This window comes from Podarcis cretensis (genome assembly GCF_951804945.1).
Source record: "Podarcis cretensis genome assembly, chromosome: 8".
NCBI classification, from domain to species: Eukaryota; Metazoa; Chordata; class Lepidosauria; order Squamata; family Lacertidae; genus Podarcis; species Podarcis cretensis.
In genome coordinates, this window is record NC_137177.1 from 64,837,817 (window position 1) to 64,959,553 (window position 121,737).

At 48.1% G+C, this 121,737-nt stretch overlaps 5 protein-coding genes and 1 long non-coding RNA gene across 12 annotated transcripts; 4 read left to right on the top strand and 2 right to left on the bottom strand.

The window, feature by feature from the left end:
- Window positions 1-6,394: 6,394 nt before the first annotated feature.
- Window positions 6,395-74,477, top strand: STARD8 (StAR related lipid transfer domain containing 8). Of its 3 annotated transcripts, XM_079987948.1 has the most exons (15): window positions 6,395-6,605; window positions 10,872-10,905; window positions 53,465-53,536; window positions 56,153-56,234; window positions 58,053-58,116; window positions 59,115-60,388; window positions 61,744-61,917; window positions 63,989-64,148; window positions 65,929-66,127; window positions 67,132-67,342; window positions 68,090-68,204; window positions 69,527-69,751; window positions 69,924-70,141; window positions 70,847-71,023; window positions 72,420-74,477. In XM_079987948.1, exons 1-15 carry the CDS (start codon window positions 6,561-6,563, stop codon window positions 72,535-72,537), a joined length of 3,168 nt encoding a protein of 1,055 aa, XP_079844074.1. In that variant the 5' UTR covers window positions 6,395-6,560; the 3' UTR covers window positions 72,538-74,477. The 3 variants fall into 3 exon arrangements, with proteins under 3 accessions (XP_079844074.1, XP_079844073.1, XP_079844075.1); XM_079987947.1 differs by lacking the exons at window positions 6,395-6,605; window positions 10,872-10,905 and adding an exon at window positions 18,544-19,602; XM_079987949.1 differs by lacking the exons at window positions 6,395-6,605; window positions 10,872-10,905 and adding an exon at window positions 29,335-29,609.
- Window positions 74,478-75,460: 983 nt separating this feature from the next.
- Window positions 75,461-79,295, bottom strand: LOC307222579 (basic phospholipase A2 PLA-B-like). Its single transcript, XM_079987977.1, has 4 exons — window positions 79,131-79,295; window positions 78,241-78,385; window positions 76,434-76,540; window positions 75,461-76,002 (listed from the first exon to the last, which is right to left on the bottom strand). Exons 1-4 carry the CDS (start codon window positions 79,213-79,215, stop codon window positions 75,833-75,835), a joined length of 507 nt encoding a protein of 168 aa, XP_079844103.1. The 5' UTR covers window positions 79,216-79,295; the 3' UTR covers window positions 75,461-75,832.
- A 2,158-nt stretch (window positions 79,296-81,453) lies between these two features.
- On the top strand, window positions 81,454-87,898 carry LOC307223209. Of its 2 annotated transcripts, XR_013842032.1 has the most exons (4): window positions 81,454-82,245; window positions 83,167-83,257; window positions 86,659-86,715; window positions 87,776-87,898. It is a non-coding gene; the product is annotated as an uncharacterized lncRNA (long non-coding RNA). The 2 variants fall into 2 exon arrangements; XR_013842033.1 differs by lacking the exons at window positions 81,454-82,245; window positions 83,167-83,257 and adding an exon at window positions 85,623-86,135.
- Window positions 87,899-94,772: 6,874 nt separating this feature from the next.
- LOC307222680 (neutral phospholipase A2 agkistrodotoxin-like) lies at window positions 94,773-100,062 on the top strand. Of its 4 annotated transcripts, none has more exons than XM_079988108.1 (6): window positions 94,773-94,812; window positions 95,477-95,579; window positions 96,924-96,980; window positions 97,661-97,805; window positions 98,595-98,695; window positions 99,869-100,062. In XM_079988108.1, the coding sequence occupies exons 3-6, from the start codon at window positions 96,941-96,943 to the stop codon at window positions 100,009-100,011; spliced, it is 429 nt and encodes a 142-aa protein (XP_079844234.1). In that variant the 5' UTR covers window positions 94,773-94,812; window positions 95,477-95,579; window positions 96,924-96,940; the 3' UTR covers window positions 100,012-100,062. The 4 variants fall into 4 exon arrangements, with proteins under 4 accessions (XP_079844234.1, XP_079844233.1, XP_079844232.1 ...); XM_079988107.1 differs by lacking the exon at window positions 94,773-94,812 and adding an exon at window positions 94,999-95,161 and having other exon boundaries at window positions 95,288-95,579; XM_079988106.1 differs by lacking the exon at window positions 94,773-94,812 and having other exon boundaries at window positions 94,999-95,579.
- Window positions 100,063-102,912: 2,850 nt separating this feature from the next.
- LOC307222578 (group IIE secretory phospholipase A2-like) lies at window positions 102,913-108,996 on the top strand. Its single transcript, XM_079987976.1, has 4 exons — window positions 102,913-103,054; window positions 105,625-105,769; window positions 107,213-107,319; window positions 108,354-108,996. Exons 1-4 carry the CDS (start codon window positions 102,919-102,921, stop codon window positions 108,488-108,490), a joined length of 525 nt encoding a protein of 174 aa, XP_079844102.1. The 5' UTR covers window positions 102,913-102,918; the 3' UTR covers window positions 108,491-108,996.
- Window positions 108,997-110,636: 1,640 nt separating this feature from the next.
- OTUD3 (OTU deubiquitinase 3) lies at window positions 110,637-120,973 on the bottom strand. The gene is made up of 8 exons (XM_079987995.1): window positions 120,680-120,973; window positions 119,196-119,344; window positions 117,574-117,686; window positions 116,801-116,923; window positions 115,739-115,855; window positions 115,173-115,269; window positions 113,864-114,042; window positions 110,637-112,872 (listed from the first exon to the last, which is right to left on the bottom strand). Exons 1-8 carry the CDS (start codon window positions 120,865-120,867, stop codon window positions 112,696-112,698), a joined length of 1,143 nt encoding a protein of 380 aa, XP_079844121.1. The 5' UTR covers window positions 120,868-120,973; the 3' UTR covers window positions 110,637-112,695.
- Between the last annotated feature and the right edge of the window lie 764 nt (window positions 120,974-121,737).

Sequence of the window (121,737 nt, forward strand, 5' to 3'; positions counted from 1 at the left end):
TGAAGAGGACTGAAGAGTCCCTCTAGGGTTATATTTAAACAACAAATGCCACAGTCCCCCTGCTGACAGTGATTCTCTTCAAATGCTTGCAGTTTTTCATTGGGCACAGGCTGATGATCAGTTTTCCTCTTGTTCCCTGGAAAGACCAACCATTGAGGGGTTTTTCTGTTGCTCTACAACAGCCAAGGGCATCGACAGCTATGGCAAAGCTTTGCACCCTTTGCTTTATCTCAGCAGATTCAAGTGGGAGAATTTATATGTAGAATGTGAAGAGGACATGTTCAGTTTTCATGTGACCATGGATAATCCTGGGATTTATTTTTGCAAACTTTTCAGATTGTTTGTTCCTGTAAGTTAATGAAAGAGATGAATTGTTACGATGTAGGCCTTAGTTAGCTGAGCAGGCAACAGACTCCTTAAGTTTTCAAACAAATAAAAGCGAAAGACAGTGGGAACCTGTGGCCCTTCTGACCTTGTTCAATGCCCAGTGCTATTTTCCTAGAAAAAGAGGTGCTGGAAATCACCATGAACACCTCTCTTGTTCTCTTAGAATGGCAATGGAGAGGTGTTGGAACCCACCTGAAAGGTGCCAGAACTGAGTTTCTGTGAGTTCCCCCTGAAAAAAAGCACTGCCAGCTCCCATTATCTCTGATGGTTGGGAGTCCAAGAGCCTCTGGAGGGCCACATGGTTCCTATGCTGGAGTTGGAAGGTTGCAACAGCGCATTCTAGCACATGCAGAATGTAAACATGTCAAAGGACTTGGGTTCAGGCCTAACCTTCCTGGTTTCTGCAGGTAGGCAAATGGCAGAAAACGACTGCAAATTTTGCTCTTGCTCAGCCTTGGCTTTCTCCTCTGCTTCTTCCTTGTGACCAAACAGAGTTTGCATATAAAAGTGGGACCTCCCCTTGACCCACCCACCCACCAAGGGCGCCTGCTGGCCAGCTGAAAAACCGCTGGCATGTCCTGTATGTGGCTTAATGTCTTCAGCTCTCTTCTGATTCCACCCAGCTATTTCTGTCCCACACATCAACATTCCTTCTCTCCCTCCCTGGCTTCCAGTGGAAACTGCAAGCAGACACCACCAACTTAGATGGCTTTAAAAGAGGACTAGGCACATTCATGGCAAAACAAGGCTAACAGGGACTGCTAGCCAGGATGGCTATGCTGTGCCTGCAGAGTTGGAGGCAGCAATGCTTCTGAATACCAGTTGTGGGAAATCTTAGGAGGGGGGGAGAGCCCTTGTGCTCGAATCCTGCTGGCCTCTGTGACGCTGAATAAGATGGGCCATTGGGCTCTTCTGATGTTCTGATGGAAGACACATGCTTCTTGGAGGAAGCACAGTACCTTAAACACACAGCCAGACTTTGACTTGAAAAAGAAAGACACACACGCATTCCTCGAGATAGGACAAAGGAAGGAAGAAAAAAGGTCTTGCCTGGTAGGAGTGGGAAGAGTGTCGTTTCGAAAGATGGCAATCCAGGAATGCGAAAAGCTTTCGCCTGCATGCAGTTCTGCCTTTGTGCAGCTGGTTATAGGAATGGCCTCTTTAAAAGTAATTGCTTTGGTGCATCCTCGGTCCCATCCCCTCTCGGCTGCCACACTAAGTGGGAGGGTGGTGGCAACAATTATCAGAGATTGGCAACACCATAGGGCTGTTGTGTTGCAGCTGGGCAGTGAAGGGAGTGGGAGAGGCTTCTCTTAGGCTTCTGCTCTTTGTCACACACCCCAGTTCTTGTTTCCCTTGCCTTCTGCCCCTTCTCCCCTCTGTGTTGCTCCGTAAAAGGACCTCCCTCTGTGAAGCAGAGCGTTTCCTTCTCTTCTGCAAAGGCTGGGCTTTGGAAAAAGCACTCACATAGCAATGCTGCCTCCCTAGAAAAGGGAGAAATAGAAGACTTTGATCCACAAAAACCACCCCCCTAGGCCCTGATGGGTGAAAGACTATAAACCCAAATCTCTCCCCTGAGGGCCACCCCACCCCTCAGCCTTCAAGGCCTGAGCCCAGATCCTGAAAAAACATGTGAAGAGTCAAGTCCTGCAGAGATCTGGCAGTGGCATCTTCCATGTGTTGTGCAGTGACTAGTGATGTACGGGGCCTTCTTCCGTCGTGGCTGTTTCTGCATTACAGCAAAGTCCTGATGGCAGGAAGACGCCTGCTGGCCCCTGAGCTACAAGGGGAGCCTCTGCACAAAAATGTGAGGCCATCAAGGACTATTTCTTCGCCCCCGCCACCCCAAAAAAGGCATCTCCACTAGCATTTATTCATTTGAATATATTAATTATCTCCAGCAACTATGTTTCTTCTTATCCCTCAACTGTTCCACTGTTCCTCCCGTATGCGTGGTGTCTCTTGTACACATTGAGCCACCCGCACAGAGTCTCTGCCACTCCTGCTGTCTGCCCCAGAGATCAGTGCCAAGCGAGTTTGAGGCAGCTGTAGCCCCGAGGATGGAATCTCAGGGCTCGATGCCATTTCCAGCTTCCGGTTCTGTAAGGAGCCTCACTCTCTATCTCAGGAGTTGGCATGTGGTGCAGAAATAAATTTTCCATTTATTTTTAACTTGCTCGGTAAGTGTGTATGTGTGTGTCTGTGTCCTTCTGTTTTGCAGCGTTTGGTTTCCACTTGCAGAAGCTGTGAGGGCCATGGAGGCAAGCGGTCAGCCTCACCAGGGGCTCCTCCTCTTCCTCCCAGGAGACCTGGCCGTCCACAGGGCATCCGCCCCGTGCCTCAGCCAACGTCTGACTTGGATTGCAGGTTGTGGGTGGCAGTTATGTAACCCTCCTCAGACAACATCGGGTAGTTTTGCATCAGGGAAGCCAAGCAGATTATGGACGGAAGAACGATGTGAGACCAAAAGCAAGCCGGGCAAATTCTAGAGCTAGTGATAAAGCTATACTCTCCATGCCTTCTGCTACATGACTCAGGGAGCAGAGTAAAGTACAGGTATCAGTCTTGGGGGTGGCAAAAGGAGCGTGGCCTGAGAATTCATGGGTGAGCAAATATTTGAATCCGACTCCAATACCAGTACAGTGGTACCTTGGGTTACATACGCTTCAGGTTACAGACTCCGCTAACCCAGAAATAGTACCTCGGGTTAAGAACTTTGCTTCAGGACGAGCACAGAAATCGTGCTCCGGCGGTGTGGCAGCAGCTGGAGGCCCCATTAGCTAAAGTGGTGCTTCAGGTTAAAAACAGTTTCAGGTTAAGAAAGGACCTCCGGAACGAATTAAGTACTTAACCCAAGGTACCACTGTATCTCCTATGGCACCCACAAAAAGCCTCAGAAAATCTCCCTTCCATAACCTGCAATGCAATGCAAGACAATTTCTCTTCCTCTTCAGCCCCTGCTTCCTCAATTCCATTCCTGCATCCAACCTCCTTGAACACAACCGCATTTCACTGAGCACCAAGATGGGGCTCTGCCCTCGTTCCCCTCCTGGGCAGAGGAGAGGTGCAAAGAGCTTCTCCTTGTGAGCGGGGTGTCCACACACGGCCATAAGGTGTTTGCTGCCTTCTGCACTGTTTTTTTGCCAGTGTCCACACACTGTTGTCTTCAAATTGTTGGTAAGCCATTCTTTGGGTATTCTCAAAGCGTCTTTCAGTTGAACATTTATAGGCCATTGTTCTACATTTCACAATGCGTTCCAGAACTTCTTCTTAATTTAATTATGGTGGTTTTTAATGTGATGGCAGAGAAGGAAGTGTGTTAGCATGGACCCCTTCCAAACTGAGGCTGGACAGTTTAGGTGTTAAGTATTTGCACAACTGGACTGCTTAAGTGTCTGCCGTTTATTTGCAAGCGAAGAGGATGGGCAACTCAGAAGGAGCCACCTCCTAGGCCATGCCCACGTAACCTAGGCTCTGCCCAGGTGCCCCGCCAGGTCTACCAGCCCCCACTGGATGCTGGGAATCAGAGTCCGGAGAGTTCTGGAGGGTGCCACGTTGGCCCCCCTGGCTTAGAATAAACGTAGCAATGGAAATGTTTGCCAGCAAATTCTGGTGCCGCATGCCCCTCCCTCACTTGGGCCCTGGCACTGCTCTCACTTTGGCCAGAAGCAAAAATGGACCAAGGGCTTTGTTCTGCCGGAAGGTCCAGCAGGGAAGGGGTCAAGGCCCTTCTGCCTCTGAACTACTGTTCTCCTTCCCCAATGCTGCTGCTGCCACCCTGTGCCTGGCATTTCAAGTGGGCAGGGCGGGGAGGGAGGGGGCAGACAGACAGCCTTTGCTTGTTTCCTTCCAGTCCTCTCCCAGCTTTTCTTCTTCCTGGGCCTCCTTCAGCGGGCGGGAAATAAAAGGTTTTCTGTTCCCTCTATGCTAATAAGCCTGGATGTCTTTGCCACAAGTTGCCTTTCTCTCTCTCTCTTTCTCTTTCTGCCTGACCTCTGGGAAACGTCCATGCCAAGGAAGGAGAAAGTGGAAATTTGCTGCACACCAAATGGCTGCTTACAGGGCGCCTTGGGGAGCCTCATTCTATAGTATTTGCCCCCCTCCCTTCTTTTTTTACTAGCAGACATGGAGCAATGCAGAGGGAGAAGCTGGGTTAGGCTGGTGCTGCAAAGAGCCACACGGTGTGGCTGTCAAGCCTTGCAGAATTCACTGTGGCATAAAAACCCCCCTTGGGCTGGAGCTCAGGTTGGCACATGCATAGAATCACAGAATGCTAGAGTTGGAAAGGGTCCCCAAGTGGTCATCCAATCCAGCCCTTGAAATGCTTAGACATATTTTCCGCCGTTTATCCACCTTGACAGTGCATCTGTCAGGGGCTCCTTCCAGGCACTGCGGCTGTTTGGGGGGTACCCAACCACAGTTCACTGCAGGCCAGGAAGGAGGTAGGAATAAATTGCTGCCGGAAGCCCCCTCACCTATAGCTCTCCACCCTGACTCCAGGGAACAGCAGAGCTGTGGGGCAGAGGAGGGAGAGCCCCCACCTGCCTCCTGAGGGACTTAATTGCTCAGTCCCATCAGCCAAGTGCCAAAGGACCCTTGGCACTAGCCAGATTGCTGGCATAGAGCCTGCAGGCCAGGCCGGTGCTTCTGTGTAGGACGTATTGCACCCTTTAATATGTTTCTAGCCCACCTTCTCCCCAAGCTGGGATTCAAGGTGGCTTACAGCATTTCAAAACATCAGTTATAGAATACAGGGTAACTAGTTAGAAACAATACAGTGGTACCTTGGGTTAAGTACTTAATTCGTTCAGGAGGTCCATTCTTAACCTGAAACTGTTTTTAACCTGAAGCACCACTTTAGCTAATGGGGCCTCCAGCTGCCGCTGCGCTGCCGGAGCACGATTTCTGTTCTCATCCTGAAGCAAAGTTCTTAACCCGAGGTAATATTTCTGGGTTAGCGGAGTCTGTAACCTGAAGCGTATGTAATCTGAAGTGTATGTAACCCGAGGTACCACTGTAATTGAAATGCTTCCGTTGAAATACCATTTGCCCCAACGGCAGCCCAGTGACCAGAGCCTGCTTCTGATGGTGTGGAAAAGGAAACCCCCCCCTTTTTTTACAATTGAACTAAGGCCACTGTTTCTTTGAACTGCTTTAGCAGGAATGATCTGTATGACCCAAATGTCTTTGCAAATTCTATTTTTGCATTTCCAGAGTGTGGATGATGTCCCTTAAATACAGGACTAATCCTGGAGTGTGAGCCAGTCAGGAGAACAGAGCCAGTCAGGAGGACGATGGGGGCATTTTCACAAATGGAAGAGGAGTGGATGGTAAAGTATTTTGATCGCTGCTCCGTTCAGGAGATGCAACTTCTCTTGGTTCCTAAGATTTCCCCCCTCCCGTTTTTAGCCTCACAGCAACCCTGCAAAGTAGGCTATGCTGAAGCGGAGCATGCCCAGTCGCAAGCAGAAAAAGAAAATGCTTTGCTGGGTGAGTGAGCAGCTTCCTGGATACCAGAGGCTCTTCAGCTGTGATTCCTGCATTGCGGGGGGGGGGGGGGGGCTGGATTAGATGACCCTCAGGGTTCCCTTCCAACTTTACAAGTCTGCAGTTCTATGAAACGCCCCCTCATTCCCTCGTCCCCTTCCTCCAACTACATAAAACACAACAACAACTGCGTCCTCGCACGAGCCAGGGGCCTGGGAGCTGTCTGCACGTGTACATAGATCCACAACTCTGGGTTTGGATGCGTCGCTCGCTCTGGTATGCAGGCTTGGATTTCAGATGCTTGGCATGCACGCAGCTGCCTCTTGACTCCTCTATTCTTCTCCCTCCCCTTCTTCACAGCAGCCGGACTGGTGCATTTAAAGAGAGAGGAAGGAAAGCCTTTTTTTAAAAAAAGGAAAAAAAACCCTCCTGTAATGTTTGGGGAATTTCAATTGGCATCCCAGGCCTTTTTCCAGCCAACGGAATAACGGTGCAGCTGGGTTTGAATTGCAGGGAACGCCTCCCTGCCTGTTTCCCAGCTCCTGCCGCAGCTGCTCCAGGCGGACAGACAGAAGGGCTGGCTGGCATTCCTGGATCTGATAGGGACAGCTCTCCCCTGGGGCCAGAGAGAGAGACCCCTGGCTCCTAGCTGCTGACCCCCCGCCCCGTCCTGGAGCGCCCCCATCATGCCGTGGCTGGATTTCTTCTGGGCTTGCTTCAAGAGGCCGAAGGTAAGGGAGCTCCCCCTTCAAAACCTCTCTGAGGCTTTCGCCACGGGTGTCAGCTGCCGGGACACTTTCGATTGCCAAGGTCTCCTCTTTGGTTCAATTTCTTCCGCAGCAGATTGCCCTGCTGTGCCTGGCTCCTGTTGTTGCATGTTAGGGAGGGAACCAGCCTGTGGCAGCTAAGTTACCTTTTTAAAAAGGCATTTGACAGTAGCAGCAGCAGCAACAACACCCATCAAGTTTTAAGATTCTCAAATGCTGCAAATTGAAACATCTCAAACTATGGTTGCCAGAATTAAGCGACGTATATATGATGCCTTTCAATGGCTGTTGGCTAAGGCAGTGATGGCAAACCTTTTATAGATGGAGTGCCCAAACTGCAACCCAAAACCCACTTATTTATCGCCAAGTGCCAAAATGGCAATTTAACCTGAATACTGAGGTTTTAGTTTAGAAAAACAACAACTCATATATTAACATATTTTGTCTTTAAAAAAACCACAATGACAGAGCTTTCAATGATACAAACAACTTGTAAAAGTTTGCATTAAGATGATCCAAACTAAGTAAGGAAAGCAATCCCAAGCGCTTTCATTGACTTAAAATTATTTGGCAGAGAATTCCACACTTTAATGATTCCCCGCTTTTAAGCTCCAGCCCGAGCAAGCAAGTGTTCTCAGCATGGCCCTCTGAGCGCGTTCAGAGCGGCGCTCCCCTATCACACTGCTGTTTCCTGAAAGGGCCCTGGGGGCTGCCCCATGTGCTAGCCCCACTCCCTCGCCCAGCCCTGACTGGTCCCTATGCAGGGTGTCTGGCACGGCTGGAGGCTGTGTAAAGCCTCAACCTCGCAGCAGCAGCAGCAGGAGGAGGAAGGTGGCTGGTGGCGGCAGCATGCCTCTGAGTCCATGCAGAGTGCTGCACCCTCCACACCCACAGCGGAGGGTCCCCAAGGGAAAACTGTAGCTCGGATGCACTGGGCAACGTCTGCTGTCTGAGGGCTGAGCCTGCTGGCAACAGCAACATATAAGACTGAATGCCTAGTATCCAGCAGAGAAACCTTCGATCATCAATGCACAGGTTGCAAATGATCTGTGTTTGGGGGAAGGAAGAAGCCTGCACCCCAAATCTCTCCAACAGATAAAACAGGGACAAAATAAAGACAATAGATTTTTTTGGGGGGGAGAAGGCGGAGAAAATAGGTGTAGCTCGACTGCATGAGACTGTGGGTTACAGTTGCAGGGGGCAGGAGAGGCTGTCTGCAGTGGGTGCCCCCAGGGTTTTGGCTTGAACAGAGTCCCACATGCTGTGCTCATACACTAAGCTTGGACTGAGTTCATATGAACATGTGCTGATAACAAGCACACCCACCCCTGCTTCCTTGCAAAGGGGGGGGTTCAGGGGTCAGCCAGAGCTGCAGCATGCATCTGATTAGGGATCAAGAGGCCGTTCGGGGGGCTTTGCCACAAAGAGCCTCCCAAGCCAACAGTTATTTGCTTGCACAAGGCCATTCCAGCGGCTTCTTTAAAAAGAAAACCCAGAAAACCCACAAATTGTACAGTTGTTACTCAGTTGCTGCGGCGGATCCCCACAACGAGACTGAGCTGCTAGTTCCAAGGTAGACAAGTTCTCCTATTTCCTGGGATAGCTCTGTTGGTAGCTCAGCATGAGACTCTTAATCTCAGGTTCATGGGTTTGAGCCCCATTGGCCAAAATATTCCTTTTTAAAAAAAATAATTTTTATTGATTTTCCAATAAAAAACATCCAATTAGTATATCCAATCATAATACTCCAATTAAAATAAAAAACCCAAATTATAGTCCAAATTATAATTATTAATTTTCTGGAGCTCCTCATGGTCTAGATCTCTGAAGCATATCTCCATATCTCAGTGCTGCCTCTCCTCGTTGTTTCTATATTTTCCACATCTAGATTTTGACACTTTATAATTCTACATTGGCCAAAATATTCCTACAATACAGTGGGTTGGACTAGATGACCCTTGTGGCTCTTCTCCAATTCTACAAATTCTATTATCTGTGCAGTGCTGCTACCAAGCTATTTTTCACCTTTGGCAAGGCTATTTTGTGCGGTAGGCAAGGCTATCTACTTGCGCCCCCCCAAAAAAAAGATTTCTTACTTCAATTTTCAAAAACAGGTGTCTTGTAGAAATGATAAATTTGTTCAAAATATAAATAAAAGCAAATCAGAAATTCATAAGATATAACAAAAATAATCTGTATAAAACTGTGCCCCTCAAAGTGGTCTGCACCCTTGGCAGCTGCTTAGCTGGCTTAAGGATAGCAGAGGCCCTGCTTCTGTGTGTGAAATGCAAGTGCCCTGTCCCCAATGTAAAGATTCACCTGCTGGACACGATCAGCTCAAGCTGCAATCCCAGGCACACCTGCTTGCTGCAAGTCCCTCTAGTATTTTTATCTGAAGAAGTGGTATCTGAAGAAGTGTGCATGCACACGAAAGCTTATACCCAGAACAAACTTAGTTGGTCTCTAAGGTGCTACTGGACAATTTGTTTAGTATTTTTATTGTCATTACAGTGGTACAGTACTTCAGGTTATGTACTTAATTTGTTCCAGAGGTCCATACTTAACCTGAAACTGTTCTTAACCTGAAGCACAACTTTAGCTAATGGGGCCTCCTGCTGCTGCCACGCTGCCGGAGCCCGGTTTCTGTTCTTATCCTGAAGCAAAGTTCTTAACCTGAAGCACTATTTCTGGCTTAGTGGAGTGTGTAACCTGAAGCCTATGTAACATGAAGCGTATGTAACCCGAAGTACCACTGTACTAATTACCTGCCCTTTGCCCTAAGGTCCCGTGATGGGTTGCAACATTGAAACACAAAATTTAAATCTATAAATCAGTTTGTGCACATGTTTGTCCAGGGGCGCATGCTCCAATATATTTTAAGCACCTGGGCATGTCCCTGGACAATGTAATCTCTTTGTCAAGAGTTAAATAGTGTGCCAGGGTCCCTGTCCTCACATACTAAGGGAGGAGAGAGAGAAATAGAAGAAACAGAAGAGGGAGAGCCCAGGGGCCGTCATGTTGGAGGAGGCAGCTGTAGAGTGTTGCACGAGATGTCAGAGGGCAGGAATGTCTGCGGGAAATTTATCCCATTTGCTGGAGGGAAAAATCCACCCAAGCCAAATCGCAGTCCCTAGGAGCAAAGCTCATTGGGCTGGGGAGAGGCTGCCCCTAACTAAGGTCACTTGCATTTAATATTCCTCATACACCCTCTGTAGGAGGCCTCCCTGGAGTCTCAAGGGACCTTGGAGAAGAAGTTTAGGAATGTCCCATTCTCATGAATTTCACTTTCCCACAGGCCGTTGGGGACCCTCTTTCCTGTCTCAAGCTCAGGGGCTTAAGGAAGAGGCACTGGGACACTGGCCTCTAGCTGTTGTGAATCAGTAGGTTTTTTTTTATTTTAAAAAAGGGGGGATAGAAGACTCAAGGGCAGGTCTGGAAAAACTCAGAAATCAGCCCAGCTTTGAGAGTTCCAACCAGGTGGAACGCACAGCATGCTGTAGGAGACGGGACTTGCTCCAGTCTCCAGCAAGCTCTTTCAGCTTCTACAGAAGTCTTTGCCACCCTGATATACACCTCCAGATGTTTTGAACTCCCATCTGCCTTATCCAGCACTGCCATTCCAACTGGGGCACATGGAACATCTACTCCGAAAGGTCTGGAGCCTGTGATCCTGTGTCTGTGGAGCTGAGAATCTATGAGAGTCAACTTGGTGAGCTACCCAGACCAGGACTTTAACTGGACTTGGAGCTGCCTGTGATGAAAGTGTTCAGTAGCCCAGTTTCAAAACGGTTCCTTCCAATTGCTTATTTCCCCTGTTCTTTGATGGCCCTTTTGCAGTCCTGAGTTTTCAGTAGGGCAAGCGAAGGACGCTATGAACCTGCTCCTGATTAGGGAGATGGCGGAGGCTCTTCCTCATCATATATATTTAACTGACCTTTCTACACAAATAGCCCAACCATTGTTTTGGATCTATTATTACCCAAAGGCACTACCGTTAGCCACTGGTGTCACCCCTGCACACACACACCCCGAATATTGCATCAAGGTCAGGATCATTTAAAAAAATCCTCTTTGTAAAACTAGCTCTGGAAATTTGGTTGGGATCTTTGTCCATGGCCAAGGTTCCCAAGAATAAGGCTGCCAGGGGTTTCAAAGGTTTGCATGGGATGTATATAGAGAGGTGTGTGGGTTGAATAACTAACCTCTATTGTTGTGTGTTATTTTTTCCAGTGTTTCACATCACTGGACCGGAGGAGGGACGTGGGTGAGTTGCAGTGACCTCTGTCTTCATTTAGTCTTTCATTTGTTGCTGGGATATTTGTTGCATACCACAGGCAGAATACACTAAATTCTATGCATCCCAGAGAACCCAGATCTGGCCTGTGTGAGCCCCGGTGCCCTAATCAATCAATCAATCAATCAATCAATCAATCAATCATTTATTGCGCTTGACTAAAAGCCATGACAAATTCAATGACAGATCCAGCAAGTCAGTTAAAACCCGCACTCGCCATTCCTAAAATGCCAAAGACATGGGGCACTTTTGACTTTGATGAAAGCTGTCCATGCTATACTACTAGCGGTTGTCAAGTCCCCACTGACTTCTGAGGTGTTTTTCCTCAATGTCATAAGGACTAGAAACCTGTTGAATTAAAATAGATTAGCAGTTCCATGACAGTACTGAATTCTGTGCTTGGTGCCACTTTCCCTGATGGCATGTGGCATGGCACTGTCAGGGAGGGGAGCCCAATTTTTCCCCATCTGCGGAGTGCATGGTCACTTGTTGCTCTGTATTTTGGTGATGTTGTATGTGTCTTGTTGAGAAAGAGAAAGAAAGGAATCCAGTTACACCAAAGTATACACAGATTTTTTTGCAAATGCTTCATTTACACCCGACCCTTGGACTCCTGAATAGCTTCTCTTACGTAGGAACTCGACCTTGCAGTATGGCATGTATATTGAAATGTCAAGTTCTGAAATGTTCTGTTTTGTGAGTGAGAGAAGAGTGCAGCAAATAAAAATACATCCACATACTTAAAACTCCTAAGAAAAGAAGTACCGTATTTTATTTTGAAACCAGTATTTCAAAGCATCCCTTCTCCCTCTCCCGTTACAAAGAGTTTGCTGATTTCTTCACACCAAGCTCCCTGCATGCAAGCTTTGCAAGATTGTTGTAACAGGCAAGCAGGATGATCTGAGAGTCTACAATGCTTCCCCTGCCCAAAGCCTTCCTCCTCTGCTCTGCAATCAGCCATTTTGTGGTGAAAGATGTAATTGCTGTCCATTAATCAGAACATCAGACATGAGTATATTCACTTACACAAGGCTCCCAAAATTTGGGGTGTCAGAGAGAAGGGTTGACTGGAGGCCCTTGTTGCCTTTCCATATTTGGGTCTGAGTTCATTTCAGCCAGCTTGCAAATAGCCACTGGCCTGGTTGTCTGCGGCAAGTAGGAATCGCAGCTGAAGTCTCAATAGCAGTGACACACAACAGGGTTCATGAAACTGCCTCCATGCCTCTTCTCATTTCCCTCTTTGGACATCTGCAATGACCCGGTGGATGCTGGTGAGCTGCTTTGCAGAGCAGATGACGCCGTGAAAACCTGGCTGCTTTCCCCAGAAGAGGGCGCTATTTCTCCACCCTCCTCGGCCCCTTTCTCACCCGGGGCAGGCCGTGACCTCCTGACCTGCCTAACGCAGTTCCCATTCAGGTCCAAAGGCTGCTGTCTTCTACAGTCTCCTTCCTCTCACTTCTCTCTGGTGACGCTAACCAAACTTCCCATCTATTGTTTCTGGGGTAAATATGAAGCAAAGGATCTTGAAGCAAACACAGCTGGCTGGTGCTATGCCCTGGACTGAGTTTGCTCTAGCAAACAATGGCTTTGGCACCTTCAATGAGCAAATTTACTCCCATCGCTGCCCTGTTAGTTATCGAAAAGGGGGTGAAAACTGGCACAATCTCGTGGGGTGTTCAGCAGTTGTGGCACTTCCTGGGCAAGGCAACTTTGCAAAATGAGAGGAGCCAGATTGCTCCCAGAGCTCCGTGAAGTAATATTTGTGACTAGCAGAGGTGTGCCCAGTGCTGCGGCTTGTCAATTAAAACTACTCATTACATTATCATTGAACTTCACTCCCGATTTGTAATTGGATTTGGTAATTTGATGACGGATGCGCACCACCTTGAATTCTTGGGAGAGAATCGTCGAGTTGGAAGGGACCCCAATGGTCATCTAATCCAACCCTCCCACAATGCCTTATAAAGGGGATGGCAGTGATGAATGAATGAATGAATAAATAAATGAGTTTATAATTATAATTTATGTATCATCATCCGTGAATCAAGCCAGGCCTCTTTAGGGAAGGAGTTTCAAAGCAGCGAGTGCTACAGCCGAGAAGGCTAAAGCATCCATAAGGTAAAGGTAAAGGGACCCCTGACTGTTAGGTCCAGTCGCAGACGACTCTGGGGTTGCGGCGCTCATCTCGCTTTATTGGCCGAGGGAGCTGGCATACAGCTTCTGGGTCATGTGGCCAGCATGACCAAGCTGCTTCTGGTGAACCAGAGCAGTGCACGGAAACACCGTTTACCTTCCCGCCACAGCAGTACCTATTTATCTACTTGCACTTTGACATGCTTTCGAACTGCTAAGTTGGCAGGAGCTGGGACCGAGCAACGGGAGCTCACCCCGTTGTGGGGATTCGAACCGCAGACCTTCTGATTGGCAAGCCCTAGGCTCAGTGGTTTAGACCACAGCACCACCCGCGTCCCTCATAAAGCAGCCATATCGCAGAGAATTGTACTCCTCTCTTTCCGAAGAGGGGGGCAGGGGCATAACTAGCTGCTCCGGCACCCGGAGCAGAGGAGGCAGGACGATCCATGCACGGGGATGGCACAACAAGCTGCCCACAGAGTCCGGCTGGTGGATGCAAGCCCCATGCTGCCATTTTGAGCAGCAGAGGGCCCCCAGCCACCACGTCACTCCCAGGAGAGACGCGTAGCTCAGGTGCGCTGCAGGTCAGGCCCCACGGTAAGTGGTGTGCTTTTTTGTCACCCCCTTCAAGGATGACACCTGGAGCGAAACGCACACCCCCTTCCTATGCTCCTGAGGAGAGGAGGTAATGTATCTGCTTGGATCTTTGAAACAGCCTTGGGCTGGGGGTGACAACAAGGTGCTTTCCATGTGTTTTTTGGACTCCCAACAGGCCCCAGCCGGGAAATGTCAATGGCCAGGGATGAGGGGAAAATTGTTGTTCAATGATACCTCCAGGTCACCAGGTTGGTCACACAGAAGCACACACACATCCACACATCTAAAAAAATGTTTAGGGGTACTTTCATTTTGACTCCAGGAAATCACCATTTTATAGTTCAAATCGGGAAAAATAAATATAGAAAATGGACACAAGTACAAAGATTCACAAAATGTTTTGGGGTATGCGTACCCCTGCATCCCCCCAGGAAAAAAAGCACTACACACATCTTTGACATTTTACCACTGCAACTCTGTGAACACAGATGACAGCAGAATGCTGTTAATAGTTTTGTTGGAGGGGAACAGACCAGTTCCAAAGTCTGGCTTTCAGATACACACAAAAAATATTAAATCTATTATGTGTGAGCATTCTGTATGTGGGGGCATTCATTGTGGCCTGTTTAATCGCTCCATGAAAGTGAGACCTAGAGGTCTTATTTATTTGTTATTATTACAATCACAGAAAACAAAGTGCAATCTGACAAAGGGTTTGGAAGAGAGACTGGGCCCCCTTAAATGATTGATAGGTGAGGCTCAGGAGGTGGGGGTTGGACTAGATGACACTTGGGATCCCTTCCAACTTACTGTTCCGTGATTCGATGATAAGGAAGTGGTTCTTTCTTGCTGTGTACTGAAAAGCTCAGCAATTTACTGGAACTGAAAATAAAAACTAAAACTGATTTGGTTTGCAAATACTCTCACACACAAACAGAGTGATCAGAGGGAATCTCCCGTCTTGGTTCATTTCTGCAGGCAAAGTTGTGATCTCTGCCTCTGAGTCATTCTGGGGTGCTTCAGCCCGGCATCTTTGCTGAAAATAAACCTTCCAGCACCAGCCTTGTCTGCCCTCAAGAAAAGCAAAAAAACCACCAACACCCCAATCTTGGCTAGACAGCTTTTCCCCACTGTGTCTGGACAAGGTTTACAGGATCTATCCCAAGTGTGACTATTTAGATCTGGACTTTCTGTCCTACTGACTCTGGGCTATAGCTGGGGGTGCAGTGGGGCTCCATCCTGCCTATATTGGACAACTTGGAGAGTTTTGCATTTAGGAGCCAAGAGACTCTACAGAGTTTCTTTGAGTTCTGATGGCGAAGGGGAAATCAGTGGCTGGTTTTTCCTCATCCTCCAGGGTATCGCTTTCAAATCTTGGCTGCTTCTCGTCTCCCCAAAGCTCTTTGCAGTTTCCCTCTTATCAGTCCTCACCACACTCTGTCTTCTGTGATATCATTGCACCTTTGGGAGCTGAAGGGAACCCATCAAGACTGTTTGCTTTTTGATCCTTCTCCACAAGAGCTTACATTAGATAGCACTGGAGGTGGTGAAGGGCAGTGGCAAAAGTTCCTTTCATTGTACAAAGCAACCAAGGTCCCTTTCTAATAAAAATACACCAGAGGCTCTCTGGTTTGTGAATAGTATTACATTTGTCACTCATCTTTCTTTCATCATGGAACCCAGAAGCAGTGCATGTGGTTCCTATCCATAAGAACATCAGAAGAGGCTGCTGGATCAAGCCAATGGCCCATCTAATCCAGCATCCTGTTCTTACAGTGGCTGAACAGTTGCCTGTGGGAAACCAGCAAGGAGGACATGACAACAAGAGGCCTAATCTTCTTTTAAAGCCACTGAGGTTGGTGGCCATTACTTCCTCCCCACAAAGAGGGCTGGGAAAGTTCCCCATCAGAAATCCTGGAGGACTTGCCAATCATTGTGGACAATCCTAAAACAAGTGGAGTAATGGTTGAACTCAAGAAAAGGAGAAAATTTCCAGAGGACCCTTTCCAGAGGAATTCTTTCAGGAAGTTTTAAGTCAACTAGCACTTTTCAGAGTTACTGTAGTTGTCAGACGTGGCCTTACTATGAAGCATAGGGACACGGGTGGATCTGTGGTCTAAACCACTGAGCCTCTTGGGCGTGCCGATCAGAAGGCAGTTCGAATCCCCACGACGTAGTGAGCTCCCATTGCTCTGTCCCAGCTCCTGCCAACCTAGCAGTTCGAAAGCACACCAGTACAAGTAGATAATTAGGTAACACTGCGGCAGGAAGGTAAACGGCATTTCCATGCACTCTGGCTTCTGTCAGTGTTCTGTTGCACCTGAAGTGGTTTAGTCATGCTGGCCACATGACCCAGAAAGCTGTCTGTGGACAAATGCCGGCTCCCTCGGCCTAAAAGCAAGATGAGTGCTGCAACCCCATAGTCGCCTTTGACTGGACTTAACCGTCCAGGGGTCCTTTACCTTTACCTTACTATGTGGCATGTTGAAGTGGTGAATCTATGAGTGCGCGTACATGGGCATTTGGGCTGCGGCCCACAGGAAACTGTCTGGAATAAGTCCAACTTAAAGGGTCAAAGTTCATTCTGCTCTATGGTGGATTGGGTCCTGCCTCGATCAGCGTCTGGCAGAGATATAGGAGCACTTGGATTTCCCACCTAAGTTTCGGAAAGGTCTTTGGCCATCTTGATATGAACAAATTCACAAGGCAGGGATACGTCACGGGACTCCGCATGACCGTAAAAATAAAATGCAAGCTTTTTAAAATGTGTGACTTAAACTTCAAACTTTCCAGCGTGCGGTTACAGGAAAACTCTTGCGTTGAAATAAGAAGTGCAGTCAGACAGTTACACAACATCTCCTTTCTTCTCCTCTTGGGAGAGTCTGAATTTTCATGCCTTCCCCAGTTGTGAAAGTTTCCACTCGCCTCTGAAGCCCTCCCTGCCGCCCACCCCCCAGCGATGATTTCCGGCCCCAGAATAGTCATCCAGCTCTAGGAAGGCCTCCTGCTTGCTTGAGCGTCCCGGCAGAAGCTTTGAGCACAGCGACCCTTGATGGTTTGCGGAGGGGCATGCATTCAAAATCTGGACCGCAGGCAGATGTCAAAAGCGCCTCACATTCTCTAGCCATACCAACTCTGCCCACATTTTGCAACGGGTATGAATTATACGCATGGAACATTTGTGCCTGGGTTGATTTATAGAGCTTCTGCAAGCAGGGAGGGGAAGGCAAGAAAACTTAGCATTCCTCACTCAGAGGCAGTGAATACCATAGAAGTATAAAGTGTTAGGGTTGGAAGAGACACCAGAGCTCATCTAGTCTAACCTGCTGCAACCTAGGGTGAGGGTTCCTGGAAAGTACAGGAGGGGAGAGTGTTGCTCTTGTACTCAGGTCCTGCTTGGAAATTTCGCTTTGGGAAATCTGGCTGACACTGTGAGAAGAGGATGCTGGACTAGATGGGGCCCCCTTTGGCCTGATCCAGCAAAGGGTCTTCTTAGGTTTTTAACGGAATCTCCTTCTCCACCATTGGAGGAATTCTAATTTAATCTTCCTGGTACTGGATGGCTTTGCTCCCCCGCTACAAAATCATGAAAACAGATTTTGTCCACGACTGTGAAATACACACAACTGGATCACAAAGTGCTCATCTGTGTACTGTGTGGACGCAGGGATCGCCTTTGCAGCACATTCACAATCCCTGGAGGAGGAGGAACTGTAAGAAGGTGGCAGTTTGGGGGGGCCCTGAGGTCTCCTGGGGTTTCCTGGCTCAGGTGCTGTACTTGTCACATGAGTTAACCCTCCCCTGAAGGAAGAAAAGCTCCCCCCCCCAAAGGCAGCACGAACCAGCTCCAATCTTCTTGTTGTTCAGCACTTTGGAAAATAGCTTCCAGAGTCCTAAGCAAGGCAGGAAATCCACTGCAGGCTCCAAACATCCTCTTGAGGATTAAGAGGAAGTTTTGGTGTGCAAGGCAGGAGAGAGGGGCAGGCAGGACTTAACCCTTTCCAAGCCCATCCCATCTCGCCTATAAATACTCTCCCTCTACCATCACCATTTTAAAAACCATGCTCTGAAACTAAAAGTGGCTCTTGTTGAGGTGGGAATGGCATTGGGGAAAAGTGAAGTGTGTGAGGGATGGGTGGGTGAAGCATCCCTCTTTCATGCCAACCCTTCCCCATTAGTGCCTCCCCCCACATCGCAATTATCCTTGCAGATGTGTATTGGTGAACATGTACCACTCCCGCAAAGAACACAGACTGAACATAGATCAGCATGCCTGAAGTTTTGCCTCTTCTCCCATTTGACACTCACAACAGCCCTGTAAGGTAGGTTGGCTGAGGAAGAGTAACTGGCCCAAAGTAACCCAAATAGGAATTTGAAGCTGGGTCCCCTCTGTCCTAGCCTGATGCTCTAACCACTTCATCCTGCTGGTCTAGTAACAGCAACTTAGAGCAGCTTCCAACCAAACACAGATGAGAAACAACAGCCTGCATACTAAGAGCCAACAGATTAAAGCCAACAATTGTAAAAGCAGCAATGGAATTTTTTTTTTTTTTAAATAGCAGCACAGCTAAATATTAAAAGCCTGTGGAAAGAAAAGTAAAGAGAAAGGAGACTGGGCCAAAGTGGCAGGTCCAGGGCCTCGGTGGTGGTGGCCCCACCATCATGAAAGCCCCACCCCTTCTTTTCATTGCCTGAACCGGTTGTGCCATTGGCCCTCCTGAGCAGAGGATGGATGGATGGATGGATGACGTTTACTTACAGTATATGCTGCATTCCCACAAAACAGCTTACAGCAAAATTCAAAACATTGGAACTACAGAGTATTAGTAAGTTCAAAAATCCGGCAAACACTATTGCAAAAACAAAACTATATAGGTTTAAGTGTATAAATACAATGCAAAACAAGTGTTAATCGCTAATAAAGTTTCTGGCACTGGTCTGGCTGCACACTAGGAGCCTGGCTTAAACACAGTTCAGAGATGGGTCTTCTTTCTATGCTAGAGGACATTCAGCTGACTCCCGCAGATGTACTCCACAGGAGGCTGACAGCAGCAAGAGGCAAATGCCAGGGAAGGCAAAGGATGGCAAGGCTCTCCGCCAGCCTCCTGGAAGTACCAAATGCTGGTGCAGGTCTTACTGGGATGGTTTGGGAGCAAACGGACCCAGGGCCATTCAGAGCTTTAAAGGCTGAGAGAACAGCACTTCACTGAGTCTGGGGAGAAGCAGGAAGGCGAAGAAGCTGCAACCAGATGCCAGCGGTTTAGTGCCACGCGAAATGTCTCAGCGCTGCCGTTTGACCAACTGAAGTTTCCTGAGCAGTTTTCAAAGGAGGCCTCCGCATGGACAGCAACGAAAGGCAGCCAGGACATCATGGGGGTTCTGCGACGCATTTCGTACCTGCAAAGCAGCATCAGTCTGGAAATGGCCTAAGCGCCCCCCTCCCTGTCTGGCCTCACCTGTTGGACGGCAACCCTGCCATCCAGGGAGCAGCTGGGCAGATGCTCGGAAAGGGGCCAGGGCTGCCCCCTAGTGGCGTTTCCGAGAAGGCTCTTCGAAGCAGGATTCCCCGACGTGGCGCCTTGCTGGTGTCTTTGGCGCCCGGTCGTGGGAGGAAGAGCCTTGAAAGCGGAGTTGCCCCGTCCCTACCGGTGCCTTTCCTCTCCCTTCCGAGCCCGGGGGAGCCCCAGCGGGCTCTGCTTTCCCGGCGAGGGCGTGGTCGTCGAGGAGGAGCCTGCCCGGCCCTGGATCTCCCTCGCCTAGGCGGCGCAGAGGCGCAAAGGCTCAGACGGAGGATGGAGCGGCCGGGCGCAGCGAGAGGCTCCCGACGGCGCGCTCTGTCCGGCGGCGGAGGCAGGACCTGCGGGCGTTCCTTCTCGCGGCTGCTGCGGGCGCGCAAAGCAGGCGTCGGGGGTGGTGTAGGGTCCCGTGGGAAGCCAGGTAAGCACCCGCCCGCTCGCGGTCCGGGATTCGGCCCCTTTCAGCCTCTGCTTTTCCCGCTGCTCTGTCTTTGGTCCCGCTTTACGCGGTTGGACTGATTTACTTGCTCCATTGCTTTTACAGGTACTTACTTTAATTTGAGTTTATTTGCTTTCTTGCATTTCCTAATGATTTCTTGCATGTCTCTCCCACCTTCTGTTCTCCAAGCTTAGGAGCCAACTCCTAGGGTCCGAGGTCCCTTTGGTCTCCCTCCCCATTTTTTTAAAGCGTCCAGCCCCCTCCTCCCAAGTTGACGGGCATTGCCATTCAAATGATGAGCCTGCCCCGAGTCATGTGATTGATTATGCGGGGGCGGGGCTCACCTGCCACCCCCATTAATTTTATTCAAGTTGGCACCCCTACCTCCAAGGATCTCGAGGCGGCCTACGTGGTTCTCCCCCACCTCGTTTAATCCTCACAACAACCCTGTGAGGTAGGTTAGACTAAGAAACTGACTTGTCCAAGCAGTGGCGGACTTTGGGTTTTCAATTTTCAGCAGTGCCCTGTGCGATGCCAACATTCATCCACATCCTGCCTCTTCCCTTCCCTTCTAAGTCATTGTTTTGGTGCCCACTGAGGCACCCTCTTAGCTCTGCAAGCCCGGTGTGGGCAAACCAGTCACAGTGGCGTAGCGTGGGGGGTGCAGGGGGGGCCGGCCGCACCGGGCGCAACATCTGGGGGTTAGGGTTAGGGATAGGGTTAGGGGGCGCAAATCCAGGGTTAGGGGGCGCAAATTACTTGCCTTGCCCCGGGTGCTGACAACCCACGCTACGCCACTGACCAGTCACACTCCCCTAAATCTGCCTCTGGCCCAAGGTCACCCAGTGAGCTTCATGGATAAGCGTGGGGATTTGAACCTTGGTCTCCTGGCTCCTGGTCCAAGGCTCTAACCAGTACACCGCACTGACTTTTTATGGTCAAGGGGACCAGGGTGCCTCTTTATAGAGAGCTGGCTGGTAGGTGGGACACAGTCCTCCAGGCAGCAGAGGCTGCTGAATAAGGACTTCAGACAGAAGCCACCTTGGGGAATGCTTGGCTGCTGAAACAGCTCCCTGCAAGATGAAAGCCAGCAGCTCAGGGAGAGAGTAACTCTCAGTTACTTGCAAAGAGCTGGAAGTTTTTATCTATGAACACAGAGAGTATTAAAAAAACACAACCATCTGAGTTCCGAAGCAGTACCTTCCATTCCATTCTGTTCCATCTCCCAGGAAGAGGTTCCTGGATTGCCAATGCCTGTTGGCGTAGAAAGCTGGATGGACCAAAGGTCAGATTCAGTATAAGGCAGGCTTCTGAATCTGCATGCAGAGGAGAAGTTTGAGGTGGAGCAGGTCCCCTAATGGTGTCATAGCACTGGGAACTGACATAGAATCATAGGATTGTAGAGCTTGAAGGGACCGCAAGGGACATCTAGACCAAACCCCTGCAATGAGGTTCAATAAGTTGGGTGTGGGGAGAGTGGCAGTTCTAGAAGGGAGGACCTCAGGGTCACAGGCAGCTTTGCAGTTTAGGACAAACCTAAGTTGGCCGCCACCCCATATGTGAAGAAGCTGCACCCCTGGTATGAATTACATTTCCTTCAGCTCCTCTGAAACCTCTGTGTGAATGGTAAAGTGGGATTAATCTTCCTTGGGGCAGGAGCTCTCGCTGCAGATGTCCCTGTAGGAGAAGCCCCATGCGTAAGAACGACATCACATGCCAGCTTCTGACCGGGATTTGTGCCAGTTCTTATGCCTATGATGCCTGAGTCATCTCTTCAAGGGGGAAGCCCTAATAAACTCCCTGGCAGAACTTCCCCAAATGAAGGAGTTTGCCAGCCTGCTGCCCCAAACTGCTTATGGCCATGGAAACCACACCCCTCAATCAATGCTCAGTAAAGACCGGATATAATCTGTCTCCCACTTTCTGCCAACTTTCTGCGAGCAAACTAGGGTGAGTGCTGAATAAATGCATCATATGGGGGAAGCCTGGGTCCCTGATAACTCACTTGGTAGAGCATGAGACTCAGGGTTGTGGGTTCGAGACCCACGTTGGGCAAAAGATTCCTCCATTGCAGGGGGTTGAACTAGATGACCCTCGTGGTCCCTTCCTACGCTACAATTCTATGATTCTGTGCCTCTGTCTTAGAACCGCCTACACAGTCTTTTTCCTCAAAGAAATCTGGGCGCTGTAATTTACAAATCTCTCACTAATTCCCAGCAACCTTTAACAGACAACAAATTTAAGCTTGTTTAAATGTTAACCTTCTGCCACACATAGAAGACCCCAGGGAGAAGACTTGGCTGCCCACCCCCCACCAATTGCTTGAATTGTAGCCTTTTTCAGAGACCATTGTTTCAGTAAAAATGCCTGCTTCCTGTGCTACAATGCGGCATAGTTTTTGTTTGCTTGTTTTTAAATGCATCTTACCAAAAGGCACAGGGTTAAAACTGCAGGTGCTGGCATTTTTCTGCACAAAAGAAAAGCTGAAAGCTCTGGGAGGGCCCTGCTTTTATTCTATGTCTCACCCTGCTTTCCTTTCCCAATGACTCCTGCCTGTAAAGTGAGGGGGCTCCTTTAAACTCCTGGACGTATGGATTAGCCCGGAATAAAGGGATCCTTCAGCTGCGCTCCTTGAATTGCAGGGGTTTGGACTAGATGACCCTTGGGTCCCCTCCATGATAAGATGAGTTGATGACAGTCAGGGGGGTGGTTCAGACTGAGGCGGTGGCTGCACACAGGAAGCTGTGATGCAAGCTAGCTAGTGTGGAGGCAAGTTCATTGTACAGTGGCACTTCGGGTCAGTGGCGTAGCGTGGGGGGTGCAGGGGGGCCAGCCGCACCGGGCGCAACATCTGGGGTTAGGGCAAATCCACGGGTTAGGGGGCGCAAATCCACGGGTTAGGGGGCGCAAATTACTTGCCTTGCCCCGGGTGCTGACAACCCACGCTACGCCACTGCTTCGGGTTAAGAACTTAATTCGTTCTGGAGGTCCATTCTTAACCTGAAACTGTTCTTAACCTGAGGTACCACTTTAGCTAATGGGACCTCCCGCTGCCACCGCACGATTTCTGTTCTCATCCTGAAGCAAAGTTCTTAACCCGAGGTACTATTTCTGGGTTAGCAGAGTCTGTAACCTAAAGCATCTGTAACCTGAGGTACCACTGTACAAGAAGCAGTAGATTCTTGTCTCCTAGTTTTGAACCCCCACTTCCGTCTCTGTGAAAAAGGGCCCCAGTCCTGTATCGGCTGACCTCCCTCTCCCTGTGTTGTGTCACACACTCGCCTGGGCGGTGATGTCGGCTGCCGTTCCCCAGTGCTGTGTTATGAGCTATTAATACCCCCCTGCGCGTGGGCCTAGCTCAATGCTGCCCATTCATCAGGCTGGCTGAGGCAAGCTGTTGGCATGTGGGCCTCCTCCCAGCCCCTCCTTCCAGGAGCACCCCAGCGGTTGGTTTCCTTCGGGGCAGAGATAGAAGCGTGAGTGTTTCACCCTCGGTCATGCTGGCCGGCTGCCTCTCCAGCGCCTCATTCAGTTTTGTACGTTTAGGGCCTGGGAAATATTTCCTGCTTCCAACCCCCGAGTTCTTTGGTTACTTGTTTGGACGAGGACAGGAAAGGAAAAGTCTTGAAAGCCTCACTGACTCCCAATGTTTCCCCTCTGGAATACAGAAGAATGGAGTCAAGGGTCAGCGTCAGCCCTCCCTGACCCGCCACACTCCAGATGTTTTGTCTGGGGGCTGATGGGAGTTGTAGTCCAAAGAGAAGCACCAGGCGGGTGAAGCCTGCCTTAGGCCTCGTGGCGCCCGTAAAATGCCCGTTAAGCCAGTGTGGCGTAGTGGTTAAAGTGTCACACCTGGAAGAGATGAAGGATCTAATCCTCACCTAGCCACAAAGCTGTCTGGGTGTGGCTTTGGGGTCCAGTTGCTGTCTCTCAGCCCAACCAACTTTGAAGGTTTGTTGTGGGAATTAAATGAGGAGGTAGAGAAACACATACACCACCTTGAGTTCCTTGGTGAATAGGGCGGTGTACAAATGCAGTAGTAGTAGTAGTAGTAGTAAGTCCTGTGGCTACAAGGGGCTTGTCCACAGGTAGCTCAGTCAGTAAAGCATGAGACTCTTATTCTCAGAGTTGTGGGTTCAAGACCCATAGTGGGTGAAAAATTCCTGCATTGCAGGGTGTTGGACTAGATGACGCTCGTGGTCCCTTCTAATTCTATGTGTTTAATGTTAAATCGACTTATGTCAATGACATTAATGCAATGCACTCTGCGTGGGGCTGTGCTTGGGCCTGGTCCAGAAGCTCCAGCTGGGGCAGAATGAAGCAGCCAGGCTGCTGATGGGGGCATCTGGCCAAGAACATGGGACACTATTCTTAAAACGGCAGCAGCGGCTGCCCGTCTACTACTGAGCCTGGCTCAAGGTCCTTGTGTTAGTTTATAAAGCCCTGGACAAGAATACTGTAGCGACTGCCTGAACCCTTCTGTCCCGGCTCAGTTGCCAAGATCATCTGCAGGAGCATCGCTGGTTGTTCCCCAAGGCTCAAGTGACAGCAATGAGAAGCCGAGCCTTTAGTGTCACCAGCCCAGGCCTGCGGAACTCTCTGCCAATAGAGAGATGCATTCTGTGCCAACTTTTTAATGCCTGCTGAAAAGTTTTCTGTCAGGTGTATGTTTGGCAATTAAGAGTACATCCTTCTGCAATAGTACCTTGATGTCTGTTTTAAACAAAAGGTCTTTCACACACACACACACACACACACCCCACCTCCTAACTATGCTGTTGAAGAAAGGTACTCTATTTTATGGAAGAACATGCCCAGAGACCCATTACTGAATCTACAGCATTCACCATCCCCAATAGAACAGTGGCTACCCCTATTCCAGATGGAAGGCATTGTGTTTAGGTTCAAAGGGGCTTCATCATTGCCACTTTCCTGATGTAAATAGGCTGCCCCCCCCCCCAAACAGTTCATAGGGAAAAACCATATGTGCACCATGTATGCTTTGGGGAGGGGGCGAGATTCAAGCTGTCATGGAAACATGGGTGTAGCCAGAATTTTGTTGGGGGGGCAGGACATTTTTTGGGGGGGATGTCAGAACCGACATGATTGCCCAGTTATTTAAGTAGTCCTATTGTTTTACTTGATCTAGGGGGCCCTGGTTGGAAACAGTGAAATAGTGCCCAGTTCTGATCTAGTTTCAGCTCCCCCACAAGCACATTTTTTTGGGGGGTGGGGGCAGTAGTTGGGGGGTGATGGGGGGTAGGTCGAATCACAGTTGTCCCAAAGTCACTCCATGTTTTGCTCTTTCTCTCCCTGGCGAAAGCGGGCCTTGCAGATGGCCAGGCTGTGAGGCTTAATGCCCATTTGGGTTGTGTTGCAACAAAGCCAGCTATTTTCAAATGTATTTACACAGACAATTCCAGCACCTTCGCCACAACCCTTTGGCCCACAAGCCTCCCACTTCCTCCCAAGGGGAGACACAACTGGGGCTCTCGCAACCCACTAAGGGAGTCCCCTGCCCCTGCCCCCTTCCCCCGCATTCCCTGGGAACGCCCGTCTCTGCTCATCTTTAGCATAAGGATCCGGTTGGAGGAACTGAAGCTTCATTTGAGAGATCAGTTCCTGAGGAGCCCCCGCTTTCTGTGGTGTTTGGAAATACAGGTTCAAGGAGGATGCGGGGGGGGGGGGGGGCTGGATGTGGCTTTTTTTTTGCCCAGTGGCAGAGGAGGAGGAGGAGATGGTGGCAAGGCAGGAAGAGGATGTGGCTGCATTGTTGTTAAGCAGTTGAGCTCAATGCAGGGTTATGGTTAGGAAGCCACTGACACAGAGAGGTTGTTCCTGAGCATGCCAACCATGTGGCAGAGTTTCCGATACCTCTCGCTTCCTATGGAGACTTCAGTAGTGGGGAGCCTCCTTTCAATTCACTTCCCAGCTTTCAGTTCATTGACTTGGTTGGGTTTCGCCACATCCAGCTGCATTACATGTGACACAGAATCCTTGAAATGTAGAGCTGGGAGGGACCCCAAGAGTCATCTAGTCTGACCCCCCTACAGCACAGGAATGAAGCAATATGTAAATATTTACATGGCAAAATTTGTGGACTCTCTCAGTGCCATCCTGTGCACATCTAATGCAGTGAGCTCAAAGGGACTTGCCGTCTTGTAAATAATGTTGCATGCTTCCCCAAGGTTCGGTTCCCTTGGAGGGGAAGGACAAAGGAGACTGTGGTGTCTTGGGATGTATGGTTTTCTTTACCCATACATCCAACCTGAGCATAGGATGGAGAGGCTCACAGAGTTAACAACACCCCAATAGATTTTGCCGCCTCGTTCAGTTCCTAGGGAAGCTTCGAGTCCAGCACAGAACAAGAAAAGCCTCTGTGTCTCCAGCTTGCAGCACAATCCATATCTCCCTCCCTTCTCTCTCATACCAACTCTTGCACAGCTCCCCTTTCCCTCTTGACTGCTGGCATCCTGCCAGGTGAGGTGGGAAAAGGCCCAGCCATTTGTCTCTATGGCAACAGAGGTAACTCTCTGGACATGTAAATGGCAAGGACCTAACTAGTCACCTTTAGCAAAAACACTAGACTAGCTGGTTCAACAGCTTCTTCCACTAGATTCTAAACCTCACACAGTTTATTAATATTTTGAGAAAATTGAGAAATCTTATGTCAGCTTTTGGTTTTTTCAGCATTTTGCCATGAAAATTGTGCATCATGTTTTGCGAGGGGCTTGAAGGCTTTTGTTGAATAAGCAGTTTATAACTCTTGTCGACGGGATAAATAAGAAGAGTGCTGCTGGATGAAGCCTACTCTGTCCAGCTTTCTGAGGTCTTCTCTTTAATCTGTACCATATTTTTTGACTTGCCTTTTTTGTGGGTACCCTACTTTATGGTGGAAAAGTTGGCTTAGAGTTGTTTCAACGAAGGTGCGGCTTTGAAGAGGGAAGCATCGAAATGGGCTTGCGTGAAGACCCTGCGCTTCCTTCTAACCATGTACTGGGTGGGGAGAAACCAAGGAGCTTTGAAATACTTTGTAACTTTTGCTGATGGCTTCCTCTTGGTCAGTGCTGGTGCGACAGGTCGTCTGGGAGAGGGAACCGCCCTGTGTGATGGTTGGAAAGGTTTCTCGGATTGCTCTGTGTGATGCTCTTGGAAGGTTTCTCGGATTGCTCTTTGCCATTTGGCAGGTGAGAAAACACAGCTGCGGAGCTGGCAAGGGAGGCATCAGGGATCAAAGTCTTTATGGGGTGCGCGTGATTAAACAGAGAGGGTCTCACACGAAGCCGTTGCGATTTCTGGACCTTCGAATCCAGGCTTGTGCACATGTTTCAGATTAAGGGTGGGTTGGGTTGAAGGGATGGTTGTGTTCTCAGTCCTAGAGGGAATAATGGGTTTCATATTGTTGGGGAGTGAGTAATGGGGGAACAGGGGCAAAACTAACTAACACTTTTCATTAGGTAGCATTTGAGCTGGCAAATCTGAGTGAGAGAGTAGACTCTCTCTCTCTTACACACACAGATGTTTGCAGGTCAGAAAATAATAAAGTTGTTTATTGTAGGAAATGCATAACTTGGATGGATAAGGTTTCAAGGTACAGTATAGCCTAACTTTCTGATGTTGGAAGGACTTGTATAGCCCACACGGTCCTGTCCTTTGACAAAATGGAGAGCGCTGCCAGGTTTGCAGAGGTGTGGAAAATCTGTCAGCCCCAAGCAGAGGGGTGCCAGAGGGAATGCAGCCCACCTTTGAAGGCAGGAGGGGTGTGCAAAACCCCACCACCTTTTTATTAATAGAGGTGGAAATGCTTGGATGTGGTCCACCTGGATCTCTGTGAAGCTTCTAGTCAAAGATGATGCTTGATGGAAAGTAACCGCCCTCAGCTTCCGCAGCTCTCTTCCCTAGCCGCTGCCTCCCCCACATTACCTGTGGCAGGTACTGAAGTCTTTTGGGAATGGGGCAGGGTGGGGATCTGGAGCTGAGTGAAGGGGTGTCTTGTTTCGGGCCAGAGGTGCTGAGTTGCCCCCAACATTGGGGGGGGGGGCTGCCACGCGTGCATGACATCACACACGGCGCCCCCAACCTGGCCAGGCACACTCAGCTCAGGATTCCCTACACTACCAACCACCTTCCTGACAGGCGCCCTGGTGTGTCCTTTTGAGGATTGTCACAAAGTTGAAAATATTGGGGGGACTGCCCCCACGGCCCCCCCAGATGACACCCCTGTTTGGGGCCAAAATGGCAGTGCTCTGGTGAATGACAAGCAAAGCTGCTTTTCAGTATGAGAGATAGAATCAGAGAATTTTAGGGTTGGAAGGGACTCCCCAAGGGTTATCCAGTCCAACCCCCTGCAATGAAGAAATTGCAGCTTAAGATTCTCTGACAGATGCGCACATTCAACCTTTCCAAAGAAGGAGAATCCATCACCTTCTGAGGTAGTGGAACGTGTGCAGACAGATATACCACCTTAAGCCATAAAGCCCCACAATCTTTGAGTTCTCAAGAAATTCTCAGTTACCCCCAGAATTGAGGAAGAAACTTGTTCTCAGAGGAAGAAAACATTTCAAGAAAACGGAAGGTAGATTTTGGCAAGTACTAATGTGACTCTCCAAAGTGGATCATGTTCCTTTGAGTCACATGAATCCTTGTTTATCTGTGGTCTGAACCACAGAGCCTAGGGCTTGCTGATCAGAAGGTCGGCGGTTTGAATCCTGCGACAGGGTAAGCTCCTGTTGCTTGGTCCCAGCTCCTGCCAACATAGCAGTTTGAAAGCACATCAAAGTTGAAGTAGATAAATAGGTACCACTCCAGCAGGAAGGTAAACGGTGTTTCCGTGCGCTGCTCTGGTTCGCCAGAAGCGGCTTAGTCATGCTGGCCACATGACCCGGAAGCTGTCTGTGGACAAACGCCAGCTCCCTCGGCCAGTAAAGTGAGATGAGCACCACAACCCCAGAGTCGTCTGTGACTGGACCTAACGGTCAGGGGTCCCTTTACCTTATGTAACTCTCCAAAGTGGATTATGTTCCTTTGAGTCACACGAATCCTTGTTTTTAAACCCACAGTTAACTCTTCTCGCTGTGCTGGGCTGAGGTGACATGAGCTCCCCCCAAAACCTCTCAGCCAGATGTAAGGGATATGCTTAAACCCACATATAGAGTATGTACAGGACTTTTCTTGCCCATGGCAGCCATTTTTTGCTGGAACCTTTGGCACTTTTATCAAAATAGGAGTATTGGCGCCTCAAAAAAAAAAAAAAATTAACCGGAAAAGTACTGCACACAGCATACATACATAGACCATTCACAGTGGGTATATACAACCCACACAAAGACAGCATCCACATAGAACCATAGAATCATCGAGTTGGAAGGGATCCAAGGGTCATCTAGACCAACCCGCTGCAAGGCAGCACATGACAGCATCGTCGACCATTTTCCTGGCTCATATTTCCCCCTCATTCAGTCTGGATGACCCTTTCAGTGGATAATCTGATGAAAGAAAGAATCCCTGTTCCCCACAAAGCTCATTTGCAATCCCTCCTACGGGCTTCTGCGTTAGCAAGGAATCGGTGACTGTTTTATGAGGTTTTGTCAAGGGTTAAGGGGAAAGCCCAGTTGTTTGGCAGGCTTTCCTGTTGCTTCAGCGATTGGCCAGAAGCCTCAGGGGGCGGGCGCAAGGAGGCAGCTCCAGCAGTTTGGCCACCTGTGCCTGCAGCAACCCTCATTTTTTTGCAATTGACAACGGCCAAGGAGCAGCAGCTGCTTCGGCTGCTGCTGCTCTGGAGCTGGCAACAAAGTGTGTGTGTGTGTGTGTGTGTGTGTGTGTGTGTGTGTGTGTAAGTATAACTCTGGGGGCATGTTGCCTCCGGCCTTTGCCCTGCCCCAGCAGAAGAAGCGACTGAATCTCCCAAGGATTTTTGACAGCCAAGGAGTTTTCTCCTGGTACCTCAGGCACAGTTTTTCAACACGGGACATGGAGCAAGGCAACTCGAGGTAAATAGTCACTGCAGCAAAATGCTCTCCGATACTGTCAGTTCAGTGGTGAAGCTGTCTGTCTGTCTGTCTGTCTGTCTGTCTGTCTGTCTGTCTGTCTCTCTCTTTCTCTCTCTCTCTCTCTCTCTCTCTCTCTCTCTCTCTCTCTCTCCCCCCCCCCTCAGTCTTTTGCTTTCTGGCTCTGAAGAGTCATAACTTTCCCCGAGGAGCGCCTGACGCTCACATGATGACCTGGCAATCCTGTTTTCACTTCATCGACTTGACCTGCCTGAACAGAAAAATGGTGTCTGTGTGGGTCCGGTTATATGTGCCCCATTCCGAGGCCGTTCTCTCCCAGGAGACGTTACTGGTTTCGGTGCATGGCAAGGGAGGACTTCTCTGCTTGTACAAACGTTTCATAAGCCTTCTAAACTGTTGCAGGAGCTCCTTCCGTTGCTGCTCTTCCTTGTCTTTTGCTATGGGAGCACTCTGTGTGTGTGTGTGTGTGTATTATGTGATTATGGGAGTTCTTGGGTTGCGTCTTGCTTATTTTGTGATGCAGGAAAGACAGAGTAAAATGCGCATGGCTCCCTTCCAGCCTCTCGGAGTGGTGGGTGCTGAGCAGGTGGGCCCTTTAGTAAGTGATCGACAAACTGAGTGGGTGAGATCCCCAGTGGGAGCTACACTGGAGGTGTGGTCCTGATCCGTGCACATGGCACAAAAGAAGTCAGTGGTGGCATCAAACACACACACACACAGTTCAACCCACGCTGGTTGGCCCCTGCTCTTTGAGGCTGTAGAATCACAGAACTGTAGTGTGGAAGGTATAGCCAAGGGCCATGTAGTCCAGTCCCTTGCAATGCAGGACTCACAGCTAAAGAATCCTTGACAGATGACCCTCCAGCCTCTGTCAAAAAAACAGAGAGAGTCCACCACCTTCCAAGGATGTCCATTCCACTGTCAAAACGACTCTTGTTGAAGTGGTCAGGGCCCATTGCGTTGGCAGGTGCTGCGTTTCAGTCTGAAAATTCAGATACTTATTTCTCATATTTTTCGTAATTTGCAGCCTGCCCTGTCTCCAGGCCTCTGGGTCTGTTGTACCCCAAAATAACACATGGCCTAACTATGAGCTCTCTTCCATCCATATGGAAAACTGTGAGTCATGGGCAGGGAAAACATAGTGCTATTCAGCGCTAGTCCTGCTCAGAGTAGACCTTTGATGTGACTTAGTTAGGATCCCTAATTTTATTGGGTCCTGGTTGACTACAACCCCAGATTTAGTGTCAGAATTGAAGAATGGATTATTAGAAGTATTTTCCTCCTCCAAAAAAGGAAATGCAAATATCTGCCTATAGTTATGTCTGTATTTTCTGTAGCTTCTCACTTATTGACAGAGATGGCTGAGCTTGCCCCCGCTTGCCGAGGGCCAGAATAATTTGGTTCATTTCCTGAGGCTTGGAAGACAAGCCCGTCTCCCCCGAAACACCCTCCCCCCTCCCCTTAAGGCCTTACCTGGTCAGGTGGGCGAGGTGACCTGCTCAGTCTGCTCTCCGGGTGCTAACTATTGATGGGCAGGATCAAGGCCCCTACTCCTTTATCTTGGGTTGGAGAGAAGTTCTAATAAAGGACTTCTTCAAATATAGGACGGTCATCTTGAAAGTCCTTGAAATATGGAGGGACAGAGAAAGTCCCCTACGAAGAAAAGTTGCCGTGTTTGGGACTTTTTATTTCAGATAAAAAGGCGAGAAAGAGGTGATTAAGATACAAGTTTATACAATGAGGCATGGCATGGAGAAAGTGAATAGAGACAAATAAACTCTCCCTCTCTCAGGACACTTGAACTTGTGGATAGCCAATGGAGCCGAACGTTGGAAGATTCAGGACAGAGAAAAGAAAGGACTTTATGCAACGCATAGTTAAACTGTGGAACTTGCTCCTGCAAGAGGCAGTGATGGCCACCAACCTAGGCAGTTTTAAAAGAGGACTGAGCAAATTAATGGAGTAGAGAGCTATGCTCTGCCTCCAAGGTCATAGGCAGCAATGCTTCTGAATACCAGTTGCTGGAAACTGCAGGAGGGGAGAGTACTTGGCTTGGCTCAGGCTTGTCGGTTTCTGCTCTCCATGCATGTTGCTGCTACTCCTGCCATTGCTCTGTGTGGGGGGAGAGTGTTAGGAATAGGAAGGGTCTTGAATATTGGAGATAGTTGGTGATGAGAGAAGCCGTGAATTCTCCTCCAGCTTGGATTTCAACCTGAGCCAGGGAAGAACCTTCAGACTTTGAAAACTCTCCTCTGATTTAAAATTGGGGTTTTTTAAGAAGCCCCAGAATTGTTTCCCCAGGCTGGCTTGGAAGAGCTTCACCTACATCTATACTTCCTGGCTTTGGGCGATATGCCTTCCGTAGCTTCTGGTTAGCTGAGGAACCACTGTGCATTGTGGGGTATTCCTGGAAAGATCCCCCAGTGCGCAGTCAGCTCCTGTGGAGTGCTGGCCTAGCTTGTTGGGCCTCTCCACTGCCCTGCCTAGTTGAGAGGGGTCTGCCCACTTCCTCAGGGCTTGGCTTTGGAGGGGCAGAGCCCATGAGTGGTGGTAGTGGGGCACCCGCCTCCTATGGAAACTTGGCTGCTGTTGCTGATCTTTCCTTAAAGAACCCCCCAATACAAAGGAAGCTCTAATTGGGAAAAGCATTGTAGTGGCTGCAGTAGGTGACCTCCACCTCTGGAGGAGATCACAGTCCAGGGCTGGGTGTTCACCCTGCACTATAATGGACAGTGGTTATTTAGTGGTTTAGTGCCAGACTGGGACCTAGGAGACCAAATCCCTGCCTGGCCATGAAGATCCTTGGGTGAGCTTGGACCGGTCACTGCCTCTCTGTCTAATCTACATCACAGGGTTGTTGTGAAATGAGTAGAGAAAGCTGTATATGTCACCTTGAGCTTCTTGGAGGAGAAGAATTAGATAGGAATGCAATAAATAAACAAAGGAATAAGAATTGATTCCAAAATAAATAGGATTAAATGTCTTCCCTCTCCCCATTATATTTCTCCTAATCTCTTTAGTGCTACTTTAGGAGCACATTAGGCCAACATAATCCATATTAACCATTTTCTGTTGCAATTCCTTGTCTATCATTCCGGAGGGTTGAATGAGGTCACACATTGCCTGTTCTTTGTGGCAGTCAGAGGCATTGGTGGCCAGGGCCCAAATCCATCTCTTCTTTCTTTGGAAAGGGTGCTAGGGGTCACCAGAGTGAGTTCTGGATTGGAGCTCCTTTATTTCTTGAGCGGGCTAAGTCCTGGCATGTGTGAATCGGTAAAGATGATAACAGTGCCCCTGCAGGCGTGCAGAGTGCTCTCCTCACCAGCGAGGGACCACTGTGAGCCCCTGCGCATTTCAGTATTTGTAGGAAAGGCAACTGGGTAACGTGAGGCGACTTCTGCGTCGCCCTGTGCCTTCCCTTGAGAAACTGAGCAGACCTGGGCTCTCCCTGTGCCATTTAAAGCAAAGGAATCCCTTCTTTCCCCCTTGAGGCAACAACAGGGGAACTGGGTTAGCAGCAAGGCGGGGATAGTACTGCAGTGCTTGGGAAAAGCCCTCTCAGAGACCCGAGTTTGGAGGGCTATGTTTTGCATGGAGTATGAATCCATTAACCTTTGCGCACAGTTCCGGCACATTCCCTGGCATCCGGAACATGGCCGTTGAGGGAGGCTGCATTCCAGTAAAGTCAGGGGTCCCCCTCCAGCCCAGTTAATAATTGAGCTGCAATGACCCTCCTTGCGCCGTGTCTCCCTGAAAGTCACCTCTGTATACTTACAGTCACGCTTGCTGGCACTGGGGGCTCCCGAAGTTTCAAAGTAAAGGAGACCTTTGTTTCCTTGCTCGCTCTGCCCTGAGAGGGATGTCGCCAGTCTCAAGACCCCATTTGAATGTGACTTGTTTGGCAATGCTCCTAAAGGAGTTGATCTGATGAAATAGCTGGACAACCTGGAACTGGACAGAGTCTGGACAGAAGCGGAATTGGTAGACTTAAACTACAGAAACCCCAATCTCTGAGTGGTGAGAGACTCTGGGATGCCTGTGATTTTCCCAGGGGTTACTTTCCTGGGAATGAAGGTCTGTGGTGTCTTTCGGAACTACGGTTTTATTTATGCACATGAACAACCTGAGCAGAGGATGGAGAAGGGTTCATAGCATTAACCCCCCAGCATTTCTCCCCACAGACTTCCCTTAGGTTCCCAGGGGAGCCCCAGACTCAGTTTTGGGTTCAGCACAGAACAATATAAACCTCTGTGTCTCCGGCTTCCAGCATCAGCCAACCCCCCCCTCTCTCTTTCTCTCTTACACACACACACACACACACACACACACACACACACACACTTGGCCTGTTGCTCCCCATCCTAGGGTGACTGGTGGCACTCAGCCAGCTGGGGTGGGAAAAGGCCCACCCATGTCTGTGTGACCACAGGGCAAACTCTTTCTATATGTAAATGGAGGTGCTTAAACTGGCCAGCTAAAGGACTGGTTTTGCTGGTTTCCTCTTGCATTTTCTACCCTCACCCACACAGAAGCACAGGTTTTGGAAGGGATCCCTGGGTGTCATCCAGACTGACCCCCCCCACACCTATAACAGAACATAGATCTAGGTTAAATGGGGGTAGGGGACTTGATAATGACATAATCTCTGTAGCTCCTTGCAGAGATTATTTCATTGCCAAGTTCTCCACACACCCCACCCCAGTTCTAGGATCCAGATTTGGGATGACTTCAAGATAAGGCTCTCCCATCACCCCCTGTCCAGTGGCTGTGCTGTCGGAGGCTGATGGGAGTTGGTAGCCCCAAACATGGGGGGGGGGACAGATTGGGGAAGCATCTATGGCGGACACAGAGGCAAGGATGAGAGAAAGATGGAACAGACTGAATGTCTTGACACGCATTGGGGAAAGGCAAGGCCTTGCCAGTCTTTCTTCCCAGAATCCTCTCTGCTTAAAGGATGGGGGTCAATAGACTCATAGAATTGTACAGCTGGAAGGGACCCAAAGGCTCATGTGGTCCAACCCCCTGCGAGGCAGCAATCACAGCTGCGTCCTGAGAAAAATACCACCATTTGGATGAGTTGAGAATGGCCTTTGGGGCTGCTGCGGGCTCCTTTTCCTTTCGGAGTGACGGCGACTGAAGTGTAGCATTGGGGTTGTGAAAGCAGAGTGAGGGTGGCTTTCCCATTCCTTGAACCGCCTCTCTGGCCTCCTCTCCAGCTACTGCCACCGACTGTTGTGTCAGCTGCTGGTTGGTTGGCACATGGGCAGGTTTGGCCCATCTCTTTGCTTCCGTGGGGGGATGGTTCTTTCCTGCTCATTTGCTGATCACAGAAGCTCAGCTATGAGCCCGAAGATAATCCCTCCATTACGAACGAACCAGCTTTGCATGGGAAACTGGAGAAGATTTTGTTCTACTCAGCGTCCCTCATTTTGGAGTGAACCAGGCCTGGTTTATCTTGGCTGAGCACTTAATAAGTGACATATTACCCTGCCAGCGTGTGCCCGGGAACATTTACGGAGCGTACAGCAACGGCACTGTTTGACTATCCATTTTAACGGTCGCTTATCAGGAAACGGCACTTGTCATATGGTGCCAGAAACGGTCTTGCACACACTTCCACAGATCTGTTACATCAAAGAGAGTGACTCAGTTACTCCCCCTTCCCTCCCAAAAAAGAGACAGAAAATGAGGAATAAATGAATTCTTCTTCTGGTGTTCTTAAGATAACATTTCCATTGCCATGCCAGGAACAAAACGTAGTATTGGGGTGGATCATTTCCCACAACATTGGGGAATAATTCAATCACAATTTAAGGTGTTTCTGTTAGAAATGGGTGTCCTCTTTTGAGACATAAGGGTGGGGAAAGGGGCTTCCAGTCTCTGCTCATCCCCTTCCCTCAACCTGCTCCATTAATCTGCCTTCCGCTTGCTGAGATAAACTGCAGGAAATCCCTAGAGGCCACCTTAACCGAACCTCTGAGCTGTACAGGAAAAACATCCTGGATGGAGCTGCAGAGTCTCTGCTCCCAATTAAGCCAGTTGGGTTCTGCATTTTATCCAGATCCAGATGTTCTCTCCGTTGACGAAACTTCTGGTGCACGTAGGAGGCACCAGCCGAAACATAATACTCATGTGAACTTTGGAAAGAGGCTCTCCCTGCATCGGGAGGGCATGTAGAAGGAAGGCTTGGTAATTTTGTCCCAGGGCAAGCAGCCCACTTCCTACCTTGGACTGGGGGCAGTTGTGGTTGGCCTCCTCTCCTGCCCAATAGGAATCAGCAGACCTGAGCTGGGGCACCTGGTCGCTGTTCAAATGCAGCCTTTAACATTATCTGTTTTGCGTGTGTGTTAATGGAGACATCCGGGTCGCTAGACATTAAAGGCGGTGGAACCTCCTTCATTGGAGGTTTTTAAAGAGGTTGGAAAACCATCTGTCAGGAAGACGCCGTTTGTTTATTCATTTATCCACCCCACCTTCTCCCCAGACTGGGGCCGAAAGTGGCTTACACAAGTTGAAAACACACACAGATAAAATACAGAAAGCTGAAAAAAGATAATTAAAAAGTAATTAAACTATAACTATAAAAAAACTATGGGACGCGGGTGGGGCTGTGGGTTAAACCACAGAGCCTAGGACTTGCCGATCAGAAGGTCAGCGGTTCAAATCCCCGCGAAGGGGTGAGCTCCCGTTGCTCGGTCCCTGCTCCTACCCACCTAGCAGTTTGAAAGCATGTCAAAGAGCAAGTAGATAAATAGGTACCGCTCCGGCGGGAACCTATCCAGGGCTTCCGTGCGCTGCTCTGGTTTACCAGAAGCGGCTTAGTCATGCTGGCCACATGACCTGGAAGCTGTACACCAGCTCCCTCGGCTAATAAAGTGAGATGAGCGCCTCAACCCCAGAGTTGGCCATGACTGGACCTAATGGTCAGGGGTCCCTTTACCTTTACTATAAAAAGCTATTATTTAGCTGTGATTCCAGCATCAAAGGGGGTTGGGCTAGAGGACACCTGGGGTCCCAGAAAATGTTTTGTTTGTTGTATTTATATCCCACCTGTTTCTGCAAGGAATTTGAGGTGGCATACACATGGTTCTCCCCTCCTTGTTTAATCCCCACAACAACCCTGTGGGGTAGGTTAGGCTGAGAGAAGACAGTGACTAGCCCCCAAAGCTGCATGCAGTGAGCTTCATGACCAAGTGGGGATTTGAACCCTGGTCTTTGCCCCCACATTTCAGGGCTTCCCCACACTTCTGCTCATCCCGCTGCTTTCCCCCAGGGAAAAGCCTGCTTTCTCCCTCTGAATCAGAACAAACGTCAGTCGGGTTTCCTGCAGGTTGATGTTCCGATTCAGTGGTCAATGGCGGGTATCGCTGGGGAAAGTGGCAAACGAAAAACCCGCTCGGCCCCATGCCTAGAAAATGCAGGAGAAGTGGGAGTGTGGAGGAGCCCTTAGCCCAGGGGTCAGCAAACTTTTTCAGCAGGGGGCCGGTCCACTGTCCCTCAGACCTGTGGGGGGCCGGACTATATTTTGGAGGGTGGGAAATGAACGAATTCCTATGCCCCACAAATAACCCAGAGATGCATTTTAAATAAAAGGACACATTCTACTCATGTAAAAACACGCTGATTCCCAGACTGACCGTGGGCTGGATTTAGAAGGCGATTGGGCTGGATCCATCTCCCGGGCCTTAGCCCAGCACTCTAGCCACTGGCTCATAAGCTGACCCTTCCCTCCCTCCATACTCAGGTCTGGTACATCTTTTTTTAAAAAGAAAGGTTGCTGTCTGCTGAAAGGTTGGTTTTGAGAGCTCAGCAGCTTCCCCCCTCTCCCCAGCCACCTGCCTTTCCTCTGGGTGATGCGGAAGCGAACTTTGTCACGGAGAGACTGCGTGTCTTGCTTCATTCAACTCTGCGTCCTATTTGAAGGGGGAGCAGTGACATTAACAGCACTTTAGGGCTCTGTGGCTTCCTCTCCTCGGAGTTTCCCTGACCTTTTGCGCTGCAGATCCTCCTCTTGCTCTTTGGACATCTGAACCTAGGGAGGTGCCTGGAAGTCTCTCCTTCTCTCTCCTTTTAACCCAGGCTGCCTGGCGAGAATCCTAGGAGTAGAACAATCAACAAACACAGCAAGTTATTCAGGTTGAACTTAATTAACCCATATGTGAAATAATTTATTTCATTTATTGCATCCTACCTTTTTCTGCCTCCACGGAGCTCAAGGTGTCTTGCATTGCCCTCCCCCTCCTCAATTAACACCCCACAACAACCCTTTGAGGTAGGCTAGGCTGAGGCAGTGGCTGGCCCAAGGTGAGCCAAGTGGGAATTGGAACCCTGGTCTCCCAAGTCCTAGCCAGCACTACAGCTCCCTGGCTCTCTTAAATCATGCGCCCTGGTGCTCACTTTTTTGAGGACCAGGTAAAGAAGATGTCAATCTGCCTGCTGGCATTCTGATTTCAGGGTTTTATCCGCTGCTGCTTTTAATGCTTTAGCTTAAGTTTATATTCTCTTTGTCTATCTCCACTGCTTTATTATTATTATCTTTGATGCTTTAATGTTTTCCTGTTCTTATCTAAGCCGTTGGTTTGGTGGCAGCAGGGGGCGGAGATTTCTTGGAAGTGGGACATTTGCAGAGGAAATGTTCTCACTGGATCTTGAAAGAGATCTTCCTTCCTGTCTCCCATAATCTGACATGATGTTACTTTTACCCCCACAGTGAAATTCAGAGAGGGGGCAGGAAAAGTGCTGGGTGTACTCATGTCTCGGCACTCTTAAAAAAAATAGGAATTTACCGTGAAACTGCTTTGAACATTTTTTTTTGAGAGAGAGAGATGATAAACTGTGGTATGTTTAACAATGAAATTCACTTCCACAGGAGGCAGTGATGACCAACAAACTAGATGGCTTGAAAATAGGATTAGACAACTCCAGGGAGGAGAATAAGGCTATCAAAGTCTACTAGCCACAATGGCTATGCTCTCGTTCCATGCTCAGAAGCAGCAAGGCTTCTGAAGGCCAGTTGCTGGAAGCCACAGGAGGGGAAAGTGTTTTTGTGCTCAAATCCTGCTTGCGGGTTTCCCATTGGGGACATCTGGTTGGCCACTGTGAGAACAGGATGCTGGACTAGATGGGCCACTGGCCTGATCCAGCAAGGCTCCTCTTATTTATTTTTATTTTTTGTAAGTTGTTTTGAGTTTCCTTATGAGGGGAAAGCAACTAATAAATATAGTAATAATCATACCCGTGTGCAGAACGATGAACGTGTGTGATGAACGAAAACGTCATGGGAGTGTTTACATGACAATCATAAGTAAATCAATGTTCAGACCACTTCTTTATTGAAATTATCACTTGCCCGGGAGCTGGGATGTGTCCGGCTTTTTGGAAACCTCACCCAACAAATCATACCCTAAAGCACATTGTTAACTTCAGGCAACTTTGTTCTGAAGATTGTAGTAGCACAGAACTGGAGGGGGAACCCAGAATTAGCCATTCTGGTGAAGGAAATAACCCAGTTGTCCAATTTCGGTGGAACGGTCATGTTAAGAGATAGAAGGTACATTGCAGAGCGTCGTCCTTCTATTCGTTTTCGTAAGCGAAAGCGTAACTTTGAGGTTTATCCTGTTTTCTGTTTCCCATCTCCCGACTGGTTCCATGAGCATTTGCAGGACACAAGGGGTTAAGGCTGCTCCCCAGCAGGATGGGGCAGAGTAGCTTCTTTCATGAGCTGAGATGGTTTATTTCCTTGCCTTCTTCAGGATTCAGGGAGGTGCTGGTTTCTTTAAAGGCATTTCCTGTAGGCAAGTTTATATTTGGCATAGCGCTGGAAGCGGAAGAGGGCTGGGACCAAAGTGGCGGGCTTGGAACAGAGAGAACCAGATTTTTCTTAATGTCACCACAGATTCCCTCAAAGAAATCTGCACTCCTTGACTTGTGTCAATTCCCTCAGGGAAGGAAGAAGGTCATGCAAGCTGTCCCTATATGGATACTTTATAAACTGCTCCTGTTTTTTGTTTTCTTTTTTTAATTGGGCTAACAACAACAGAAATACGCATCAGGCTGGTACAATAAAAATAGGCTGAGTATACTTTTAAACATAGTATGGAATAAAACCCATTACTCTTCATGGGTGGGATGCATGTTAAAGGGGAATAATATCATATATTATTGAATCCACCAAATCTATCGGTAAGCAGAGGGAGGTGACAGACCGTGTCACCTACTGCCCTAAAACTACAGCATCCACCGTGCCTCAGACACGTTACAAAATGACCAGGTAGGCAAAGAGAACATAAGGTAAAGGTAAAGGGACCCCTGACCATTAGGTCCAGTCGTGGCCGACTCTGGGGTTGCGGCGCTCATCTCGCTTTACTGGCCGAGGGAGCCGGCGTACAGCTTCCGGGTCATGTGGCCAGCATGACTAAGCTGCTTCTGGTGAACCAGAGCAGCGGCTGGAAATGCCATTTACCTTCCCGCCGGAGCAGTACCTATTTATCTACTTGCACTTTGATGTGCTTTTGAACTGCTAGGTTGGCAGGAGCAGGGACCGAGCAATGGGAGCTCACCCCATCACGGAGATTCAAACCGCCAACCTTCTGATCAGCAAGTCCTAGGCTCTGTGGTTTAACCCACAGCGCCACCCGCGTGTCTAAAAACTTGTGATGAGAAAATGGGAAGCGGCAGGCTCCCTCGGAAGGTGGTGGACTCTCCTTCATGGGAGGTTTTTAAGCAGAGGCTGGGTGGTCATCTTTAGCTGTGATTCCTTCACTGAAGGAGATTGGGCTCGATGACTCTTGGGGTCCCATCCAACACTGATCCCACAATTTCCTTGTATGAGATGTTGAAATGCCCGAACTTACAACCGTGTTGCTTTCTGTTATTGTGACTTTTTCACATCGGAAGAAGCGAGTTACGAAACCGGGCTTATCCAAACACATCTTGTTTGAAGATAGTATTTCATCGCACGCAGGCAGTTTTCCTGACCCCATGTCAATGGCTTCCATTGTTTCATTGTTGGCTCTGTTTCTTGTAGGTGAGCAGAGGTGAAATCTGGTCTACACACACACACACACACACACACACACACGGCTTTGGAGATGTGAGAATCCTGGACAAATTTATTTGGGTTTGAGATCTGGCTAGCAGAGGGGAAGTGAGAAGTGCCTTAGTTTTGTGCCCCTCTATTTTGGACAATACCATCGCAAAAGATGTTTTCTAATATTCTCCCAGTGCTGTTCTTTCTGCCTTTGAGAAAATGGAAAGGGGGAGGGGATAGAAGATCAAGAGAAAACAATTCTGGGGGCACCTCTCTCCCATTCTGGCCCCTTGGGCCAAGGGATTTGCAAGGTCAGCACATCCTGGGATCGTTTTTAGGTAAGCCAAAGATGGAGCAACATAGAGCCCAAGGGAAGAGAGATGGACTATGTTATGGTTGGCTAGCTGAAGTGGATGGTGTCAAGACACCAGCAGTTGGCTTAGCGCGTGAGTTTGATAGGTGATAGAAAATAGATTTAAAGAAAAGAAACCCAAACACTCCATGATACCCACATTTTGCAATTTGGCCTCGGGAAAGAATCTTGTGTATCTGAATTTGATACATGGGAAATAAAGTCCTACCAAACATTGCAGAAATGTTCCGGATCTTCTCTGCCTTAAGAAACCACTAATTTGTGGGTTATTTTCTCAGTGATAGCCAGAACCCACACATTTTTGTCCTGCAGAGAAAGAGATGCATGTCGTGTAATGTCTTCCATTTTTGAGCTATACAGGTTTGTGTTGCTGCTAGCACTCAGGTGAGGTACATTGCAGGGGGTTGGTCTAGATGACACTTGGGGTCCCTTCCAACCTTAGAATTATAGGATTCATTAAATAAATAAATAAATAAAATTTAAAAATTATCCAGTAGCACCTTAGAGACCAACTAAGTTTGTTCTGGGTATAAGCTTCCGTGTGTATGCATACTTCTTCAGAACATCTTATACCCAGAACAAACTTAGTTTGTCTCTAAGGTGCTACTGGACAATTTTTTTAATTTTTAAAATTTATTTCGACTGCATCAGACCAACATGGCTACCTACCTGAATCCAGGATTCATTCAAAGTTTTGAACAGAAGTTGAGGGACCATCTGTCAGAGATTCTTTAAGCTGTGGTTCTTCCATTGCAGGGGCTTGGACTAGATGACTCTCAGAGTCCCTTCAAACTCTACATTTTTATTTTTCTACAATTCGCAGGAGGCTTTTAAACAGAAGTCATCTAGTCCAAGCCCCTGCAATACAGCAACCACAGCTAAAGAATCCTTGACAGATAGAAACCCAACCTCTTTTTAAAAACCTTCAGCGAAAGAGAGCCCACCACCATTATAATATTGACTCGTCAGATAACGATGGTCTAAATATTGCCAGGTTTCTTGTGGTGCATTCCAGGTAAGAGAAAAATTATAGAACAAGCCAAGTGTGATGGGAGTTTCAGTCCCGATATGTCTTCACCCAATTTCATATTTTTTCTTCAAAAATTCCTCTTTTCATTTGTTCAACTTCAGTTTTGATAAGAAGCCATTTCCTCCTTTATTCATATTCCTGCAATGCAGAAGGTTGGACTAGATGAGCCTTGGGGCTCTAAGATTCTTTTTTGGTGACTTCCTGAAGAAAGAAAGGGGGACCTTCAAAACAGAATCTTGCTTCTGACAAGGTGGCCAGCAGCTGTCGATCTTCAGATTTGGCACAGCCTTTCCACATGGTTACCTGACCAGAAGCAACCTCTCATTCATGTGAGCCTGAAAATCCCACTTAAATTGGGGTTATGCGGTGGGTGAGCATCTCACTAAACAACCATAGGAATTTGGTGCTTAACCTCTGGAGCTTAACCTCTGAAAGCAGTGACCCTGTAGCCAACTCCTACGGAAAAGGGATTAAAAACTTTCTCAAGAGTCAACTGAACTTCGTGTCACGATGGGGGAAGGCAAAGGAAGCTGGTATTGCAGTCTCTCCACCCCTCCCTGCTTTTCCCCACCCCCATTGGGGATTTTTTTAGTTTATTAGCTTATTTAGTTTATTAGCTTAGTTTATTATTAATTAGTTTAATATTAGTTTATTAGCTTATTTATTAGCTTATTTAAGATGCCTATTCCACCTGTCCCACTGGTACTGTGAGTTTGGGCAAATTAACTGGGATTTCCTCCTTGTTGATGTTGTTGCCATCATCATAAAGTTGTTTGTTAGCAGTGGGCAATCGTTTTCCCCAGCTTAGCAAGATGGGCCTCTTGGGCCAAATGTCACAGGTGAGCAAATCTGTCCTGTCCATCACCTGACATCACAAGGTTAGCAGATGACTCAGTGTCTGGAAGTCCTGAAGCACCAAATCTGAAGGGATGGAGGGAGGTTGGTTAAATGCTGCTGTGTTGGCAGCATTGACCGGGCAGTGTCAACTAGGTATGGTTTGGGAGAAGGAACCTCACAGGCTAAACTGGAGGGCCAAGACTGGACCACAGGTTAGATGTGGCTCACCCGTCTTCTAGTGTAATTGCTAGAAATTGAAGGCATGTTCAGGCATTCACCTAAGCACCAGTCTTTCCGTGTTGTTCAGGGAAGGTCTGCAGAGGGTTTTTACCCTTCGTCGGGTGCTAGTAAACAAACATATGAGACACAGGAATCTAAGTATTGGGTACAACAGTGTTTCCCAAGCTTGGGTCTCCAGCTGTTTTTGGACTATGACTCCCATCATCCCTAGCTAGCAGGACCAGTGGTCAGGGATGATGGGAATTGTTGTCCAAGTTACAGCAGGACTGTAAGCTAAAACTGTTAAGTTGTGGGCGAACATATCAGACGACACAGCGATTCTTCAAGCAGCTCTTGTTTATTCAGAGGCCAGAACAGAACTGAACTGAAGAGCTCAGTCAGCCTGCTTATATAGAGCTCCAGAACAACGTAACTGTAGCAACTTTCTAAAACTATTCAATCACTGAACGTCACTTTCGATCTTTCATTTCCATAACTACGGTGGTGCCCCGCAAGACGAATGCCTCGTAAGGCGGAAAACTCGCTAGACGAAAGAGTTTTCCATTTTGGAGGTGCTTCGCAAAACGAATTTCCTATGGGCTTGCTTCGCAAGACGAAAATGTCTTGCGAGTTCCTGTGGGTTTTTTCCCCTTCCCCCCCTTTTTCTAAGCCGCTAAGCTGCTTATCCGCTAAGCCGCTAAAAGCCGCTAAACCGCTAATAGCGCTAATCCGCTAAGCCGTCAATGGGCTTGCTTCGCAAGACGAAAAAACCGCTAGACGAAGAGAATCGCGGAACAGATTCTTTTCGTCTTGCGAGGCACCACTGTATCTAGAATATCCCTCTGCTGGCCCAGGGTGAGAACTTCAGTACATAACAAAAACTGCCACGTTGGCGGGCGGGTGGGGGGGGGGGGCATGCAGTATGAATGAATGGTAAAGTGCCTTAACTTTACCCTTAAATAGAAACTTATAAATTTCAGAACAGGAACTGTGCTTTTTACATTCGAAAAGGGAATAAAATAAGGGTGTTCTCTCTTTTCCTCTTCCATCATCACTCCAAGTATTTTTATGCCTCTCATTGCAGAGGGTTGGGCTAGGTGTCCCTTAGGGTATCTATTCCAACCCTACAATTCTATGATCCTTTTTGGCATGTCCATTGTTTATAAGCTTGGTTTTGTAAATGACACGAATCCCTGTTCTCCAGTTGGCTGGGTCTGGGTTGGAGTAGACGAGATACTTTCTCTGGGCACCCCTAGTAGCAAAATGCTGCAACGCACAGACAAGCCCAGAACCTCTTAGGAGATCCATGCATACCAGTAAAATTCCTCCAGCTTTATCATGTTTGCACAACACCATTTTGTGGTGTCTTCAGGATTGCACAACTCTTCTCCTCACCGAAGAAAGGTGGGGAGGAGAGATTGCCTGTTGCCTTTGAGGGCAGTTTCTGAATGGGAGAGCTAAGCACAATAGTCACCCCTTGGAAAACTCTGGATTTTCATTTCCCTTTTGCTAAAGGATGCACCCCCTTCACAAGATTGCCACCTTTCGTCCCTCAGGAGGGCTCCTCTGCCTTTTTGCAGCTATGTCCCATGTGCTGTGGATTCCTAGGCAAAACCCAAGCAGTCCAGAAAATGAGCTGAAACTCTGCTGCATTTCCTTCCTTCTTTCTTTCTCATCCTAACTTTCATGCTTCCTGCTGTCTGACCTGTTCTATCTTAGCTAGTTATAAACATTGCACATTGAAAAGATATGTGTCTTCTTGTGAATATCAGTGCTTAGAAAACCTGAACAGAGGGAAACTGCACTGTCTTCTTCTTCTTCTTCTTTTTCTTTTTCTTCTTCTTCTTCTTCTTCTTCTTCTTCTTCTTCTTCTTCTTCTTCTTCTTCCTCGGCACAATCTCTCTCTTTTCACCCCTCTTCAAAAACAATGGAAGCAAAACAAGCTTCCTGCTCTGGGAATTTTGCTTTTTACCCTTCTGTAAATTTTAACCAATGGATTAAGTTAGCTAAATCTCATCTGGTGAAGCGAGGTCAGGTTGCAGCCCGACATGATTTCCTTTCTAGCCAGTGGAAATATTTGTAGGACCACCAACAGAGCCCCCACATTCAGGAAGAGGCCAGGAAGGTGGAGGCAGCCCAGTCAAAGGAGGGGATGGGTTCCTTTCAGGAGGTCAGGCGTTCTGCTGGCCCTTCGTGGCATTTGGCTGCTTCTTGCTGTGTTCAAAGAACTTTGGACCTGCTCAGAGACACACTCTGCCTGTGCGGATAACATTTCTGAAAAATCTGGCAACCTTAGCCTCCTATCCAGTGTAGCGGAAAGAGGTCCATATCAATGGAAGATAAATAAGGATTAAAATCTCTGAGGGGAGAGATTGCAGTTGAGGAATAAGCGTTAAGGTGCGTTTGGCCTTTCTGCAGAAGCAACAAACCTTTGTTTCTTCCCCTCTTTCGGTAAAAGCTGGTCTGAATCATGCTTTGTGGGGGAAAGTGGGGAATTCTTAGGTGGCAAATTGCCATGCCAGGTTGTGTATTGCTCCTCAGTTTCAGGGCTTATCCTCACTTCCCTTTCCTCAGATCTTTCCAGGAACAGGCTGCGCTCCATTTCCAAGCATCCCTTTCCTTTTCCCTCTGGAGCATCTCTCCCCCCGCCATCCTGCTCTTTAAAGCTCAATTGGAACAAACAGCAATCAGAGACATGCCAAAGCTACTTGGTGACTTGCATGGCCACAGAGAGACTGTAGGCAGCTCGCTGGCCAGTCTCCTTCCATCCAGACAGCCCCTGACTGTCAGTTCAGCAATGCTGCCTGAGGCCAATCACTCTCTGCATCCTGTTTTGAAATCTTCCCTGCATTCCTGCCAAGGATACGCCTGTGTACAAAGGACGGCTCTTTTCTCTGTTTGGGACCCCATGACATGCTTCGGAAACCATTTCTGACAGGCCTGTTTGTCACCGTGCGGGTGGAGAGGAGGTCACGGGTATTTGTCTCCTGGCACTGCAGCTGCTTAACAGTCTTAAGGACGGAGAGGGTTTGGCACTAGCTGCCTCTCTGTTGTTGTTGTTGTTGTTGTTGTTGTTGTTGTTGTTGCTGTTGTCAGCATCCTTCTTCCTACAGACCTCATTTCCACATTTCATCTGGTAAGGGCATTTTATGGCATAGAATCACAGAATTGTAGAGTTGGAGGGGTCCCCCAAGAGTCATCAAGAGTCATCACAACTAAAGAATCCCTGACAGATGCCCATCCAGCCTCTGAGGAAGTCCGTTCCACTGTCGAGCAGCTCTTACCGTCAGAAAGTTCTTCCTGATGTTTAATGGGAATCTCCTTTCTTGCAATTCAAATCCATTGGTTTGGGTCCTCTTCTCTGGAGCAGCAGAAAACAAGCTTCCTTCCATCTTCCACGTGAAAGCCATATTTGAAGGTGGCTCTTATCACCTCTCAGTCTCCTCCGGAGATGCCGGGCAAATTTCCACCCATGGGGACTGTTAGATCACAGAGGGGAACTCCCAGGTTGTCCTGGAGTCATAGAATGGCAGTGTAGGAAGGTAACCCAGAGGTTATCCAGTCCAACCCCCGGCAAGACAGGCCGCTCCATTGTCAACGGAGTGCCTAAGGCCACCGAGAGTCTCTTGCAGCTGAGGCAAGATGGACGCTCTCCCTCTTTGCTGTGCTCGCTGTTACCAGCTCTCCCTACCCTTCCTTGGATGAAGCAGGGCTTGCACCTGAGTAAATGCACACAAGACTGGGCTCTAAATCTGCTCTTTTGGGTCCTTGCAATGCCTTCCATATACATTCCGTCCCTCTCTTCTGAATCCCTCTGATCTTACATATTTGCAGAGGAGAGTTGTTTCAGGATCCTGAGCTTTCCTCAAATTCTGGGTGACTGGAATTCCTCCAGGGAGACAACCACCCTCCCTTTTCACAGGAAACAACATTGCGGCTTCATCTTCTGGCGCCACGGGAGCCCTGAGCAACAGGAAGGTCCACCCAGGAGCGAGTGGGAAGGAGGCTTTTCCTGTGGAGAGCTGGGTTGAACGCCAAAAGTTGGGGAGAGGAGGATGGGACCCCAAGGAGCTGAAACACCCACTCCGTCCCTCTGCAAAGAAAGAGGTGCCTTTCAGGTACCAAAGTGGGGAAGAATCTTGGCTTTGAAAACATTGAGGACCAGGACAAATTCTGCATTGGCAGGTGAAGCCCAGGCTATTCTCAGGGAGCAACTTAGAAGGAAGGAAGGAGACCCACCTGTCAGGGATTCTTTCGCCTTGATTCCTGCATTGCTGGGGCTTGCACTAGATCACCTTTGGGATCCCTCCCAACGCTACAGTTCTATGAGAGGAATCCAGTTTGGTCTGGGTTTCTTTGATTTTTGAAAGAAAATTGACTGTTTGCACCTCCCAGACAAATACATGGATCGGAAAAGAATTACCCTACAGATATTGCACTTCTCCAAAGTGGGTAGTGACAAGTCTCAGCTCAAAAAACATATCAAAATGTGTAATGTTCTAAAATGAAGCACATTTAGAAATGCCTGCATGGAGATGAAATACACAAGTTAATTTTTCATACTTTTTTTTTTAAGATGCAAATTAATGTGGAAACAGGGTAACAGGGACTTGTCAGTAAACACAGGCAGTATTTTGAGACAGTTGGGGAAAAACCACCAGTCCAAACCACAGGACCCACGTGCTGCTTGCGTGATGTTTTCCATACCAGCAGTGGATCTGGATGTTTGGCTGCAATGGATGCTTGTAGGTTGCGGAGAGTCTGCTCGCTTCTCCACCTTGTATGGAACTTATTGGTTTGACCAGTTAAAGTCTATTCTGTTGGGTCAACAGCGCTGGGGCACCAGGTTGTGCAGAGCCCCAACTAAAGGCCTTTGGTCTCTGCATTCTTTGTTATGTACTGAAGTTCTCACCCTGGGCCAGCAGGGGGATACTGTAGATAGTTTTCACTTAGGTCCACATATGCAAATAAGGAATTGAAAGTGACGTTCAGTGAGTGGATAGTTACAGAAAGTTGTTACTGTTGCGTTGTGCTGGAGCTCTATATAAGCAGGCTGGCTGAATCCTTCAGTTCAGTTCTGTTCTGGCCTGTGAATAAACAGGAGCTGTTTGAAAAATCGCTGTGTCGTCTGATATGTTCACCTACAACTTAACATTCTTCACCTGGCAAACGCCCCAAATGACAGAAAGGAGATTCTGACTAAACATCAGGAGGAGCTTTCTGACAGTAAGAGCTGTTTGACGGTGGAGTGGACTCCCTCAGGAGCTGGTGGACTCTATTTCCTTGGCTGTTTTCAAGCAGGAGTTGGATGAATGCTTCAGCAGTGCTTCTTGCAGTGCTGCGGGTTGGACTGTTCTATGGTCCTGTGATTCTGTGACGCTATGGGGTGATGGCTGTTCTGCTTCTGAGCACAATGCGAAGTGCTGGTTCTTTTACACACCATGGGAGGAAGGTCTGAAAGCTAAACTGCTATAAACATCATTGTGGCTTCTTCATTTCACGGGGCTTGACTCGACGACCCTTGGGTGTGCCTTCCCCCTCTCTGATCCTGCAATTCATTGGAGGCTTTTAAACAGAAGTTGGGTGGCCACTTCCCAGGGATCGATTGTCATTCCGGCATTGCAGGCGGGTTGGGCTGGATGACCCTCGGGGTCCCTTCCAACAGTACAATTCTATGGTTCTGTGACTCCATCCTGGACCCAGTCGTGGGAGCTAATAATTCCCAAACCGACAGTCAAGGTTCATCCAGCTGCTCAAAGCAGCCTCAGCCTGGTCCCTTGGGGTGGGATCCTGTGATCTGAGTGGAATTGCTGGTGGGCTTGCTTAGAAGCCAGCATCTTTTGTTTGGGACCCAGGCAGCTGCTTTAACGGACAGCCTTCCACCTGCAGACTGACCCCCGAGAGAGGGAGGGAGGGTGTCTTCCTTTTCTATGCTCCCCATAACATCCAGAACGCTGTTGCTGTCTTGCATTGCGATTCCGTGAGATCATATTTGGCGCATGCTGTTCGCTCTTCCTGTGTGGGTGGAAGTTCCAGGCAGAGTCCTTGGTTTGCTGGCGCTGAGGCCCAGGGCAGGACAGCACTGCCGATGGATAAATGCTGCAGTCATGTGGGCAGGATGGGATGGTCCGGACTGTTCCCAAGCCTTGCAGAGAGACGTTCTCCTGAGTGTGGCCTCTTCCATCCTCCTCGAGGCCTTTTATTTGTTGAACATGCCTATCTGCTAGGCACAAATGGCTGTGCTCTGCTACCCACAGTTGGAGGGAGCAATGCTTCTGAATCACAGTTGCTGGAAACCGCAAGAGGGCAGAGCGGCTCTTGAACTCGAACTTCCCACAGGCATCCGATTGGGCTAACTGAGAACAGGATGCTGGACTAGATGGGCCTGATCCTGCAGGGTTCTTTTTATGTTTCACTAATAGGTCGCAAGTTGTTTGCTGTGGCAAAGCCGGATGGGGAAACTTTGGTTGTAGGGTCCTAGAATTGTAGAGGGGGGGGGGACAGATGAGTGGGGGGGGGGGGAGGCGAGCATGGAGGGGCTGCCCTGTCACCAGGCCATGGCATGTTGTGTGGTTGAGCAGTAACATCTGAGTTGTGTCTCCATGCCTCCTTGCCTCTGCTCAGCTGAGTGCTTTGTCAAGTTTTTCTAAATGCCCAGCTTGACCATGGCGTAGGCAGGTGTTCTTGTGACTTTATTTGTTTTAAATAGTAAAATAGGCAGTCCTGTTCAATTTGTAAAATAAGGGGGGAGCGGGAGGGAAAGTTAGAACTGTAGAGTTGCCAGGGACCCCTGAGGGTGATATAGTTCAACCCCCCCCCTGCAGTGCAGGAATCACAAATTTGAAAACATTACTGCTTATCCAGGTATTGGTTAGGTGCCTGTCAAGCTACAGTGGTACCTCAGGTTAAGAACTTAATTCATTCTGGAGGTCCATTCTTAACCTGAAAGTGTTCTTAACCTGAGGTACCACTTTAACTAATGGGGCCTCCTGCTGCCGGTGTGCCGCTGGAGCACAATTTATGTTCTCATCCTGAAGCAAAGTTCTTAACCTGAGGTACTATTTCTGGGTTAGCGTACTCTGTAACCTGAAGCGTCTGTAACCCGAGGTACCACTGTATTCTGTTTTACTTCAGCACAACCTCAGTTCAAAGCATTTGACAATGGAAACCAATAAGTTTTAAAAATATATACGCAATAAATGCAGAAGTCACAACTGAAGCATCCATGACAGATGGCCATCCAACCTCTGCTTAAAACCCCCAATTGTTCCTTCCTAGCCTTTTGCCTGGGAAACATATGCGTGCCTAGTTTTGGGGGTATCCTCTTTTTGCAGTCTTTCCCCTACTGCCTTGTTGTTGGGATCAGTGGTGTGTCAGCGGAGGCTTTTTGGATTACATTGAGGCTAGAAGTTAAGACCCAGTGAGCAAGTTTTACTAGAATTACCAACCTCCCTCTCCGGGAAAATTATTTGATGCATATCCTACTTCCTCACAATTGTGTTCTTGAGCTACGGTCCCTGCATTGCAAGGGGTTGGACTAGATGACCCTCAGGTGTGTGTGTGTGTGTGTGTGTTGCAAAACAGCTTTCAGGCAAATGCAGTATCAATTCCAGACAGTTTTGCAACAATATCACAATCTTTGCTTAACGATACTGTATAAGCAAACTTTTTATTAAAAACAACAACCACCAAAAACACAAGACTTACTAGCAACATATTGAAGTAGCTGTGACAATGTGATCAAATGCAAACAACAATACAACAAGCATGGAGACCCACAACCCAATATGCAGATGGGAACTAAATGCAGAGAATTGCTCCCTTGATGACAGCTTGCCTATGTGAGGCTCCCCCTGCAGTTGATTCATGAGCTCTGGTTAGTAGAGGATCCTGCAGCACAATGAGTGACAGGAGGGAGGCCTTGGCGGCACAAACCACCTGTGCTCAGGGATCTACAACGGTTGCCGATTTGCTTCTGGGCCAAGTTCAAGGTGTTACTGCTAAAACCCTGAACAACTTAGGATCAGTTTAACTGCAAGATCGCTGTACAACCACTCAACCGCTTTGATCAGCAGAATTGGTGCTGTGACAGCTGCCACATGATCCCCGTTCCACACTTGCAGTTCCTCAATCTTTTAGTGTAGCGGCACCTAAACTTTGGAACTCCCTGCCTATTGATGCCAGGCAGGTGCCTTTTCTGTACTCTTTTCGCCACCTGCTAAAAATATTTTTGTTTAGGCAAGACTACCAAGATGTTTAGATAGCTTGTGCGAGTTTTAATCTGTTTTTAGTCTGTTGTTATTTCAAGAGTCTGAAATTATTGTTGGCAACACTTCTAATTGATAATTTGATTGTTTTATCTATTTTTGTAAATTGCTTTGAGTGGTTTTTTTTGTTTTTTGTAGTTGCAGCGGTAACTGCAACTGAGCGGTAACTCAGAAGGACAATTAAATGGCATTTTGGAACATGTTTACATCAGAATTCCCATACATACATCCATTCAGTTTGTTTTGTTCTAATATTGTACAGGATTAATAACATTTGCTGGAATCTCAGTACTGCCTTGCAGGGGGTTGGACTAGATGGTCCGTTTTTGGGGGGGTCCCTTCCAATGCAACAAATTATACAATTCCTTGAACAGTTTGCTTTGTGATGGGGGAAAGGGTCCGAATTCTGGGTGGTTCCTGTAATTTCTTCGGAGATAACAGATCTCTTGCTGTTTCTTGGCTTGGACCACTTTTTGATGCTGATGTCCAGAGAGGCATTTTTCACTTGCCCCACCCTGAACTAGAATGCTTTGATTTTTTTACTTATTTTTTTATTTGCGTGTGCAGCCATGGTATGAAAACAAATCCTGTTCCGACTGGCCAAAGGAAAGGCAGATTTCTTCCTCTTTCCTGCCCCCTCCCCCGTCCCTCATCCATTGCTTTGTGGAACAGCGGGAAGGAAGTTCACATTTCCATTGCTGATGTGAAGCAGAGTTCATCAGGATCCCAGGGCACGTCTAAGCAGCACACCCTGTTTTCCTTGCTGCTTTGGAATGGCTGCCTGGCTCGCCTTGCAGAGATCCCAGCCTTGCCTCTCTCCAGAAGCCAGCAAGAGAGCTCTCGCCTGGGTCAGCCAGCGTCTGCATGGATCCCAAGAGGCCGTGCAGAGAGTTGATCAGGCCTCCAAAGCTTCCGCTGTTGTATCCTGGTGATCCGTCCACCTTCAGGGGTGATCATGAACCTCCAGGATGCTCTGAAAGGAATGACAGAAGCTCTTTCATGGCTCCCTTGCTGACATCTTTCCAATGTTCTTTGTGGATAACAGATCTCTTGCTGTTTCTTGCTTTGGTGAAAATGTGTGCTATGTCTGGAGGGTGGTAGGCTGGTCCTTTGCAAAGGGATGATATCTGTGTGGTGGAATTCACTGGGTCAAGTTCTTGTTTTGCAAGTAAAAACAGGAACTGATGTCCAAACAGTGGGGGAAAATGAGGATGGCCAACTCTGTTCCCAAGCTGGTACTCAGTTTGTACTTCCTGGGGTGGGAGGAACAGACGCCTAGAATCATAGAATGGTAGAGTTGGAATGGATCCCAAGGATCATCTAAGCCAACCCCCTGCTATACAGGAATCTCAGCTAAAGCATCCATGACAGAGGGTCATCCATCTTCTGCTTAAACACCTCCAAGGAAGGAAAGTCCATCACCTTCCAAGGGAGTCCTTTTCACTGTCAAACAACTCTTACTGTCAGAAAGTTCTCCCTGATGTTTAATTGGAATCTCCTTTCTTGTAACTTGGAGCCATTGGTTCCATCTTCCAGGTGGCAGCCCTTCAGATATTTGAAGATGGCTATCATATGTCCTCTCTCTATCCTTTTATCCAGGCCAAATGTCCCCAACTCCCTCAACTGTTCCTTATCCAAATCCTTGGTATCCAAACCCTTGATCATCTTGGTTGCCCTTCTTTGCACACCTCCCAGCTTGTCAGTATCCTTCTTAAACTGTGGTGCCCAGAACTGGACACAGGACTCCAGGTGGAATCTGACCAAGGCTACTATGACTTCCCGAGACACTAGACTTCTGTTGATGTAGCCTAGAATTGCCCTCACCGAGCTGTGTTTCCCACAGAGGTTTAACGATTGATTTCTCTTCTGAGGGAACTCTGGGAATCGCAGTTCTGTGAAGGGAATGGGGGTCTCCTGATAACTCTCAGCACCTTGAAAAAACTACAATTCCCAGGGTGTTTTAGAGGGAAGCCACGATGGTTTAAAATGGTATCATGGTGTTTCAAATGTTTGGTTCCTTGTTTTTGCTGGAGACATCTGTCCGCAGCTCCTCCTCAGCTCTGTCCATTTGCTCTCTTACAGAGGCTGAGGCTGCCAAGGCCTGTGACTGGCTGCGAGCAGCTGGCTTTCCTCAGTATGCCCAGCTCTACGAAGGTAAGAGAATCAGGACTGCATGCAATTCCTTTGGGATGAAGTGGGGGAAGGGAGGCCCAGCCTGACACCCAGAATATTCAGCCGCCGCCACCACTGTGACTGTGTGGTTGGCTGGTCCACCTCTCTTGCTGTGTTTACTTAAGATCCACCCTCCCTAGATGTCCAGGTGAGGTCCCTCCTCAGATGGCTGCCAGTCTCTGCCTTCCCCCAGTAAGATACTGTATTATGGAATCGCAGAATGATAGAGTTGAGGAGGACCAGCCTAACCTGCTTCAGTGCAGGAATCACAGCTAAGGAATCCCGGACGGATGGTCATCCATCCTCTGTATGAAAACTTCAAGTGAAGGACAGTCCTCCACTATCCAAGGGGCGTCTGTTCCACTGTTGGGACAGCTCTTCCCCTCGGAAACCTCTTCCAAAGCTGCTGCAGCCACCACATTGGTCTCCATCTGAGACTGACTGAGCCAAAGGAAGCGTCAGGCGATGTCTGCATGAGAAACGCTTTTACATGAAGTTTGGGGGGAGAAATGTAGGAAACCTCCCATTCTGGCTGTGTTTGTTTTGCTGCCCGCCAGCCTGTGGAGCATGCAGCCACTTCATTTCAGAGGGGTTCTTTCCCTCTTCTTCTCTGGGAACCACCCTAGTGCCCCCCCTTTAAACCCAGATGGGAGTTTTTAGGGGTTTGTCCATGTCTTCCACATCAACCCAAAAGGCCAGCTGGGCTTCTGTTTTTCTCCTTCAGTGGACGTTTGGCCCCCACTGGCCCACAGAGACAGAACCTAGCAGTCCTCTTCTGAGAGGCTCCTGGTGGCCACAGGAGTTGGACTCCTGCCCCCTCCTTGACAAGATACCCTCTTGCTCACTTCCTGGCTGGTGTTGAGGAAGGTGCTTCTATCAAAGATAGGGGATCTTGGCCATCTTTTCACTGCCTCCTCAGGTATAAGGGGAGTTTTCAAGCATTTGGAGATTCTGGGCTCATTCACACTTCCTTTTGTGCTGTGTTTATAGTGTCCAAGCTGTTTTTGTTGTTCTCCTGGCACTTTCCCTGGGGAAACCCACATTTTACAGCTGAAACGGAGCAAATGGCAGTCTGTGGAAAACCCGGTTGCTGTTTACTCCAATTCAGCAGTAAAACACAGGTTTTCTCGGGAAAAGTGCTGGGACAAAAAATAAAATAAAAATGCTCAGACCTGGAACCTCCAGAACTGTGCCTGGAGCGTGGAGGAAAAGTAAATATGCACGAGCCTTCTGATTGACAGCAAGAATCATAGAAGGGAAGACAGAGAGGTAACATGAGAGCCATCTTGAAATATCTGAAGGGCTGTCCCACGGGAGATGGAGCAAGCTTGTTTTCTGTTGCTCCAGGGAGCGGGAGCAGAACCAATGGTTTACAGTGACAAGGAAGGAGATTCCAACTAAACCTCAGGAATAACTTTCTGACAGGAAGAGCTCTTCCACAGCCACTTGGATTCTTCCTGCATGCCATATACTTTACAACGCAAACCATACACAGCACAGGGTCTCCAGGCTGACTTTTGTTTCCTGTCGGCACATGGCATGGAAGAGCCAAACAAAAGCCTGAGCTTTGCCTTAGCTGGAGGACAGGAGAGTTACAGGGCCAGGACAATCGGAGGAAGCCCCCAGCAGCAAAGCGCAGCCAACCATTGTGCCAGTCAAATATCTCCCCTCCCATCACGTCCGCGCGAGACAAGACTGGCTGATAGTTTTCCAGGCTGCCTCTTTGTGAGGGTGGGGTGCATATGGGTCTGTTTTTGTTTGGTTTTTAGAATTGGGCAGGTGCTTGAAGGCTTCTTTTGGGATGTGTGCATTCTCCTGATGAGATCAAGCTTTGTTTTGAAAACAAACAACTCACAATACTAGCCCTTCATGTCAGAATAACAGAAAAATAGATTTTTAGACTTGGAAGGGACACCCAGGGTCATCTAGTTCAAGCCCCTGCAATGGGCGAACTTGAAAGCCATGGGGGGAAATCTGAGGGAAGACCTCTTGGCTGAAGAAAAACAGGACCAAGTAGGGCTTCATGGGGTCTGAGATGCCCCACGTCACTCCCCAGCCCTCTCCAGTGGCTACTATTTCCTTCACTCTTGCACTGCATGCATTTATTTCCTGATTAAATAAAAGTTGCACACCTCTTAATGGCAAATAAGCAGTTTGCAAACAAAGGATTCGTTTAAATCACACACACACACACAAATACCAGTTTAAATTTGGGAGTTCATGAAGCCCCTAGTCTTCAGCACAAGTTGCTCTCTTATTCTGACACATGCCCTTTGGCAACATTAAGGACTAAAAACTTGTTTTGCATTACATGAAAGCTGAGATTTGCTGGGTGCTGAACGCCAGTTTCTAAGCCGGTGTGGTATTATTCCTAAATTGCAAAGTTCTGCTGACAGAAAGTGACAGCGGGCTGGTGAATTCAAGTTAGGATGGAGCCTAGAAGTGAGAACAGAGAGGGCATTTGGCAGGGCAGCAGAAATATGGGTGTCCCTTCTTCCACCACGGACGCCACTGTGGACAACCGGCTTCTCCTCTAGCACCTTCAAGCAGCCGTCCATCTTCTCGATCAAACTCTTCTCTCCTCCTTCTCATCCTCAGAATCCCTCTTCCCTCTCGACATTGCCTCTGTGAAGAAGGACCACAGCTTCTTGGACCAGGATTCCCTCAAATCCCTCTGCAGGTTAAAATAATAATAAAAAAATGCTCACTGTTGCCAATGGAAGGATATGGGGAAGCACGTTGTTGTGGTCAGAGGGTGGCGTTGGAGAGGGCAGCTCAGCCAGGCTCAGGGGATGCGAAGGTCTGATCTTTCCTGGTCCTGTCAAGCAGCTGACCATCAACTGGCTCAGTGAGGTGGGAAGGGGGATCCTGGGACCTGGCCTGTCCTCTCTGCCAAGCCCATTTGGGTCTGGGAAAATATTCTGTCCATTTGCTTGATGGGCAGAGCACTTCTTCTGGGGCTGATGAATCCAAACTCGCTCCTCCATCCAGAGCATCTTGCTGCTCAGTATATGGCTGGTTGGGGTTTTTTTTTGGAGGGCCAGCTCTGACACACTGCTGGGATAAGCCCAGAGGGTGGAGATGCTACAGGATGTGAGCTTGACTGAGCTCTGGAAGTTGACGTCACAGATGAGGTCACGGACAGGAAACCTGAAGCCGTGGTTAAATTGAAGAGCTGTTCTTAAATGTGGCTCCCAAGTCATCCTTTGAGTTGTAAGAGCGATTTGGCAGTAGAGCAGACTCTCGCGGAAGGTGCTGGACCCTCCTTCGCTGCCGGTTTTTAAGCAGAGTTTGGATGGCCATCTCTCAGGGATTCTGTAGCAGATTCTCGCATTGCAGGGATGGCCCTTGGGGTCCAATCCAACTCTACAATTCTGTGAAGTTATAGCTCTGTAGAAAAATTAGGGGATGGGTCGCAGCGGGAGTTTGCTCCCTCAGATGCTTTTTTCCTCCTAAAGCCCCCTTGTTTTGGGTCCTCCCCAAGCCTGCCTTTCCTTCCCTCTTGTGCTTCGCTGGGACCATTTGAGCAACATTAGGATTCCTGTGTTAACTTTAATCCACGTAAACCAGGTTCCTTGATGAGATTATTGCCCTGCACGTAACACCACAAATGGCTGTGCACTTTCACATTCCAAAACCTATCACAATGCTCCCCCTTTCAGTAAATTTATTATCAACTTGTCTAGCTTTTTAAAATTGTAATGGCTACTGCTGCTATTGCTACTATTTTAAAATTGCCCTGCCCCTCCCCCCCGAATTGCTGCTGTCTCGTGTGGTTATTCTATTGTCAACGTTGTTCTGATGCTCTGGGCCTGTTTTAATTTTGACCCGGCAGCTCTTGGGCTTTGCCAAAATAAACAGCCCACCATCTCAAAATGCAAATAAATCGTATGTGTGTTAACCAGCTTGGGAAGTTGGGGTGGGGCTTTTCAGAGGCCGAAGGCCTGGCCCAATGCCCTTCTAAGGGGTTACCTTTTAGTCTGGTAACCCCTTAGAAGGAATACAGGGAGTTGGACTGGATGACCCTTGGGGGTCCCATTCCAACTCGCATGATTCTGCGATCACTGTGTGTCTGTGTTGGGGGCCAGGCTTTAATCCCCTTGCCAGCTGGCTCCACACTCCAGGAACTTTCTGTTAGGGGGCAGGAGGCCGGGGGGACATTTCTCTGGACTTGGGTCGCAGTTGCTGGCTTGAGATGAAAGTGACGCTCGGCCGGTCGCCGGCATGTTTGAGCAGCTGGAAGCGCCTTGCTGGGGCTGCTGAGCCACACATGTTGGTTGCTTAGTGCCCATAGTTCCCCCTCTATTGGCCTGAGCTGGCACCCCCACCCACAGCATCCCTGGAGAGAGCCGCGTGTGGTCACTTGATCCCCAGCTGTTTGCGGGACAAGTGACGGTGCCCCGAAACAAGAGCCGCTTGTTTTTAAATAGCCTGGCCGGCGGCAGCTGGGACGGGACGGCCGAGCCAGACAAAAGCCCCTCTCCTTTACTCCTTGCAGGAGACTCGTGACACTGAACTCGTGCGCCTCGATGAAGCTGGAGGTCCACTTTCAGCGGAAACAGGTAAGCCTGGGCCCTTGGATGGGGAGGCCGGGAAGGGCCCAGAGGAATCGAACCTGGCCCCTGGGGAAGGAAGCTCAGGCAGACCTAGCACAGCAGAAAGCAGGTCTCAGTCAGGTTTTCTCCCTCCCTGCCACCCAAATGGATTTATTAAAGGTTTTTAAATGACACAGAACAGCCCCTGTGGTTCCTGCATTGCAGGGGTTGGACTAGATGACCCCCTGGCCCCTTCCAGCTTTTCTGAACATGCAACAGTCTAATTAGTACAGTCGGCATGGTGTAGGTATTAGAGTTGAGGACCTGGGACAGGCTAGGGTTCAAATTCCTCACTTGGCCACAAAACCTACAGGTTGACTTTGGAGGCCAGTCACTGCCTCTGGGCCTGGCCTTTCTCAAAGGGTGTTGTGGGGCTCAAATGGGGAGGGAGAAGAACAACCATTTTGTAGCAGTCAGAGTGTTAGACTAGTGACCTGGGAGACAACACATGGTTGTGGTTGGGGTTAAATGAAGAGGAGAACCACATGCTCCACCTTCAGCTCCTCGGAGAAAACAATGGGTTAGAAAATTAAATTAAATTAAAATAAATCCCAGTAACTGAGGGATTAGGGATGTGGGTGGCGCTGTGGTCTAAACCACTGAGCCAAGGGCTTGCCGATCAGAAGGTCGGCGGTTCGAATCCCCTCGACGGGGTGAGCTCCCATTGTTCAGTCCCAGCTCCTGCCCACCTAGCAGTTCAAAAGCATGCCAAAAAGTGCAAGTAGATAAATAGGTACCTCTCTGGCGGGAAGGTAAACAGCGTTTCCGTGCGCTGCTCTGGTTTCACCGGAAGCAGCTTAGTCATGCTGGCTACATGACCCGGAAGCTATCTGCAGACAAACGCCGGCTCCCTCGGCCAGTAAAACGAGATGAGCGCCGCAACCCCAGAGTTGTCCGCGACTGGACCTAACGGTCAGGGGTCCCTTTACCTTTAACTGAGGGATTATTTCCTGTGCTTGCTTTAGAATGACGACTCGGGAGACGAGGACTTCTGTGCCATCAGTGATCGGTGGGCTTTCCAGAGAGACAGCCGTAGGTGGTCCCGAATCGGCTCCGACGATTTCCTCTCCCGCAGCCCGGAGGCAGCCTCCACCATGAGGAAGCTGCCCAGCCAGGAGAGCATCCTCACTGACCTGAGTGCTGAGCTGGAGGCCTCCTCTCTCCACAGCAACCCCAGCACAGGCGAGTGTCCTGCTCTCCCTGACCCATCCTCCACCCAGGATTCTCCGACCTTGACCCTCTCCGTCCCCAGCTTGGAGGACCACTCGCCCACTGACCAGTCCCAGGACATGAGTGGGACCAGCAAGGGGGACGCCAGGAAACGCCGGACTCGGAGCTTCCTCAGGAGGATCGAGTCCCTCAGGAGGAAGGACAAGGAGAAGCTGGACTCTGCCAAAGCCCCAAAAGAGGATGGGGCAGATGCTGAGTCCTGGTGGAGCTCCTCAAAAGACCCAAGAAGTGGGATGTCGCCTTCTTCCTGTGGAAGCAAAACGCTTCCCTCAAGAGGGCGCCGGGCCAACGGCGCCTTGGGCTCAGCTGGGGAGCAGCCCAAACATGGTAGCATTTACCTGGAGGACTACGAGGCAGGCCGGGGCAAGGGCACCCCCTGGGATGCTGGCGGATTGGGCCACCATGACCTTTTCGAAAGGGACTATTTGGTCCACATCCCCAGAGACTACAAGCCGGGCACTTTCCCCAAGTCTCTCTCCATCGAAAGCCTGTGCCCGCTTGAGAGTGGGTGTTTGCCTAACTGGAAATCGAGTGGCCCGGCTTCAGGCCTCTCGCCAGGCGGGGTTGGGATGGGCAGCAGGACAGGCGAGGCCTTGGAGTGCAGGCTGAGGCGGCCCTCGTGCGGCTCCACAGGCAGCTGCACCAGCCTCTATGACAATGTGCCCGAGTCCAGCAGTGTCACGGACGACCTGTTTGGCCTGGACAGGGACGTCATCTACGAGAACCTGGACGAAATCCTGGAGCATGTTTGGGGGCTGCAGAGGAAGGTGGAGCTGTGGTCCGAGGCCATCCAGCTGGACCCGGAGGGCGGAAGCATCGGTGGCGGGGAGGAGACGGACTCCGGAGGGGAGCCTGCCACCCCAAACTTTGAGGAGCGCTCTGTGTCGGACATTGGCACGTCGGCCAGCGACTTTGACAGCACGGCCAACTCCCTGAACGAGGCGGAGGACCTGGGAATGAGGGAGCGGAGAGACTCCGGGGTGGGCGCCTCCCTCACCAGGCCTTGCAGGTAGGGGGTCAAGGAATTGTCAAGGTGGGTGGGGCCCCCAGGGTCATCCAGACCGACCCCATGCAAATTGGTTAGACAGGAACCAGAAGATCACACCATGCTTCTATAGGAAAACAGTGTGGCAAACTGGATGTTTTGAGGAGAGCCAGGGTAGTAGAATCCTGGAATTGTTGTGTTGGAAGGGATCCCAAGGGTCATCTAGTCCAGCCCCCTGCAAGGTGGGAATCGCTCAAGAATCCCAGACAGTTGGCCATCCAACCTTGCAGTCAGGATGTTGGGAGGCACTTCCTTGTATCTCCTGGAATTTGTCCCTCTATTCCTCCCTCTTTCCACCCAGCAGTTGTTCTTCAGGGTCTCCTTGCAGGTTGCAATCCTGCTCTGTATGCCTGGAGTTTTGCTTTACACAGTTTTTGAGTTTTCTGGAGTCAGGATGCCTATCACACGTAACAAGTGCAGGATGCACATGTGGAACTGTCAACCCGTTTTTTCTTTCGATTTGCCGTGGGACTGCGCTCGGACTCCTAGGATTTTCCATTTTTATTTTTAAATTGGCATTTGGCAAATGTGTTCAGTGCTGCCCATAAGGAGAGAAGCAGCTGCTGGAAATGCAGTGGATGATAACCATAGTAATAACAACTTTTATATAATATGGGCTGCAGCGGGTTGGGCTAGATGACCCCTCAGGTCCCTTACAGCTCCACAATCCTAGGATTCTACGATGCACCAGCCTTTGCCTTAACATGGCAGGGCCCTTATGGACTGGTACCATGGGTGGGTTGTACATTAGTTTTGAAGATGGTTCCAGGCACCCTGTGGGAAAGCCCGGGAGCAATTACAGAAGCCAGCGAGTTCTCTTTAGTCAACTAAACCCATGGCGGGAAAATGTCCCAACTCAGGTTGGAAGTTTGGTGCCCTCTAGTGAGCCGAAATGGAAATAGCACCCCTGTGAATTTTGGTACCACTTAGATGTCTGCATCTTTGTGATGGCACCCCAAAAATATAACAGCTAAAGTATGCTATTTCTCCTTTGCTGCATCTGACCTTCAAAATAGCTAGACCCCACCTTTTCTTTTCATGAATTCATTTCTAAATAAGGTTTCTGCTCTTTGTGGATGGAGGATTCGACTTTTTGCCTTCTGCACATTCCTAAGTTTGACTGAGGATGACCCGTGGGGTCCCTTCCAATTCTATGATTCTAATCGTGATTCTGCCTTGATCAGACCCCACCTCTAGTCCTGTGCCCCATTCTGGGCACCACGGTTGGAGCTGAGCTGAGGGTCCACTTTGAGTGGCAGGTGGCAAAGCTGGTTGAGGTTGAGATAAATCAGTGACGTCTGTTCTTCCTCCCCTACCAGGAAGCTTCGCTGGCACAGCTTCCAGAACTCCCACCGACCCAGCCTGAACTCTGCTTCCTTGGAGATCAACCGCCAATCCGCCGCCCAGCTCAACCTCCTCCAAAAATGCTCCCTCCTTCGCCTCACAGCCATCATGGAGAAATACTCCGTCCCCCACAAGCAGAGCTGGTCATGGTGAGTCAGCACAGAGATTCTGCCAAGGAACGTTGTGGTCTGAAATATCCATTAGAAAGTGGAGAAGGGAAAGGGAAAGGCAGGAGCATTTGGCCCCGGGCATGGGGGTTAGAATAGATGTCCCTTGAGGTACCTTCCAGCACTACAATTCTAGGATCCTGTATAGCATGTACAGTGGTGCCTCGCAAGACAAAATTAATCCGTTCCGCGAGTCCCTTCGTCTAGCGGTTTTTTCGTCTTGCGAAGCAAGACCATTGATGGCTAAGCGTATTAGCGCTATTAGCGGCTTTTAGTGGCTTTTAGTGGCTTTTAGCGGCTTTTAGCGGCTTTTAGCGGCTTATCGGCTTAGCGGATAAGCAGATAAACGGCTTAGCGGCTTAGAAAAAGGGGGGGGGAGGAAAAAAACCCACAGGAACTCGCAAGACATTTTCATCTTGCGAAGCAAGCCCATAGGAAATTTGTTTTGCGAAGCACCTCCAAAACGGAAAACCCTTTTGTCTAGCGGGTTTTCCGTCTTGCGAGGCATTCGTCTTGCGGGGCACCACTGTATATATCTTTAGTTGAATGGTATCCCATTCAACTAAAGATATATACATACTATACAGGATCCTAGAATTGTAGTGCTGGAAGCTACCCCAAGGGTCCAAGGATGGGACGCGGGTGGCACTGTGGGTTAAACCACAGAGCCTAGGACTTGCCGATCAGAAGGTCAGCAGTTCGAATCCCCGCAACAGGGTGAGCTCCCGTTGCTCGGTCCCTGCTCCTGCCAACCTAGCAGTTCAAAAGCACGTCAAAGTGCAAGTAGATAAATAGGTACCACTCCGGGGGGATGGTAAACGGTGTTTCCGTGCACTGCTCTGGTTCACCAGAAGCAGCTTAGTCATGCAGGCCACATGACCCGGAAGCTGTATGCCGGCTCCCTCAGCCAATACAGCTAGATGAGTGCCACAACCCCAGAGTCGGTCACGACTGGACCTAATGGTCAAGGGTCCCTTTACTTTTACCTTTATCTCCAAGGATGCTTCTTCAAGGGCACTGCCCTCATTGGGCTAAATAAATTGACACACCTCTGAAGCCTGTTATCCATTCTCTATCTGCCATGTGTGTGGCAGAGCAGATTATTAATGCAGAAACACAGAATCAGGGAATTGTTGTGGTGCAAGGGACACCCCCCCCAGCCATTTAGTCCAACCCCTTGCACTGCAAGAATGGCAGCTAAAGAATCCCCAACAGATAGCCATTGAACCTCTGCTCAAAAAGTGCCCCGCAACTTCCTTTACCTATTGTGGGAGAGGGTAAGTTTTTGTAAATGCTGATGGGGCTTAGGATGTGCATTCTGTTGGGGGACAGATTGCAGTGGCAGGAAAAGAAGGAAAATAGACAGTTTTGAGGAGGGCTGGGGGAGGCAGTGTTGGACTTCCCAGTAAATTTATGCCCTAGGGAGAGAAGAGGACAGGCCTTTATTACCTAGAGCACAAGGTGGAAGGAGCAGCATCTTACTCTGGGAAATAAGGCAGGAATGTGCTAATAAAAACTGCTCCCTGCCAGGAATGCTTTAGCTTTGATTCCTGCATTGCAGGAAGTTGGACCAGATGAGCCTTGAGTTGCTGCCTGGGGACCTAGGGACTCCCCGCTTCCTACTCCATCCTTCTGATGCCAAATTGCTGTATTCTTCCCTGCATTTGTTTAAACTGTTTTAGCCATATGGTGGGTTTGGGGAGGTGTTTGTGTGTGTCGGGGGAGAAGAAGAGCTGGGCCGAATCCTGTTCAGGCTGGGCAGGCAGCCCCTGGAGACACACATTCCCCCCCCCTGCTTTCCTTTGACAGAATAGGACAGGCATTCCCAGCAAGGGCCCACAATCCCTTTATTTATTTTTCTATAGTATTTTCATTTAATTGCTCCGTACAGCCCAAATAACAAAACTTAAGGCTTCACAAAACAAAACACGTAAAAATGAAACTGAACTGGACCAAGGTCAGCAATGGGATGCAAGAGAAAACGATAAAAGCTGGTTATCTGGATATTTGCAATTCCCTATTGACCACCCCCACCCCTTCTTTCCTCCGGCAGGGCAGTCCCGAAGTTCATGAAGAGGAGCAAGACCCCCAACTACAGGGACAAGAGAGTCTTTGGGGTCCCACTACTCGTCCACGTCCAGAGGACTGGACAACCGCTGCCCCAGAGCATTCAGCAGGCAATGCGCTACATACGCAGCCAGTGTCTGGACCAGGTGAGGGGACCTCGGCAGGCTCAGCCAGGCTTTGCCTCGGCCACAGCCCCTCTGAAGTCTTGGGGTGCCAGCAACCTGCCCCTATGGGGGTCTGGTCTCCTGCAGCAGCCTTCACCAATGTATTCTTCTCTGGCTGCCTTAGACGGCAACACCCACCAGCTCCATCTGGCAGGGCTGTTAGAACCATAGAATTGTAGGGCTGGAAGGGACACCAAGGGTCATCCATTCCTGCCTCCCGGAACTACAATTCCCAGAGTTCCCTGGGAAGAGGGATTGGCTGTTAAACCCCTCTGGGAAATGCACCTCTGCCAATATTATTATTTATTAAAAAAATAAAATTGGGGGCAGAAGTGAGAACGCCATCCAATGATACACAGTTAAGGCCACATCTCTGGCAGGATAATGTAGTTGTGGGGAGACAGAGTCTCTTTATAATGCCCTGGACTTGGAGCAAGAAGGTGCAGGGGGTTGTAGACCCATTTGGATTACTTGGACGCGGGTGGCACTGTGGTCTAAACCACAGAGCCTAGGGCTTGCCGATCAGAAGGTCGGCGGTTAAAATCCCTGCGACGGGGTGAGCTCCCGTCGCTCAGTCCCAGCTCCTGCCAACCTAGCAGTTCGAAAGCACACCAAAAAGTGCAAGTAGATAAATAGGTACCGCTCTGGCAGGAAGATAAATGGCGTTTCCATGGTCTGCTCTGGTTCGCCAAAAGCAGCTTAGTCATGATGGACACATGACCTCGGCCAATAAAGCGAGATGAGCGCCGCAACCCCAGAGTCGTCCATGACTAGACCTAACGGTCAGGGGTCCCTTTACCTTTACCTAATACTGACATACTTGATTTAGATATGGAAATTTGTTATGTTAGATCCTAAGATATCCCTTTTATTTCATGATGTTGGCAATGATGCCTGACATGTCATAAAATTCTACTCAATATTGATCCAGAGTAGATTCCAATATATAGTTAGCAGAGTAAAAACTTATACACGTTGCAGGATTCCCCAAAAAATAGACCAAAGGCAATTAATATTTCATCTAGCAGAGCTTTACTGCTACTGAAGGCAAATGAGCATAATGGTCACAAATCCAATACTTTCAGGATTGGCACTGTCCGTAAGAAATCCAGTTGCAGCAGACTTGACTTTAACTTACAATAACTTATAATAAGACTAAACCTTAACAGTAATCATACTATGTACAGAACACCATACCAGAAGGAAAAGAGAAACTGAAACTGAAACCCAGAGTCCTTCTGGCCTATTATTATCGTCCACATGACCTTAACAGAAAGAGATAAGAGAACCAGTTTAAGCCAGTTGTACTCAGCTTCTCTGAAGGAATAACCCAAACATCACGAACCTTCTGCTTGCTTCTTTCACACAGAGAAGCTTCCAGAACCCTCTTGAATTAATTAGAATAGGGAAGATCTCTACACATCAGATCAATACTCAGTATAATCAGTATAATCAGTACTAAGAAATACTAACTGACATGACATTCCATTTTAAAAAGCACAACTTTTAAACAGGAGGCACCACAAATCAAACCTCCGCTGCAGAGTCCTGGTCTGGACGCTCTGTGAAAATGTCTGAGAATCACAGAACTGTAGGGCTAGAAGAGACCCAATGGGTCATCTAGCCCAACCCTCTGCAAAGTCAGCTTGACCAATGTTGGGACTCAACACAAGAGAAGCCCTCATAGCTCTTTGGCTCAAGGGTACTTGCATTTTCTTTCATATGATCTTTCCCTCTCTCTTTCTCTGGGGTCTCCGAGCAGGTCGGCATTTTCCGTAAGTCCGGGGTCAAGTCCCGGATCCAGGCCCTGAGGCACATGAACGAAGCTTCCCCAGACCATGTGAGCTACGAGGGCCAGTCGGCCTACGATGTGGCTGACCTGCTCAAGCAGTACTTCCGTGACCTCCCTGAGCCCGTCTTCACCAGGAAGCTGATGGAGACATTTCTGCAGATTTACCAGTGTGAGTGGAGGTTCTGGTTTTGTTTTGTTTTTATGGCCTTATCGGCAGGGGAAGCAATGGATAAGGGATTTGTTTATTTGTTTTATCTATACACCACCTTTGCCTCCAAAAAGCACGAGGTGATGTACATGGTTATCTTTTCTATGTTTTCAGCTTTCTGTATTTATCTGTGTTGTTTTAATTTGCGTAAGCCGCCTTGAGTCCCGTTCTGGGAAAAAGGAGGGATACAAACAAACCAACAGTAGTAGTAGTAAATAAACAATCCTTTTGGATCATCCCAGCATGGCAGAAGAAAGCAGGAATTGATTTGCGTATTTTCCAGGAGGTAAATCATAAGGTTGACATCCAGCTGAGAAGATGTGGGGCTGTCTCTAGCTAGGGTGTCTGAGCAGAATAATCCCAGGTGTCAGGGGCCACTCTGGGAGGCTGTTTTCCAAAAATATTTTGACAAAAATACAAATCCAATATTTCCCAATAAATATGCATATTTTGACTTCCCCCACCATTTTTGCCATTTCTTATATTTTAAAATTTGTAACACTGCATTTCTTTCCTTATTCCAATTATTAAGAACTCCCTCGTTTTCCTTTAGCATTAATTTTAACTGGTTTAAGTTAATCCCGCTAATGAACTTATATGTGTACAATAACATTTCAAATAATCCACAAATTTCCCCCGGTCTTTGATAAAGTTTTCCCCTGCTTGGTTCCTTATTGCTCCCATAAGATTTGCCATTTCGGCATAGTCCGTTCGTTTAGTCTACAACTCCTCCTTGGTTGGTGCAGAATCATCTTTCCATCTCTGTGCATAAATCTTCCCTGCTGTGGTCCAGTCTGGCAGGTTATTTGTCCCTCAATGACCAGAAACAGGACCAAGGAAGCAGATCCAAGCACCACTGACGGGTGTAGGTGATCTGGGTTTTGGATTTTAGAATGGGGTTTGGGGATCCAGCCCTGACATCCTTCTCTTCCTCCTCCTCTTCCTCCTCTTCCTCCTCCTCCCAGTTGTGCCGAAGGACCAGCGTCTGCCGACGGTGCAGGCAGCCATTGCTCTGATGCCCGACGAGAACCGGGAGGTGCTGCAGACATTGCTCTACTTCCTGAGTGATGTGGCCTCCGCCCAGGAGAACCAGATGACAGCCGGGAACCTGGCAGTCTGCCTGGCCCCCTCTGTTTTCCACCTCAACGTCTCCAGGAAAGAGAGCACTTCTCCCAGGTAAGTCAGTGGGTAACCACAAAGCCAGGCACTGCAGATCTCTCCTCTCTCTTTGCTCTTACCTGCGGGCACCTGGCTGCGGGCATCACCTAAGGCAGGCTCAGCAGGTTGCGGGGTTCTGCAACACCTGAGGCTCTCTCTAAGAAACAAGGCCATCCTATGCAGTGGTGTGCTGTGGTTCCTGCATTGGAGGGGGTTGGGATGGTTGACCCTTGGGGATCCCTACAGTTCGGGGATTCTGCAAACTTTGCCCACAGCTCCTTCCCACCCCCAGCATATCCCCAGCACCTAGGCTCCCCATTGATTGTTACGCATCTGAGATGAAACAGCCACTCTCCATGGAAGGCCCCTGCTGCTGGGAATTCTGGGCGGCCCTCTCATGGCATACAGAAAGGCTTTGGCTGATTCGTGGCAATCGTGCAAGAGTTTCATGCGCCAAACTTTTTTTAAAGAAAGAGGGGCAGGTTGTTCTTCGTCTTGGTCACCAGGTGGTTAGAAAACAATACCTAAGGGGTTTTATTAAATAGGGTTGTCCTATTTCAAAAGGCAAAAATCCAGACACAAAAGGTTTTTGAGCTTTTTTTTGCTCAAAAAATGAAGTTTTGGAGCTATTTTTTAGGAAATTCGCCAAAAATACGACACTTCCGACATGGGTTCCCTCACGCCCATGTGCTGAATTGCCAAACGTTTCCCTCAAAGCTCTTTCCTCTTATCTCCTGTCTCCTCTCCCATCCTCACCCTGCTCAGGATGATTCACAAGCGAGCCACGATGGGCAAACCAGACCACAAGGACCTGAATGAAAACCTGGCTGCCACCCAAGGCCTATCCCACATGATCACGGACTGCAAGAAACTATTTCAGGTACTGTCCCTGGACTCAGGCTTTGTTGTTGTTGTCATTCCAACTTCTCAATTAGCACTTTTAAGAGGGTAACCAAAATTTGCATGATAAAGACTGACAGTGCACCTGCTTATAGCGGCTGGAATGACCACCCCTCCATTTTGGAGAAACTTAGACAGAGTCAATCTTACTATTTGACACACTAAAGTGTGGGATATTGCCTTGGGGGGGGGGACAACTAGTCAATAAGCTGAGAGTCCATTGGGGGCCAGAGAGAGAAAAAAGGATGGTTTGTACTTGTTTGATCTGACTTTATTTCATTCGTAAGCAAGGAGGAACATGGCCCAGGATCCCCTTTGGACTACGAACGAGTTTGGCTGCTATTGTGACCCAGGGCATTTGAATACTTAAATTGCTTTCCCTTGATATAATAGGGTCCATGCTTTGCAACTCTGTCTTGTTTAAGCATTATGCCTACTGCTATAAATAGTTCCTGTCTCTACTTTCCATGCACTCACATGCCTGTGGTTTGTTTATTTTGGCTTTATTTTGTACCTGTTTCTCGTTCGGCGGTAATTGTGTATGGACTATGTTTATTGTCATCAGATCCTGTTTGATAACACTGCATTTTGCAGAATTATGTAGGACCTGTTTTTGGAATATTTATAATAATAGTAATAATAGTAGTAGTTGTAGTAGTAATAATAATAATACTATTTAAGCACATCAGAAGAGCCATGCTGGATTAGGCCAATGGCCCATCTGACCCAGCATCCTGTTCTCACAGTAGCCAACCAGATGCCTGTGGGAAACCTGCGTGCAGGATCTCAGCACAAGAGCACTCTGGAGCAAAATTTACCTGGCTCCCAAAATGTCCTAGAGCTGCTGCATTTGCTCTGATTAGATCAGCCCTCCATTCCCCTCCTTAGCTTCCTTTGACCTATATGGGACAGATTGCGAGAAGCAAAGCTACAGGGAACCAGGCAGAGGGCCTTCTCGGTAGTGGCACCTGCCCTGTGGAACGCCCTCCTATCAGATGTCAAAGAGATAAACAACTACCTGACATTCAGAAGACATCTGGGAAAGTTTTTAATGTGTGACATTTGAGCGTATTTTTGGTCTTTGTCGGAAGCCGCCCAGAGTGGCTGGGGAAACCCAGCCAGATGGGTGGGGTACAAATAAATTATTATTATTATTATTATTATTATTATTATTATTATTATTATTATTATTATTTTCAGACAACCATTGCGCACCCAGCATGATTTCCCAGGGGATTCCTGTTTTTGCAGGCATCCGGTCTCTGCCCACATCTGCTAACAACCATGGCTTTGCCTTTCCAGATCCCCCAGGACGTGATGCTCCAGCTTTGCAATTCCTACTTGGCAGCGGACACCCAGCCTCTCTCCTTCTCCGAGCTGATGGGCCGGAGCCTGCAAGGGGAAGGCCGGGATTCCCGGATTGACTTGGAAGTCAGTATCCAAAGCCTGCTCAAGGAGTCCTTCGACCGCTTCAAGGGGTGGCTTGGCATGCCTGGACCCCTCAACACGGAGATCTCGTGCAAGAAGGTAAGAAGAGATGGGAGGCTGGACTCTCCTCCGTTGCAAGAGGTGGAACCTGGAGTCCTTGAGCTGAGATTTCTGCCTTGCAGGGGGTTGGGCTGGATGACCCTCAGGGTCCCTTCCAATGCCGCAACTCCATGATTCTACGGAATGACACCTTGCCTCCCTGTCTGCTCAGGTGGGGGACGTGCACCCCCTGCGCTTGTGGAAGGTGTCCACAGAAGTAGAGGCACCCCCTCAGGCAGTGCTTCAGCGGGTGCTCCGGGAACGGCGCCTGTGGGACGAAGACCTCCTGCAGGAGAAAGTGATGGAGACCCTGGACCACAACACAGAGGTCTACCACTACGTGACAGACAGCATGGCGCCCCACCCCCGGCGAGACTTCCTCGTCCTCCGGTGAGAGCCAGGAAATATCAGTGCATCTCCCTTACCCCATCCAAGCGGCCGTTTGCTAGCCAGCATTGCTACCTCCGAACATGGAGGGGATCCTCTTTTAAAGCCATCTAGGTTAGCGGACATCCATGCCTCCTGTAGGAGCAAGTTCCATAGTTTAACAACTGCGCTGTGCAAAGAAGTTCTTCTTTTTCTTTTCTCTAGCCTGAACCTTCCAACATTCAGCTTCATTGAATGTCCATGAGTTCTAGTGTTATGAGAAAGAGAGAGGGAGAAAAAAATTCTCTGTCCATTTCTGCATGCCACACCTACTTCTATAAACTCCTATCATGTCGCCTTTTGCTTGTGTTTCTTCTAAACGGAAAAGTCCCAAACTTTCCTCTTAGGGGATTTCCTCCACCCCCTTTGATCATTTCGGTTGCTCTTTTCTGAACCTTTTCCAACTCTGCAATATCCTTTTTACAAGAACATCTTTAATAAAAACGAATCTAAAAATGAAAAGGATATTGCAAAGTTGGAGAAGGTTCAGAAAAGAGCAACCGAAATGATCAAGGGGATGAGACAACCGGAACTGTACACAGGATTCCAAATATGGTTGCACCATAGATGTATATAATGATATTGACAGTTTTCTTTTCAGTTCCTATCCTAATGATCCACAGCCTGACTGTTCCTGCTCATCTGCTCTGTTTTGTTTTTCCTTTGCAGAAAATGGCGCTCAGACTTGTCCCGAGGAGGCTGCCTCCTCGTGTCCTTATCCCTGGACCATAAGACGTTGCCCCTGGAAGGTGGGGTCCGGGCAGTGGTCCTGACCTCCCAGTACTTGATGGAGCCCTGTGGGATGGGGCGCTCCAGAGTGACCCATATCTGCCGTGCAGATCTCAGGTAAGCTGTCCGGCCAAGCCTATAGAAGCATAGAATTGTAGAGTTGAAAGGGACCACCAAGGGTCCTCTAGTCCAGCCCCCCGCAATGCAGGAATCCCAGTTAAAGCATCCCTGGCAGATGGCCACTTGACCTCTGCTTCAACCAAGCAATTGAAATGTCCCCTCACTTTCACTACTTGGGCTTAGGATCCTGTCTGCTCATGATTATCCTAAAGATGACCCCTTAGCCTTTCTATTGACTGCTGCTCATATGGAGATAGACAGATGTTGGGAAACTGGTGATGGGCTGAACACAGATTCTTGGTATAACAGAGTATGGCCAATAGCATTGGCTGAGAAACTAACATGCCAAGTGAGAGCGGCAAACAGAATCCATATTCCTTTTATAACATATGGCAAATGTTTATTGAATACATACCGTATTTTTCGCCCTGTAGGGCGCACCTAGTTTTTTTGGGGGGAAATAAAGGAAAAAAATTTTTTTCCCCCAGGCGTGGGGCTGGGGCGGGGGAAGCCCGAGCTTCCCCCGACCCCAGCCCCCAGAACAGGCTGCTATCCACAAGCCTGGGGAGCCCTTGCGGATATCTGCCCAAAGGCTTGCGGATATCTGTTCCCCGAGCTTGTGGGACTGGTGGTGGGGAGAAGCACTGCTTTCCCCACCGCCAGCCTCCAAACCAGGTCAGGTTTGGAGGCTGCTATCCGCAAGCCTTGGGAGCCCGGTGGCAACTCCTGCCGGGCTCCCAAGGCTTGCGGATATCTGTCCGAAGTCCGGGGTGCGCTGTGCAGCGCTCCCCGGGCTTCGGGATGCAGGCTGCTGTCCGCAAGCCTTGGGAGCCGGGCGGAAATTCCCGCGGGCTCCCAAGGCTTGTGGATAGCTTCCTGAAGCCTGGTGCACACCGACCCCTCTCGCTCTCGCTCTCCAGGCTTCAGCGAAAGCCTGCATTCGCCCCATAGGACGCACACACATTTCCCCTTCATTTTTGGAGGGGAAAAAGTGCGTCCTATAGGGCGAAAAATACGGTAAATAGTTGGGACTGCGGCTGGAATCCGCCCAGCCAAATGAAACTTTTAACACATGGCATGATAAAAGTCTGCCATTTTATCAGGACAAGTTACTTGTCGTTTACTGTTGTAACAATTGTTTTCTCAAAATTTATCGTCTGTACCATGAAAATAAATAAAAAGTTTTTTTGTTTGTTTTTTAACCCTCCAACGAAGGAGAGTCCTCCACCAAGTCCGTTCCACTGTCCAACAGCTAAAGCCCTTGCAGATTGCCTGGGCATCTTCCTACTCCTCCTGAGACTTCGATGGAGTCTCAGTTTCAATGAACAGGGAATCCCTCTTGTGCAGTGTGGAAGATGCCCCCCACTAACCCGTTACTCTTTTGTCTTTCCAGGGGACGGTCTCCAGACTGGTACAGCAAAGTTTTTGGCCGCCTCTGCGCCATGGAGCTGGCCAGGATCCGAGACTCTTTCCCGGCACTCGACCCAAGTGGTCCAGAGACAAAGATCTGAAGGGGGCTTCTGGCGCTCTTGGACTGTGGAGTGGCTTCAGCCTTTGCTAGAGGGGAGGAGCTTTTCCAGGTGCCTGAACACCTGCGAACTGAGCAGCCTCTGCCCCTCCTGTCCAGAAACATCAGCTCTTCAAGGCTGAGCTGCCCCGAGGAGCAGAAAGGTCTCCATTTGTGACGGTGCCCTTTCCTGGTTGAGCAGCGTGCTTCAAGTCTGGGAAGCCATCTTGGAGATTCCTTCTCAAAGCCTCTGAGGGCTGCCTGTCCACTCCCCACACCACCAATGGATCCAGCATCCAGATACCCATTTACCTGTGATTCCTGCATTACAGAGGGTTGGATTGGATAACCCTTGGGGTCCCTTCCAATTCTACAATTTCAGGGGAAAGGAGAAGAGCTGGGCCACAGGGGTGGAGGTGGGCGAGGAGCATCTCCACCTGCAAATCTTCTAAGGTTGTGGGCTGGCAAGGAGGTCCACCACCAGCCAAAGGAAGACAGTCCTAGGCTAGGTGAACCCAACCGTCTGATCTAGCTAAATAAACTAGTTCTGGGTTGGATCTGATGACCCTCAAGGTCCCTTCTCCCAACTCTACAGTTCTGTGATTCTGTGGCTGCAGGATTTATGGAGATGGCATGCAGAGGGATGCCAGAGGAGGGCAAAGTTGTCTACAGGAGTCAGGGAATGACGCTGCAGGGAACAGGGAAGGTTAGTTGGCGGTCAAGTGTGTGTAGGAGGCATTGCAGGATGAACAGCCGTGTTGTAGCACATGGGGGCAAGAGGGTATGTATGTGTGTAGGAGAGGGAGAGAGGGAGCCAGAAAAACATTATTTTATTCCTATTTGCTGCCATCATTCCTGCATGGCAGGGGGTTGCGCTTAGAAGACCCCAGGGTCCTTTCCAACCCTATGATTCTTATCACATGAGTAGCACAGAACTGGAAACTAAGTCCAGGTGTTTCCACTTTTGCACCGGAGGCCTTTCACTTAACATGACAAAGAGCCCATTGGCTCAGAGATATTTGATGCTATTCTTGGCAAAACCAAAGGGCAACGGATACAGATGAGTGTGACCAAAGCCTGGGGTCTTGTGTCCTCTGAGGACTCGTGTCTTGCTCTTGAATGCCAACTACATGATTCCATTGGGGGTTGGGGGGAAGAAAAGAGACGTCACTGCATCCTCCATCAGATGGCTGTGATTCTCTGATCTTTCTAAATCAATAGTTTGACATTGGCTAACCTTGGCCTGTAAGTAACCCAGTTTTTATTTTATTTTTCCGTAACCGGGGGTCCAACTGACTAGGCAGCATTCCAGCTGGAAGGCATGAAAACTTTTCCATTTTTTGTTAGAGATCTAACAGTGTCTGTTCTGCGGGTGATCAATTCAACGGCTCTTGTCAACTCTTGCACTGCAAAGGGTCAGAGTAGTGACTTTTGGGGGATCCTTCCAACTCTTATAATCCTATGGTTCTATAAATCATTGGAGGTTTTTAAACCGAGGTTGGATGGCCCACTGTCAGGGATTCTTTAGCGGTGGTTCCTGCATCGCAGGGGGTCAGACTAGATGAAACTTGGGGGTACCTTCCAACTCTACATTCTTTGGATTCTGTGAACTCAAATAGAAATAACTGATGTAACATTTGTGGGGGTATTTTTTGTCTTACTAATACCTTGGGGGTGGGGCTGTTATTTCTCTAATCAGTTTTTCCTCTCGCACCTATAAATATTGTACAGTCGTAATATTTAATATATAACTTGAGTGGGAGAGCATTTGGACAGAGGTGTGTGTGTGTGTGTGTGTGTGTGTGTGTGTGTGTGTGTGCATGTGTGCGAGAGGAAGAAGCGTATTTTGTATTTAAAGGGTTTTTTGTACTAAAGCCGTTGCGGGGTATCAAAAGGAGAGAGGAAACTCCCTGTCTCTGTGTAATAAATAAAGTACTAACCTGGTCACTGGCTGCTGATGAATATGATTATTACAACACCTAAAAGACGTGTTAAAAACAAAATTACAGGAATAAGGCAGGCCCTACAAATATAAACCCCAAATGTTGAACACCAGGGTAAAGCCATGTGTCTTTAGCATTCGCTAGAAGCGGTTCAATGTAGGCACGCCTCTGCAGGGAAGGGTTTCAACAGCTTATGGGCCACCACCGAGAAGGCCCTTTCCCACCCCTCACCCTGCCAAGATGTAATCTCAGAGCCTTCGTCTATAATCTTTGAGAATTCTTGGAGGAAAGGTCCCTGAGGACTGGAAGAGGGCCAGTGTTGACCCCATCTTCAAAACAGGGGTGGGAAGGGAAGACCCAGGCAACTACCAGCAGGTCAGCTTGATGCTGATAGAAAGGTAATAGAACAGATAATTAAACAGTCATTCTGTGAACACTTAGAAAAGAATGCTGTGACTACAAAGAGCCAAGCATAGGTTTCGAGTTACAAGCTTGGTAGATCAGAGGAATGCTGTGGATGTAATGTATCTTGATTTCAGTACGGCTTTTGACAAAGTCCCCCATGATATTATTGCAGAAAAGATGGTAAAATGTGGGCTGGACAATGCTACTGCTATGGGAATTTGCAGCTGGTTAACTGACCAAACCCAAAGAGCACTCACTAATGGTTCCTCGTCATCCTGGGACAGCTGGGTTGCCACAGGGTTCTGTCCTAGGCCTTGTGTTGTTCAATATCTTTGTAAATGACTTGAAGGACTTTGCAGATGACACCATGGGAGAGGTAGCTTAATGGGCCAAGGTTCTGATTTGGAATACAGCCATTTTATAGGTAGACCCCTACAGTCATCTTTTTTACACAGCTAGAACTGCTTGCCACATATTTTTGAATATTTGAATTTCTAATCTAGCTGCTTAGTTAGCCACCACAGGCACTTCCTCAATGGGAAAATCAGGGTTGGGAAGAAAAACGATTTTAACAAAGAGTTCATGTTAATAAACAGATTAATAAATAATAATGGTTTATTGCTGCCTTCCCCACATTTCCAGTAATAGACAGTCTTGGAATTAGTCCTTGGGGCGAAGAGAAGCACTGAGATGCCAACACATCAATTTTGCAAATTAAGATGCAGCTTGTGGGGAGCGTCCCTTTGACATCAAAATGTGAACTTTGAAATGCAGAGATTTCAAAAATTCCGAACAATAAATGCTGCTGACTTTGGAATCCACGCAGAAAAACACAAGTAAGAAAACCCCCTGCATTTCCGCTCTGGTCCTCTTCCCCACAGGAGAGATTGCCCTCTCAAAGCAATCCTCTGCATCAAGTCCGCAACCGGTTTGCCTGCTTCTCGGGCTTTCCTACTTCGGCTTCTTGCTGCCTCGACATTTAGGGGTGATTTCTTTGCACAAGACGTAAGGGTAACGGCGGTACTTCTTGTTGTACGTTTTGGCATACTTTCGGAAGCAGAGGGCCGCATGACGGTCGCATTCGCACGCCAACACGGCACAGTGGGAATTGTTTCTGTACTCTGCAGAGGCAAAAGCGGCGAGGAGACGTCAGACTTGCAGGATGCAAAGCTTCCTTTTGACTGGAACCTCATGTGAGAAGTGCCTTTGTACCGTAGGCCGGTGTCTAAACACATTCACACACACACACACACACACACACACACACACACCCCTCTCCATCCTCCTCCCAGGCAAGCAACAAGCATTGCCAGAGTTTGAGGACATGTTTTGGCCAAGCTAAACCTCTCCAGGAGGACAAAGAGCAAGACCAGTGAGAGGTGCGGCTCAGGGAGAGTTGGGCAGGCCTGATCGAGACCACCAGAAATAAATGGGGGTGGGGCATATCTGGAGACAGTTCTGTGGAATGGTTCTATGAATGGCCTCTTTCTTCTAAAGGGAAGGTGGGCAAAGGAAAATACAGTAAACCCAAATCCTTCTGCCCGCCACTCACCACAGATAACATCGTCATTGATGATCAGGTATCTGTAGTGATCAATATATGGGTGGCACTGCTTGCTGTGTAGACCCTCATAGCAGCAGTCGTGTTTATAGCAGCACCTGGAAGGGGAGAAAGGGGGGGGGAATGCAGGGGGAGGAAGGCCTGCTGGCAGGAAGCCCCTGCTGAGATTTTGAGAATTTTGGTGTCCCCCCCCCTCCACTGCGCTGCTGAGCTTTCATTTAAAAATAAAATAAAATATTGTTATTACTATATTTACATCCCACAGTTTTACCAGACAAGGTCTCAAGGTGTCTTACACCTAAAATAGAAATGGCTAAAACCTAGAAGGAAAAGCAATAATTAAAAAACAATTAAGCATTAATAGAAATGTGTGCATTAAAAGGTAAAGGTAAAGGGACCCCTGACCATTAGGTCCAGTTGTGACCGACTCTGGGGTTGCGGCGCTCATCTTGCTTTACTGGCCGAGGGAGCCGGCATACAGCTTCCAGGTCATGTGGCCAGCATGACTAAGCCGCTTCTGGCGAACCAGAGCAGCGCACAGAAATGCCGTTTACCTTCCCGCCAGAGCGGTACTTATTTATCTACTTGCACTTTGATGTGCTTTCGAACTGCTAGGTTGGCAGGAGCAGGGACCGAGCAACGGGAGCTCACCCCATCGTGGGGATTCAAACCGCCGACCTTCTGATCAGCAAGTCCTAGGCTCTGTGGTTTAACCCACAGAGATCTCTTAAAACATGCGGATAGCGACACTGAAAACAGCAGAGCACCAGCCCTTTCCTTAAAAACAGTCTAAACATTGAATCTTCATACACCCTGATATGGAACTCAGCTACAGTGGTACCTCGGTTTACAGACTCTACAGGTTACAGATGCTTCAGGTTACAGACTCTGCTAACCCAGAAATAGTACCTCAGGTTAAGAACTTTGCTTCAGGATGAGAACAGAAAACATGCAGCGGCAGCGGGAGGCCCCATTAGCTAAAGTAGTACCTCAGGTTAAGAATACAGTGGCACCTCTGGTTACATACTTAATTCGTTCCGGAGGTCCGTTCTTAACCTGAAACTGCTCTTAACCTGAGACACCTCTTCTTATGCTGACAGTATCACAGGGAAAGATGCGTTGTTGACACTTGCTGGTTTCTGGCGCAATAGACTCCACCTACCAGGAATATCTGGCATCGCCTGGGTGTGAGCAAAGCCGCCCCCCACCCTGTCTGACTGAGTGAGGGTCGTGGTGGCTTTGTGGAGGCCCAGGGAGTCACGCCGGCCAACTCACCATAGCTGTCAACTTACAGATTTGAAAATAAGGGACCAGCAGCCTCGAAAACAAGGGACCAGCAGCCAAAATAAGGGATTTTCTGGGCACAGGTATGTTCAACTTCTGAGCCCCTCCGAGCCAAAGGCAGAAAGCCCAGCCAGCAGCCAGGCGAAGCCTCAAGTGGTGGTTCCCACAGCGCAGCAACCCGGCAAAGGGGATGCAGCAAGGAAAACCACTGTCACCTCTCCGCTGGGAAGCGCTGAGAAAAGGCGAGTCCCTAGGCAACACGGTGGATTTGATCGGCGCAAGGCATGCAAGCTTCACACCCCAGTCGTTCTTAGACTCCTTATTGGGTGAGCAACGCAGCCAAGCAACACACTTGGAGCCTCCCTCCTCCCTGGCCAGCAGCGAGAGAGGGAGAGGAGCTGCTTCCTTTGAAACCCAGGAAATTTAAGGGGCATCATCAGTAAGGGACAGCAGCGGGACACGGCGCTGGGAGTTTCCCACCAAATAAGGGACAGTTGACAGCTATGCAACTCACATGTCTGTCTGGTCTCTCGGCTTCCCTCTCCCGCCCTTTCCGCAGTAGCACCCGTACCCGTTGAAGTGGATGAGGGCGTTTTTGTGGGTAATCCTCTCGATCAGCACCTTGAAGTTGAGCAGGCTGCCGTGGATGACGGACAGAGCTGGGAAGGGGACAAGCAGCAGCAGCAGGAGGAGGAGGAGGAAAACAGGCAGGGGTCCCCTGTCACGGTCCGCATTTTGGAGCGAGAAAGTGCAAAAAGCCCACCTCGGCCAGGATCTGGTCCAGGGACAGGAGAGCAATTCAATGCCATCCGCAGGCCATGGCAGGTGCCCCTATTTCCAAAGCATTGCTCAAATCAAAACATGGCTGGCCTTCAAAATTTGCACTTAGCTGGATTTTGCAATGTATCTCACACGCTTGTGATCCAGCGGATCCCAGGCGGGCTCAGCCCCTCCATTTCCCCACCTCTGGAGTGCCCCCTTCTGCCAGTAGGGACCCCCCTGGGGGCACCTCTGGGCACCCACCCACATTTGGCAGGTGGGAAGGGGTTGCTGGCTGCACCAGTGGGTGGACGTCTCAGCAGCTGATAGGTCCAAACCCTTTCCAGCACAAGATGGGCTGGGATGGCTCTCTTTCTTTCTTTCTTTCTTTCTTTCTTTCTTTCTTTCTTTCTTTCTTTCTTTTTTATATAAATGATTTATAGCCCACTGTTCAACAGAAGGTGGTATTTGGCTGGGGTCCAGTCAGATCAATGGATACTGCCCAGTTTCCTGGAGGGTTGCTGCCCGTCAGTGCTGACAATACCAATCCAGAGGGGGACCAAGGGCCTGACTCGGCCAAGGCAGCTTGCTGAGAAAAAAGGGCTTCTGGTAGCAAAAGTAAGTGAGGAACTTTTTAGCACTTACCGCCCACCCCCAGGATAGCAATCAGGAGAAGTCGCTTCATGTCTGAGGAAAACAAGAAGCAGAAAAGGGAAGAGGTAATTCCCATAGCAGCTGATAACCTGAGGAACAAAGCACTAATAATAAACCATGGATTCCTCGCATTTAGAATCGTAACATCACTTTACATGTTATGAACTGTCACAAAAATAGTTTTCGTTTTTGACTTCCTCTCTAGCCCCCACCCTGCTTCGCCACTGGCCTTTTGACCAGGAAAAGGTGGCCGAAATCTGGTTCTCAGGCTGGAAAAGGGCTCCTTGCTTTGAATCAGTCACCCTTGCCCAGGGGTGCCCTCCAGATGTTTATTATTGTTTGCTACATATCTGCTAGCCCCAAAGTGACTTACATTAAAGCCAGGTAGTCCGTGTTGTTGGACTACAACTCCCATCCCTGGGATGGGGCTGATGGGAGTTGTAGTCCAACAGTGCATGGCGATCACGAGTTTGGGAGAGGGGTGGTGTAAGAATGCTGGGCCTTTCATAAAACTAGAACTCATATAGGTCACATGTCTCAATGTTTGGGTAGCAATCTTGGGGTCTCTGCACCAAAATTTCACTCTCTGGAGGTTTCTCTGGGAGATCTAGAGATCCTCACTTGATATACTTCATATGCTGGGGGTTGGGGGGGGGATTTCAGGAGGGTCTCTGCGGATGATCTGAATAACCAGGCAGGTTTAAGAGAAGAGGCTACCCTTCAGATATCCAAGGGTGCAGAAGTTAAATGGCGTTAAATGCCTTTAGAAGTGCTTTGAATTGAGCCTGGAAACCAATCAGAAGCTGGTGTGATTGTTTCAACAGCAGAGTGATACGCTCCTTTCACAGACCCTCCAAAATTCCCTATTTTCCAGGGACATCCCTGAGAAAAGAGAAGCTGACCCAGTTTCTGATTTGATCCCAGAATGTCCCACTTTTCCTTAGGATGTCCCTATTTTCATTGGAGAAATATTGAAGGATATGGAGTTATCCGACCCCTGAGCCATCTGAAGGCAATCCTGTATAGGGCAGTTTTTTTTTTAAAAAAAAAGTTAATGTTTTATTATGTTTTTATATATGTTGAAAGCTGCCCAGAATGGCTGGGGCAACCCAGTAAGAGGCGTGGGGTTTAAATAGTAAAATTATCGTTATGGAATGGGACGCCCCTATTTTCATCAGAGAAATGTTGGAGGATATGCTGTCACATTCTGGGCCAGTGGAAGATTCCAGGCACTTTTCCAGAGCAGCCCCAAAGAGAGTGTTTTGCAGCAGAGATCCAGGGCCTCCCCAAAGAGGCAGGGATGGCTGATAACATTTAGAAGTAACGCACATTTCCAGCTAAAGAACGGGGAAGTAATTTTCAACCCAGAGTCTAATATTACCTAACTTCACCATGGCATCGTGATAGCCCAGATATAACATAAGCAATGACCACGGCCATATTTGCAGATGCGAAGAACAGACACCAAGGCACTTTCATGCCATACATTTAAAACACTGTGATACCACTTTATGTCATGGCTTCTCCCAAAGAATTCTGGGAGCTGCAGTTTGGGAAGGATGCTGAGGGTTGTTAGGAGACCCCTGTTCCCTTCACAGAGCTACAATTTCCAGAAGAGTCAATCCCTCTTCCCAGAGAACAGTGCCCACATTGTCCTCTTGATTTCTTTCAGACCCAATTTGTAGCAACTTCTTTTCTTTTATAAAACCTCCAGGAAATGTGCCAGGGACATTCCTATATAAAAAATATAGTTATAAATACAGTATATAATTGCAAAGTAGCACTATTTCCCACTGGAGGGGAGCATTAACAAACACCGTATGAGAAACTGAAAGGGCTGGATTTGCATACCATTAAACCCGTGGTCATCACAAATCCCCCTAAACAACAACAACAACTAGGAGGAAACTTCTACATTTGATCTTGGCCAAAAGGCCGAGAAGCTTCAAGGAGGAAGCTTCAAGGAGGAAGCTACTAAGATGTACAATGTACGGGACTTTCATCAAACAGGACTTATTTCGGGAATGGGCATAACTGTCAGAGTAAGCATTAAATGTCCTCTGAGAAATGTCAACTTAGTTCTGGTTAGTTACTCCATGAACACACAACAACACAAACTGATCCCCCTGTCCCAGATTTGATGGACATCTATTACTGGTCAGCTCCCAGCTTCTTTCTGTCCTGTAGAGAAGTTCATCTGAGTTGAACTTCTGAGACCAGGAACCATGGTGCATGGAGTCAAGAGAGTGATACATTGCCCACCACTGGCCATTAGATCTCATGCTTTCCCTTCAGAATCTAACACAATTGTGATGCTTAGAGCCATGGAATCCACAGAGCAGAGGGGGGAAGGAAGGGGAAAGAAGAGAATAAGGAGAAGGTCTTGCCACTCAACATTTCTCAGGTGGAGGATGGGACGTCCCCCGCACCGGAGTCCCAATCTCACTTCAAGAACTCAGCTTCAGATGACACACAAGTGATCCCATTCAGAGAAAACCTCTCTGAATCACTTTCTGAGGACTGATTATGTGGATCCTTAATCACCATCAGGTTCTAGAGATAACTCCCCTATAGCATCTCCTGTTCCACAGCCATGCAGGAACATGAACTGCAGAGTAAATTCCAGGTCTTTTATAGATTGCAGACCTTCAAGAGCAGAGCCATTGGAACTGAAGGCCCTGCCAGCCGCCTTTGCTGTGACAACATCTTCTCATAGCTCATGAGATCTTTGCTAGACCTTTGCCAAGACAACATCTTCCATAGCTCAGCCAGCAGGGCCCACTGGTGGCTGTCCAGGGTCCTGATTTGACTTGCCTTGGCGATTGCTACGACTTTCTGAGTGAACTACAGCAGAAGAGGAGAGAAATGGGGATGTACATGCAACATTCCAATTCTCATGCCTGAGCGCAACACCCTTTCCACATTCTTAATCCTTCTGATGACTTTTCCCACCCACCCCCAAAAATCTGAGTAATTGGTACTCAAACCAGGGTTACAAGATGACACTCAAAAATCCAACTTTGTCTGGTCCCCTGAGAAGACAAATTGACGGTACACATTTGGCTTTGCTGAGATTTATCTGTTGCCATTCTGCTTGTGCTTTTAGGTAACTTTCTGTTTCTTGACTTTCTGTTTCTTTCAACCACAAACACCCCACCCACCCCCCATTCTCCTTGACCTTCATCTCTACCACGTAGTGCACCAGAGGGTCTTCCGCAGGGATGTTCTGTGCACTTGCTCTGTCATACACAAACTGCATGACTTTCTCACTTTTGGCACAGTGTTGATACCCTGGCATCTATTGATACCCTCGTCGCCATTCTCTGAAAACGGAGCTTGTGCATTGCCTGCATTGCTTAGCTGGGTATTGGTTCCTAATTTCCTTGTCTCTTTAGCATTGAGACTGATGTGATCCTTTGAATCTGTTGAAATCCTAGGTTAACAACAGGAAGAATTAGAGGAACTATTGGAAATGACTATGAAAAGCAGTAGAGATATGAGATGATCAGAACCCTCCAAACTTGAAGCATTAAAAAATTTATAATTTGGCAGAATATTTGGATTATTTGATATGTATATGTATAATTTGGAATATTTAATGTGATTGGATTGGATTGTTAAAATGGAAAATTTAATAAAAATGAATTCTTTTTTAGAAAAAAGAATCTGTGGAAATCCTGCACTTCCTCCTTTGCTTTCGTAGTCTTTTCCTGAGGCATTTGCTTCCTATCACCCTCATCGATCACACCTGTAGTACGAGTTGCAGCAGCAAGCTTCCTGGTGCCCTCCATGGTCAGAATGCGCTTGAAGATGAAGCCATCCAGATGCATGGTTAGAGTTATATGCTTGAACGCTGTGCTCTTCAGGTCTTTGAAATAAGCCTTACTGGAAACATTTGCTGGTTACCTCTAGTTCCAGGAACAATGTTTGGTTTATTTCTTCTACCATGAGAGTGAAAGCATTACCCCTGTACCAGCAGGAAAACATGCTTCATTGCTTTCTTCTTCTGTCTTCGCATCTTCTTTAGGATCAAGCCCTCCAATTCTGTCCAGAATTATTGCTTACTTATCTCCAGTCAGGGCTGGATTTAGGTTTGATGAGGCCCTAAGCTACTGAAGGTAATGGGGCCCTTTATATGCCCAGCTGTCCTTTGTCAACAACAAATTGTTGCTGTTTTTGTGTTGAATATATGCTATGTGGTAATTTATGGACCTAATAGGTATCTGACCAATGATATTTTAGGGAGTGGGCTAGCAGGCGGGGTCCATTACTTACATCATAGGAGCCTACACAACACAAAACACTGTTGCTGTATGTAGGTTTTATCTTATTTGTTTTTTATCTTCTATTTTGGAAATGTACATCCAGGGGTTTTTTCTTAATTTTTTTGGGGGGCCCCCAAGAGAGTGGGGCCCTAAGCTATAGCTTGTTTAGCTTATACATAAATCCGGCACTGTCTCCAGTGCTCCAGTATTCACCGAGAATGCTTCCCTTGTTCTCTTATCAGCAATAATGTCCACCTGAGAGGTTCCGGAACTGAGTTCTGGTGAATTCCAGCTGAAAAAAAAGCCCTGCTTATCTCACAGTTTGTTGGCATGCCTATCTCCTTGCCCTCTCCCTCAGTTTACTCACGTCAACAGTGATGATTTTTCAGCAGTGACTTCACATTTCTTATATCATGTGCTTTCACAACCAGCGCTGTGCTTCTTCAGTAGAAGTGACAAGTTAGGTGACGCTGCCCTCAAAGACGAGGTCATTTTGCCATCAGGTTCACCAGGTGTGCAATGTTATTGCTGATGTTGCAATCAGGCAAATTTGGCAATCCCTGGTTTTCATTCAAAACCTTATCACACTTGTTCGGGTATTCTGACAGGAATGGAAATTTTGTGAATGTCTGGATGCATGCTGACATGAGAGCTGGGGACATGTTTACAACAACCATCTTAGGTCATCGTAAGCCGTCGTGGTGCTGCATTCCCAGCCAATATTATTTTCTATTTATTTTATTACTTATTAAATTTATATACCACCCTATACCTGCAGGTCTCAGGACGGTTCATGGGATAAAATGAAAACGCAATGTTTTGTCGTCTCTGTGTCATGTTATTCAGACAGCATGCTGCACACTGGATAGATTTTTCTGGTGTTTGAATTTCAAACAGCATTATACAGAACTATCTGCCCAAATTTTTCTCCCTTGCCACCCCTATCAACCCAATAAACACACAAGACATATTCATTGTATCAAATTGTAGATTTCAACAGAATCCTTTCACAGAGTCTAAAACAAGTCTAAAACAAGGATTTCCGGAATATTAGCCTTGTTTCACCATCCTAGGCTTCCTCAGTAGTATAGGCTCCAAGTAATGCAAAAAAATACAATATCGTAATCTCACACATTTTCCCAGTGAAAATAATATACAAAAACCATAAACAACTGTGCATCCCATATGTAATGTTACAGGATAGTGGATCTTATAGCATAGTAGTGGTTGCAGTAAGCAACATCTGTTACAAAGCAGGATTACTATCCTGTAAAATTACATATGGGATGTACAGTTGTTTATGGTTTATTATTTTCAATGGGAAAATGTGCGAGATTACGATACTGTATTTATTCACATTACTTAGAGCCTGTACTATTGAGGAAGCCTAGGATGGCAAAACAAGGCTAATATTCCGGAAATCCTTGTCTTAGACTCTGTGAAAGGATTCTGTGGAACTGTAACAACTCTTCATGTGGATTACTGGACTCTATGAACAGACAGGTAGAATAGACACTTATACATGTATGGACCTTATGCATGAACTGACTATAGAATGAACTGATCCACTGGGTCTTCTGCTTTTTTCGTTGAGCTTCATGAGACTTCCATTGAAATTGAAATCTACAATTTGATACAATGAATAGTGTACCTTGTTTAGTCAAAAGTGCAGCCGGCTACATCTTGTGTGTTTATTGAGTATGTTTCACGTAACCAGAGGTTTGTTGTTGTTTTACATACAGCAGGTGTCATATGATTACCTGTGTGTAATCATGTGACACAGCTCTGCACAGCTCAAGGTTTACCAGCATTACTTGGGCACTACCAAGATTCCAAGTCTGAGCATTGATGCCACAGGAAGATTGGTTAGCAGGGTTGATACCCTGGTATGGCTATGTGTCCAGTAGCAAGCACAGCATCTTCATGCAGGTAAGTTCCCTTCATAGCTTTGAACTTTGTCACTTGCAGGACATTTGTAGAAGAAAGTTGACTAGGTTCATAATCACCAAACGTCATCAGACAAGGTTGGGTTTTGGGGTATACTTATGGCCCCCAGTTTGAGTGTCAATTAGTTTGGGAAGGCAGCACAAAATGTGGGGTTTGTGGTGCAAAACTAGCACAAAACTTTGGCCTCCATTTGGAGGGGATCCAAAATTTCAGGGTCACATGTTAATGAAGCTCATCAACCTGATCTCACAGTAGCAAACTTGTAGGGAACCTGCAAGCAAGACGCAAGCACACAAAAGTCCTCTCCCTTCCTGTAGTTCCCCACAACTGGTATTCAGAAACCATGGAGTCAGCTCCAGCCATTCTGGCTAGTGGCTATCCATAGCCTTATCCTCCCTTCATGAAATTGCTCAATCCATCTACGTTGTCGGACATCGCTTTTAAAGCTGCGCTCAACTGTGATGATAGCAAAATGTCTGACCAGCAGAGTACCATTTTTCTTCTTCTTCTTAAGAAGACCACATGGGAGGAAATGTGAGTTATTACAGTTTCAAAAGAAGCATATGGGCAATTACGTGGAAATTATGAAAGAGAACCTGAAAATTATTTACAGGGAAGCCCTAACAAGAATAACTTCTGTATAACAATTCCTAATGGGGCGGAGTTAACAGTCCCTAATGGGGTGGAGTGTGTGTGTGTGTGTGTGCATATATATATTCACCCTTGATCACCAAGCAGAAGTTATCTGCAGCCTCTGAAATTCTCCCTGCCATACGCAGAAAAGGTAAGTAGAGAGAGTGGGGGGAAAGAGGGAGAGAGAGAGAGACAGAGAGAGAGAGAGAGAGAGAACAGACACAGCTCCAGATTGTGAAGTTGCCCTAGTGAGCAGGAGAGGCTGCCACATCGTGGCTTCTTCTATCAAGAAGCCGATTGTTGCTGGTGTTACTTACTCATACAGTGGTACCTCGGGTTACAGATGCTTCAGGTTACAGACACTTCAGGTTACAGACTCTGCTAACTCAGAAATAGTACCTCGGGTTAAGAACTTTACTTCAGGATAAGAACAGAAATTGTGCTCCTGCGGCACAGCAGCAGCAAGAGGCCCCATTAGCTAAAGTGGTGCTTCAGGTTAAAAACATTTTCAGGTTAAGAACAGACCTCCAGAACAAATTAAGTTCTTAACCCGATGTACCACTGTACAAGTAACACCTGCTATTTGGGAATGACTTTGCTGCCTTTGTTTTGTTTGTTCATCACTGCTCCTGTAAAAGGAACATCAGATCGAGAGGTTAAAATTTCTTTTTCAGGGCCACACATGGCAAATATGACTCTGTCTGCAGTGGTGGCATTGCTATTATTGACATGTGGTGAGTATGTGCGGCGGGGGGGGGGGAATACACGTACTTAAATTTTAGTCTCTCCCTTACGTCACTCCACTCAGATCAACGGCAAGCACACAGATAGAGAAACTTAAGAAGCTGTCCTTATGCTGTTGAGTTGGACTTGCAAAGCGCCCCCCCCCACGGGTTTCAGATAATGGTATGCCCCAAACCTACCTGGAGGTTGAAGCTGGGACGTTCTACAGGCAAAGCAGGTGTTCTGCCCCTGAGCTAGGGATGCACTTGAAGCTGTCCATGTTTCATCTAATACCCTGTTGTCCACGCCAATGTTCTTCCACCTTGTATCCTCAGGTGTTGCTGGACTACAACTCCCATCATTCCCAGACAGCTTAAGCCAATGATCAGGGATGATGGGCGTTGTAGTGTTGGTGGCAAGGATAATAAAGGTATAAAAAATTGGGTACCAAGATCCAGGTTTGATGAGGGAACCCCAGCAGAGATTTAAAATCACAACATATACAGCAAATAAAGCATGGAAATATAGGCTGTTGGACCTTTAAAAGATGCCCTTGTGAGTTCCAAAATGTCCTTCTTCCCACAGCAGAGGAATAGATCGCACACTTGGTAAGTTAAAAATGGTTTTACTTACAAACTCTTCAAAGCTTAGGTTCATGTGTTTTTCCATGTATCAGTCAGAAAGGTTGCACAGGCAGTAAGACTTGGCTTATTTGCAAAGTGGTGAAAGTTCCTAAATTGTTTGATATAGAAACTCAGGAATGGCTGATGAGAGCCATGCGGTTTGAGCTGGAGCAACCAGCTTTGAACCTCTTAGCATATTGAGCTTCTCAGGTAGTCTGAGGTACAACTATGAGAGACAACACTTTATGTTGGCATATAGATAGATGATAGATAGATAGACAGACAGACAGACAGAGAGACAGATATACATAGGTCCTCCCAGCTGATTCCTTTATATTTTCAAAAGTTCTTCTCCTTCAGCCTCCTTTACCAAACCAGAGACTTCCATGTTTGCTTTGTAAATACCCTAGTGATTTGAGGTTTCCCCCCTCTGACTGTTTTCAAGGTGCAATCGGAGTAGGTGGCAGTCTCATCCAACTTGCTGAGATGATCAAACAAATGACTGGAAAAAATGCCATACCAGATTACATGGCCTATGGGTGTTATTGTGGATGGGGAGGCAGCGGCATGCCAAAGGATCAAACTGACTGGTAAGCTAATAAATAGTCCACATGAACCTTTAGGGAACACCAGGATATGCTTCCTACAGAGCCAGACTCTCGGTCCATTGACCCAACCTCTGTGGCTCTCCAGGGTTTCAGGCAGAAGTCTAGGCCAGACCTACCTGGAAATGTCAGGGTTTGAACCTGGGACCTTTTACATACAGAACATGTGCTGTTCCACCAAGCTGTGGCCCAGAGTGGCTTAACCACCAACCCCACTTCCAAGGGAACTTTGGTAATTGTCTGCCTAATTGTCTGGTAATAGCGACTGCCTAACAATTCTCAACCTCCTTAGCAAACTATACCTCCCAGGATGCTTTGGGGGGGAGCCATGACTTTTTAAAGTGGTATGATACTACGCGGGTGGTGCTGTGGGTTAAACCACAGAGCCTAGGACTTGCTGATCAGAAGGTCGGCGGTTCGAATCCTCGCGATGGGGTGAGCTCCCGTTGCTCGGTCCCTGCTCCTGCCAACCTAGCAGTTCGAAAGGACGTCACAGTGCAAGTAGATAAATAGGTACTGCTCCGGCGGGAAGGTAAACGGTCTTTCCGTGCGCTGCTCTGGTTCACCAGAAGCGGCTTAGTCATGCTGGCCACATGACCTGGAAGCTGTATGCCGGCTCCCTCGGCCAATAAAGCGAGATGAGCGTCGCGACCCCAGAGTCGGCCACGACTGGACCTAATGGTCAGGGGTCCCTTTACCTTTATCTTTTATGGATGGGGCCACATGGGGGTATCCCTGCTGCCCTGCCTACCTGCAACTCACTTTTCCTTTCAGGAGTGTGGCCCTCCAAGCCCCTCTTTCTGGCCCTGAGGACTCTCCCCAGGTCCATGCCCTCCTTGAGTTCTTTTGCTTGGCTGGAATGTGTCCTTGAACTGATAAATGTCTCCTAGATGGCAAATGGCTTTGCCTGGATGGAGGCTGGAGGGATGTGAATGGGAGTGTGGGAACCGTTATCTTTTGCACAGCTGAAAGGTAGCCTTTCTGTACAAGCAGAAGAGTCGCATCCTTTGCCCCAGCTGCTTTTCCTTCTGGCCCCACCCACCACTGGCATGTGGCCCTTGGAAAGTTTCCCATGAGGAAATCTGGCTCTCAGGAAACGAAAAGGGTTACCTGCCCTTGTTTTACACTGTATCACTTTGCTCTTATTCCCCCCGCCCTCAGGTGCTGTCGTAACCATGACTGTTGCTACAAGAGAGTGGATGAGCAGGGATGTGACTCCAAACTTGCCACCTATTTTTACACCTACAAGTCAGGGAACGTCATCTGTGGTGAGCTGACCTTTGCAGAGCGAAACCGATGCCTTCGGGTGGACGTTTTGCCCCATCTGCTCCACCCCGCTGTCCATATCTCTTGCCCAACGGGTCCCAAGAGCCCAACAACCAGCTGGCTATCAGGCGCTTGGGAACTGTAGTGCAAGGGGCATTGCTTTGGGAAGCGCCAAGCACAGGACTGGCAGGGTGCCTCTTTCTCTCCTGCTCAAACAACCCTGCCCCCTCATCATCAGCTGATGACGGTGGGTGTGAAACCCTCTTGCTTCGGCCGCATGCACCTGTCTCCTATTCTGCACAGCCAACTCAGAATTCACCCTCCCCCTTATGCCTATCGGGTGGCTGTGGTTTGGGGAAAACGGCCTTGATAATCAAACTGGACACACCCACCCTCCGGGCACTGTATGGTGGGCCCTGAGATATTAACAACAACAACAACAACAACAACAACAACAACAACAACAATTTTTATTTATATCTTGCCCTTCCCAGCGGAAGCTGGGCTCAGCGCGGCTAACAACAGTAAAATAATACAGCATTCTAAAATCAATTCATTATAAAATCATTTCAGATCAAATTGATGGCAACCATTAGGCTAGAGTTCTGTGAAGAAATTACCAAAGGAGGGGGTCAGGCTGTGCCTTGGCCAAAGGCCTGGTGGAACAACTCTGTCTTGCAGGTCCTGCAGAAAGATGTCAAGTCCCATGTTGATGGCCTTTCAGCTGATTCTCTGGTGGCCCGCTGGAATGTGGAGTTAACCAGGGCTATTGACTGTTTGGCTCCGAAGCGCCCTCTCCGATTGCATGGAGCCCAGAGAGCCCCGTGGTTTTCTACGGATCTGAGGGCAATGAAACAATCGTTGAGACGGCTAGAGCGCCGGTGGCGGATAACTCATTCCGAATCTGACTGGACACAGGTTAGAGCTCAACGTCGAGCCTACCAAGTGGCGATAGCGACGGAGAAGACTTTCATCACCACCTGCGACATCAGGGCCCAGTACAGGCCACATGATCTCCTGCAATGATTTTGCAAAGTTTTTTGCAGATAAAATCGCTCAGATTCGGGAAGAAGTAGACTCCACCGTGGGAGCAGGGCCGGGGCGGGAGAGTGCTAGAGTTTTGTCTAGTCAAGTTGAGTGGGATCAATTCCAATCTGTTATCTCCGAGGATGTGGACAGGCTGCTTGGACAAGTGAAACCAACCACCTGTCTCCTGGATCCTTGCCCATCCTGGCTTATAAAAGCTAGCCGGGAAGGACTGGGCGATGGGCTTCGTGGGGTGGTGAATGCTTCCCTCCGTGAGGGAGCCTTCCCAGACCTGCTGAAAGAGGTGGTTATTAAACCGCTTCTTAAAAAAACATCTTTAGATGCGGCCACGATGGCCAATTATCGCCCAGTCTCAAATCTTCCATTCTTGGGCAAGGTGATTGAGCGAGTGGTTGCTGAACAACTCCAGGCACGCCTGGAAGAAGCGGACCATTTGGATCCCTTCCAGTCGGGATTCAGGCCTCATCATGGGACTGAAACTGCCTTGGTCGCACTGGTTGATGATCTCCGGCGGGCTAGGGACAAAGGTGAGAGCTGTTTCCTAGTTCTGCTGGATCTCTCAGCGGCGTTTGATACCATCGACCATAACATCCTTCTGGACCGTCTTGAGGGGCTGGGAGCTGGGGGCACTGTCATACAGTGGTTCTGCTCCTTCCTCCTGGGCCGTGTTCAGAAAGTGGTGTTGGGGGATGAGTGTTCAGACCCCTGGGCTCTCACTTGTGGGGTGCCTCAGGGTTCTGTCCTCTCCCCCATGCTTTTCAACATTTACATGCAGCCGCTGGGAGAGATCATCAGGAGGTTTGGGCTGGGTGTTCATCAGTATGCGGATGATACCCAGCTCTACCTCTCTTTTAAATCAGAACCAGTGAAGGCGGTGAAGGTCCTGTGTGAGTGTCTGGAAACGGTTGGAGGATGGATGGTGGCTAACCGATTGAGGTTGAATCCTGACAAGACAGAAGTACTGTTTTGGGGGGACAGGAGGCGGGCAGGTGTGGAGGATTCCCTGGTCCTGAATGGGGTAACTGTGCCCCTGAAGGACCAGGTGCGCAGCCTGGGAGTCATTTTGGACTCACAGCTGTCCATGAAGGCACAGGTCAAATCTGTATCCAGGGCAGCTGTTTACCAGCTCCATCTGGTACGTAGGCTGAGACCCTATCTGCCTGCAGACTGTCTCGCCAGAGTGGTACATGCTCTGGTTATCTCCCTCTTGGACTACTGCAATGCGCTCTACGTGGGGTTACCTTTGAAGGTGACCCGGAAACTACAACTAATCCAGAATGCGGCAGCTAGACTGGTGACTGGGAGCGGCCGCCGAGACCATATAACACCAGTCTTGAAAGACCTACATTGGCTCCCAGTATGTTTCCGAGCACAATTCAAAGTGTTGGTGCTGACCTTTAAAGCCCTAAACGGCCTTGGTCCAGTATATCTGAAGGAGTGTCTCCTCCCCCATCGTTCTGCCCGGACACTGAGGTCCAGCTCTGAGGGCCTTCTGGCGGTTCCCTCACTGCGAGAAGCCAAGTTACAGGGAACCAGGCAGAGGGCCTTCTCGGTAGTGGTGCCTGCCCTGTGGAACGCCCTCCCATCAGATGTCAAAGCGATAAACATCTATCTGACATTCAGAAGACATCTGAAGGCAGCCCTGTTCAGGGAAGTTTTTAATATGTGACATTTTAGTGTATCTTTCATCTTTGTTGGAAGCCGCCCAGAGTGGCTGGGGAAACCCAGCCAGATGGGCGGGGTACAAATAATAAATTATTATTATTATTATTATTATTATTATTATTATTATTATTATCAGCAGTGGCATCGCAAGGGGGGCGGGGGGGGCAGTCTGCACCAGCTGCCATGTCTGGGGGGGGGGGTTGACAAGAAGGCACCCCGCAGGGTGCTCACCCCACCCAACCCCGGGCGCAGCGGCATGAGCAGCCATCACCCCGCCGCAGCCGCATGTGGAGGATCCTCTGTTTGCGGCTGCAGCTGTGAGCAGAGGATCCTGCCACCGCCCGTACGGCACTCGAGCAGTGCCGGCGGCAAACCGTTATGTACAACGCATGTGCGGTGTTGCACACATGCGCTGTACGTAGTGACGTCGCACATGTGCCCTACGTAGCGACGCCACGCATGCACCGTACGTAGTGGTGCAACACATTGCAGCCGGCGGTTTGCCGCGCCCCGGGTGTCGGTTAGCCTTTGTTTGCCCCTGTATATCGGGGCGGAGGGGAGAAAGACAACTCATGTTTGTGGAATGCTCTCCCCAGGGAACTTCACCTGGTGCTTTCATTATACACCTTTAGGCGCCGGGTGAAAACATGCCTCTTTAACCAGGCCTTTGGCTGATTGAAATCCCATGCCCTTTTAAAATGTGTTGTGGAAGCAGGGGTTATTGGGTTGTCTTTGTTTTGTATTTTCTGTTTTTTAAATTGTGGTTTTATGCTGTGAACTGTTCTGAGACCTTCGGGCATAGGGCAGGATACAAATTATAATAATAAGTACTACTACTTCTGGCTGGCTTAAGAGACTGCAATTTACAGACTCCCTCCCTCTCTCCTGCCCCCAGCCATCACCATAGTTCCAGAATTTATTCCTTAGCCCAAAATCTTGTTGTGTTCTCAGGAAATGAACCCTGGTATCGGGCAATGATTCCGGGTACTTCAATCCAGTGTGAGCGCCTGACCTGTGAATGCGACCAAAAGTTTGTGCAGTGCCTGAAAAAGAACTTAAAGACGTACCAGAAGAAGTACACCTATTTCCCCAACTTTTTGTGCTTTGGCCACCCTCCTCTGTGTCCTGCTGAGACAAGAATGAGGTGGAGTAGGGAGGCAGTAGGGGGAGGGAGTTTGCATGGAATACAAAATTCAGTTCCGGTTTTGCATTTCCCTAAGGAAGACCTGGACAGAAATGCAGCTGCAACATTGAAAAGCTCCCTTATTTCAACTTTGCAACGCTTTTCTCCACCCAAAAAAAACATGTATGAGTTCCGCTCGCCACTTTCCTGCATGAAGCGAAAATGTTTCTCTTCAACCAGGCTTTGGGCTGATTAATATTCTACAGCCTTTTGAATGTGTCTGTGGCAAGGGCTGGGATCTTGTTTTCCCGTTTTGTTTTACCTATTTACCTGTTTTTATCCTGTATTTTATTCTGTGAACTGCACTGAGATCTTATGATGAAGGGTGGTATATAAATCTAATACATTAATACAAATAAGCTTGTGGTCTTTTCCCCCCCTGAAAATGAAATAAAGTCATGAAAATTCATCTGCACTTTTAGAGCATCTTTCCCTCAATATACACATTTTTGAAGGCAATTTCACCTGATAGAAGGCATGTTCTTTTCACTAATATCAGCTTATTCCGTCGGCTCTGTCACCTGGGGGCAGCCATTTCATCTGGCGGCCTCAGTGGGAGGTGGGGGAATCAGAGGCTTGTTCCATCAGTTTTGCCAAAAGCCCAGCTCTATAAGGCCCCTCCTGCCCCCTGTTAAACCTCAAAAATATCCTGCTGTACTTGCGTTCCACGTCTGCATTGATGCTTTCTTTCCTGGTATCATCTCCCTCTCTTCTCTTCCTTATTTTCCTTCTGTATTCCCCCTACCCCCACCGGTTTTCTTATCATCTTCAAATATCAATAATAATTATTTGGGGTGGGTGGGGGGACCCAAATGCTGTACATAAAATAAATGTAAGTCATATTAGCATTGTTCGGCACACTTTCCTCTTATATACAAAAGACGGTCTTCTCCTCCACTGGCCTGTTAAGGACATTCAGAGCAACACATGAAACGTGGTTAACTTCTGCCACAGCCAGTGAGCTCAGCTTGGTGCCCCAGCTGGCTGCTGGCAATGCTAAGGTAGACTTTTTCACCAGTGCCACCAGCTAGGGCAGGCCTTAGAGGTGGGTCAGCTGGGGCACCAAGCTCAGAGAGGAAGGAAGCACTAAGATGAGTTCAGTGGCTGGGGGTTGTTGTATTTTTAATGTAATGTCAGCAGTGAGCTAGGGGGACAAGAAGAAAGTGTTTGTACTGAGCTGAGGGGAGGGGCACTAAACACGGACTGAGGGGGGGCACTGAGCTGAGGAGTTCAAGATGAATTCTGGAGCATGAAAGGGTCTGAAGAAGATGATCAGGTGGTGGCTTCATCGCAGGTGGAAAGGTGAAAATGGGTGCTTAGTGGTGGCAGGGGGAGGAAGATACAGGAGGTTATCATGGAGGGGGGTTCTGTAGAAGCAGGGATTGCACCAAAGGAGGGGAGAGGAGGGGGCATGTGTTATGCTGAATAGGATCCAAAATGCAGCAGCCTGATTGGTCCCAGAACAATAGGATTCAGAATGCAGCAGTCTGATTGGTCTGCAGGAGCCACCCAATCCAACTCCAGGTGGAAGTGACTCCGCAACCTTATTGGCCTACAGGAGAATCCCGGAATTACCCAGTCACATGGGGCCCATTGTGTAAAAAATGTATATAAAGCAGACATTTCAGGGGAACTGGCATTCCTCACTACTATGAGCTGAAGAAAGAGCATGAAATCCACACTCGACTCTGAGTATATTTCAGCATGGATGTGGGGGTGCAGGTGGAAACAGGGGTACAAAGGGGTAGAAGTGGATGTGGCAGTGGGGCTGGGAAGGTGAAAAGCAATCTGAGTATTTCCAAGGGGGTGGAAAGGGTTAGGGAGTTAATGTTAACTTCCAAGCATGGGGAGGAGGCCGGGAAGGGTTTGGTGAGTGGGGCAAACAGGGGGACAGCCCCTAGTCCGTTTGCTTCTAGAGCCCAACCTCATCTGAACCAGAATGGCAAAACCATCCGAGCAGACTAATTCTGGGAGTCCCACCGCAGGGGAAGCTAGCTCGTTTTTTGTTTCTGCTTTCCATATTCCTCCTATTAAGCTCCAGCACCATCATTTCCTGCACAACTTGGTGAGAAGATCCTTCTAATAATAGTATAAATGTCCACACCCTGCTGGAGAAAGTGACCACTCGGGTTGCGAAAGAAGGATGGCAGCTACGGGTGATGACCTTTGCTATTTTTCATCATTCTTCTAGAATGAAACCAGGCAGGCCCAGAGGCAAGATCTGGTGTCTTACTAGCTGGGGAAGGAACTGGCTAGAGAGGTTTAGGCATGTTAGTCAAGTCAAGGAGCAACTTCTTTTCTCACCTGGTTACTGGATATGGGGAAATGGGATTTTCCCCTCACTAACAGTTAAAACTCTCCAACGGACTATAAATTCCAGTTGTCACATTTCTGAGGAGAGAAGGACAACCAAATCACAAGGAAGAAAGAGAGCCAGGTGTGATATCGACCCCACAATAAGTTTTACGAGGAGGCTAAGCAAAGTAAGTACCGCTGCCGTTGGTTTTGCTTAACGAATTGTTTCTGCTGCACAACTGCAAGCCATCAGTTTTAGAAGGAGGTTGGACAAATTCGAGGGAGAAAAGGCTCTCAATGGCTGCCGGCCATGATGGCTCTATTCTGGCTCCACTGACAAAGGCAGCAATGCTTCTGAATTTCAGTTTCTGGAAAACGCAAGTGCGGATCCAGCCACGTCCTTGCTGGGATTTTTCACCCCTGAAAAGAATGGCACCTTCTCCACAAAAGGAGTTGACGTTCTCTCATGTAAACCCCCAGTTTTTCATTCATCGGATGAAGACAAAAAGATCTGTCAAAGTTCAATTCTTATCCCCCCACCCCTTCTTAAATTCACTTCTCTGCATTTCTGCTTTGTTTTTAAAAAGTCTTCCTGAAAACTCATCAGCATTCTTTGTATGCCCTTCTGACTAACGTACGCAATTTTTTGCAGGCAATTTCCCCTGATTGTTTGTTTGCTGACGTTTCAAATCAAGTGCTGACAAAACAGATAATGTAATTCAACGGCAACATAAATATTCATTTGAGCTGAAACACAAACATTTCTTCTGCGGGTGGCAACGGGGAACAAAACCAAAGTGGGTTTCGTTGGAGAGGAGTAACACCACAATTGTGACTTCCCTGGCAAATCTGTCAGGTGCCCCTTCTCCCTCAGATCTCCTCCAATGGGCACCACCCCTCTAACTTCCCCTCCACTCTTTCTTGGCTCCAAGAGGCAAAGCACCCCCCCCCCCATCCTATGCCTCTTCTTATTCCCCAACACTACTTGACCCTTCTCCATGCCTCTGTCTACCCCCACCCCCGCTTCTCAATTCTGTCACCTCCCAGCCTCTCTGGGCCTCGGACAGACTTGCCTCCCCATCTCTGACCTTCTGCTTCCAGGCCTAATCAGGCCCCTCTTTCTTGGGCCAATCTGCTCTTTTAGACACCTAATGTTGCCATGCTGTCCTTGTATCATTGTCCGAGACAGAAATCCATGCCACAGGTGATTGTGAGGCAAAGGAGCGTGGGGAGGAGAGGTGGCATTTTTGCTAAAAAGCCAGACTCACATAGGACCAAAATTTGATCTGGCCACTTCCTAGTTGCAGACCTGTCCTTTAAGAAGGAATGGGCCAAATCTCAGGGGTTGACTGCCAGCCTTCCAACCCCACTTCCCCTTCAAACCAATACAACCCTTGGCATTTTACTGTGTTTAGGATGAACTGTTTGTGTTGTTGAGCCATCTTTGGGGGGTGGGGTGGGGGTGGCTGATATCAAAAGGTGGAATACGGATCCTCTAAACAAATTGAAAAACTGTACCACCTCTCCTTTAGGTCTTTATCAACGGAAGATGAAGATCTTATGGGGATCAATGGTGTTGCTGGTTTGCAGTAAGTGGAATCATAGAATAGGATGGGAAAGGGACCAAGGGTATTCTAGTCCAACCCCCTGAAATGCAGGTATCTAAAAGTAACAGGGAGAGGAAAGATTAAATTATGTTCTGCTAACAAAAGGAAGGGGCCATACTTTTTTTAAAAAAGTGTACCCCGCTTCAAACTTGACAAAGCCTACTTCTGAGGAGACCTTCATAATTTTTTGGAATTCTAATCTGAGCAACCAAAGTCAAAATTGCAGCAGGTTGGTCTTCTTGATAAATTAATCCAGAAAGCATTTGCTTCTCCAGCCATCATCAGCTGTGGCTTCACCTACCCCCACCCCTGTGTGGCTCCCAGCAGATTACCTCTGAGAGGATACAGCCCCCAATTGCGCGGGGGGGGGGGGGAGGTTGCCCACTTCTGACATGTATCAAATCCCAAAATGTATTAAAAATGCTACACAAGGTATAATTCATTTATGGATACCACCACCACAAAATGTAGTGATAGCCGCTAGCACAGACCAATTTATTAACGAAGAGAGGTGGATCAATATTTGCTAGAGAGTATTTGCCCCATTTTCAGGAGCACCGAATACCGTTTGGTAGAAGGGAGAGGTGAAGAAGCACAACAGCCAGGACAGATCTCTTTCCCTAATAAGCCACGCACCTGACGCCTTGTCCGTTTCTTTGCAGGTGTTTTGGCAGTAAATGGGAACCTCTTTCAGTTCGGAAGAATGATCCAAAAGCTCACTGGGAAAACGTCTTTCCCCCACTACACCACGTACGGGTGTTACTGCGGGGTGGGTGGCCAAGGCAAACCGCGAGACGACACCGACCGGTAAATCAATGGCTTGTGGGTTGTTGTTTTTGACATAACTGATCACCTCGCTATTAAAGAGGCGCTGTGCTGGAAAGGATTTGTTGGTGTGTGTTGGTTGTTCTAGCCAGTTGGCCGGGGGGTATTGAGTTGGTTCACCACACTGGGGGCTTTCATTTCATTGATTTGCTTTTTTATAAGGATATCCCACTGGGTTATCCTCAGAAACATCCCACCCCCCACCCCCCCACCCCGGATAGGCAGAAGGTTCTGAAATGGGAAGTTTTGAAACAAGAAGTCAAAAGGTAGCCCATGACCACATTCACACCATACATGTAAAGCTCTGTGAGACCACTTTAAAAGTCATGGTTTACCGCAAAGAATTCTGGGAACTGTAGTTTGTCGCTGAGAGTTGTTAGGAGACACCCCTATTCCCCTGGCAAAGCTACAGTTCCCAGCTTTCTCTGGGAAGAGGAAATTATTGTTAAACTATTCTGGGAGGGGAATAACTCTCGGCACCCTTAGCTCCCACCTACAGCTCCCAGAATTCTTTATTGCCCCTGGTAATGGGGCAATAAAAGAACAAGATGGGGACCCCCCCCCTTTAATTCCTGATTGTCGCCATTTGATAAACTCATGGGCGTAAAATTGTTTTAATTATCGGTGCAACTGATGCGTGTACCTTATACCTATTTTTTTATTAAGATGTGTATAAATAATCAAATAATAATAAAAAGAGCACCTTTAGCTCCCTTGGGCAGGTGAACAGTGTAGATTTGTCTAAAGGAGATTTCTCTTCCTTCTCCACAGCTGCTGCCTGGCCCATGATTGCTGCTATGAAAAGCTGAAGGACTGTAACACCAACACCGACATATACAACTATTCCATCGACGATGGAGTTATTACTTGTGGTAAGTAGCGACAGGAGGAAAAATGGGTTGCATCCCTTCCTTTTTGGAGGACAGACAATTCATACATACCATGAACTAAATGCTGTTGTGCGCCTGCCGACTTCACTAACAAAGAGGCAGGGGATCCATCGAAATTTGCACTCCTCCGACAGATGGCCATCCTACCTCTGTTGAAAATGAATCATAGTAACAGTAGAGTTGGAAGGGACCGCAGAGGTCCTCTAGTTCAACCCCCTGCAAAGCATGACTCACAGCTAAAGAATCGTAGAATCATAGGCTTGGAAGGGAACCCCAAGGGTCATCCAGCCCAACCCCCTGCGATGTAGGAATCACATCTAAAGCATCCCTGAGAGATGGCCATCCAACCTCTGCTTTAAAAGCTCCAGTGAAGGAGAGTCCACCACCTTCCAAGGGAGTCCGTTCTCCACTGTCCAACAGTAAGGTTTGCATCCCAAATTCAACCCCTGGCATCTCCTAGTACAGCTGAGAGAGACTCCTGCTGGAGATGCCGCTGGGGACCTTCTGCATGCAAAGCAACTGTCCTACCACTGAGCTATGGCCCTTCTCCGTGTTCCTTGTTGGTAGCTGCCTAAACCACATCGCCACAGAATCACTGACTTAGTTGATCACATTTTTAGCCTCCACTTCCTCCGAGCAGCTCCCTGCCATCTTCCTACCAACCCTATAAGGTCGATTACTCCAAGAGGGCAGTTACTCTGCAGGGAGAGGGCATGGTTCAGCTACAGAGCACCTGCCTTGCATGCAGAAGGTCCCAGCTGGCCTCTCAAGGTAGGGCTCAGAGAGACTGTTGCCTGCACTTCCGGACAGCTGCTGCCAGCCAGTGTTGACAATACCCTGCTAAATGGACCAGTGGTCTGATTCAGCATAAGGGAGCTTGCTATGTTCCTACACATTAAGGAGGAGGCGTGGCTCTGTGGCAGGGCACAAGGTCCCAGGTTCAATGCCTGACATCTCCAGGTAGGGCTGGAAAAGACTCCCTGTTCAAAGCCCTGGAGAGCTGCTGCCAGTCAGTGTAGACATTATTAATCTAGGTGGGCAAATTGTTTGGCTCTGTGTAAGGCGGCTTGCTAGGAGCCACAGATGCAGCCCTCAGCTGTTTACAGGAAGGGCAGGATGATGACATGACAGGATGATGACATGTTCTTTCAACAGGTGAAGGAAGCAGCTGTGAAAAGCAGATCTGTGAATGTGACAAAACAGCAGCCCTCTGCCTGAAGGACCACCTGGACACTTACAATAAGGAGTATCGCTTTTACTCCGACAAGAACTGCAACGAAGGGCCAATGAAGTGCTGAGCTCAGCCCCTGCAGGCCCAAAGCTGCACTGCAACTCCTCTTCAAAAATAAAAAAAAATGAAGCTTGCAGTCATCGTGTGAAGTTGTCCTTTCGTTGGGTGTTTGGGGAGCAACTCAGCTTGATTTACGGAGCCCAGTTAGCTGAGGGAGGGGGTGCTCTCTCCTTTTGAGGGTCGCACATCAACCACTCTCATCCCCATCGCTCAGCTCATGGCGACCCCGACCCTAATGACGGCTTTCTTCTTTGCATTCGGTCACAAGTGACCCTATCAATAGACTCCATTGTGCAGAAACTAGTTTCGAACAGGTCCGCCAGGAAATGTGAGCTCCTATCATACTGCTTTGTGCCTCCTGACTGATCAGGACATCCGGAAAGCAAGACAATACATCAATCCTGAGTTAAAAGGGCGTGTGAGCCTTTAGTGAAAAGCTGTGATTGAGCGGTGGAGCATCTGCTTTGCATGCGGAAAGTCTCTGGTCCAATCCCCAGAGGAATCTCCAAGTAGGACTGGAAGAGAAAACCTGCAGAGTCACTGCCAGTCTGTGTAGACAATAATGAGCTAGAGGGAACAATGGTCTGAGCTGGCAGAAGGCAGTTTCCTGTGGCCCTGTGTAACATGGATGCTGATGCCCAACAGCTCCTTCAGTATTCCTGTGGGATGTGTTGGGTTGAGGACTAAGCTGGGTGGACCAATGGTCTGACTTCGGAAAAGGTCACAAAATGGCCACTGTGGGATGTGTGACATACCCTCCAACATTACTCCAATAAAAATTAGGAATGTCCTATTCCATAATAATAATAATAATAATAATAATAATAATAATAATATTTATACCTGCCCATCAGACTGGGTTGCCCCAGCCACTCTGGTGGCTTCCAACATATATAAAAACATCATTAAACATTAAAAAACCTTCCCTTTACAGGGCTGCCTTCAGGTGTTTTCTAAAGGTATAGTTGCTTATCTCCTTGGGCATAACTCCAGAGCCTCCAACATTTCTCTGATGAAAATAGGGACGTCCAAAGGAAAAGAGGGACATTCTGGGATCACATAAAAAGCCAGGACCCCTTCTGTAAATCTGGGACTGTCCCTGGAAAATAGGGACATTTGGAGGGTCTGGCAAAAGGGCTGCCACATCTAAAAAGGGACAAGACCAAAAAATAGGGAGTGCAAAATGAGGAACGGCCTACACATCAGCTCCTAACTGATAGAGAGAAATGCTTTGCCCCTCTTCTCTGTTCACAATGGAGTGTCCCTATCCTAGCATCTGCTGAAACATGGGCATGTTTAATAGGCCATGTTCAAAGCTGGAGATGCTAAGTCAATGCAAAGAGGAACTGAGCAGGAAAAGCAAACAGCCTCTTGCACACTGTGGAGATTTGAGGGGCTATTTATGGAGACCTTTTGTGGGAGCCGCAAGAGGTCCTGGCTGGCACACACGCACCTGCAGGTGCCAGGTTGGCAACCCCTGGATCTTCTCAGTAGGCTTCACTGATCACAGCACGAGGGGTGGAACAAGGCAGCAACAGGAGTGAAAGCTTGTCTCAAAAGAAGCGTCCTCAAGTGCAGGAAGACCGCAGAGAACAAGGCAATAGCACACCTTGCCTTGCATTCTGCAGATTCCTTTGGCGCAGTGTTTTACCAGCCCTTTGCACAGGACAGCAGAATCTTGATGCAACCTTCGTAACACTGTGCAATTGCACCAAGGTTCCTTTTTGGCAGTTATGCATCAGTTACACACACTGAATACAGGTCTGGCCCTACCATTAGGCAGAAGGCAGTGGTGAACTCCAGTGACAGCAAGCGGCAGTGAAGCATGGGTGAGCCCTGTGGCCTGCCTTTCAGGAGCAGAAGGAAACACTATCCCATCCCCAGTGTTTAAGTAAGATACCTGTCCAGCTAGGTTCTTTACACATAATTCTTTTTTTTAAAAATTCAGTTTTACACTATACATTTGAATTCAGACAATAATAGTAAACATCAACATATAGGATTCCCTGAATCCTTATATTTTCCTCCACCCTTCATAGTTTACATAATCAATTTTTATCTACTGCATCATATAATTTCTCCATTTTTCTTTTTTCAAACAACAACAATTTTTACCTTAGTTTTTAATACATTTACAAGTGTTACTAAAATCCTGCCAGAGTTTTTAATTGTTTGCAATGTTCTCTTAGGTAACTTGCAAATTTTTCCCATTCCTTATTAAAGTTGACCAAGAAAATCAGATACCAGGAAGATAGAATCTTAACACATAATTCTTTGCACATAATTCATGTCAGGCACCAAATGGCAGATTCAGAGAGGAGGAGGGAGGTCAGTGTCTTTAAAATGCACCAGCGGAACCAGTTCCTGCACTCCTTGCTAGTGTGTTTGCAGTGCACTGTCCTCCTCACCGCCTCAGTCCTCCTCCTCCTCCTCCTGTTAAGAAGCAGTGACAAACCCGGTGGGAATCTAGCATAGAGCCTCTGCTGCATCCAGTGAGCTGAACCTGGTCTTAGGTAGGCTGCAACGGAATGATCACGAACACTTCCCAATCTGTGTTGAAGTGTGTGAGTACACCCTGGTAGGCCCCAGTGAGGATCTGAAGCCTCTCAGCTGGGTCCTCCGAGATCTCCTTCTTGGGGGAGGACCACGCCACCTCAAAAAGGAGCTTCACCGCATCTCTCACCACCGTAGCTGTGACAAGTGTCCCTGGAATTTGGGGACTAGTTTGGCTCTATGGATGGGCAAGTCCCGGGAACGCCTTCATGTACTCAAAGGCCCTTAGTGAGAACTGTCAATATTGATATATCCTTTCCTAAGGCTATGGAGTGAACTGGCACAGAACAATAGCCTGAGTGTATGTGTGTGTGAGAGTGTGTGTGTGTGTGTGTATATATATATATATATATATATATATATGGTATACTGTAGCTTGCAACTTCCTGACTTCTTCTGTCCTATTCTAAGGAACATTCATTTCATTCTACTGCTGATTTGGACAAACTGTGCAAAGATGGGGTGTTCGTTTGGGGTCCTTCTGCTTCTCCTGTGTGGTAAGTGCATGTTCAAGACAGTTGCATGTCTAAAGGATGCCAAATCTAAATTTTCTAATACCTCAGTACAGAAGAAGAGTTGCGTTGGTCTGTTTTAACATTTTAGCAACCAAGATTCACGCATGTTCTTTTCTTTTCTTTTCAAAATTATTTTTATTAAGATTTTACAAGTTTTAGCATAATCAAAAATTCAAATTACATTTTACATTTTCAGTTAACACCCCCGACTTCCCCCAGCTTCCCTTTCTGGTTTATAGCACATTTATTTCTTCTGCTTATAATTTTATATGCCTTATGTACTAAAATTAAAGTTGCACCTTATCAATCTGTTCTTAACATTTTAATTTCATTTTTATATTTTCTATTTATATTTGTCCGTTGTAACTGTATTATTCGAATCCTGCAAGTGAGTTCATTTCAATACATTGTTTCTGTATATACATCATAATAGGTTCCCAATCTTTTTTGAAGTCATTGTTGTCCTTATCTTTGAGTCTCTCAGTTAGCTTCATCATTTCATCAGTTAGCTTCATATTCCATCAACTTTTCTTGCCATTTGGTTCTTGCCAAAACCATCCGTGGTTTTCCACGGATCTGAGGGCAATGAAACAATCGTTGAGACGGCTAGAGCACCGGTGGCGGATAACTCATTCTGAAGCTGACCGGACACAGGTTAGAGCTCAATGTCAAGCCTACCAAGTGGCGGTAGCGACGGCGAAGAAGACTTTCTTCACCGCCTCTATTGCATCTGCAGAAAACAGCAGCAGGAGACTTTTTCAGGTGGTCTGCAATTTAGCGGAACCACCTGCTACATCGGGGCCCAGTACAGGCCACATGATCTCCTGCAATGATTTTGCAAAGTTTTTTGCAGATAAAGTCGCTCAGATTCGGGAAGAGGTAGACGCCACCGTGGGAGCAGGGCCGGGGCGGGAGAGTGCTAGAGTCCTGTCTAGTCAAATTGCAATGCACTCTACGTGGGGCTACCTTTGAAGGTGACCCGGAAACTACAACTAATCCAGAACGCAGCAGCCAGACTGGTGACAGGGAGCGGCCACCGAGACCATATAACACCGGTCTTGAAAGACCTACATTGGCTCCCAGTACGTTTCCGAGCACAATTCAAAGTGTTGGTGCTGACCTTTAAAGCCCTAAACGGCCTCGGTCCAGTATACCTGAAGGAGCGTCTCCACCCCCATCGTTCTACCCGGACACTGAGGTCCAGCACCAAGGGCCTTCTGGCGGTTCCCTCACTGCGAGAAGCCAAGTTACAGGGAACCAGGCAGAGGGCCTTCTCGGTAGTGGCGCCCTCCCTGTGGAATGCCCTCCCACCAGATGTCAAAGAGAACAACAACTACCAGACTTTTAGAAGACATCTGAAGGCAGCCCTGTTCAGGGATGCTTTTAATGTTTGATGTATCATAGTATTTTAATATTCTTTTGGAAGCCGCCCAGAGTGGCTGGGGAGGCCCAGCCAGATGGGCGGGGTATAAATAATAAATTATTATTATTATTATTATTATTATTATTATTATTATTATTGCTCTTTCACGCATGTTATTTTCAAGGATAGACACTGTACTTGCAATGACATGAACTGTCCCTCATGTGTGCTATTATTCTGTAGATTTTAGCAAGTGGTTAGACTGTAGACCAGCATTCATGAAACTGTAGGGCTTCTCCGCATTATAGGAGGAAGACAGGAACCTAAAAGGAACCAGGGAGGAGTGATGAAAGAAAAGGGGATGAAAATGCAAATTAAATGTATGGAGGTCAGGGAGAAGAATTGACAGAAAGAGCAGTAAAAAGAATTTTCCGGGTGGCAAACCTGAAATGAAAAATCCTTCTAAAACCAGATCACCCAATTCTGCCTGAAGTGGTGAAGGCAAATGAAAATAATTCCAGAGCTAATGTCTGTGCTTAGTTTGATGAAAGCTGAACTATGGAACTCCCTGCCTCAAGGAAATCACTGTGGCGTAGGAGATGTGTGATTTTTGAGCTTGTGTGTATGCTATTTCCAAAAGAGGGTTTAGATAGGGATTTTGCTCATTGCCAGCTGATGAGCCAAAAACATCACCTCCTGCCATTTTGTGACTGGCAAGCCCTTGTCGTTTTAAGCTCCTTTAGGTGGGCCAGAAATTCTGCAAAGCTCTGCTTTCAATCCATGCAAAGTTCAGGCTGAGCAATGCAACAAAACAGGAGCACTGGGATTTCCCTTCCCTATGAGGAAAGGTTGCAGCGCTTGGGATGTCTTAGTTCAGAGACAAAGCGAGTGGTACATGATATGATGGAAGCATGTACAATTTTGCATGGCAAGGGGAAAGCGGATAGAGAAAAGTTTTCCTCCTTCTCTCCTAACACCAGAATGGTGAACCTGAAAGTTGGAGGATTTGGGACAGATAAAAGAAAGTTCTTCATGCAGCGCAGTGTTAAACCATGGAACTTCCTCCAACAGGAAGCAGTCTTGGCCACCAGTTTGGATGTCAGTTTCCCATTGAGGCATCTGCCTGGCCACTGTGAGGATGTTGGCCTGAGGTTCTTCTTAGGCTCTCAGGCAGGCTTCTTGCTTTCAGCTGTCTCCTTAGGAAGCAGCAACCTGATCCAGTTTGCGGATATGGTCCGTCAGCTGACGGGAAGGCTGCCCTCTCTCTTTTACAATGGGTACGGATGTTACTGTGGACTTGGAGGATCCAGAAAGCCCATGGATGAAACTGACTGGTGAGCAGGACTCTCGCTGAGAACAAGGGGTGAGGGAGAAATGGGATTCCGTTCTTTGCATTTAAAGGCAAACCTACCTAATTTGCACTCCCTGAAACGAAATACAAACGGAAATGCAGCCATTTTGAAATTTGCACTTTGACCAAATTTGCAGTACCATCCTTCATACTAGTAATGCATTCAAATATGCATGGGGCGGGGTGTATGCATAAATATATATATATTGGTGGAAATAGCATACCAAAATGCATCATATGTGGGGAAATTGCAGCACTTGCTGCCAACTCATGCTTTTGGGATGCTGATGAGGACTCTTACGTTTTCTTCTTCTTTGGCAATCACTCATAATCAAGTTAGGACGCAGGTGGTGCTGTGGGTTAAACCACAGAGCCTAGGGCTTGCCGATCAGAAGGTTGGCGGTTTGAATCCCCGCAATGGGGTGAGCTCCCATTGCTCGGTCCCAGCTCCTGCCAACCTAGCAGTTTGAAAGCACGACAAAGTGTAAGTAGATAAATAGGTCCTAGGTGAAGGTAAATGGCGTTTCCGTGCACTGCTCTGGTTCTCCAGAAGCGGCTTAGTCATGCTGGCCACATGACCTGGAAGCTGCATGCCGGCTCCCTCAGCCAATAAAGTGAGATGAGCGCCCCAACCCCAGAGTCGGTCACAACTGGACCTAATGGTCAGGGGTCCCCTTTACCTTTACCATAACCAAGTAAGATTGTCTTAACAGTGAGTTAAGTGACTGTGGAGGCCAGTTCTGGATCCACACATCCTTCCACAGTGGGGACATAGGTTTCTGGGCTGGAGTTGATCATGGTGAGGGATTGCCAAGTTTGCCTTCCTCTTAGCTCGTTTCTCCCTTTTGTTCTGAGTTCGAGCATCTTCAAAGTCCATGACACCTTTGGTAAAGGCTGTTCTCCAGTTGGAGCGCTCACAGACCAGTGTTTCCCAATTGTCAGAGCAGGTGGCACTGTGGGCTAAACCACCGAGCCTCTTGGGATTGTTGATCAGAAGTTTGGGGGTTTGAATCCCCGTGATGGGGTGAGCTCCCATTGCTATGCCCTAGCTTCTGCCAACCTAGCAGTTCAAAAACACACCCGTGCAAGTATATAAATAGGTACCGCTGCTGCATTTTGGTGTGCTCTGGCTTCTTCCATGATCCTCCGTGCACAAGCAGTGGTTTAGTCATGCTGGCCACATGACCCAGAAAGCTGTCTATGGACAAACGCCAGCTCCCTTGGCCTGAAAAGTGAGATGAGCGCCACACCTGCAACATCCTCTGTGAAAATCAGTCTGGATTATGGGGGCATCATCCAGACTAATCCCACCCTCCAAAAAAACCCCACCCCTACAGCGTGAATAATAGAGAATGCACCTAATCTCTCTGTCTTAATTGTCTTCCTTATGGCCTGAAGTAATCGGTTTGATCTGTGCTGCTTCCAGGTGCTGCCATACCCACGATTGTTGCTATGGAAAGATGGAAAAACTGGGTTGCAAACCCAAACTAGAGCTTTATACCTACTTTGTCGGGAAGAGCAGAATCGTGTGTGGTATGTGTGAACATGGAGTATGTTTGGGGTGGCTGCAGATACTTGGATGAGAGCTAGAGATGGGGGAAAAAACCAATCCAGTGGGCTTCTCTGCTGGCTGTTAGAAGCTGACTCCAGAGCTGAAAAGCGTTCCCCGCCTCCCTGCTTCAAGGAAAGGTGTGGCAAAGAATTAGGAAGTTAACTAAATAAGGTAACTAAAGCAAGCTAACAAAAAGCAAACATGCAGGCACAAAGTCAACAAGGATGTGGGGGCTTTTCAGTGTTTTTCAGGGTATGGGCAGAAGTCATGGGTATGTCTAAAGTGCAATTGTCACAGACTGGTTGGACATGGAGGAATGTTGGGAGGTACCAGCTGAGGAACCCCCAGGGGAAGAAAGCTCAGAGCCAGGGGATTGGTGGTGGGACAATGATGAGTTGTCAGAGGGAGAAGACTGGGAGGAAGAAGTGTCAAAAACTGAAGAGGTAACAGGGCTTAGTGAGCAGGGGGAGTCTGCGGCAGAGAGCAGTCCAGAATCAGAGCTAAAAGCTGCAGCAGGAGAAGGGGATGAGGGAGGCCAATAGGCAGAGAGGAGTCAGGTTGGTGAAGAAGCATGGGTGTTTCCTCCTGCTGCTGTGACAAGTTCCTCTCCCCCCCCCCCCCGGTCTCCCCGGACCAGGAGAGGCACCAAGTGGGAGGAGCAAAGGCAGGCACACCAGCAGAGTCTCAGATTGCTTGAGGAGGAGACTTAGGCAGCTGTGGATGGCAGGGACTTTCAGACAACTGCCTCATAGGGGCAAGACCTGCTGCTGAGCTCATTAGGCCTGACATCCCTGTGCAGATCCTGATTTTTTAATTAAAAAGTACTTTTCTTGCTGTGTGTTATTTACTGCTGGCTTGCTCCTGACAGCAATGAGCTCTTGGCTCTCTGGGAAAAGGTTTGTTGAGGCCAAGGGGGCACAGCTGGAAACGGTAAGAGACTCAAAGAGACAAGTGGATAAGTCCCACTCCTGGGATGTGCAGATCTATCTCAACTTTTGGCTCTTTTGTCTTCCAGGGGGAAGGACAATGTGCCAGAAGATGACCTGCGAGTGTGATAAAGTAGCCAGCTTCTGTTTCCAAAAAGCCGCCTATCACATCAAATATGCCTTTTACCTAAACATTCTATGTAGAGGCCCCACGCCTCCTTGCTAGGATCCCGGAAACGCTGCTTTCTCAACTGCCTTCCTGAAGGTGGTGCAGTTAAACATATCCTCTTGTTCAATGTTTATTTCATCCCATCATTTCTTAGAGTCAACCTTGCAGCGCCATTGTCATCACCTGACACAGTTGAGATGCTGTGGGGGCCTCAACAACTGGGCAGGCCGCACCACTCCTACCTCTCCTAGGCCTCCAGCACCTGGCAACTTAGTCTGGGAGGCGCTTGCCATTTTTATTTCCCACAAAGCCCTTAGTGTTGTGTCACTCCAGGGCATTGTTGGAAATTTCAAGGACAGCTTCTCCACCTCAAGTGAGGCCCCCTCAGACTTTGAATTGACCCTACCACCTGATCTGGCCTCAGCCCCAAACTTGTTTTTCAAGTGACTTAATGATGAATTGTTTGTTCTTAGAAATGCTTGTAAGCCATCCTGAGATCTATACTGGATGATGGGCAGTTGAGAAGCTGCAGACATGAGTAAATAAAAACAAATAACATGGAATTCATGGTCTCCTCCATAATTTCCCAAACCGGAACAGAGTATTTGGGGGCTGCACAAAGCTGCAATGGAATCTTAGCTCATCTTACACATACAGAAGAACGAGGTTTGTAGGACTGAGCTACACTACTTTGAACTGCAGCTGGGAGGTACCTTTTTGAATGCTTCCCCTGCATTTAAGAAAATAGAATTAGAGAAGAGGTTCAGCACAATGAAAAGCAAGGTAGGGCTTTAGGGCTACTAGCCACAAAGACTATACTGTACTCTGCCTCCACAGATGAAGGCAGTTTTACCACTGAGAGTTTGTCACATGTAACCAGTGAAGGCATGGACAGTAGCCAAGCAGTTCCAAGGAGAACCAAAAAGTATCCAGCTAGAGACTCCAGTGCAAGCGGATAAAGAGCAGGCACTACTGACAAGCGGAGTCTAATCTGTGATCCCAAAGTGGGCATTAAGCAGCATGAATACTTGTGGGATTTGCTGCCCTGCCTCAAAGGCTGAGCAAATGTCAAGACCAAATATTTATCAAGGCCAAACAGGTTAAATAAGGTATCTGCCCTCAGGAGGAAAGATATGCGCCAAACACTGTAGGCAGTGAATATTATTTCTAGAGCCCTGAAACGTTTGCTCCACTTGGCTGAGTTCACCAGATGTTTGCAGGCAAGGTTAGTTCGGGACAATGTTGATCTTGTCTTATGATTACGTAAACAGATCCCAAATATACTCAAAAGAAGCTATGGTATTTTGCTCATCCTTCAAATGGACATATCCTTTGCAAATTCTTGCATTTCAGTTGGCATTGGAATTTGATAAATCTCAAATTATACTGCAAGGTGGGCTAAACTGCCTGATGTGTCCAACACGTTTTTGCTTGGGGAACACAAACACCTTGCTGCCCCTGTTCTTCCAAGATATGGGTCAAACACTCTGCTATCTTCAGGATTACCCAGAGGCAAACCACTCCACTACATGTGGCAAGTGTGTGTGTGTGTGTGTGTGTGTGTGTGTGTGTGTGTGTGTGTGTCTGTCAGGGTGGTTTAGTGACTAGAGTGCCAGACCAGGACTTGGAGACCAGGGTTCAAATCCTCACTCAGCCATGAAGCTCCCTGGATGACCTCAGGTCAGTCACACTCTCTCCACAGGAGTATCATGGGAATAAAGTGAGGGAGGGGGAATCATGTGGGTTGTAATCATATAGGAGGAAAAGGGGAGATATAAATGTAATAAGAAATAAGAATACAAGCAAAGAGAATATTAGGGCCTTGACAATGTTAAGCCTCTGAGTGGAAAATTCTTCCCAGAGGCACTCAGCAGCCGTCTTTTTCTGCACCACATAAAACTCTGATTTTTATCCCTGCCTTTGGTGCTTTAACTGCTTTTATTGCTGGTTTTAGCGCTGCTTTCCCTTAGGTTCAGATTTTAATTTTTTGCCCCTTGAACTTTCCTGCAGAGGCAAGTGTTTCATGTGCCAATGGCAGTCGGGGCCAGAGGCAAAAGTGGGTGGGACAAGAGTGGGCATACAATTTGTGCATGCTGGGGAAAGCAGTGGCATGTGCAATCCTGAATGCCAGCGCAAGACCTGCTCTTGGGCTGTGGGCCACTGCCAGGAAGAACCACAGGCTTGTAAAAGGGAAACGTGGCTGTTTTAACTGGTTGATAGCCCCAACAAGGCCAATTTTATTTTGATAACCACAAAGATGCAGAACTTTTATCCCCTCCATTATCTACCAAACATATTTACAACCTCAAACCTGGATCTCTGCTATGGCTCTCTTTTCCAGAACGAAGAGGACTGTCATTACTTGATGTCACCGAGAGGAAAAGTTATTGGGGTTGCTGAACAGCTGTCCAGATTGTTGGCATCATAGAACTGTAAGGAGAACCTTCACCAAACTGTCCTGTCAGCCTAGCCTGGTGAGAGGCATGATTGACAGCTCTGGCATCAGCTTCCGTTCTAAGGGCAGGGGCAACCACTGCCTTTACAGCAGTCTTGGCCAAATTGCTGCCCTCCAGGTATATTGGACTAACAGCTCCCAAGTGGCCAAGGCTGCACTAGCAGCTTGCATCATGCCACTCCTAGTGGTCCTAAGCTTTCCCTCTGCCCTTTTTTAGTTGAATGGCATTTTTTAGTATGTGTTGGCTAAATCCACCCTTTGGCTTATAAGTATCAGAAGCACCAGAACCCTGTTTCCAAACCGCATTAGGCAAGTGCCACATTTTCCAACTGTCGCAGCACTAGGATAAAAAAGTTGCTTCCATCCAAATTTTGCCTTCCGAATCAACCCATTTAGGCACACTAAACCCACTCTTTATGGCAACTGCAGAATATACATATTGAAATCACACAAACCCTGTTCCACTCCAGTCAGCCTAGGAACTGGCCAGAGATGACAAGGATTGGAATTCAAAAGCAGCTGGTGGGATTGCGGGCGGGGGGTAGCTTCCCCTTCCCTGTAATATCTGCTGAATTAGCCTTTTAAAAAACCCAACTATAATAGAACTCTTTAGGGAGGAAAATGGGTTTTTTTAGCGAACAAAATTAAGGAACAAGTGTCCCTTGGAAGTTAGCCAGTATAATATCTTGGGTCTATAAATTTTAACATGATAAAGAAGTAATTCTTTGAGTACCAAGTGTCTTTGGATGAAGGCCATGACATGCACAAGGAAACAAAATCGCCAATGTTCAAGATGAAAGTACACTTTGGGTCAGCCTTGTTTGCATCACATACTAGTAAGCTGGCAAGGATGGGGCTTGTCCATTTCCTCCCCATCGTTGGTGAAGGGGCCACAGTTGAAATCCAACTTAGGTAGCACTGCTCAGCCACTTCATACTCTGATTTGCCCACCCCCACAGGAGGAGCCCATATCCCTGCATAAGTGGGGCAGGACTAAGAATCCCACAAGGGCAGGCACAAGATGAGATCTGGTCCTTCCCCCACAAGTCTGTAATGGTGGACAGCTGCCCAACCAGTGCTGTGACACAATTGTGGCCTATTCCTGCTAGGGGTGCAAGTGAGTAATTGATCAAACAAACCCTGCCACAGACAGGAAAAGTTTCTCTACACTATCGGCCTGTCTGTATAGAATTTGCTACTATGCACACAACCCACAACCCACCACAAGCCACCATCATTTCCGTAGGCTAAAGTGCACGATTGATCATTGTCTAGAATTTAACAATATTGCCATGGGGAGTAGGATTGGGAGGAGAAAGCAACAATCTAACAGGCTCAGTACCAACTTTGGTAGATTTAGTTTTCACTTTGGGATGTAAGTCAGAAGCAGTTTTCTTTTTTCCCTGCTGACTATGCCAAAAAGGTGTGTTCCTGAGCAAAGAAACCCTTTAACCCTCCTGCAGGCGGGGGTCACTGAAAATAAGACAAATTGGGAAGTGGCCATGGAAGATTCGGGAGCAAATTCCATGAGCTCTGCAGCGAGAGGATCCATGATTGGGGATTCCACCCCTAAGGCCTCTGTTGTCCAGGCTCCAGCACAGGAACTGCTCAGCCATCCCACACCAGTGTTCTTGTGCACAACTGAAGAATTGTTTAACTGTCAGTTAAACAGCATAGCAGATACCCCTGTTCACAAAGACAGACGGGGCGAAGTGTTTGCTCTGAAGAAGGTACTTTTGGGGTGCAAAGTTCAGCAGCCAGAGTTTCATTTTCCCACGCACATCAGAAATGGGGAAACACCATTAAGTCAGATGTTGAGAGCCGCAATGGTCTTCACGAGGGTGACCTGCGACTCAGACTCCATGGCGTTCTTATTATTGTCTGAGAGGTTGCTCTTGCTTCCTAGGACTTTCTGCCGGTGTCTGTCTTCCTGCCTTCGCTTCTTCTCCAGTCGCTGTTGCTTCTTCTCCTGCCTGTTGGACACCTGCCGGAGGGGAGAATTAGCAAAGCACTAAAGGAAGAGGAGGAGGACTGTGATTTAGAGGGATCCCCTAGGTAGCAGAGTCTGGGGGTGCAAGTGTCAGAAGAAGGCGGGGACCAAGGCCTAAACAAAGGGGACGTCAAGAAAGGGATGGACTTCGCCATTGTCCTGGATGAGCAGGAGGAGAGAGTGGCAGCACAACAAGCAAATAACAAAATGACAGGAGCTGCTTAGGGCTGTGCAATAGCTTTGGCCAAATTCAGAACTGAATCAGGCCAATTTTTTCCCTGTTCAGATTGGATGGAAGAAGCAACAAATCGCTCCGGAGCAAATTAGGCTGTCCCAGATCGATTCATGGTAATTTGTGCTGATCGGTAGCTTAACACAGCACTCAGAAAGCCAGACAGTTTCCAAACTGTTGCAGTTATTAATTATAACGCCATGTAAGAAGGACACCAGGGTTGGGAGCTGGAGGAAAGTTAGAATGCTATGAACAGGTCCAGACCAGATCCTATCTGGATTCACAAATCGGGAATACAAATCAGATCAGTGCGTCTAGGGTATGGGACAATAGGAATTAAGGGAATGACTGATTTGGCAAGACTGCAGTTTTAAAGATCACCCTTCCCAAACCTAATGCCTTGCAGGCAGTTTTGAGTACAATTCCCACCAGCTCTGGGGCTGATGGATTCATGAACCTGAAGGACACAAGATCGGGGAAGGCTGTTTTGGATGAAGCACATGCACTGTAGGGATATTTTTTAAAGTGATACCACCACAAGCCTGAGTGGAGTGTCTGGACAAGGAGCTGGATAGCAATGCTGGGAGGACAAGTCGGGAGAGAGCAGATCTCAGAATTTCTGCCTGGGATGTGACTCTGACACCATCCAGGCAGATTCCTCTGTGGAATCCCCCATTAAAAGTACCACTGCGAGGCAGGGGGAAACCCCAGGGCTCCCACAGAACTCCCCCCTCCCTCTCCCCTTCAAGATACCTTTGGTGCCTGCTTTTTACTGGCTTGGTTTCCTTCCAGTGAGCTCATTTGGGGCTTGTTGTTTTCTATTTCCTGGCTCCCAAAAATCCTAGTGCCACTTCCATTCTCTTCCCACAGGGCTGGCCTGGGATGCAGTTTTGGTCGGTTTGTCTCCTGGGCTTCCTGGGCTTTCTCAGCATCTAGGAGAGGGACAGTGATTTGTCAGAGACCCATCCCGGGCCACGGGGGTGGACTAGATTGCCCTTGGGTCCCTCCCCATTCCACAATACTGATTCTAGAAGATGCAGTGGAGTGGGCCATTATTGTGGAGTGGCAGAGGGGAGGAAAGGGTAGCAAACAGAAGGCTTAAGCCAGCCTGTCTCCCATCCATCCATTCCTTCCTGCATGTGGTTCCCCCCCCAAGTGGGTTTATTTCCTGGTTGTGTAGCTGCCTGGAACAGAGTATCTGTAAATGGGAAGCAGCAAGGAGGTGTGAGAGATAAGTACACCCCCCACCCCCACCTGCCAGAGGAGGTTGTGGCAGACACCAACTTGGGCAGCTTGAGACAAGTACGGCTATCAGTAGCTACTAGCCAGGATGGCTACGTTCTCCCTCCACTATTAGAGGCAGCATGTCTCTGAATAGCAGCCATTGCTGGAAACCACAAGAGGGAAGAGTGCTCCAGCTTGCCAGTTTCTCACAGTCATCTGGTTGGCCCCTGTGAGAACAGGATGGTGGACTAGACAGAGGTGGAATAAGAACAGTGTGACCAATACTGCTACACTGGGGATCAAGCCTAGGGGGCGCTGCAGGGTGTCGCAACTATGATGTAGTGAATTGAACAGAAAGGAAGATGAGAGGCAAGAGGCATGAAATTTTGGCCTCACACAGGGCACCACTGAAATTTGAAAGATCGAAGTCCACCCCCGAACTAGATGGACTCCCTTTGGCCTGATCCAGCACCCAGGCTCTTTTTAGGTCCTTATCCCTCCATATCTATTCCAACTCTGAAGTGGCAGGGCATGTTTGACAGGTGAGATTCATGCACCTGCCTCATAATTCTCCTTTAGTTAACCTATCAGGAAGATGCTGTGCACACAATGGAAGACTGTGGGCCAGGAACACTTAATTGCAGCCTCTGGAAGGCTCTTAGAATCATAGAATTGTAGAGTTGGAAAGGATGCCAAGGGCCATCAAATCCAAAGCCCTGCAATGCAGGGATTGGGGGGGGGGGGCGTGTTCCGCTTCCATGTTGCTTCCCTCCTTTATTTCAAACGGGCTGCTTTACTGTAATTGGTAATTGTGTGGCAAGAGCAACCCATTACTCACGGAGCCTTTTCACTTCATTTATCTGACACACAACAAATATTGCAGACTCGATATTGTAGTCCTCCGTTTCAAGGATCCGGATGATTAAATCAGAATCCTGAAAAGCAAACAACATGTGCCAGACAGACAGTGAATTTTACCGTTGTACAGCAGGCTTGTTTCCACACATAACTCTCTATATTATACACCCAGGCAACCAAGAGGCATTCTCAGAGTTCAAGAACATATTCTAGCAGGAAGAAACACTTAAGGAGGGAACGACGTATGGCAGATGAGGGCTGCAGCTAGGGGAGAGGGGGCTTAGCCTAGTGCCAACTAGGGGCACATTGAGCTCCCAGGGCTGAGGTTCCACCCATCTTACAGCAAGAGAAGGAAATCTGTGGACCTCCAGACACTGTCAAGGGGCAGCTTTAATCATCCCTGACTACTGATGGGACTACTGGAACTGATGGGAGCTCAATTCCATTATCATCACCATCCGGGGGGGCCTTGGGCTTCCCACCCCTCACTGCCTGAGAGGCACCTCCACCAGCATTTCCCCAAGCAATGGAATGGCACAGGCTCACCAGGCAGCCAGTTGCATTCCGCACTTTCTGGACAGCATCCTCAATTTCATCTTGGACTTCCTCTTCTGATTCTGCTTCCTCCTTCTCTTTTTTATTACATTCGTTTCTGCACAACATCTGGAATGACAGGAAGGCATTGCAATATGTCATCCTATGTCATGGGGGGGGGGCACGGGTGGATCGTGTGAGCAAGGCCTGTCATTTATTCCACTGAAAATATTTATAGGCCACTATTCAAACAAAATAGTTGGAAAATATGGCTTACAAAATGGTTTACAAAAATACACAAATAAAACAAAATGGTTTACAAAAATTTTGTAACCCAGAATTGGCTTACATTTTGTAAACCAAAATGGTTTACAAAAATATACACAAATAAATAAACCCAGTGCCTTTCCGATGTAATCAGTCCCTCAGCAGGCAGACACGAGACCACCCAGGTGGGAAAGAGCCATGCACAGCTGCTCAAGGACTCCCCAGAGGCTTCTGCACATGGAAGTGTATGTGAGTGAGAGAAAGAGAGAAAGTGAGTGTCAGTGAATGTGTGTCTTCAACAATTTCAGTTGCAAGCCAGAATTATTCCCACCTGCCCAGCAGTTTCTGGAAGGAAAAATCACCAGGAAATGGGCTAAATGATTAGAAGATGGTTGCAGCACTGTGTGAAACTAAGCAGCCACACGCTTCAGGGAGAGTATCAATTCACCTTTGACGGTGGGTCAGAGTATCTGGTACCTGCTATCAGAGATCCTTTTTTAGCTAGAGTTGCCAGGAACTACACCTGCTCCTTCTGCATGCCAAGCAAGTGCTCTACAGCTGAGCTAGGCATCCCTCCTAAACCCTTATCTTACCCAGCTTGGATAATTAAATCCAAGTAGGCTCCCACCCACTACTTGATTCATTCCACAACATCTGTTTTAACAGGGTATGAAATCAGTTAAAATGCATTACTTTGCTTTTACAGCATCACTGTATTGCCAAGCTAAGCATCCACTGCTCAGCAAAAAGAGAAAGCCCCATCCCAGGAACATCACCAGAGAGTACCTAGCAGGGCCCAGAACCAACCTCCGTCTGTAGCCGGGCAGGAGCCTCAGAGTTGTCATTAATCTTCCGGACACTGTCATAGTGCTCTCCATATCGATATGCAATGTGCAGCTCTCGAGCGTTGCTTTTGTCTGTTCCACGAATCTGAGAAAGAAGAGTGGGTCGGGGCAGATGCATGATGAAAGATTGATGCAAGTGGGGCTTTAAATCTGGATGCTTTCAAGAGCATTCAATTTCCTCAAAAAGAAGCAATGCCTTTACTGAGGCAAGTGCTTGCCATTTCCAGTGTGGATTCATGTGATTTATTGGTTCTACAGTTTCCATCTATCTAGCTCAGTGAAGGGGAGGCCCATAAGCCTCTCATAACTCTACCAAGAAGAACTCCCTTCTACCAGTTCCCCCATCCAGCACCTAGATCCTTAGCAAGGATGCGTTTCATGGGTCAGCTGTGTCAGAAATACCAATAAAAGGAAAGCCCAAATTTGGAGAGACTGAAGCCCAGCTTATAAGTATGGCAGAGGATTTCAAGACCAAGGGAAATATGAATGGTGACATTATTCCAATGTAATATTTGTAACATTTTGTACCAGCCGCAATTCCAAACAAGTTGTCATAGACAGGCCTATGTGGGGTACACTGAAATAATGTAATCTAGATGCCTATTTTGCATAAGAAAGAGACTGCCCCCCCTTCTCCAAATTTGGAAAATTGTTAGCCGTATTGCAACATGAGGAAAATTATGCATTAACCGAAGTAATGGCACATTATGACAAATTGAGTGTTTTGAGGCTTACCTGCCACAGAGGGGCATTGAGCTGGTGGATGACAACATTGACTTGATTGTTCTTTGCAAAGGCTACAATGGCATCATTGCCAGCAAAAGTTCCAGGCTGTGCCAAATTAGCAACTGGAAAAGATAAGAAGAGAGGAGAAGAAGAAATGAAATGTACATTGAAGGAGGACAAAAAGCAAATAAAAGAAAGATGCTACACAGATAAGGCAATGGCAACAGCACAGAACAAAAGACCCTTTGACAAGAACAAGTGAAGTTGCCAAAGGGACATTCACTTGGAGTAATGCCAGGCAACCAAGACCTGCAGGATCCCATTCAGGTCTTGATGGGGTACATGGAGATGTTTTATCTATAAACCTGTGTCACTGACAACATTCATTCCCAATTTAAAGCAAATATGGGGCTCTGAAACAGTTTATGACTATGTGTGGAAATATTAATGGTTCTCCTATAATGATACAATGTGAATTCTGATGCAATGCATTGGAGTACACACATTTTTTCTTCCAAAGTCCTCCAAGTGTTGGTATGTATTGTATAGGGTTGCCATATTTCAAAAAGTAAAAATGCCAAGAGATATTGAGCTTCTAGCTTTTTTTAGACAAACCCCAAAGTTGTTGAGCTTTTTCTTACAAAAACGCCAAAAAAACAACATTTTTCAATTGACTTGCCAGGACAAACCACCGCCTTTTGGAAATTACCCCCTTTCATCAATTCTGCCTTTGAGATCCCCGGAATTATTACAGCCCTAGTATTGTACATAAGTCCCACAATTCAAACAGGCTTCCTTAACTTGCCATCTTCCAGATGTTTTGGAAGATTCCCAGAGGCCCCAGACAGCAACTATGGAAATTATAATCCAAATATCTGGAAAGTGGCAAGGTGAGGAAGGCGGAGTTAGAGAAGCATTTTAAACAGTTCAACAGCAACAACAGTAGTAGCACAGCAGAGCGAGACAAACATAAGAGCACAACAGGATGCCTGGGAAAATAAAAACAGAAATGTCCTAGGCAACCTTTCTAGGTTTTGAATGTGACCTCAACATACAGACCCTGATGCCAAGCCATAAAGCAGGAGTGGCTAACTCCCATCAGGCCCAAGCAAGAATCAGGGATGCCAGGAATTGCAGTCCAGCACCCTCTGAGGGTCACAGGTTAGCCACTCCTGCAATGGAAAGCTTTAAATATAAGCACCAGCACTTTGAACAGAGCTTAGAACCAGTGAAATACACAGGGCCATCTTAAGCATATCTGGCGCCGTGGTGCAAAGATACCTCCGGCACCCCGTTTCCCAGAGTTGTTGACTTGTCGACCCTTTCCCAAGCCTCTGAGGGGATCGCTCTCCTCCCGCGGAGGCTTGGGAGGCAAGCTGCATGCCCGCCAGTCATATGGTTGATGGGGCACAGCTGGTGGGTGTGCAGGGAAAGGGGAGGCTGCCGGCAAAACCCCTGAGAGGCCAGCGCCCTGGCACAATGCGCCAGTAAGCCCAATAGGAAAGACGGCTCTGGCAATACATATTCCCACTGACTGATCCCACTTAGCAGCCTAGCAGCCTGTATTTTGGACAAACAGCGCTCAAAAGCAGCAGTAGGCACAACTTCCACCTCTCACAAAGGGCACCCACCGTGCTTCTCAAAAGGAACATCATCCTCCACAAAAGGCTCAAAGTCCTCCCGTTGCTTTATCATGTAGTCCACAGTTTCCTGGCGGTGTTTGAGGTGGTCTCGGGAGTGACCTTCAAGCTGGTCCCCAAGAGCCCGGAACAAGCAGTTCCTGCGGGAAGACATTATGCCCAATTGAGTTTGTCTGAAGGAGATTTGTCAAGGGGTGGTGGAGTAAAATCATGGTCCTTGGTTTATCCATAAGAAGCTGCCTTACTCTGAATTATGCCACTGGTGCATCTAGCTTTACACTCACAGGCAGCAGCAGGTCTCCAGAATTTTCAACAGGGGCCTCCCTCAGCTCTACCTGAAGATGCCAGTTATTGATCCTGGGACTTTCTGCATGCAAAGCAGGTGCCATGGTCTTACTAAGCTCTTTTGTCAAATCACACTATACACTATACAAGGTTTTCCCTCCAGTACAATACAATTTGGATGTCTGTCTAGCCAAGCCTATGTCCCTGATCCTCACATTTCCTTTTGTATGTTTATAATCATACTGCTATTTTTAAGGATCCCAAAAAGAACTTAAAACTTAAGAACTGATACCTGGGTTTGCTTATTTCCTCCTCTATCCCAGTGCATTTTTTCCTTTTGTGCTGCACACAGTGCTTATTTTCTTTAAAAATGTTTAGGAGTACTATACTTTCATTTTGACTCAAGAAAATCACCATTTTCTTGTACAAATCAGGGAAAATACAGTAAATGGACAAAAGTACAGAATTTCACAAAATGTTTAGGGGTATGCGTCCCCCTGCGTCCCCACAGAAAAAAAGCACTTGCTGCACCTTTTCAGACTGCCAGCCTGGGAACAGGGAGAGTCTTTTTTTCCCTTTTAAACTTTTTAGAGCATTCTGTAAGCTATTCTTGTGAGCCTTTTTTTGTCTAAAAAGCAGGAGAAAGGTTCTTTGCATAAATAAACAAATAAGGGAGAAATGGATAAAGATGGCAGGCCTTGGGGAAGGAGCAGGGAGTATAATTTTGTCTTCCTTTTCCAACGTGCTCTTTTAATGCATCTAAAGAAAACAAGGAAATTCAACAGCAGCTTTTTTTTCCACAACTTCCTACCATCGAGAGAAGGAAAGCTTCACATGCCAGACTCCTGACTGTCTTGAGCTTGATAAAAGCACAGGGGCCTTTTAAAAACGCCAGAAAATAAGCTGGCAATGCTAAAGAAAGATATTGGAAACGGGGTCTTGGCTCAGAACGTTTGCTGGGCCGTATGGGCGGAGCCACTGAGAGTGGGCGGAGTTTGCTTCTAGACATCAAAGTTGAGGGACGGAACAAAGCAACCACTGGCGCCTCAGCTTGGAACCCTCGCGAGCAGAGGGCGGCTGTGGGCGGGGCGTGGGGGTTGTAGGCGGGTGTAGCTTAGATCTGCCTCTCTCGAGCAGGAGCCGTTGCGGTGGGCGGAGTTTCAAAGCTGAGAGGGCGGGGCATGGCTCACCCGTCGCCCGGCACCTCCCTGAGGCGCAGCCCGAGCGCCTGCAGCTGCCCGGCCAGGCCTCCCTCGCCCTCGGCCTGGGGTCGGTTCCGCCTTTCGCGCGCCAGCGCCCTCCGAGCCGCCCGCTCGTCCCGTTTCCGTTCCGTCTCCGCCTTCCCCGGCCGGGCCTTCGCCGCTTGCTTGCGGGACATCGTCGCGGGAGAGCCCGAAAACCGGCTCCTGTCAGTCGGCGGCGAACGCTGTTCTCGCTACTGCGCCTGCGCGCCACGCCCACTTCCGCCTGACGCGGAAGCAACTAAGAAGTGGGGATCATAGATAAATGGGTTGCAGAGCGGTCATCTGACGCGTGGATCATAGAGAACAGGACCAGAGCGGTCACCTGGCCTGCGGGAAGCCCGTTGGGACCTTAAAAAGGGCATGTGTTTCATGGGTGGGATTTGCTTGCCGCTAGATGATCCTTGTGGTGTCTTCCAATTCTACAATTCTATGATCAGATTCTTCCGCCATCCCTTGTGGAGCTCATACAGATACTTAGGCAGAGCTCTCAGCTTCTAACTACTTTAAGATCATCTAGCAGTTGGATCTCTGGCTAGCCAGAGATTATTTTACAAGCTACCTGGCTGTGATCTCCCTTGAAGCAATTGGAACCATTCATGCCACCCTGTCGTCCAACTCTAAAAGCCAAGCCATCCTTTACCAGCTGGAATCATGTGTTGCTCCCCAATCAATCTATTCTTCAGTTTATCACCCCGACCTCTGTACTTTATTTATTGCCTTGTTTTCTTATTAGCTCCTGCTGACGTTAATATAATTTGCCCAGTTTCAGGATTAGTCCTTCTGGTTCTTTCCAGTCAATTTCTAGTTCTGGTTGTCTCAAAAGACAGTGGGAGATATGTGGAAGAAGGACACAGGCTCAGAATGAACAGCAGTTGTAGAACAATATAGTGGGGGTGGTTTTAAGGCGCTGTAACAAATCCACTATTTTCTTCCTTTTGAGACCCATGGCACCTGCTCACCCCTGTGAGGGGCATGTACTCCAGTTGATTGAGACCAGGTAACCT

Coding starts and splice junctions, on each gene's coding strand:
- STARD8 (XM_079987947.1), top strand. CDS start 19,005: ATGGACAGCAACGAAAGGCAGCCAGGACATCATGGGGGTTCTGCGACG. Junction 61,918..63,988: donor CACAAGCAGAGCTGGTCATG/GTGAGTCAGCAC, acceptor TTCCTCCGGCAG/GGCAGTCCCGAAGTTCATGA. Junction 68,205..69,526: donor ACTGCAAGAAACTATTTCAG/GTACTGTCCCTG, acceptor TTGCCTTTCCAG/ATCCCCCAGGACGTGATGCT.
- LOC307222579 (XM_079987977.1), bottom strand. CDS start 79,215: ATGGGAATTACCTCTTCCCTTTTCTGCTTCTTGTTTTCCTCAGACATG. Junction 76,541..78,240: donor CCGAGAGACCAGACAGACAT/GTGAGTTGCATA, acceptor CTCCCCTTCCAG/GTGCTGCTATAAACACGACT. Junction 76,003..76,433: donor CAATGACGATGTTATCTGTG/GTGAGTGGCGGG, acceptor TTGCCTCTGCAG/AGTACAGAAACAATTCCCAC.
- LOC307222680 (XM_079988108.1), top strand. CDS start 96,941: ATGAAGATCTTATGGGGATCAATGGTGTTGCTGGTTTGCA. Junction 96,981..97,660: donor AATGGTGTTGCTGGTTTGCA/GTAAGTGGAATC, acceptor GTTTCTTTGCAG/GTGTTTTGGCAGTAAATGGG. Junction 97,806..98,594: donor CCGCGAGACGACACCGACCG/GTAAATCAATGG, acceptor CCTTCTCCACAG/CTGCTGCCTGGCCCATGATT.
- LOC307222578 (XM_079987976.1), top strand. CDS start 102,919: ATGGTATACTGTAGCTTGCAACTTCCTGACTTCTTCTGTCCTATTCTA. Junction 103,055..105,624: donor CCTTCTGCTTCTCCTGTGTG/GTAAGTGCATGT, acceptor TCTTGCTTTCAG/CTGTCTCCTTAGGAAGCAGC. Junction 105,770..107,212: donor CCCATGGATGAAACTGACTG/GTGAGCAGGACT, acceptor TGCTGCTTCCAG/GTGCTGCCATACCCACGATT.
- OTUD3 (XM_079987995.1), bottom strand. CDS start 120,867: ATGTCCCGCAAGCAAGCGGCGAAGGCCCGGCCGGGGAAGGCGGAGACG. Junction 117,687..119,195: donor TGTTCCTTTTGAGAAGCACG/GTGGGTGCCCTT, acceptor TATCTTTTCCAG/TTGCTAATTTGGCACAGCCT. Junction 115,270..115,738: donor GGAATGCAACTGGCTGCCTG/GTGAGCCTGTGC, acceptor TTTGCTTTTCAG/GATTCTGATTTAATCATCCG.